At 45.8% G+C, this 109,071-nt stretch overlaps 1 protein-coding gene across 1 annotated transcript; it reads right to left on the reverse strand.

Annotated features, from left to right (window-relative positions):
- Positions 1-23,325: 23,325 nt before the first annotated feature.
- Positions 23,326-90,096, reverse strand: VAT1L (vesicle amine transport 1 like). The gene is made up of 9 exons (XM_040409594.1): positions 89,783-90,096; positions 68,849-68,978; positions 56,472-56,687; positions 45,212-45,354; positions 40,799-40,902; positions 38,065-38,120; positions 35,721-35,915; positions 31,782-31,865; positions 23,326-25,258 (listed from the first exon to the last, which is right to left on the reverse strand). Exons 1-9 carry the CDS (start codon positions 89,998-90,000, stop codon positions 25,160-25,162), a joined length of 1,245 nt encoding a protein of 414 aa, XP_040265528.1. The 5' UTR covers positions 90,001-90,096; the 3' UTR covers positions 23,326-25,159.
- Positions 90,097-109,071: the final 18,975 nt, after the last annotated feature.

The following is a 109,071-nucleotide window of genomic DNA, read 5'->3' on the forward strand; positions in this document are numbered from 1 at the left end:
TAGAATTTTTTATTTTTTGTCACAAGTTAGTGGAAAATGATGATTATTTTTTTTTTTTTTTCATACAAAGTCTCATATTCCACTAACTTGTGACAAAAAATAAAAAATTCTAGGAACTCGCCATGCCCCTCACGGAATACCTTGGGGTGTCTTCTTTCCAAAATGGGGTCACTTGTGGGGTAGTTATACTGCCCTGGCATTCTAGGGGCCCAAATGTATGGTAAGGAGTTTGAAATCAAATTCTGTAAAAAATGACCTGTGAAATCTGAAAGGTGCTCTTTGGAATATGGGCCCCTTTGCCCACCTAGGCTGCAAAAAAGTGTCACACATCTGGTATCTCTGTATTCAGGAGAAGTTGAGGAATGTGTTTTGGGGTGTCTTTTTACATATACCCATGCTGGGTGAGAGAAATATCTTGGTCAAATGCCAACTTTGTATAAAAAAAAGGGAAAAGTTGTCTTTTGCCAAGATATTTCTCTCACCCAGCATGGGTATATGTAAAATGACACCCCAAAACACATTCCCCACCTTCTCCTGAGTACGGAGATACCAGATGTGTGACACTTTTTTGCAGCCTAGGTGGGCAAAGGGGCCCATATTCCAAAGAGCACCTTTAGGATTTCACAGGTCATTTTTTACAGAATTTGATTTCAAACTCCTTACCACACATTTGGGCCCCTAGAATGCCAGGGCAGTATAACTACCCCACAAGTGACCCCATTTTGGAAAGAAGACACCCCAAGGTATTCCGTGAGGGGCATGGCGAGTTCCTAGAATTTTTTATTTTTTGTCACAAGTTAGTGGAAAATGATGATTATTATTATTTTTTTTTTCATACAAAGTCTCATATTCCACTAACTTGTGACAAAAAATAAAAAATTCTAGGAACTCGCCATGCCCCTCACGGAATACCTTGGGGTGTCTTCTTTCCAAAATGGGGTCACTTGTGGGGTAGTTATACTGCCCTGGCATTCTAGGGGCCCAAATGTGTGGTAAGGAGTTTGAAATCAAATTCTGTAAAAAATGACCTGTGAAATCCGAAAGGTGCTCTTTGGAATATGGGCCCCTTTGCCCACCTAGGCTGCAAAAAAGTGTCACACATCTGGTATCTCTGTATTCAGGAGAAGTTGAGAAATGTGTTTTGGGGTGTCTTTTTTACATATACCCATGCTGGGTGAGATAAATATCTTGGTCAAATGCCAACTTTGTATAAAAAAATGGGAAAAGTTGTCTTTTGCCAAGATATTTCTCTCACCCAGCATGGGTATATGTAAAATGACACCCCAAAACACATTCCCCACCTTCTCCTGAGTACGGAGATACCAGATGTGTGACACTTTTTTGCAGCCTAGGTGGGCAAAGGGGCCCATATTCCAAAGAGCACCTTTAGGATTTCACAGGTCATTTTTTACAGAATTTGATTTCAAACTCCTTACCACACATTTGGGCCCCTAGAATGCCAGGGCAGTATAACTACCCCACAAGTGACCCCATTTTGGAAAGAAGAGACCCCAAGGTATTCGCTGATGGGCATAGTGAGTTCATGGAAGTTTTTATTTTTTGTCACAAGTTAGTGGAATATGAGACTTTGTATGAAAAAAAAAAAAAAAAATCATCATTTTCCACTAACTTGTGACAAAAAATAAAAAATTCTAGGAACTCGCCATGCCCCTCACGGAATACCTTGGGGTGTCTTCTTTCCAAAATGGGGTCACTTGTGGGGTAGTTATACTGCCCTGGCATTTTCCAGGGGCCCTAATGTGTGGTAAGTAGGTAAATGACCTGTGAAATCCTAAAGGTGCCCTTTGCCCACCTAGGCTGCAAAAAAGTGTCACACATGTGGTATCGCCGTACTCGGGAGAAGTTGGGCAATGTGTTTTGGGGTGTCTTTTTACATATACCCATGCTGGGTGAAAGAAATATCTCGGCAAAAGACAACTTTTCCCATTTTTTTATACAAAGTTGGCATTTGACCAAGATATTTATCTCACCCAGCATGGGTATATGTAAAATGACACCCCAAAACACATTCCCCAACTTCTCCTGAGTACGGCGATACCACATGTGTGACACTTTTTTGCAGCCTAGATGCGCAAAGGGGCCCACATTCATTTTATGAGGGCATTTTTAGACATTTGGATCCCAGACTTCTTCTCACGCTTTAGGACCCCTAGAATGCCAGGGCAGTATAAATACCCCACATGTGACCCCATTTTGGAAAGAAGACACCCCAAGGTATTCAATGAGAGGCATGACGAGTTCATAGAAATTTTTTTTTTTTTGGCACAAGTTAGCAGAAATTGATTTTTTTTTTTTTTCTCACAAAGTCTCCCTTTCCGCTAACTTGGGACAAAAATTTCAATCTTTCATGGACTCAATATGCCCCTCACGGAATACCTTGGGGTGTCTTCTTTCCGAAATGGGGTCACATGTGGGGTATTTATACTGCCCTGGCATTCTAGGGGCCCTAAATGTGAGATTTAATTTTTTGACACAAGTTAGTGGAATATGAGACTTTGTAAGAAAAAAAAAAAAAAATTCCGCTAACTTGGGCCAAAAAAATGTCTGAATGGAGCCTTACAGAGGGGTGATCAATGACAGGGGGGTGATCAATGACAGGGGGGTGATCAATGACAGGGGGGTGATCAATGACAGGGGGGTGATCAGAGAGTCTTTATGGGCTGATCACCCCCCTGTCATTGATCACCCCCCTGTAAGGCTCCATTCAGATGTCCGTATGTGTTTTGCGGATCCGATCCATGTATCCGTGGATCCGTAAAAATCATACGGACATCTGAATGCAGCATGACAGGGGGGGGTGATCAATGACAGGGGGGGGGTGATCAATGACAGGGGGGTGATCAGGGAGTCTATATGGGGTGATCACCCCCCCTGGAAGGCTCCAGGGAGACGCCTGTATGTGTTTTGCGGATCCGATCCATCTATCAGTGGATCCGTAAAAATCATGCGGACATCTGAATGGAGCTTTACAGGGGGTTGATCAATGACAGGGGTGTAATCAATGACAGGGGGGTGATCAGGGAGTCTATATGGGGTGATAACCACAGTCATTGATCACGCCCCTGTAAGGCTTCATTCAGACGTCCGTATGCGTTTTGCGGATCCGATCCATCTATCAGTGGATCCGTAAAAATCATGCGGACATCTGAATGGAGCTTTACAGGGGGTTGATCAATGACAGGGGTGTAATCAATGACAGGGGGGTGATCAGGGAGTCTATATGGGGTGATAACCACAGTCATTGATCACGCCCCTGTAAGGCTTCATTCAGACGTCCGTATGCGTTTTGCGGATCCGATCCATTTATCAGTGGATCCGTAAAAATCATGCGGACATCTGAATGGAGCTTTACAGGGGGTTGATCAATGACAGGGGTGTAATCAATGACAGGGGGGTGATCAGGGAGTCTATATGGGGTGATCACCACAGTCATTGATCACGCCCCTGTAAGGCTTCATTCAGACGCCCGTATGCGTTTTACGGATCCGATCCATTTATCAGTGGATCCGTAAAAATCATGCGGACATCTGAATGGAGCTTTACAGGGGGTTGATCAATGACAGGGGTGTAATCAATGACAGGGGGGTGATCAGGGAGTCTATATGGGGTGATAACCACATTCATTGATCACGCCCCTGTAAGGCTTCATTCAGACGTCCGTATGCGTTTTGCGGATCCGATCCATTTATCAGTGGATCCGTAAAAATCATGCGGACATCTGAATGGAGCTTTACAGGGGGTTGATCAATGACAGGGGGGTGATCAATGACAGGGGGGTGATCAGGGAGTCTATATGGGGTGATCAGGGGTGATCAAGGGTGAATAAGGGGTTAATAAGTGACAGGGGGGGGGTGTAGTGTAGTGGTGCTTGGTGCAACATATTTACTGAGCTACCTGTGTCCTCTGGTGGTCGATCCAAACAAAGGGGACCACCAGAGGACCAGGTAGCAGGTATATTAGACGCTGTTATCAAAACAGCGTCTAATATACCTGTTAGGGGTTAAAAAAAACACATCTCCAGCCTGCCAGCGAACGATCGCCGCTGGCAGGCTGGAGATCAACTCTCTTACCTTCCGTTCCTGTGAACGCGCGCGCCTGTGTGCGCGCGTTCACAGGAAATCTCGCGTCTCGCGAGAGGACGCACCGGCGCGTCCACCCAGAAGAGCAGGGCCGCCGCAAAGACGCAATCCTGCGTACGGCGGTCCTGAGGAGGTTAAACAGCAGAATGATGCTGAAGTGCCTGCACACATCTACCAACTAGTACATTTAAAAAAAAAAATTTGATGAATAACCTTTACAGACGTCTAGTGTTCCCAGTTCCGAGGAGGAAATGGCAAGACAAATCTCCGTGCCTGGCAGAGGGCAACGAGCCGCGATAAAATGTATTACACATTAAAGCAATCTCTTCTCCCTATTCCTTTAGATATGAGATAGCTACTGAGGTTAACTGGAGCCGTAGAGGAGGCTTCATTCATAAGACGGAATAATGATTACGGACGGCTCGACGCTCAGGATATGAAGGCCAGGGACGGCGCTCGCTTGTTGCCTAGCAACAGAAGCATAATCGCTTTCTTCCTCATCTAGGCGACAATCTAGAGACTTGTGGCCATAAAAGATTGCCCGCAGCCCACATTAGAAAATCTCTGGTCTGAGATGTGGCGGGTATAGGGGCATCTATATAGAAAACAGCTATAACAGGCTTCCTCGGTTCACAATTTGGTTAAAGGGCATCTGTCAGCAGTTTTGTAGCTATGACACTGGCTGACCTGTTACATGTGCGCTTGGCAGCTGAAGGCATCTGTGTTGGTCCCATGTTCATATGTGCCCGCATTGCTGAGAAGTTTTAATATATGCAAATGAGCCTCTAAGAGCAACGGGGGCGTTACCATTACACCTAGAGGCTCTGCTCTCTCTGCAACTGCTGCACCCCCTGCAGTTTGATTGACAGAGCCAGGTGTGATGATGTTTTCACTATCTGGTTCTGTCAATTATAGTGCAGAGGGCACAGCAGTTGCAGAGAGAGCTGAGCACCCCTTCAGTCTGGGAATTTGCAGAAATGTTTACCAAGAACCTGTACTACTCCTCCCATTCTGCACATTAGTAAAAAGATACCTATTTATTTACACCAACTGTCCTGGTTACTGACTCCACCATTCGTCGGCCATTCCACCTGCCCTCCTGCCTTGCACCCAGAACAACACTTAACACCAAGGGCACCAAAACTACCACCGGGCAGGAGCCCCAACATGAGGATATGCCCCGAGGGAAGAGAGGGTGCGCCCTCCAGTCATTGCACGGGCCAAGGTAGAGTTAGAAGGGAGATTGTCACTGTGGTCTGTGAGCACGACAACCACCCCGCCGGGCCACTACTACCACCCGATCCTCGCCCCCCATTCCTGGACTGTCTGCAACACTTGTAGCAGGGGTTTATAGCAATGACCAGCACAAAATTGGACACTTGAACTACCGTACGCCAGCTATGCTGTGTTGTCTTAAGTGTTGTTAACCTGCCTTAATTTTTTAGATATTGTGCTTTTGACATGTAAGTGTTATGTTTTGCACGGTCCACTGTGGGCACAGTGGCTGGCATGGCTCTGGTTACGTGGGTGGACACAGAAACATTGCACCTTAGGGACCAGAAGAAGCCAAAATATATAATGATTTGTTCTGGTGTGCCTTGCGAGTCTAGACTAGAGCGTATTTTTAGGTAGAGAGAGAGAGCTTCCAGGTGCGAGACAAGCACACTCAAGACTGACACTGCTGCTGACAACCGGAGGAGGAGATCTGTGAGAGGATTTATTGTCCTACCAGCATTTGTCTCTGCAAAAGGCAGAGACCATCAAAATCGAACTTAGTGGTTGGAGACCACTTGGATTGTTGCTACCACTTGGATCCACATGGGACAGGAAAGACCTGTGTACCCTGCAAGCAGTTGCAGACCACTTCCGCCATATTCCTCTAGTGTCATTGTACCATCCCAGCCTGAAAGTGTGACCAGAAACCAAGAATGTGCCCTGTTTGAATACCGTGAGTTACTCTATGAGCTTATCAGAGAGGGCACTGCCAGGTTATTTGCCAATACCTGTAAACACCAAGCCTGGTGCCCATTAAAGACTGCAACCGGCAAGTTGTGTGTGCCAATTTTAGTAACTGCCAGTGTGCATCAAAAGAACACAAGTATTGGATATTCATCAGGAGTAATACATCACAAAAACAAAAAATTATTCCCTCCCTTCCTAAAATATACCTTTTATTAGATACCTTAAAATATATCTTCAAAAACAAAAAGAAAAAACCTCTATAAATAGATATTCAAATTGTTATTGAAACCGCCATATAATACATCAAATGTGTCCTTCTTGTGTAGGGTTCACGACACCAAATACGTCCCAATTCTCCTTCACAGTCCAGGTGTATGAGAATAACATTAATATCCCTAATTTTTCCCTGTAACTCTCCCTGCCTACAGGCAGAGCACCTGCCCCAAAAGGGGCAACCCCACCTCTCGGTGGCTAAACCCTTTATAGCCCCTGCCCTTGGCCTAAAGTGGTCGTTATTTCCAAAACCAAAAATATATTTGATGAAATAATAAGTTCAAAACAAAAAGATGTTAATAAAGAAAGGTCCCAACGCTGCGTTTCCCCAGTATAGACACTGGTTCTTCAGGGGACATTTTTTGATGTATAGGAGACCTGCTGGTGATAGTGCTATGCTTCCATTCTCCAGATTGATGTCTCCTCCAAGTCCCTATGGTTAGGGAATCAGTCGGAGATATGGGCTAGCAGATTAATGGCGTCAAGGTACCAATCAAACTTTGCGCCTTATATAGGTATACTCCTTTAAACCCCTCCCCTTTATTTCCTGTCTGTCCTCCCACTTGTGATCTACACAAAATTATGTTTTATAGACATGAACTCCTCATCATTAATATCATATATCATGTAGATTGCTTAAATGAGTAGTAGGAACGTCCCCCTGACAGTTTTTGGATAGACTATAGGGTAAATATGTAAAAACGCTGTTCTGGAATGCAATATGTGTTCCACTGGTAAACTGGAACTGGAAATAACATATAATTTTATATGGCAGAGATTGAAAGTTGGACGGAAATCATCCGTGGAGAGCACATGTGCTCCACAGCGGACGCACCCAGAAGCATTGAATAATATCTCCCGTGTTCAGTGCACAATACCAGGATGTCATCAATATATCTTCCTTAAGAGGATGTGGGTGGTCCAGTGGTCTTCCTCTTCAGCAAAAACAATCCTGTCCTCCCACCAGCCCAGGAGCAAATTCGCATAAGTTGGCGCACATGGGCTATCCATAGCGGTGCCCCTGAGCGGGTGGCAAAACTTGGATCCGAAAAGAAAATAGTTGTGCATTAAAATAAATTTAAGTAAACTGATTATGAACTCATTATGTAGGCGAAAACTGATGCTTTGGGTGTCCAGATAATATTGGATGTGTCACGTACACTACACACAGGGGTGAGGATAGTGACCACTGCGCTCCACCCTCACCCCCGGCCCTGCCTACTTGCCTCCTGATGACAGGGGACAACTGGACGGCAGTCCCTAACTTAGGATTCGTGCAGGGAGGACAGACAAGACAAATAACGGATCGTGAACGGACCGGGTCAATACCTAGAGAGCAACACAGTACAAAAGGATAAAGCAGAGAATAGTCAGGAGAAGCCGGGGTCAAATACCAGGAGAGAAATGAAGTACAACAGGAGTCTGCAAAGAATCGTCAGGTGGAAGCCGGGGTCAGAATACCAGGAGAGTAGCGCAGTACAGGAGGAGCAGGCAGAGGATCGTCAGGGAACACAGGATCAGGTAAGTATACAGGGAACCAAAAATCGCCAGGAACCTAATTAACAGGCAACCTGTGGCCAGCAGGCTGCCTGTTAAATACTGGCTATCTGGGGTCATGTGACGTGGCCAGCGTCACATGACCCACACTAGGGAATACAGCTGAGCACCGAGTGCCCAGCTCGGTGCTCAGACCTCCCCTGGTTGCTGGGGGAACTGAGGACGCCGGCCGCGCGGAGGAGACGTGTGCGGCCGGTCCATCCTGCCCTCTATCATCTAGGAGACGAGGACGCTGTGCGCGTCCTCGCTCCTGCAAAGAAACGGGACGCCGACGGCACTGAGGAGAGCGAGCGCCTCGATGTTCCGTGACAGGATGTCTCTCATACCCCACTCATGAGGTATACTGCTGTAGAGGGCCTTCACATCAATGAAAGCCAACAGAGTCTGTTCCTCCACAGCAACATCCGGAATTTTGAGTATGAGATCCGTTGTGTCCCTAATGTAAGATAGTAGGGTAGTGTTAGTAACAAAGGAACGTAAAACTCTGTCCACATAGATACTGATATTCTGAGATAAAGAATCCATCCCTGAAACTATCGGTCTCCCCTTCAAAGGGGTCAAACTTCTGTAGATTTTAGGTAATGAGTGAAAAGTAGGAATCTGTGGGTCCTTTGGGGTCATAAATTTAATCTCGTCCTTTGATATTAATTTGTGCTCAAAAGCCTCCATAAGGATTGATGTAACTTCCTCAATACATCTATCTGAAGGGTCAGATTGTAACCTCATAACAAGAGCGATCATCCAATAGTGAATGACACATTTTGAAATAGGTATCATGATCTAAAAGTACCATATTTCCACCTTTATCAGATGGTTTTACAATTATATCTTTATCCTTTTCCAAGGTAGATAATGCATCTCTTTCCTCTATTGTTAGGTTACATTATTGATCCCTACTCACAGACGTCTTTTCTATTTCTTGAACTACCAATGTACAAAAAATTTCAAAAGGAGAGGTAACCTGTTGTGGGGGCATTCTTTTCCTTTTTAGGCTTAAATCAGCAAAATGGACCCTGTCCCACAATTTTTTCTTCTTCCCTCATTAATGATTCTAAAATTCTGGTACCCTCCAAACACTCTAAGGGGATACCCATTTTTGCACATTCTTCTCTATCATTGTCCTTATAAAACTTGTACCACTTTAGTCTGCGCACAAATACATTGATATCTTTCACCCAAGAAAAAGTGTCAAAATTGACCGTTGGAACGAAAGATAGACCTCTGGAGAGTACCTGCAATACATTGTTGGAGAGAGTTTTCCCTGTGAGATTCACTACTTGTCTCTCGCTCAGTTGTTTTTGTCTTCTCGTGGATCCCTGTCCCTTAAATAGTAAGGTGGTCCGGTCTGATTCCCCCCCTCCCCTGGATAAAAAAATGAGGAGGAGCCACCCAATGAGGATCCAATTGAGGCCTTTGGGGTTTCTCCATGTGATCTTCCTTGACTTCGATGAGACCATATTCCCCCCCCCCCCATTGCAGCTGTTACGTCCTCTATTTGGGGTTTTACTATTGGTACTCCTGTCAGTATCAGATGAGTCTATATCAGTAGTGGAATAGTCCTTATTTTCTATACTAGCTGTTTTTTATTCCTTATAGAAAATTAAACGCTTTTTTCTCCCGAAATGTAGTGAGATCCCTAATGAATTGCTTATGTTTCCGTTCTTCAAGTGTCGTTTGCAGTGGCGTAGCTTTCGACAGATGGGGGGCTGTGGGGGCCGTTGCCCTGGGCGCCAAAATGCAGGGGGCACCAGGCAGCAGGAATTTCATTGAGGGCCACGGGAGCCTATGGCTCCCGTCCCCTCCGTTATGCCTCCTGAAGCCTATAAGGCCTATAAGCCAGTAGAGGACTCGATTACCTCACTGTGACCACCTGCGTCGGATCTCCCAAAATGACGCGGCGCGGGAAGGCACAGCGAGGCGTTCGTGACCGCCTGCGCCGAGACGCCACAAGCTGTGATGGAGAGAGGTAAGTATTTATTTATTTTATTTTATTTTATTATTTTAATGTACCCTACCCTAATTGCAGAGGTACTGGGGGCACTATGGGGGTGGGGGAGGAGCAGAGAGAGGAGGACCGAGGACATCATACTAATAAGAGTGGAGGGGCCAATATATTAATAATAAAGAGGGGCCAATATATTAATAGAAAAGAGGGGCCATTATATTAATAATAATACAGAGGGGGCCATTATATTATTAATAATAATAATAATAATAATAATAATAATAATAATAATAATACAGAGGGGGCCATTATATTATTAATAATAATAATAATAATAATAATAATAATAATAATAATACAGAGGGGGCCATTATATTATTAATAATAATAATAATAATAATAATAATAATAATAATACAGAGGGGGTCATTAATAATAATACTAATACAGAGGGGGCCATAGTAATATACAGGGGGAATAATATTATGGGGAATGGGGGACTATCTGTATGGCTCTAGCACAGTATTGGGGCGCAGCAGGATGACAGTGTTGAGACACCAGGAAGGAGAGGATGATAGCAAAGTGAGGAACCAAAAAATTTTTATGTGAAACTCTGCATAGAAGAGAAGCGGTATCATGGCGGTCTTATCTCTGAATGAAGATGTTGAGGAAAGTCTACATCACAGGAGACGTCACTGGATGTAACAGGTATGATGCGGTATTCTACGGTATATAATAATGTCCATCCACATATCTGTTTCACAGTAGGGTTGGGGGAGGAGATTGAGAATATGGCCCACCCTGCCGCATCCTGGCCCCAGACTCCAGGTCACACTGTGCGTGTTCTGAATTCTGGGGGCTCACACCCATCTACTACATTATCTGTACTCAGAGAGTTATCACTGTGGTATCTGAGGTGTTACATAGGACTGCAGGTGTCATTTACTACATTATCTGTACTCAGAGAGTTATCACTGTGTTATCTGTGGTGTTACATAAGACTGCAGGTAACATCTACTACGTTATCTGTACTCAGAGAGTTATCACTGTGTTATCTGTGGTGTTACATAGGACTGCAGGTAACATCTACTACGTTATCTGTACTCAGAGAGTTATCACTGTGTTATCTGTGGTGTTACATAGGACTGCAGGTAACATCTACTACGTTATCTGTACTCAGAGAGTTATCACTGTGTTATCTGTGGTGTTACATAGGACTGCAGGTAACATCTACTACGTTATCTGTACTCAGAGAGTTATCACTGTGTTAACTGTGGTGTTACATGGGACTGCAAGTGATCTACTAAATTATCTATTAAAAGGGGTGTGTCCACAGGCTGGGGGGGGGGGGCACAATTTTTGGCTTGCCCGGGTGCTGGCAACCCACGCTACACCACTGATCGCTTGGAAGCTTTCGACAGATGTTTGTAAGATTGTTTCCCTTCTATTGAAGTCTGGATCACCCTTATATGTCAAAGCTAATTCAATCACCGGTTTAGCAGTGGAACACATATTGCGTTCCAGAATGGCGTTTTTACATATTTACCATATAGTCTATCCAAAAACTGTCAGGGGGACGTTCCTACTACTCATTTAAGCAATCTACATGATATATACTATTAATGATGAGGGGTTTATGTCTATAAAACATAGTTTAGTGTAGATCACAAGTGGGAGGTCAGACAGGAAATGAAGGGGGGGGGGGGTTTAAAGGAGTATACCTATATAAGGCGCAAAGTTTGAATGGTACCTTGACGCCATTAATCTGCTAGCCCATATCTGAGACTGATTCCCTAACCATAGGGACTTGGAGGAGGCATCAATCTAGAGAATGGAAGCATAGCACTATCGCCAGCAGGTCTCCTATACATCAAAAATGTCCCCTGAAGAACCAGTGTCTATACTGGGAAAACTCAGCGTTGGGACCTTTATTTATTAACATCTTTTTGTTTTGTACTAATTATTTCAGCAAATATATTTTTGGTTTTGGAAATAACGACCACTTTAGGACAAGGGCAGGGGCTATAAAGGGTTTAGCCACCGAGAGGTGGGGTCGCCCCTTTCGGGGTGGGTGCTTTGCCTGTAGGCAGGGAGAGTTCCAGGGAAAGATTAGGGATATTAATGTTATTCTCGTACACCTGGACTGTGAAGGAGAATTGGGACGTATTTGGTGTCGTGAACCCTACACAAGAAGGACACATTAATCCCACCCTCCACCTTATCCTGTGTCAACCAACCGTGAGTAGGAAGGACATTTATTGTCCCACCTCTTGAATACTCTATATTTGATGTATTATATGGCGGTTTCAATAACCATTTGAAGATGTATTTTTGTACTATTTATAGAGGTTTTTATTTTTTATTTTTGGAAGATATATTTTAAGGTATCTAATAAAAGGTATATTTTAGGAAGGGAGGGAATTATTTTTTATTTTTTGTAACTGCCAGTGTGCCCAATGCAATTGTGCAGTGCCACTATTTGTAACCATTACAATTGCCCTAACCATAGTAAAGGTCTGCTCCTTCAAACTCTCTCCGCCTCAGTTACCGCACCGTCTTCAAGTCTTTGTGTCAGGGTCATGCACACAAAACTTTCCTTTTTACATGTAGATATGAGGTGCAAAGGTAGTAGTTGCAACCAGCCTTCTTTCTTGAAGTTGCCTAAAGGTCTTTCTGCTAAGTAAGGCCCTTTTGAGATGGACCAATGTAGAGTGGACAGGACCTAGACTGAATTAGACCCATTAAAGCATAACTGAGTTTTCAAAAAAAGTTTGCATTATGGCTGTGCTTTTTTGTACAATTATAACTATGAAGAAATAGGTCTTTTTTCGGCTTCCCTAATGTCTTTTTCAACCATTCAGCTGCACAGAAAGGTGCATTTCACTCAGAAGCAATGGGCTTCTCCCTTATGTGAAATCTGCCAGCGCTGTACTACTATGACGTCTTTTCACTTGTATCCCACTATCTTTGTTTTTTGTACCAGAGCTCAGAAAACAGATAAGGAGGGATAAATCACACTTACAGAAAGGCATGAGGCTCCTGTGAATTCAGAAGCTCTCTTCCATCTTCCATCTCTGTTACTAAGGACAGATCTTGCCTGACAACAGCCAGTGAACTGCAAATTAGGTGGAATAAGACCCTAAGTGGCCATGACTTGAAAGCTCGCTGTTGAAGTGGATTTAGGCAAATTTTTTAAATGAAGTGATTTAAACACTTGCTCCTCGGGTAATCACATCTTTCATGCGGACACCTAAATTGTTGCAAATCGTTCTGTCTAAATAGCACTCTGCTGCCAGCAAACAATGATTATGTACAGGGACAAGTGATGGCATTAGTGATAGCTCCTCCCCATACTGTGGAGGAGATCACTGCATGTAAATACAGCGGTCACTTCCACTGATGAGCAGGCGATTGCTTGGAAGGATCGCTTCCTGAATTGTCCCATGTAAAGGGACCTTTAGAAGGCAACAGTATTATAAACTTAGAGAGGCTATTGCAGGTTTTGCATCAGGGGACTGAAGGTACGCCTCTGTCCTGTAGTTTCAGAGAAGAGTTGCCGGTGCCAGTGCTACTGAGAAAAATGCTCCCGGGCCAGGCCCCCAAAGTGTGGCTTGAAGTGTTTGCTTTACTTTGTAAATTGTTATGGGGGTGTTTTTGTTACTTTACTGCATAAATCCTGGGCACTTGTGCATTTACCCGTCTCAACCACAGTGAACGTCAGCTCTGAGGATGTACAGATGCTGTCGAGGCGCCTAGTGTCTTACATTACAGAGAACATTGCTCCCTAGATTTTGCTGCGTGAAATGTTTTATTCATAACACTTGTTTTGCGGAGAGATCAGACTCTCAGGACAGAGGCAGAGAAGAAAATCCTATAAATGTTTCATAGTCTTAAGTGTTCGGAAAATGAGCAGAAAGCAACTGAAGTGTAAACCAGAGCTGAACTGATTACCGCAAATACCAGGATAAGGCTACTTTCACACTAGTGGCAGGCTGTTCCGGCGGGTGAACAGCCTGCCGGATCCGTGCTGCCTCTAGTGCACGCGTGCCGCCGGAGGTCCGCTCTGGGCCCATTGACTATAATGGGAGCGGGACGGAGTTCCGGCGGCAGCACGGAAAACATGCCGAGAGGCGGCCGGAATAAAACTACGACATGTCAATGGAGCCGGAGCAGACCTCCGGCGGCACGCGCGCACTAGCGGCCGGAACAGCCAGCCGGAGAAGGATGCCACTAGTGTGAAAGTAGCCTTAGACTCGCCATGTATTCTTCATCAGTTATTGATGACAGAAGCATAACTTGACGCTCCTGTCTTTGGGTGAGGCACCAGGGCCCCCGGTGCCAGTGCTACTTCTCCCTCATTTCATGCCATTTGAACGCTGCAACCCCTTATAAAACAGCTGATCGGCGAGGGTTCTGGCTGTCAAATACTCACTGATCTGATATTGATGATCTATCCTGAGGATAGGATAGCAATATCATGAAACCAAAATACACATTTAATGGGAATGTGTAATTTTCCAAGTCTATGGAAACTTGAAAAATATCTGAAATCTTGCAGTTTTCATCTGGCGACTGAGTCTCATATTATACTGACACTTCTGCAGCGATCATTTGTTTGCAGACATCTCATTATAAGCACAGGTAGGATTGCAATAAGAGATAACACTTGTACATTATCAACCCTAATAAACAAGGCATATTGCCTGGTAGGGTTGATCGTGCTGAGTAAAATTACACCCTTCTTTTTTCTGTAGGGCGAACTGCTGCTGTGATATATTTATTTTTACATTTATGGAAATGACCTGTTTTGAGCACCAAGGGGCTGGATGTAAAGCTTGGAGCACTGCTAATGCTACACCCCTGTGCTGTGCTCTCTCCCCTCCCCTTTGATTGAAAGGGCTAGACTAGATGTGTTGTCATGCCTGTGCCGAGTTGGCTTATTGACTCAGCGCTTGCGCAGTGGGTCTAATGAGCTAGGAAAGCTTCCTTTGAGCATTCAGTGTACCAGAAAAGTCCTGGAATCTGAGGATTTTGTGGCCTGCTGCTGATAGGCTTGGAGGTATCTGTTCTTTAAAGCCACAAAGCAATAGTTGGCTTAGGTCTACCATTTTCTCTGGGGGGATTACCACCCAGACAAAGGGCCCTCTTAATCATTGAGTGCTAGGTCATGAGCCAGGAACTTGGTGAGATATGTCTCCTTAATGGTTTCAGGAACTGCAACAAACCACAGACTATTTCTGTGGCTTCAATTTTCCAGATCATTAATCTTCTCCAAAGGCTGGTGTACTTTCATGTTGGGTTGAGCACATTTGAACTGAGGAGATGGTTAATTCACATTAAGCCATATGGGTCTCCAGTTCCCTCACCCTCTGGTGATCCAGAAAAAGGGACAAATGTATGCATGCAGATCTAGTCTCTCATAATGAGCGGTAAGAGGTGAGGTGATACCTCCTGTTCTGCCGGTGAAAGCCGCCTGAAGATATTCTAAGGTTCCAAATTCTACCAGACTAGAAGGCGGGAACTCCTGTGATGAGAGAGATCCGTCATCGGCTAGTATGGCTGGTGTGCAAGTATAGTCAGAAGATAGGGATGTGGAAGGTGGGACTGGCATTGCTTGTTCTTTTTTTTGGTTTCTCGTGCATGTTTGAGATATTTATCCATAATAGGGTGGATGGTTAAAAAAAGCAGCATCTGTGCTGACTGAAAAACTCATTAATATGGAAGCACATGCTCCGTTCCATCCTCCAACTCCCACCAGCTGCAGAAAACAGTTGGAGCAATGCATGAGGGAGATCTCTGGATCCATGTGAGGTACAAGGCTGGTTCTAGCTTTGTTAGGGATTGTCATGTACTACATGATCTCTAATTTTCATTATTTACATTAATCATAAGATAGCACCTTTTGATTACTGATGATCAGTGGGGTCTGACCTTGCCGATCAGCTGTTTGAGAAGGCACTGGTGCTCACTGTAGCACCTTGGCTGTTTCCCGTAGACCCAGTGACGTCACAACATTTATCACTAGACCATTGAAGTGAACGTGGCTGAGCCACGCCCAGGCCAGTGGTAATAGTCGTGATGTCACTGGACCTGCGGGAAAAAGTCAGAAGGCCGCGGTGCTACTCAAACAGCTGATCGGCAGGATCTCGGGTGTCAGTCCTCCACTGATCAGATGCTGATGATCTATTCAAAGGATAGATCATTAGTAATCAAAAGGTACAGAACCCCTTTAAGAATTGGTAAATCACTGTTTAAGCAATAGCAGGGAAGGCTTGTAGCAATTCAAAAAGTAGGGCACTTACTAATATAGCCTTTGTTGAAATTCTATGGTATGGCCCCTTGTTTGCCAAGTCTTTTGAGCTGTCCACAGGGAAGTCCTGTCCATAAAATGGCTGCTGATGGAGGGTCATGTGACCAGACATAACAGCCTCCTCTATTCCAACACACTGCACCTGCACTAAACTTCCAACAGTGCAAGAGCGGATGGCAGGTGCAGTGTATTTGAATGGACATGACATCACATGGGGCAGATTTGCTTGGTCACATGACCCTCCATCAGCAGCCATGTTACGGACAGCACCTCTGTGTGGACAGGACAAAAGACTTTGTAAACAAGGGAGCATATCTTATAAAATATAGAAAATGGTGCAGAATTTCAACAAAGGCTATATTATTAAGTGCTATATAGTAATCCTATAGATTGGTCAACAGTAACCAGAAAATTGCCAACCCCTTTAAGAGTCGACCTGAGTAAAAAAAAAAAGGGTGTAATAGCGTTACTTGGCCCTTTAAAAACTCACTCACATGGTGTGGCACCTTAATAAGTCACTGTATTACACCTCAAGAAGACTGAAAGTAGGATAGACCTCCTCTTCTATACACCGGTACAGGTCGTGGTGCGCACAAAGGCCAATGACGATCATGGTGCCAATTAATGAGTTGGTGGTGGTCTGTGAAACTGCCTTAAAGAAAACTATCTTTGTCGGCCACAGCAACTAATCACAGCGCAGCTTTCATTCTGTATTGTGCTCTTGAGAAATGAAAGCTGTACTGCGATTGGTTGCTGCGGACAACGCGGATTTCATAAATCTGCCCAGTAGAGTTCCAATGACATCAGTATGTAATAAAGACACAAGTCGTGTTGATATGCTGATCTTTTTATATTCATATAGGTAACTTTTTCATGTAAACAGTTTTGTAGGCACACGGTAACAAAAGCTCTATAGCAACACACACATCGAACAAAGTTTCGCTCTATTTCACATTGGCTTCGGTTGCAGACTGTACAATATTAAGGCAAACTGAGGAACAACAGGTGTTAACAAGAGAGGCTCGGTTTTGGAAGTTGGTATCTGGCTAGCTAAAAATTGATCAACAAATAATACATTTTTCCCCAGTGAAACGGATGTCTGTTAATGCCCTTCTACTTCTCATGCAGGGGGTGGTCATACATATATAAGGTAAAGCTGCAGGGCATCGGTGGCTTCAGCAGTCATATCATTTAGAATAGTACGACTCCATTTGCCAGAAAAAGTAAGTGAGCCCTTTTCAAATGACCTGGATTTCTACATTGATTATTAATATCTAAATCGCAATTATAGGCAGGCACAATCTAACTAAACTAACAACACATAAACAATTGTAAATACTCAATATCCACATTGCAGGGAGGAAGTGTGAATGAACCCTTGGATGTTATAACCTGTAGATCCCCCCTTTAGAAGCAAACATCTCCACTAAACCATTCCTGTGGCTGCAAATAGAATTTGCACAACATTGAGGAGAAACTTTGAACCATTCCTCCCTGCAAATGTCTTTCAGATCATCAGTATCAATGGGATTTTTGTATCATGCCCTCTTCAGGTCATGCCACAGCATCTCAACAGGGTTAAGGTCAGGACTTGGCCGTTCCAAAACACTAATATTTTTTAATGTGTGTACTTTGGGTCACTGTCTTGTTGCAGTACCCAATGCCTCTTCAGTTGAGATCATGGACCTCTGCCTTAAAGGGACACTGACAGGCCAAAACAGCATATATAGTTAGATATATCACATTACAGGTCTTATACAGTCTTTTAAAAGCATATAAGTATCCCCCCTGTCCACCTTATAAAGAGCGAAATATAAAGTTTTATAACCTGCATCTGCGGTCAGCAATCTGCCCAAGGGGCGGCGTTTCATGTGAAAATGCGCCCAGCCAGCCTTCCCAACTGCCGTTCTTAAGCCCCGCCCAGCGAAGTGAATAATGATGAGCTGGGCGGGGCTTAAGAACGGCAGTTGGGAAGGCTGGCTGGGCGCATTTTCACATGAAACGCCGCCCCTTGGGCAGATTGCTGACCAGAGAAGCAGGTTATAAAACTTTATACTTCGCTCTTTATAAGGTGGACAGGGGGGATACTTATATGCTTTTAAAAGACTGTATAAGACCTGTAATGTGATATATCTAACTATATATGCTGTTTTGGCCTGTCAGTGTCCCTTTAATATTCTCCTGAAAAATATTCTGACACACCTTAGAATTCATTGTTCTTCCCCATCATTGAAAGGTGTCCAGGCAGTTCTAAGCCCTCCACCATGTTTCACAGATGGTATGAGGTTTTGGTGTTTGTGAGAAGTGTTTTTTTTTTCCTTCTAATCGTAGCATTGTGCATTTGTGCTAAAAAGTTCCACTTTCGTCTCCTCGGTCTATAGAACATTTTCCCATAAGTACTGTGGAACATCCAGATGGTCCAGACAGGCAACAGTGGCCTCCTTTCTCATGCCCTTCCATAAACATCTTTCTTGATTGCTATTTTTCTAATAGTGGACATATGAACTGAGGGTTTTGCAGTTTTAAAGTCTTCTGTAGGTATCTTGCTGTAACAATTTTGAGTTCTGGCATGGTTCACACTGACCAATATTTTTTGAGAACAGAAGTGTCAGTAACCAGGCGTTGTGTGCCTTGTTTAGTGAGCAAATACCTGTGAAACCAGCACTTCCAATGTTATTTCTTAAATTAAAACACCTTTTGGCAATTTAAAGTCATTAACACAGTGGTTAATTTACTTATTATATTATTCTTATTATTATCCTTAAATACCTTTGTCAGAGTACTGCCCTTAACCCAATCGGGATGCAGGAAGGATTGGCAGGCAAGCCATCTCAGAAGTATTGATGAACTGAAGCACATTGGCAGGGAGGAATGGTCCTAAATTCCACCATAACTTTGTGCAAACTTATTGTCAACTACAGGAAAGTTTGGGAGAAGTGATTGGTAAAGGGAGGTCTACAGGTTTTCACATTCAAGGGTTCACTTACTTTTCAATCCTGCAATGTAGATGCTTACGTGATGTGTTCAATAAAAGACATACACTGTACTACAACTGTTTGTATGCTATCAGTTTAGATTGTCTTTGTCTATAATTGTGACTTTGATTCCAATCAGTGCAGAAATCCAACTAGTTATAAAAGGGGTCATTTACTTTTTTGCAACTTTATGGAAAGATTGGATTTATCGTTCTTGAGTCATACGAGTATATAGATCCTATGGTGCCTCTTCCATGTTTTTCTATACGCCCCCTGTTGGAGGAAATTGAAGCTTTTATGGCAATGTACCACGAAGATACAGCAATTCAAAAAAATATTAGGTTATAATGGGGGCTGAGTTGTTAGTTTTATGCTAATACTCCTGTTATATACTCCTGTTATATACTCCTTGTGTCATCATATATCAACCAAAAAGCCATTTTTATAGAGGAGCATTTGACTGAAGTTACCATGTGATGAGTGGTTTTAAAGCTCATATTAGCTAAGGTCCAGAGGTCCGAGCAAGGGTGTGGCTCTAGGATGTGCAGAGGACGTAGTCACATCTAATCCTTGGTGCCTGAGGGGGCCCCTCTGCCACATAAGAAGACATCAGAATTATAAATGGCACATGGTATGTGGGGGCCCTGTTAGACTTTGGGGCCGAAGAGCTTCCAGTTACACCACCGGGTCCAAAGCTTTACCAATGTTGACTTAGGCCATGGAATATACATGAATACTGTTTGGTACATACCCTAAATACATAAAGTTATCAGTAGTGAAACATCACAATATTCCTAAAGCACATTATTTCATCTAAACCTTCAGAAAAATGTGATTACTAATACATGTTGAGAGGAAGAGTAGGAGGGTTTGACTCCTGCCAAAAATGTATCTACTGTCAGTTCTGATTCAACATTGAGACAATGCTGGTTGCTAGGGATACACTGCCTAACTACAGACTTTGATACACAGTTGCCAGGAAAGGCATTCCTAGCAACCAGTCTGTCTACAAGCGTTGAGGCCTTCAGTGTAGAGCAGGGCTCAGGTCTGAGAATCACCAAGGGTTCCTGACTGTACTATTATTGTAAAAATACATACAGGTGAATAACATCTTTAAGATATAAGACAGGGATACAAAAAAAAAGAATGCAGTGTGGGGTAAGGAATTTGATAATTAAGACCCCTATCCTACTCTTAAAGGGGTTAAAGCCAAAATTAATTAAGGGCTTCAATGTGTTTAGAATAAAGAAAGAGGCAGGGGTCATCACATTTCCAGTCCATAGCAGCGGCACGCTCGGATATGGTGCCAGTCATCAGGTCAGTGGGTGTCTTTCTTCATTTTAAACACATTCCAATGAATTAATTTAGTCTTAGGGCTAGAACCCCTTTAATAAAAGCCATGTACTGAAAGAAAGTGCAGTCATCATCATTTTTGGCATTATGTCAGCTATGTTCCAGTCATCCAGTAGGCTTCAAATACGCCCATCATCTATGGGGTTAACTGCAGTCTCATGCATTTTCAGGAAAGTGGAATTGTCCTTTAAAGGGCATCTGTCAGCAGATTTGTATCTATGAAAGCTGAAGAGAGAGCTGAGCCTCTAGGAGTAACGGCAACACCCCCGTTGCTCCTAGAGGCTCATTTGCATATATTAAGACATCATTTTTCTCAGAAATGCGGTCACATATGAACATGGGACCAACACAGATGCCTGCAGCTGCCAAGCGCACATGTAACAGTTCAGCCAAACTGCTGACAGATGCCCTTTAAAGGGAAACGGTCACAATGAAATTGCAGTACAATCTGCAGGCAGCCTGTTATAGAGCAGGAGGAGCTGAGCAGATTGATATATAGTTTTGTACGGAAAGATTCATTATAACGTGTATATCATTCTGGACTTTGGAGTCAAGCAGGCGGTCCTACCAGTGATTGACAGCTATCTCTGTATGCATATCCATGGGGAGAAGGCTGTCAATCACTGATAGGACCACCTTCTTGACTTACAAGGTTTTATTGAATCTTTTCCCACAAAACTATTTATCAATCTGCTCAGCCCCTCCTGCTCTATAAGACGCTGCCTGCAGATTGCAATGCATTTTCATGGTAACAGGTTCCCTTTAAAGGGGTTGTCCAGGTTTTTAATGCTTGCCGCCAGACTTGTGGAAGGAGGGAATACTTACCTGCTCGGTTCCAGCTCCTTTAGTCCACTGCTGCATCTGCTTCGCTCAGGTCCCTGCCTGTGAACTTGTAGATAGAACAAAGTCCAGCTCTCAAGTGGTAAAGGTGCTCCGACCTGCTCTGCACGGATCCGGGCTGTGTTTACACCCAACGTAGAGGCAGCAAAAAAGTCCAAATGGATCCAGCGAGTAAAATCAATGATTCTTTATTTCTTAGTTTAAAAAAAAATGTATAAACAAGTAATCCTCCTGCATAAAATCAACGCGTTTCAACCATAAGACGGGTCTTCTTCATGGATTCATAGTATAAAGTAGTCAGATACAGGCATGTCACAAGGGAGGAATGAAATCAATTGAAAATGTCAAGGAACGCCCGCAGTGCAGGTGTAGGGTAAAATGTAGATAATATTAACTCTTGATGTACATGTCTGTAGCTGAAGACTGACTTGCGCTAAAAAATATATATGAATAAATAATATAATGACACGATGTACAATAATGCAGGAATGAGAAACAACCATATATTAAAGGGGTTGTCCAAGTTATATTTATTGATGACCTTTCCTCAGGATAGGTCATCAATATCATGTCGGCAGGGGTCCGACACCTGGCACCCCCTCCGATCAGCTGTTTGAAGAGAAGGCGCCCGCCGTGCCAGCGCTGCCTCCTCTTCACTGTTTACCTTCTAGCACGTGTAATTACACCCAAGCCGTCCCATTCATTCCAATGGTACGGATCGCTCCTATACATTGGAATGAATGGGACGGCTTGGGTGTAATTACACCTGCTCACTGCTGCAGATGCAACGGCTAGAAGGTAAACAGTGAAGAGGAGGCAGCGCTGGCACGGCGGGCGCCTTCTCTTCAAACAGCTGATCGGAGGGGGTGCCAGGTGTCGGACCCCCGCCGACATGATATTGATGACCTATCCTGAGGAAAGGTCATCAATAAATATAACTTGGACAACCCCTTTAATATATGGTTGTTTCTCATTCCTGCATTATTGTACATCGTGTCATTATATTATTTATTGTCCTACAGACATGTACATCAAGAGTTAATATTATCTACATTTTACCCTACACCTGCACTGCGGGCGTTCCTTGACATTTTCAATTGATTTCATTCCTCCCTTGTGACGTGCCTGTATCTGACTACTTTATACTATGAATCCATGAAGAAGACCCGTCTTATGGTTGAAACGCGTTGATTTTATGCAGGAGGATTACTTGTTTATGCATTTTTTTAAATGAAGAAATAAAGAATCGCTGATTTTACTCGCTGGATCCATTTGGACTTTTGTGCTGCCCCTGCCTGTTAACGTCTGAAATGGACAAGGGGCACGCGTGCCTCTGCACTCTGACTGGCTGCAGCGGTGATGTTTCCCCCAAGCGGCATGTGACCCAGTGATGTGCCGCCTGGGGCAAATGTCACCACTCTGGACAGTCATTGGCTGCAGAGCCACATGTGACCCCCAACCATTCCAGAAGTTACCAAGCGGGGTTCAGAGAGAAGTAAACACAGTGGTGGACCGAAGGTAAGTGTGCTTCCTTCTACAGGTCTGGTGCGTGGGATGGGGGAGGAATGAACAAAAATTATTTAAAAAGCTGGACAAGCCCTTTAATCATGTGCAGATTTGACTTTTTTCACACTTTCTTTGAACATTGGCTTTGTTTAAATTAACCAACAAAACAACTATAGCAAGTACTGACCGGAACAGAGAAAGTTACTCTAAAAACGACTGTGCTCATTTCACGGGGATATACCGATGCTAAATTCTTACCTCTATGTATTACAATGAGCACGCTAAAATGGTTAAGAACGATACTGAATTTAATTCAGTGGAATTTCATTGGTTGCATCACAGACTGAAACTCTTACAATTCCTTAAAGGGGTTGTACCTTGGGTGTCCCCAATGTCTGATAGGTGCGGTTCCCACCTCTGGGACCTGCTCCTATACTTGAGGTCCCTTTACACAGGACGATATTACAGCAGATTGTCGGGAAGGAAACGTTCCTTCCAGAAAATCTGCTGATCGCTAGCAGAAGAGATCGCTGCATGTATGGGGAGGAGTGATCGCTAATTCCCCATAACGACTCATTGTTTGCCGGCAGGAGATCGTGTTTACATGGCTCGATCTGCTGCTGGTAAACATGCGCACAAAGGATCAGATTACGAGCGTTTCGCTTGTTCATCGGGTAATTGGCGGTTACACTGCCCGATCATCGCCAATGAGCGCTACTATGAATCCTCGTTAGTGATAATCTGTGCGATTCTCAGCCTGTGTAAAGGGCCCTTTAGAAAGAAGCTGGCAAACTCCCAGAGGGTGCACCACACATGCGCGGCCGCCCTGAATTCATTCCTTTGGGAGCGCAGAAAATAGCTGAGTGCTGGCTTGGCTATTTCCGTCAGCCCGTTGAAGTGAAGAGAGCGGTGGCCACGCTTCCATCTCTTTCAATTGGACTTCCGAAAACAGCCGAGCGCGCTGCTAAAGCTTTAGGTTGCTATTGGCAAACAAGGTTGAGGTATTTTTGCACAGGAAAAATTAGAAATGACTATAAAAGTGGCTGCAGGTGTCCTGTACATGGGGCTGCTGGACCGTGGTAACCCAATATGGATTAACCCTAATTGTTGGCTGTACCTGTACTTGTCGAGCTTTAAAGGGGTTGTCCTATCTCGGCCTATCATGGCCAAGATGGAAATCACCATTATAAGCGTCGGCCAAGGGAGGTGGAGTTATGGAAATGGCTGAGGGGCTGATGGTCTGCTATTTCCATAGCGGTGAATGGGAGCCACATAAACAGCCAGTCTGATTGTCTCACCATAGGCTCCTCCGGTGGTCCAAGGTTCTGGTTCAATAGTGGGCCCCAAAGGTCGAGGAGAAAAAAAAATGACATTTGGAGCTTCTATTGGAGACAATCACTTGACATTAAGGTTGATTTCTTAGATTTAAAAACTATTAGACATTACTAATGCTACAGGGGGTTGGGCATGGAGAATACATGGAACCACAATCCGGCATAGCAAACTACGCTGTTTCCATGACTGCCATTCGCTGTTATTGGTGTTACGGGAAACAGCGGAGTACCGGTTGCTCAGATGTTTCCGTAAGTCCATCCACACCTGGCCACCACTTATTGCGGTTATTCCTATCTTGGCCATGAAACGCCAGATAGGGGACAACTCCTTACAGGTGCGGCCAGGCAATCTGCAAAAATCAACATCATCTGGTTACTGTGGCCCCACTTAACCATGTACAGACAAAAAATACTTGACCTTTCGATCTGGTTTGTCTTTTTTTTTTTAAAGGAGCTTGATGAAGATATGACCATCTGGTTCTCTACTGTGAGAAAATGACATAAGGCTCTAAGCACGGGGATAACCCACTTGGCACTTTCCTGACTCCCGTCCATGTTCACGGTTCACTCGCTGTGGTGTATACGGCACAACAACAGAACATAGTAATACTGAGAACGGGTTGGCACTTGAGTTGAGGTGGCAGTCTGGCTCATTGGCAGCGTTTAGTCGACGGGCCTGGCATGGGAATTTGAGGCAGCCTTAAAATCTATTTTAATAGCTGCCCTAAGCTCTCTAGTAGCAAAGAGGTGACGGGTCCATATATAAATTGTAATCATATTTTTTCCTGCATGTTAAAAGTGTATAACGGGCCTATTTCACACACTGCTACACTTACTAAAGGCTGCCAAGTAGGCACTTACTGCCACAATATACACGACGGTTTATACAGTAGCTCGGCTCACTGCAGACAAATACAACACACAGTGTACTACAGCAAGTTTGTTCACTGACGCACAGAAGAGAGTTTTTCCGTCTTCCAATCTTTAATCAGTCATAACCTCCATCACTGGATGAAAGGCATCCGTTCCTTATTTTCAGTGTCACCCTCGTGGTCTTCCTCTTCCTCTCCGGCCTCACTGGTTTCTGTACTGTCGCTGGCCATCTACACGCAAGCAGAAGTTTTGTGAGTAGAACTAGTGGAAACCATCATATATATAAATAAAAAAACACCCGAGACTTAAAGAGGACCTTTCATGGGTCCAGACATTATGAAGTAACTAGAAGGTGATGGAGGGCTCTGTGCACGGATGTAATATCGCCTACTAGTTTGTCTGTCCGGCGCTCCGTTCGCCTGCTTTTCCCGCCTGGTATGCTAATGAATAGCATGGGTACAGGGAGGAGGAGAGTGTCCTGTTTCTCAATGGGCGTCTCCTTCTCCCCTGGCTGTGGCGCTGTCCAATCACAGCGGAGAGCGTCATAGCCAGGGGAGAAGGAGACGCCCATTGAGAAACGGGGCAGTCTCCTCCTCCCTGTACCCATGCTATTCGTTAGCATACCAGGCGGGCAAAGTGAACGGGGGGCAGAGCGGGCGAACAGAGCGGCGTCCAGACAAACTAGTAAGCGATATTACATCCCTGCACTGTGCCCTACATTACCTGCTAGTTATTTCATAAAGCTCACCTTTAAAGTGGTTTCCTTAAATACTGATGACCTATCAATAGGTTAGGTCTTCAATATGACATAGGTGGGGGGACAACTCCAAGCATCCCCCCCTATACACCTGTTTGGCGATTGCCCTCCCCAGCAAGCGCTGTACACTGCGTGCAGAATTATTAGGCAAATGAGTATTTTGACCACATCATCCTCTTTATGCATGTTGTCTTACTCCAAGCTGTATAGGCTCGAAAGCCTACTACCAATTAAGCATATTAGGTGATGTGCATCTCTGTAATGAGAAGGGGTGTGGTCTAATGACATCAACACCCTATATCAGGTGTGCATAATTATTAGGCAACTTCCTTTCCTTTGGCAAAATGGGTCAAAAGAAGGATTTGACAGGCTCAGAAAAGTAAAAAATAGTGAGATATCTTGCAGAGGGATGCAGCACTCTTAAAATTGCAAAGCTTCTGAAGCGTGATCATCGAACAATCAAGCGTTTTATTCAAAATAGTCAACAGGGTCGCAAGAAGCGTGTGGAAAAACCAAGGCGCAAAATAACTGCCCATGAACTGAGAAAAGTCAAGCGTGCAGCTGCCAAGATGCCACTTGCCACCAGTTTGGCCATATTTCAGAGCTGCAACATCACTGGAGTGCCCAAAAGCACAAGGTGTGCAATACTCAGAGACATGGCCAAGGTAAGAAAGGCTGAAAGACGACCACCACTGAACAAGACACACAAGCTGAAACGTCAAGACTGGACCAAGAAATATCTCAAGACTGATTTTTCTAAGGTTTTATGGACTGATGAAATGAGAGTGAGTCTTGATGGGCCAGATGGATGGGCCCGTGGCTGGATTGGTAAAGGGCAGAGAGCTCCAGTCCGACTCAGACGCCAGCAAGGTGGAGGTGGAGTACTGGTTTGGGCTGGTATCATCAAAGATGAGCTTGTGGGGCCTTTTCGGGTTGAGGATGGAGTCAAGCTCAACTCCCAGTCCTACTGCCAGTTTCTGGAAGACACCTTCTTCAAGCAGTGGTACAGGAAGAAGTCTGCATCCTTTAAGAAAAACATGATTTTCATGCAGGACAATGCTCCATCACACGCGTCCAAGTACTCCACAGCGTGGCTGGCAAGAAAGGGTATAAAAGAAGAAAATCTAATGACATGGCCTCCTTGTTCACCTGATCTGAACCCCATTGAGAACCTGTGGTCCATCATCAAATGGGAGATTTACAAGGAGGGAAAACAGTACACCTCTCTGAACAGTGTCTGGGAGGCTGTGGTTGCTGCTGCACGCAATGTTGATGGTGAACAGATCAAAACACTGACAGAATCCATGGATGGCAGGCTTTTGAGTGTCCTTGCAAAGAAAGGTGGCTATATTGGTCACTGATTTGTTTTTGTTTTGTTTTTGAATGTCAGAAATGTATATTTGTGAATGTTGAGATGTTATATTGGTTTCACTGGTAAAAATAAATAATTGAAATGGGTATATATTAGTTTTTTGTTAAGTTGCCTAATAATTATGCACAGTAATAGTCACCTGCACACACAGATATCCCCCTAAAATAGCTAAAACTAAAAACAAACTAAAAACTACTTCCAAAAATATTCAGCTTTGATATTAATGAGTTTTTTGGGTTCATTGAGAACATGGTTGTTGTTCAATAATAAAATTAATCCTCAAAAATACAACTTGCCTAATAATTCTGCACTCCCTGTATATCAGCCATACCACAATACATCGGTAATGCAGCTACAACTCCATTCACTTGAAGCTTAGCAACTGATAAAAGTGACCTGGGAATAGCCTGAGCCTTGTGGCCCCTTCAAATAGCTGCTCTGCAGGGGTCCCAAAAGGCGGACCCCATCAGTCTAACATTCATGACCAATCCTAAGGAAAGGTCATCGTTATTTAAAGGGTATGACACCTTTGGGGCAATTGCATTATACTCATTTTGGGCTAAAAAAGATTTTTTTCAATTGGTGTTGACTAAAATGCTCAGCCATTTTTGACAAGGGTTAAAGGGGTTTTGCCATCACATACAACGGGAGCATATCGCTAGGATATGCCCCCATTTTCTGATAGGTGCGGGTCCCACCTCTGGGACCCGCACCTACAACGAGAACGGAGCAGGAAAATGAATGGAGGGTGCATTGTGCATGCGCAGCCGCCCTCCATTTATTTCAATGGGGCTGCTAAAAATAGCTATTTCCATCTGCGCCATAGAAATGAATGGGAGCAGGGGCAGCGCGTGCGCGCTCCCATTCACTTGTATGGGAGCAGCGCTTGGTGGTGGACGGACCCTGGGAAACCCGGGGTCCTCCAGCCACAGCTCTCCCCGCTCTGTTCTCCTTGTAGGTGCGGGTCCCAGAGGTGGGATACGCACCTATCAGACAATGGGGGCATATCCTAGCGATATGCCCCCATTGTATGTGATGGGAATACCCCTTTACCAAATCAGCCTATTTGCAGACTGTCGCTCCTGAGTTCGGCCATGAGAAATCTTATCTCTAATCTCCTGACCTCATTATAGCTAAACTGTGATAAGAATATGGATAAAAACAAGTGTTTATGAGGCCAGGAGATCAGAGATAAGGCTTCACATGAGTCTTCATCTGATGGGACTGAGAAGTGACACTCTACAAACAAACTGATTTTTTTAACCCCTGTATGGCTGAACATGCTTTATAAAGAACAGAAAAAACGATTTTTTGCCCAAAATTTGTAAAATGCAATCATAAAAAAATTGTGCATAGTCTTTAAATCCTGGACAAGCCCCTTTAAAGCATGAGTACCCAAAAATCAATCATTTCCTCATTAATTATTCAGTACTCGTTAACAGTAGGGCCATTTTTTCATTTTACCAGTTTGTGAGATCTCTACATCTTATACCATACTACTGTATTATGTAGATGGGCTCATTCCCTGATCACACTCACCTCCATTAGGCCTCATGCATCTGGCTATCCCACCAGCAGCACACGGAGGGAATATTGCCTCTGCAGTATTGCACGTAATTCTGCATGCCACCATTTTTCCTAGTGGTTTCCATGATGTAAAAACCATTATGTAAAATCAGAGGTCCAGGGAGCAAAGACGCACTTCTTTACGTCCTCTCCAGGATGTCTCCCAGTGCATCTACGGAATGCATCCATACAGGGTCTTGTTCACTCGACAGATGCTTTTGGCATTCTTTGGGTTGACATATACAGTATCTCACAAAAGTGAGTCCACCCCTCACATTTTTGAAAATATTTTATTCTATCTTTTCATGGGACAACACTGAAGATATGGCACTTGGCCAAATTGTGCCCAAAGTGTCAATATTTTGTGTGGCCACCATTATCTTCCAGTTTCTGAAGCGAGGGGATCATGCTCTGCTTCAGTATGTCTCAGTACATGTTGGCATTCATGGTTCCCTCAATGAACTGTAGTTCCCCACAGCCGGCAGCACTCATGCAGACGCACCATGACATTCCCACCAACATGCTTGACTGCAGGCAAGACACACTTGTCTTTGTACTCCTCACCTGGTTGCCGCCACACACGCTTGACACCATCTGAACCAAATAACTTTATCTTGGTCTCATCAGACCACAGGACGTGGTTTGAGGAATCCATGTCCTTAGTCTGCTTGTCTTCAGCAAACTGTTTGCGGGCTTTCTTGTGCATCATCTTTAGAAGAGGCTTCCGACAGCCATGCAGACCAATTTGACACAGTGTACGGCGTATGGTCTGAGCACTGACAGCTGACCCCCCCACCACTTTAACCTCTGCAGCAATGCTGGCCGCACTCAAATGTCTATTTTGAAAAGACAACCTCTGGATATGACGTTGAGCACTTGCACTCAACTTCTTTGGTCAACCATGGCGAGGCCTGTTCTGAGTGGACCCTGTCTTGTTAAACCTCTGTAAGGTCTTGGCCACCGCGCTGCAGCTCAGTTTCAGGGTGTTCCTATAGCCTCAGACATCTTTATGTAGAGCAACAATTCTTTTTTTTCAGATCCTCAGAGAGTTCTTTACCATGAGGTGCCATGTTGAACTTCCAGTGACCAGCATGAGAGAGTGTGAGCGCGATAACACCAAATTTAATACACCTGCTCCGCATTCACACCTGAGACCCTGTAACACTAACGAGTCACATGACACCGGGGAGGGAAAATACCTAATTGGGCACAATTTAACCATTTTCAATTAGGGGTGTACTCACTTTTGTTGCCAGCGGTTTAGACATTAATGGCTGTGTGTTTAGTTATTTTGAGGGCACTCCTAATTTACACTGTTATACAAGTTGTACACGGAATACTTTACATCGTACCAAAGTATCAGATCTTCAGGGTTGTCCCATGAGAAGATAGAATAAAATATTTAGAAAAATGTGAGGGGTGGACTCACTTTTGTGAAATACTGTATATTGACATACCATTTTTTTTTACTGTATATGGGAATGTCTAGTCTACTGTTCCTCTCTATACAGAGGCATCCTGCAAGAAGGCCATATACTATGGGAGCCTATAGGTGATGCCTATACAGCAGCAGACGTCAGAGCCTTCAGGCAGAGGAAGCCCTGCCAATGTATACCTCTAGAACTCGGGGGTTGCCTGGGTTCTAAATATGGATAACCTATCTTGGGATAGGTCATCAAAATGTGATCGGTGGGGGTCCGCCACCGAAAAGCTGTTCTTGGCAGATGAGGGGACAAACCAAGAGGACCTCCAAGGTCAAGACCCCTTTCTAGAGTGGCAGGAGATGAGTTGCAACAAGTATATTGTGTTTTTTACTGTTCCCGATGTGGGCGCGGTACCGTGACAGTACATCAGCCACTTTCGTACATGTCCTGCACTGGATTGTTTCTAGGAACAGACGGCCGGAGGGTGATCGGTGGTAAAGCCTTCTGTTGTTTGTATACTGTAACAGCATGTGCTGCTGACACCCTCCGCACCAACACTGTCGGCCTGCATTACACAGCCTTCTGTGGTCTGAAATACTCGGCTCCTGATGTACTGGAGGAAATGTTTAATTCACATCAGATGCTTTATCGGCCACAGGCTGACACAGCACGCTTTTTATCATTTGAATGCACAGTGGAACGCACGGGAAACATATCCCTTGTGAGTATATCCCCTACATTAGGAGAAGAACCTGGAAATTTCTCAGTAACCTTGTTTAATCAAATGTTTTGACAATTTACATTGTTCTCAAAAGGGAACTCTGGGGCTTTCATATTAATGGCCCCCCTTAGGGGGTCCGACTCCCGACACCTCCACCAACTAGCTGTTCTGCAGTAGCTCCTGCACAGGTCCGTCCACTGTACTACTGCAGCATTGCAGTACCAGCACCGACCACTATGCAGCGGACGGTGCCCGTTTCCAGCACCAGAGCTGCTGCAGAACAGCTGATCAGCAGAGGTGCTGGGTGTTGGACCCCCACCAATCTTAAATATACATGTACATGGGGGTGAAGTCTAATTCTCTATGTCATACACCTCCCGCTTAGTGAAAGGACTCATACCTCATAGATCAAAACTAGCCTGGTGGCTAATGGCAACCAATCACAGCTCAGCTTTAGCCCCGTGAGCTGTTGTGGAGAAGTAAACGCGGCAGAGTGATTGGATGCTATAGGCAGCATCATGAGGTCTGCAAATTTCAGCTGCCAATAAAATTTGGGACTTTTATGCCCCACCCCCAAACACCCCATTTTGGGGAAAATTTGTACAAACCACACCCATTTCCGTCCATTTACAGTCAGCCCCATCCCTTTCTCAGGACCGCTGGCAAATCTTTAGTGATGGCTGCTTTTTTTAGCTTTGCCCCATTAGCCCACATTTGTGATCAATGACTTCAGATTAGTTGCACCCTTTTCTCATGGCTGCTGTAGCTCCCATAGTTTGTACTGCAGCTCTGCTTGTTCGGATTAGCTGCTGTGAAGGAGCACGAGCCCACCAGAAAATTCAGAGCATAGATCTGAGCGCTGCACATAGACTGAAGGTAATGACTTGCAGTAAATAATAAGAATGATACTTACCAGCGGGGTTGGAGCCTTTTCCACGTCTAAAATCAACTTTCCAATGTTACCTCTGTCATGGATTCTCTGCATTGCTTCTTTCACCTGGGATCCAAAAAGGCAGAGATATGTATGTGAGGAGTATGTCTTCTAGAATCTGAATAAGGGCTCGTTCACACGACCGTGTGAAGCCCGTGCTGTGGACCGCAAATTGCGGTCCGCAATGCACGGGCACCGACCGTGGCCCAGCCGCATGGGGATCGCGGACCCATTCACTTAAATGGGTCCGCGATCCCTCCGTTCCGCAAATAGAGAGAGCATGTTATATCTATTTGCGGTGCGGAGGCACGGAACGGAACCCCGGGAAGCACTCTGTAGTGCTTCCGTAGTGTTCCGTATCTCCGGATTTGCGGACCCACTGAAGTGAATGGGTCCGCATCCGTGATGCAGAATGCACACGAAACGCTGCCCCGTGTATTGCGGATCCGCAGATGCGGTCCGCAATACGGCAACGGGCAGCACACATTCGTGTGAACGAGCCTTAATGCAAAACCAGAAATCAGGCAGCCCAAAATTGGCAGAGGAGGTCCCTGGTACTTGTAGCTCAGTCTCATTCAAGTAGATAGGACTGAGCTGCAATACCAGGCGTAGCCACGTCCAGAAATATGGAGCTGTGCTTGGTACACAACGAAGGGGACGCTCCGAGAGTTGGACCTCCACTGATGTGATGTTGCTGGACTATTATGTAGTCCCGGATAACTCCTTCGGAAGGGCTGCCTGGGACTAAAGTATTAATGACCTATCTTCAGGACAGGCTATCAATAGCAGATCGGTAGTGGTCCAACTCCCAGCCGCCCCAACAATCTGCTTTTTGAAGGGACTGCAACAGTGCCATGTGGTGCCACAGTGCTCACCTGAGGGCCACAGTCCCTTCCAACAGCTGATCAGCAGGGATGCTAGGAGTCGGATATGCCATCAATGTGTGAGTTGTGGAAAGCCCTTTAAGCCTTCAAGGCCATTATATGGTGAATCGACGAACGAAATTCACAGGGCTCAAAGTGTTTGCTCCATGCCAGCTAAATCTGCCCTGCAACTTGCAGTGACCGCCCATGTGGCAGCCCATAGAGTCATAAAGAGTGGGACGATATCCCTCAATGGTTGGAAGGAATTTGAACACAAATCTCTCATCCTATACCTTTTTCACTATGAGTAAATGTGAGAGATAAAACCAGGCCGCAGGGGCTTCCACAAGGGATAGGTAATCAGGTGGCATTGTGTCCTCCTTTCCTGAAATGGCAACTATGCAGCCGTATAAGACGGCACATCTTAGAGGCCAAGATATTTATTTTTTTGTAATGGATCCCCATAGGATGTGTGCGTGTGCCACTTCCTCAAGACTCTGCAAACAAAATCATTCTATGGGTATGACCACACTGCGTAGTCAAGAGCCATTCAGGACGCTGCGGTCGAGCACCGCGTGGCCAAGGAGGCCGCAGTTCCCTCTTACTTGACTAATGAATACCGGCTATACAGTGCGCTCTTCATTAGTTAAATAAGAGGCATCTGCGGCCTAACTGGCTGCATGGTACTTGACCACAGCACCCCGAGGGCTCACGATCCTGCAGTGTGGTCGAATCTATGACTTGGGGAGGTCAGCTCTGAATAACCCCAGCTTACGAATGATGCGGAGCTTTGGCCAAACCCATTGAGAACGGCGGGTTCGGACCACACACTAATGTGTGAGGAGAGCTCCCGACACAGATGATGTCGGGGGAGACAAGGATTGGGGGAAATTAATATTTTCACCAGATCCTTTTGTTCTCTTAGGTGAAAAACCGCTGCCAGAGGTGTCTGATAGCGACTATCTCCACTTTACCCACAGAATACACCTTTGGCCAAGCCGAATGTGTATACGTATGGGGAAGAGACGGGTGAGATAGCTGTTGAATGTGTGTTGGCAGCTTGAGTTCTGGCTTAGACCTCATTCACATGTCCCATGATGACACCTGTGACAAGATGGTCAGTGGTTCATCTGTGAAGATGTCTGTGACACATCCATGTTTGGTCCATTTTTTGCCGTCCATGTGTCTTCCGTAAATTACGGACACTGCTAGGTTGAAAATTGGTTTGGAGAGCATCTCCTACTAACAGTCTGTGAGAACCATGGACCAAACAAGGATGGCATCCTGTGGTGTCCGTGGTTGTTACTGACCCATAAACTATAATGTGCGTGAGGGATCTGCAATCACAGACAAAATACAGCACGCTTCTGTTTTGTCACCAAAGACCCACGGTCCCTGGAAAACCACTGATGTGTGACTTCGCACATTAAAGTCAATGGTTGCGTGGGCTGTCTGTGGAGACCATGGACAGCATGTCTGTGATTCACTGATGTGTGAAAGAGGCCTTAGATGGAGAAATGGGTCTGTGGGGATGTTTAGAGGGACTTAACGCTAGCAAAAAGCTGAATTTCATAACTGTAAAGAAAGGAACAATATCTTAAGTACTTGAATATAGAGGAGGGGTGTGTTAAAGGGGTTATCCAGCAAGAAAAAAACATATTTCCAATGTGTGCCTGATGTAAAATGCATGGACTTACTGATATACTTTATTGTTAAAAGGTGCCCGGATTTTCCGTGGTCAGCCGCAGACCTGACAGTTCCACTTCTTGTGCTTGACCTGTGTCGTCACATGGCTTGTGCAGTATATGAAGGGGTTGACTGGCTCAATAGCTAAGCCAGAACCCTTCTCGGTCTATACATTATCCATGATGAGAAGGGGGTCTGGCTTAGCTACTGAAATCAGACTTGGCCTCTTCACACACAGCACAAGTCACACGCAGACACAGGAAACTCCTGGAGCTGTCAGGACCCAAGCCTGGGACTGAAAGCAGAAGACTGAGGCGCCTTTTAGCAATAAAAGTATACAGGGATGTAACTAGGAGCTCACAGACCCCAATGCAAAAAAAACATCAGCTTGGGCCCCCCAGCACAACGTCCCCTCACGCTCACCGGCTGCAGCCCGTCTGTACTTTTTTAAAGGCACAGATGATTCTCTGAAATGACCCATCGATGCAGCACTAACCGCCAGTGACTACAGTGCAATTACATCTCCTCTGATTGGAGTCGTCTGCTTCCCAAATAGTGAACGTACCGCCTAACGTGTTTGACAGAGGGAGGGGACTTTGCAATCACACCGTTCTTTTTGTGCAGCTCTATGCATGCTTTTGCACTCTTATGTCAGCCAGTGCAAGAATAGGCAACTTTAATCCACTTGGACTGTAGGTCCTGTTATGGGCCTCACATTAGTTACTGGATATGCACTTTAAGAAGAGGAGTAACATCTCAGATACAGCTCAGGAGTCTCTTCTATACAGACCTGCTATGAGAACAATGTCACCCTTGCAGCTGTCCATCTGCATTTTTCTCCACAGCTTCCCTTCCTTGACTATATGCTGACCTACTGCTACTTTTGGCACTAAAAGGTTAATGATAATTCTGATGCTGGGGAATATCTGGCAGCCTGTGCATCATAGATCTCTTCATCCCCTGTCTCTTTCATGTCAGTGTCTCACATTTACAATACTTTGGGTGCCAGACTTCAAAGGAAATCAGAAGGAGATCAAACAAATACTCCTGTGGCTTATGGGTTGGGTAGCAACAGCAAGTGCTTCATCCCCTATAGCTACACCACACTGTAAGTCCAATCATTTTACATCAGATACACACTGGAAATAACGTCTTCTTGCTGGAAAACCCCTCAAAACTCAAAAAGAATCCGCATCCATGAACATCAAGTATTCTTGACAAGTATCAGATAGGAAATGGGTGGAAGAAGCACCATCGAGCACCAGCATAAACACTTCATATGCGGCATATAATGTCCTTCTGAGAAACAAGATATGGGCACAAAGAGCCCTTCAGCTGCCGCTCTTTTAATAAGATGATGAGGATACAGTACCTCTTCCAGCGCCCATAATGAATCCACCAATGGTTTGATCTTCTTCTGATTGTACAAGGCCAGCAGCTTGTCTACGGCCCCTCTGATGACACCGGCCCGTCCTTGCTTGAAGAGGAGGTTTAGCAGTGAGAACCCAGACATAACTTTGTTCTCTTCGTATAATTTGATGGGGTTGACTTTCTCCACTTGCCACCACTGAGCGGATAAGGATACAATGCATGAGCATCGGAGATGTCACAGATTTGTTCTACACCATCATGTCTCTACAACAAAAAAAGTGGCTGCTCTTCTGAAACAGGGTTCTACTTCCATCTGAGAGCCACTTCTACTTCTGTCCGGACCATTTGCAAGGGTGCAATAAAATTTTAAGGGGGGTTACCATCTTAGACATTTATGGCATAAAAATGTCAGACAGGTGCAGGGTCCACCCACCCAATCAGGGGGAGAACATAAAAGCATGGGGCCCTCGTTTGCATATTATGGGTGTTACTGGGTGACAGCCTAGTATTTCACAACTCCTATAAACTACAATGGAAGGACCGCCATCTCTAATTCATATACCAAGCAGGGGTCAAGGGACACCACTCTCCTGATATATGGGGGACCATTTTAGTACTTGCCTGTCTGTACTCCTGAGCAGTCCTCTTTGACATGGAAACTATATATTACCAGTCACACATCGACAAGCATTTTTGTGTCCAGATGGTTGAGGGCCACACAATATTTCACTCTGGGCCACAGACAGTGCCCCACTGGCCTATAGTCTATATCCCATTTGTAAGCTATAATACACTGGGCGGTGATTGGGAAACTGAAAGTTGTTAAAATCTTTGCTGGTCCTCTAAGGGTAAATGCACACGTTCAGGATTTATGTGCGGACAATCCGCTCTGAAAGCAACAGGTGTTTGCGGTCAATCTGCATCAATAGGTGCGGATTTACATGCGGATTTGCGTGGGGATTTGGTGCGGATTTTTCCTCTCCCCATTGAAGTGAATAGAGAAAATCCGGTCAGGAAAAATAAAATGAATTTTAAAATCCGCACGGTAAAAAAATCAGCATCGTGTGCGTGAGAATTTTCAAATTCTCATAGAATACAATGTACATGACCTACGGTGCGGATTTTCAGCACTCGAATCCACGCGGTAAATCCGCATGCAATCCTGATCGTGTGCATTTAGCCTAATTTGCTGTGGATTTTCCGTTCACAAAATCCTGACTTAAACCTGCAGCATATTGACCCCGTGTGAGCATACCCTGAAAATGGTTTTCCCACCACAGACTATCCCATCAAAGTCTGACGTACTCCAACTACTGGAACTGATCCGTACAATGAAGGGGCGATGCCCACTTTAGCTCATCTCTGAGACAGGACCACTCCGACCCGGCATTGTGTAGCCTTGATCAAGTGCATGAGACCAGCGGGTCTTGAATGGTACTGTATTAGGAAAATAGCCAAAGGCAGGGTATCGGTAGAGGCCCAGCAGTCCGTTATACATCAGTGGACGGATGTGGCGAGGTGGTTTTCTAAAGAGATTTCAGTAGAGAACCTCTAGCAAGTTTTAGCAATATATCAACCAGATATATAGGGGTATCCCCTGTCCACTGGATGGGATATTGATGGAGGCCAGACCTCTGGGCCCTCCACCGATCATAAAAATGGGGGACCTCTGTATGAATGAAGTGGTAGGTTGAGCATGTGCAATGCTGCTCCTACATACCATGTAGATAGGCTTGACTGTATTCATCCTATGTAGAGATGAGCGAATCGATTCTAATGAATTGAATTCATTCAAAATAACAGTCTCCCGGGGCATGCAGGGACGGGCACCGCTTCTCAAGAGACTCCCCCCCCACCTTGATTGACAAAACCAGACACCCTGCCTTGCCCTGTCAATCTCGTGCCTGCCCTTGTGGCTCCAAGTATCAGCATAAGTTTAGAGGATCTGCTACTGCTACCTGAGCAGGCAAGATACTGCGCATGCGCCACTGATATCTAGGTACACCCGCAAGTGGAAGGGCAGGCTTCAGATGGAGGAGCGCCACGTCCACCTTCCGATGTACCAAGACGTCAGCGGCACATGCGCAGGTAAGTATCTGCACAGCTCAGGTAGCAGCAGCAGATCCTGTGCGCTTGCTCCCCTTCTTGGAGCAACGTGCAGGCACAAGATTCATAGGGCCAGGCACGATGTCTAGCCTTGTCAATCAAAGGGGAGCCTCCTGAGCAGCGGGGCCAACCCCTTGGTGCTCCAGGAGACTGATTTTGAACAAATTTGATTTGTTCGAATTGATTCGCTCACCTCTAATCCTACCGAATCCCAATAAAGCTTCAATGTTGACACTCACTGATTTGGCAAAACTGAAGAAACTTTTGGTTTCACCGGTAACCATATTGGATGAACCTGCAAAGAAACAGCAATTAAGAAAGATCTGAGACAGAATACATATAAGGCTATCTGTAAACACGCTAAATGGAGGCCGAAACGAGTAGTGAACCTAGCCTAGCAAAGCTGTATAACGAAGAGCGCTTACGGCTGCAGAACGCCACCATACAGTGGTATATACTCTGCAGTAGTTCACACTCAAACAGCGCCACTCTTGTCTATGGGCTGTACCTGGTATTGCGGCTCAGCAACATTTGGAAATGAATCCCAAAAACAAGAAAAGTCTAGTTATCCTTTGCACTGTGCTGCACCTCAAGGACAATAATCTACCAGAGTAAAGTCCTTGTCTTGTCCCAGAATTTCACAGACGGGGACAGGAAGGTACTGGTGTCCTCCAGCTACACCAGTTACTTGATGTAGTTGATAAAAGGAACATGATGTACGTGACAAATATGCAGTGATAACTTGAAATGAAAATTAATACACTGTTAATTACACAACAGTTCCCTGGAAAATGTATAATATCACGAATATGTGAATACTGCAAAAACAACAAAAATTACAAGTGGTAAAAGCCCCCGGGACAGACCTCATTATATTAGATTATTCTGCAGATATCCTGCTGTATATATATATATATATATATTGTGGGTCACATTTCAGGTGCAGATGGTGCAATGGTTAGTTGTGCCGCTATCTGTGACTTCACCCCGCTCACGCCAGGTCTAAAATGGTAGGGGGGGGGGGGGGGGGGGTGCTAGGGTCGGCAGGCCCGTCTCATTTACCATTTTTTACGGCAAGGAAGCTGTCTTACAAAGTTATGGAGAGGCCGATGCCTCTTCATAATTTCCGCGAAACCACCGCCAGCTTAGGGCTTTATTAAGACCGGTGTCTAAAACGCTGCCTGATATGCCCCATCCATCCGTGAGCCTCCTAAGCCAGGGGGTCAGATGACGCACCTCCTTGCAGCACGGCCCCCTTATGCCGGGTTTATATATGGGACAAGAAATGTCTGTCCTGTGAATGTATCAGCAGAACATAGGCTGCTGTTTGTGGAAGCCTGCATCCTGCCGGTGACAACAGAACCTGAAGCACCATCACTGATGGAAACTGAAAGAAATCAGATTAGAAAGCGGCTTCCCGTTCTGTTCCCAGATCTTTACCATTCTTAAAGGAAATGAGTCTGAAGACAGAAGTGGACTAGTGATCCGCTGTAGGTAAATGTTCACTGAAAATGAATCTTAGCTTTAAAGGGATTGCCTCATCTGAGACATTGGTGGCATATTGCTAGGATGTGCCACCAACAGCAGATAGGTGTGGGTCCTACCTCTGGGACCTGCACCTATCTTCCGAACGGTAGCCCTGATGTGAGTGGAGAGCAGCTCGCCATTCATTTCTATCTGAGTTTTGAAAATAGCCAAGCGCTCGCTCGGCTATTTCTGGCAATCCTATAGAAGAGTATGGAGGCCGCACTCGTTCTCTGCGCTCTCCATTCATTCCTATGGGATTTCAGAAAATAGCCAAGAGCACTCGCTTAGCTATTTTCAGGACTCCCATAGAAATGTGTGGTGCGCTCTTCACTTTCGGCGGCCCGTTTTAGAGATAGGTGCAGGTCTCAGAAGTAGGACCTGCACCTATCTGACTTAGATGGCATATCCTAGCGACATGTCATTAAAGTCCCAGATGAAAGAATCCCTTTAAACTTGATGTCCACCCTTGGATTAATTCTGTTTAACTGCCAACAGGTTCACAACTGTGCGATACATTTCTTCATGGAGGCCAGAGCTCTGTTTTTCTGATACGTGGCTCCATACCCCAGCCTAAACATGAATTTAGACGATACAATTCTGGCTTCCCGCAGCCACCACTAGAGGGAGCTTAAGAACTGACTGAATACACAACTCCATATTAAAAAACTGTACGCAGCAACTCTTAATGCCGCCTAATGGTGGCTGAAGTAAGCATGAATTTTATCATTTAAGTCTTAAAGGGGTTTTCAAGGCTACAGATATTGATGACTTTCTCAGGATAGGTCATCAATAACAGATTAGTGGGGGCCAAACACCCGTCAACCCCACCGATCAGCTGTTTCCGGCTGGCATGACCCTGGGAACTAAGAGCGTAGGGGGTAAAAGCAGAAGGCTCCGTACACTGTGTAGTTTCTGAGGCCAGCATACTGAAACTCAGCTCTTATTTGGAAGCAGGTAAGTATTCTTCCCTAGACAGATTCCGCTGGGTAGGGTGGTGAGCAAACCTTTCTGGATATTATTTTTTTGAAGTCCCTTTACTTCCTGTCCTGGCTCTTTAACGTCCTCCTTTGTACATTTAGCATGGCAAACAGTCTCACTTAACTCTCTCAATCAGACCATAACTGTGGCCGGAGAGGGAAAGGGGATGAGTGACTCTGTTAGAGCATCACACATTACATGGATAAGTGCAATGCTCTTCTTCTCCAACTTTATCTAGGTCTATGAGGAAAACTATAGAGTTGCAATCGTGTTATCCTAATTCTACTAATCTACTATTGTACTAACATTCTCCCCTCAGCAGCAGTAAAGTAGGAGGCGTTTTACCTCTTTGTGCTTACTGCTTCAGAAGGAAATGAAAAAGAAAAACTGGCAAAAATACCCCTTTCTGGCCAAAAATTCAGTGTAATGTTTAGTATGAGAATTATACAGCCAAAATCTGTGACCTACCATATAAAATATATGTTCCCAGTGGTTTCAGGAGACCAATGCCTTTTCCAGTGTTTTCTCCGCATAGGCAATCCAGGACGATGTCTACGCCTTCTGGTGAGATTCTGGAAAGCAGCAACAGCACTCTTACCTTCTGGGCTTCACATTGCGTAAGAAGAGGACATACTGTAAGTGATTTATGATCTTATGTAAGACATAGAGAGAACGGAAGGAGGAGGAATTTCCCAGCTATTCATAGCAGTGGGGCACCAAACTTTGGATGAGTCTGATGGCATACTAGTGGGCCTATCGATGGGCACTGAATGAGAATTTAGGACTAGATATTATCACCCTTGGGTGAGATGGATGAGAAGTTAGTAGAAGCTTACTACTTGGATCCTTGATTCAGTGGTCAGCCCAGCCCTTCTCAGGTACCTCTATTCTGCTAGATAATTTAGTCAATGCATCCAGGAATGGGCTTTCTGGGACTATGATGGCTTAGCCTTAAGGGCCCTTCACATGGGCCAAGAAGCCACCAGATAATCACTAATGAGCAAAATTGGCCCATGTAAAGCAACTTTTAGGACAGGCCATCAAGATGAGATCAGAAGGGGATCCAACTCCTGTCACACCCATTCATCAACTGATTGAAGGGGATATGAGAAGTTCTATGTCCTTAGCCAGACACAGATCTGTACATTTTGTAGTGGTTGTGCCTGGAATCTGCAGCTCAGTCCCTTTCACTTGAGCCTGAGCCACTACTAAATATACGCCGCTGTAATTGGCAATGAAGGGGACAAGCAGCAGGTGCTAAGCGTTAGACCCTCACCAATCTGATACTGATAGCCTGTCCTAAGGATAAGCCTTCAATATCATAGTCCCAAAAAAACACTTTAAGGGACTTGTGTAAAAATTAGGGGGTTTTTGCAAATCCCCCCACTTGTCCTGACCTGTAAAGGGAAGCTTACTTACCCGCTTCCTGATGCTGACTCCTCGCTCCTTCTGGCTTGAGATGTTCCGCCGGGGCTTACTTGCTGAAAACATCCGGTTTGACCGCGCCTGCAGCCAATCAGTGGCCGGATCCCCTTGCCTCATGTGACCAGTGTCTGACTCTGGCAATGTCAAACCGGATGTTGACATCGAGGGAGCCCGGTGGAGCATTGTCAGGCCTGGAGAAGAAGGAGCGGGGAGTCAGCGCCAGGAAGTAAGTGAGCTTCCCATTACTGGTCCTGCCAAGTGGGGAGGTTTGCCGGTCCCCATCGTTGCACAACCCCTTTAATGAACATACAAACGAATTACAAGGAATATTTGTTCATACTTTATTATGACTATATGATTATATATATTTTTTTTTCAATTTACATTTCTTTGATGCTTGAAACACTTGATTTTTTCCTTAAAACTCCCATCTGCTGTATGGGAACAGGCTACTTAGTCTGAAAAAATAGTGAAGCGTGTCTGTGTAAACAGAAAAATTTCCCCCGAGTATTCAAATTAGGCCTTGCGAGGCTGGCACCCCCCCCCCCCGGAGTGATTGGCAGCCTCCTCAGCATCGGCAAATCACAAGGTTTTCCGCCGTCTTTTCCACATGGGAGTTCGCTCACAAAATCCAATGCTGGAAGTAATCTCTTTCATTTCCTATGGGCAGAGACGTCTTATTATATTATTTATAACCCGCTGCTTGTACGGCGCTGACAAGTCAACAGATTGCATTACATCTATCCCCGTCCTATAAAAGGCTCGCGGTCTGATCCCCCATCTCTCTCACATACAACTGGGGCGAGTTATACAGAAATCAACAAGGAAGGCGGGAGGAAACCACGGATCCATGTGACCCCATAATACAACCCCATGTAGATTGCTCCTGATGGGATTACAATCTAGTACCCCGGGTCTGGAGGACACCGCTGCTGACCACTCGACTACCGTTTCCTGCTTTAGATGCTTATTCGGGGGAGGATGCCAATCGCACCGGGGACAAAAAGCCACCCTTGATAGGATTTTGGGCCAAATGCTGGAACTTAAATAATCGGAGGGATATTTTGGTGCTCTGGTATCAACTGGTATATTGCTATTTTACTCACAACTTTTTGGATGACCAAAGAAGGTCCTTTTAGGGTACGTCGACACGGGACGGGTCGGCAGCGTATCTGCCGGAATTCTGCAGCAGATTTTGTCGCAGAATTCATAGCGTAAATGTTGCAGGACTGCCATAGATCACCAAGGCGAAATCTGGGGCAGAAATTGACGCAGATTTAAAACCAGCAAGTGATGTGTGGATTCCATTGCAGAAATTTTCTGTACAGCGTGGATCAGATTTATATAAAATCTCATCCGCTCTGCTGCTGCTGTATACGCTGCAGATTTTTCCACATGCAATTCAACTGCCGAAAAGTCACAGCATACCCTCCACGTGTGGCCGTATCCTGCTGGCGGCAAAATCCACAAAGAATCTGCGCCAAAATCTCATGTTGTTATACGTGAGCTTCTTGCAGATTCTGCCATGGATTTCGCCCTATGAATTACATAGGGTGAGAGCCATATTGGAAATCCACAGTGTAAGGGCTCGTTCACACGACCGTATGGCTATTTCAGTGTTTTGTGGTCCGTTTTTCACGGATCCGTTGTTCTGTTTTTTTGTTTCCGTTTCGTTTTTCCATATGGCATATACAGTATACAGTAATTACATAAAAAAATTGGGCTGGGCATAACATTTTCAATAGATGGTTCCGCAAAAACGGAACGGATACGGAAGACATACGGATGCATTTCCGTATGTGTTCTGTTTTTTTTGCGGACCCATTGACTTGAATGGAGCCACGGAACGTGATTTGCGGGCAATAATAGGACATTTTCTATCTTTCAACAGAACGGAAAAACGGAAACGGAATGCATACGGAGTACATTCCTTTTTTTTGCGGTCCGTATACGGAATGCAAAAAACGGCCCGCAATACGGAAAAAAAAAACGGTAGTGTGAAAGAGGCCTAAGGCTCCATTCACACGTTCGTGGTGTATTGCGGACCCGCAAATTGCGGATCCGCAACACACACCGCCCGGCACCCCTATAGAAATGCCTATTCTTGTCCGCACCTGCGGACAAGAATAGGACATGTTCTATCTTTTGCGGAGCTGCGGACCCGAAGATCGGGGCCGTGCTCCGCAAATGCGGACAGCACACTGTGTGCTGTCCGCATCCATTCCGTCCCCATAGAGAATGATTGGGTCCGCACCCGTTCCGCAAAATTGCGGAACGGATGCGGACCCATTTGCGGACGTGTGAATGGAGCCTAAGGGCTCGTTTACACAACCGTTGGTGTCCCGTTCCCGTACTGCGGACGCCATTTGCGGATCTGCCATACACGAGCACCGTTCCGTTGTCATTCCCCATCACGGATGCGGACCCATTCATTTCAATGGGTCTGCAAATCCAGAGATGCGGAACGGTAGCACGGAACGGAACACTGCGGAGTGCTTTCTGGGGTTCCGTTTCGTGCCTCCGCACCGCAAAAAGATAGAACTTGCTCCATCTTTTTGCGGAACAGAGGGATCGCGGACCCTTTCAAGTGAATGGGTCAGCGATCCCCATGCGCCTGCCCCATGGAAGGTGCCTGTGCATTGCGGACCACAATTCCTGTGAACGAGCCCTAAAATCCACAGTCAACTTCTGCTATCAATTGTTTCTGCAGCATAGAGATGAGATGAGATTTTGGATAATGTCCTCCACTTTGCTGGTTCTGTATGACGCGGCATGCATTGCTGGGTCTTTCTTATGCATCGAGCTGTTGGATCCATAAAGATGGAGGCTGTCGCCTCCTCTGCTTTTTGAATCAGTATTCATATGCCTTACTGAGGCACACGAATATCAGAGAGGAGATTCGCCACTATGACCCATAGTAGAGAGCTGCTAACAAAAAGTGCCTCTCTCTTCTTGACCCGGCCAGGGGCAGATTGCCCATAGACCTTAGAGGGAAATTTTCCAGGGGGCCGCCTGAGCCCCCCTCATGGCCGGCCAGTGGAGGTTTTTGGGGATGTATTTTGTGATGGACTGTGGCATTTGGCTCTGTTGGGGTGGTATAATGTGCCGCGATATGGTACTGCTGGCCCTATCTACTTGTGTTGGCCCTGCCTTCCATCCATTTGAACCCGACAACAAAACGAGGCCGCTTTTAGTATTTTTTCCAGGGCCAGTCCGTTCCTGGACCCAGCCCTCCCTGGTATTACCACTAGAGGGCTCTGCAAGATTACAAGGATGGGGTAAAAACTTTCAAAAACAGGGACTATCCCTTTAACAGAGGGATAATTAGGAGGTTGTGCGTGCTTTAGTGAGGGCCTTCCTATGTACTCGGAGGTGTGGGGGCTTTTAGTAGCTATATCACTATTGAAGGTGACACACTGTGACCATCTCAGGATCTTCATGGAAACAACTACTTACTTTTTGACTTCTTGTACATAATCCGAATTTCTGTCGAAAAGATGATTAAGAGAGGTTTTAATGGCCTCGTGTTTGAAGGCAGAAGCGGTCCCGAACACTGTGACGTTGGGAACCGTTGAGCAGAGCTGAGCCACTGCTTGTCCCTGGAAACATCAATTACATTGGATTAAGGAAATACCAGGATGACCAAGCAAAAAGATGTGTGGAGCATACATGGACCGTAGGCCCTAGAGACCCCTCCGTCAGACTCCCATGGAGGTTCTCATGCACATGACCTTATCCACAAAATACGGATCCTGGCCGTGTGCATGCCACCATTTTTTTTTTTTTTACTACTGTAGAAATGCCCTATCCCTGTTCGCAAAACGGACAAGAATAGGACATGTTCTATCTTTTTTGAGGGCTGCGGAACGGACATATGGATGAAATGAATAAATGGGTCTGCAAGTGATCCGCAAAAAATACAGATCAGATGCGAACCGAACACGGCCATGTACCTAGTAGGAGGCCGAGAAGCCAAGAGGACCACACTGGTTCTTCATGGTCTTCTAGTGACCAGCGCAATCAGTGCAGGCAAGACAAGAACATTTCTTTTTTGAGCAATGGGAATCAGCAGGAGAGAAAATGTTCTTCTATATCAGGCCTGAAAAATACCGGTTCCCAACTTTTTTCCTTGTCAAAGTACGTTTTTTATGACCGGGCTACCTACCTGAAAAACAAACTGGCTCCACAGGTGGTCTAACTGACTCCTAGGGTCTGCATGATCTGTCCGCCCCCCTGTCTCAACCTAAACTACCTGGTAAACATTTTATTGTCTTAAGCTTAAATACATCATTTTCCCACTCATTTTATGCACATATATAGCGGTGACATATTCCGCAGCGCTGTACAGACATTATCATTGTGCTGTCCCCAATGGGGCTCACAATCTAAGGTCCCCATCAGTATCTCTTTGGAGTGTGGGAGGAAAGCCATGTAAATAATGGGAGAACATACAAACTCCATGCAGATGTTGTCCATGGTCGGATTCAAACATCAGCAAATCTGAACAGGAAGAGCTGCAGTGTAAAGCAGGTGTGCAACTAGAGCATGCTGGGCTTTATGACACAGATTTTTAAACATACTGTATGTTTAAATTGGGCGGCTCCCATGCCACACTTTTAGGCCTCTAGCACACGAAAGTTTTTTTTTCTGTTTACGTTCTGTTTTTTTTTGCGTTCCATATACGGACCGTATACGGAACCATTCATTTCAATGGATCCACAAAAAAAACCGAAAGGTACTCCGTATGCCTTCCGTTTCCATATTTCCGTTCAAAGATAGAACATGTGCTGACCGTTGCCGTATTGCAGACCACATTTGCGGATCCGCAATACACGGCCACCGTTCCGTGTGCATTCTGCATCACGGATGCGGACCCATTCACTTCAATGGGTCCGCAAATCCGGAGAGGAACACTACGGAAGCACTACGGAGTGCTTTCTGGGGTCCCATTCCGTGCCTCCGCACCGCAAAAAGATAGAACATGCTCTATATTTTTGCGGAACGGAGGGATCGCAGACCCATTCAAGTGAATTGGTCCACGTTCCCATGCGGCTGCCCCACAGACAGTGCTCGTGCATTGCGGACCGCAATTTGCGGTCCACGGCACGGGCTTTACACGTTCGTGTGAACGAGCCCTTATTGTCCGCATAAAGGACAAGGATAGTACTGTTCTATCAGGGGCCAGCTGTTCCGTTCCACAAAAAACGGAATGCACACGGACGTCATCCGTATTTTTTGCGGACCGCAAAATACTGAAAAAGCCATACGGTCGTGTGCAAGAGGCCTTAAAGGTAATCTGTCAGCGGGATTTTGGGTATAGAGCTGCAGACATGGGCTGCTAGATCGCCACTAGCACATCGGCAATACCCAGTCCCCATAGCTCTGTGTGCTTTTATTGTGTATAAAAACCGATTTGATCCATATGCAAAGTAACCTGAGATGAGTCAGAGCTTGAAAATATGACTCTTCTCTGGTCACACAAGTAAGATATGACTCTTTTATGTTAATTTGCATATGTATCAAATCGTTTTTTTTACACAATAAAAGCACACAGAGCTATGGGGACTGGGTATTGCCGATGTGCTAGCGGCGATCTAGCAGCCCATGTCCTCAGCTCTATACCCAAAACCCCGGTGACAGGTTCCCTTTAAAGGGCATCTGTCAGCAGTTTTGTCCCTATGACACTGGCTGACCTGTTACATGTGCACTTGGCAGCTGAAGGCATCTGTGTTGGTCCCATGTTCATATGTGCCCACACTGCTGAGAAAAAGGAAGTTTTATTATATGCAAATGAGCCTCTAGGAGCAACGGGGGCGTTACCATTACACCTAGAGGCTCAGCTCTCTCTGCAACTGCCCTGTCTTCTGAGCTTTGAGCTGCCTGGTCCTGTCAAAGTGCAGAGGGTGCAGCAGATGCAGAGAGAGCAGAGCCTCTAGGTGTAACGGTAACGCCCCCGTTGCTCCTTGAGGCTCATTTGCATATATTAAAACATAATTTTTTTGGCAATGCGGGCACATAAGAAGATGGGACCAACACAGATGTCTTCAGCTGCCAAGTGCACATGTAACTGGTCAGCCAGTGTCATAGGGACAAATCTGCGAACAGATGCCCTTTAAGGCCTCTTGCACACGACCGTTTGGCTTTTTCAGTATTTTGCGGTCCGTTTAAAACAGATCCGTTTTTCCATTTTTTTGTTTCAGTAGTGTTTCCGCTTCTGTTCTGTTTTTCCATTTGGTTTCCGTTTGTGATCCGTTTTTTGCGAATCGCAAACGGAAACGGAAGCATACAATAATGCTTAAACAGTAAGTACATTAACAAATTGGGCTGGGCATAAAATTTCAATAGATGGTTCCACAAAAACGGAACGGATATGGAAGACAATTTGCATTCCGTATGCATTCCGTTTTTTTTTTGCGGAACCATTGACTTGAATGGAGCCATGGAACGTGATTTAAGGGCAATAATAGGACATGTTCTATCTTTGAGGGTACACCGCACATCGCCGGCAGTTAATAGAGGATTCCTATACTTGTCCATGTGCTGTCCGCATCTTTTCCGCATAATTGCGGAACGGATCCGGACCCATTCTACGTACGTCTGAATGGACCCTGAACGGAAATACGGAATGCATACGGAGTACCTTCCGTTGTTTTTGCGGACCCATTGAAGTGAATGGTTCCACATCCACAAAAAAACGGAACAGAAACAGAAAAAAAAAAATGTGCAAGAGGCCTAACACTGCTACATGAACACTGTTCACCAGAGCTCTGATGTGTGCAGTCGGCTCCCAGCACAGCGCCATACACAGTATAGTGGCAGTGATTGGTATTGCAGCTCAGCCCCATTCACTTTAATGCAACTAGGCCATGTGACTGATGTACGGTGACGTCACGTGGCCTAGGAAGAGGCTGCAGCAGCGCCCAGCCTCTTCTAACAGCTGATCGGTGGGGTCCTGGGTGTTGGAAGACCCCCTTTAAAATAAAGTACAGCGAGGCCCGACGTCCAATAAAACAGGATTTTCACTTCCGCTTCTTTAGGCATCATCTAAACAGCCCCGACGTGCCGCAGCGCCATTATACTCTGCGTTATTACCCACAAGTAATGCATCCTATTATGTGGAATGAGATGTTCTGCAGAATTCAGATCAGACGTGGCTCTCGCTTCGTGGTAATTGCTCTGAACCATGGCTGGATTTTTTTATTTTTTTATTCTTTATTTAAATGTATACGAATAACATAAAGTGCACCGGGAAAGTAGCCCGAGTACTTAGCATACTTCAAAAACATAACACTACAATGAGAGGTCAAGATAATACATTGAACTTACAGAATAGAGGGGTATTTGCAGTACGCGGTGATATACGTCCTTGAAATACAAGGTATTTGTCTACGCATGTACACTGCAAGAAAACACTGATAAAAAGGCAGTTCTGGTGCCATTAACGAAAATGACCAAGAAGAACATATCTTCCAGACCCGTACCCAAATGCTAGCATCAGGTACCTATGGAAACGGAAATAGATTGCGCATGACAAATGAAAACAAACAAACACATAAAACAGATCTCAACTGCTACAATTACACACAGACAAAACACTGACGAACAGGTACCACAGGTGGGAGGAGGGGGGGGCATAAAAGAGTGCAGAGCGAGTCGTCTAAGTTCTCACGCCAATAGCCTCTGAGAATCCTGAGAGTCCTGGAAAACAAACCAGGGGGCCCAGAAAAGCATCCAGAAAAGCTTTATGTTTAGATTGCAGCTGCGAAGTAAGTTCCTCCATTCTCCGGATCTCCTCCACCTTTTGAATCCAGCAGCCAGTTGTCGGAGGCGAAGAGGATTTCCGCCTCGCAGGGATGCACGACCTAGCCGCTATCACCAGGGAGCACAGACACGACTTACGAAGCACGCTCATTGGTAGATCCGATAGAAATAATAGGAAAAAAAACAGGCGTGTTCGGGATTGAAAACTGAAAAATTGAGGACAGCGCTTTATGGATCGACTGCCAGAAGAGACTGAGTCTGGGGCAATCGCAAAAAATATGACTCAGGGCTGAGTCACAGCGCCAGCAAACTGGGGACGCGGATGGAAACATTTTCAGTAATCTGACCGGGACATAATACCATCTGGACATTATCTTATACCCCGCTTCCTGGAATCTACTCGCAATGGATGACTTGTAGAGCAGGCAGAATAGTTTGGGCCAATGGTCAGGGGGGACCTCGACTCCCAGATCATGCGACCACTTCGTCACATAAGGGGGAAGATAGTCCTGATAGCACTCAGATAGGGAGTGTCTATCTGCGCCCGAGCCAACACATGCTTTCTCAAATACGGTAAGTGACCTGTCATACCCTGCGGAAGCCGGAATTGAGGAGAGGAAATGTGCCAGTTGTCTGGATCTCCAAGATCCCAGGGGACAAGGATCCGTCATATTCAGTAACTCAACATACGTAAGCCATCTGCCCGAGGTTCTAAAAAAGGGGGCGCGAGACCTACCACTAACGCACCATTGCAGAAACGGTCCACCCCGACAACTCGCCGGGAAGCTGGGATTTCCTAGAATTGGGAGCATCGGAGAGGGAGAGATCAAGGGACATTCTTTGACCTTATGAAATTGTGCAATGGTGGGACCTATTGTGGGATGATTAGAGAGAGCTGACGTGAGTTTCTGATCTACCCAGGGCGGGGAGGCCAGAGGAGAGCTCGAGAACAGCTGTTCGATAGATACCCACTGTTTGTACTGTGCGTGTCGACACCAGTCTACAATCCTTTGAAGCAGGGAGGCAGAGTAATATTTACGTAAGTCTGGTACGCTCAACCCTCCTTTGTCCCTTGGGATGTGTAAGAGAGATCTAGCCAATCTCGGACTGCCCCTCGCCCAGATAAATCTGAATAGGTCACCGTGGATCCTATCGAAGAAGCTAGCTGGGAGTCTAATGGGAAGGGTCTGAAAGAGGTATAACACACGCGGAAGGACTTTCATTTTATAAATAGCACACCTTCCAAACCATGTGTGAAGGCCCTTCGACCACCGCTTAAGATCTTCCCTAATCCGATCTCTGAGAGGGATATAATTCCTCTGGAACACCTCTTTCAGATCTGAGGGGATATAAGTGCCCAGGTATTTCCCTGCCCCGGTAGCCCACTTGAATGGAAAGGATGTGACCAGATCGGATAGGAGAGTATCCGGTAGTGATATATTCAAGGCCTCTGATTTCTGAAGGTTGATTTTTAAGTTAGAAAGGTCATGAAATGTGTGGAATTCCGACATCAGGTTCGGAAAAGAAATCCTGGGGTTAGTAAGCGTGAACAATAAATCATCCGCATATGCCGCTATCTTAAATTCCCTGCCCTCCACCGAGAGTCCCGAAATATTCGGGTTCTGTCGTATTGACCTCAAGAGTGGTTCCAGAGTAAGCACGAATATGAGTGGGGAGAGGGGGCATCCCTGGCGGGTCCCATTCTGGATCGCGAATGACGAAGAAAGCACACCATTCACCTTCGTGGCCGCGGACGGAGACTCATATAGAGCTCGGATCCATGTCGCCATCGGGCCTGTAATGCCTACATAGCGCAGCACCGCGAACAACTAAGGCCACCCCACCCTGTCAAAAGCTTAGATAAAAGACAAAGCGGGGTGCCTCAGGTCCCGGCGTGGTGAATCAGATTGAGTACCTTAGTGGTGTTATCCCTCGCCTCCCGCGATGGAATGAAACCCACCTGGTCATTGTGTATGAGCTCAGATAGCAGCGGGACCAGACGTGTGGCTAGAATTTTAGCAAACAATTTGAGGTCCACGTTTAGAAGTGAAATTGGACGGTAGTTACCGCAGAGGGTGGGGTCCTTTCCTTCCTTATGTATGACCGTGATAGGCGCGTTAGACATATCTGCAGGGAGTGGATGCCCTGTACTGAGGACATTTAGTGCTTTTGCTAGTGGGGCCTGTAGAAGAGGGAAGAATCTTTTATAGTAGGAGGCCGGGAAGCCGTCCGGGCCTGGGGCCTTACTGGGCTGCATGGTTTCTAATGCCTCCGCTAATTCCTCGACCGAAATCGGCCTGTCTAAATCTTGGAGGGTGTCTGCAGGTATCTTCGGCATACCTGAGTTCGAAAGATACTTGTCCATCGCCAAGTGCAAAGACTCACTGGCGACGCTGGGTTGTGGAAGGTTGTATAGAGATTGGTAATACTGAGCAAAGGCTTCTGCAATAGCAGTGGGGTCATTAAGAAGGGAACCTCGGGCAGTGGCTATATTCCTTGCTCTCTGATCCCTGAGTAATCTGGCTAGCAATTTACTACTTTTGTTTCCGAACTCAAAAAAATGTCTGCGGCCCTTCGCTAAGATGGTTTTCGTACGTACATCCAATTTCTCCTTAAGCTTACTTCTGGCCAGGAGGAGGGAAGCGCGCGCAGCCGTCGCATGGGACTTTTTATGGGCCTGCTCGAGGTTAACAATTTCCGCTAAGAGCTGAGATATTTCAGCTGCCCTTTCTTTTTTTTCCGTCTCGCTCCCCACGGACTACACATTTGTGGGCTGCCCACACCGTGATAGGCGACATATCAGCACTTTGATTAGTTTCAAAGTACTGAGAAATCGCCGTGTGAACCTCTTGAGCTACTTCAAAATCTTGCAGTAGGGACTCATTCAGTCGCCACTGCCAAGACTTCGGAGCGTGGAGAGGGGATTTCAAAGAAACATGAAGCATCGCGTGGTCTCTCGGCTGGATTTTTATGCTGATACTTACTGGCTTTGATTCCCTCTGAATGGAGGACAAGGCATCAGAAGTCATTTCTGAGCTTTGCTTTGTAATGGCGGGGAAATGAAGATTAGAAGTGTACTGGTTTTTATTATTAAAGGGGTATGCTCATCTTAAAGGGGTACTCCCAAAATGAGAACTTCCACCTATCCACAGAAGAGGTGATCGGTGGGGGTCCTACCGCTGGGACCATCCCATCGATCCTATGTTTGACTCGAGCATCTATCTGCGCGGCGGCTCCATTCACCTCTAGGGCACAGCACTGAACCACCATCCTCTCATTTATACAGGGAGTGCAGAAATATTAGGCAAGTTGTATTTTTGAGGATTAATTTTATTATTGAACAACAACCATGTTCTCAATGAACCCAAAAAACTCATTAATATCAAAGCTGAATATTTTTGGAAGTAGTTTTTAGTTTGTTTTTAGTTTTAGCTATTTTAGGGGGATATCTGTGTGTGCAGGTGACTATTACTGTGCATAATTATTAGGCAACTTAACAAAAAACAAATATATACCCATTTCAATTATTTATTTTTACCAGTGAAACCAATATAACATCTCAACATTCACAAATATACATTTCTGACATTCAAAAACAAAACAAAAACAAATCAGTGACCAATATAGCCACCTTTCTTTGCAAGGACACTCAAAAGCCTGCCATCCATGGATTCTGTCAGTGTTTTGATCTGTTCACCATCAACATTGCGTGCAGCAGCAACCACAGCCTCCCAGACACTGTTCAGAGAGGTGTACTGTTTTCCCTCCTTGTAAATCTCACATTTGATGATGGACCACAGGTTCTCAATGGGGTTCAGATCAGGTGAACAAGGAGGCCATGTCATTAGATTTTCTTCTTTTATACCCTTTCTTGCCAGCCACGCTGTGGAGTACTTGGACGCGTGTGATGGAGCATTGTCCTGCATGAAAATCATGTTTTTCTTGAAGGATGCAGACTTCTTCCTGTACCACTGCTTGAAGAAGGTGTCTTCCAGAAACTGGCAGTAGGACTGGGAGTTGAGCTTGACTCCATCCTCAACCCGAAAAGGCCCCACAAGCTCATCTTTGATGATACCAGCCCAAACCAGTAATCCACCTCCACCTTGCTGGCGTCTGAGTCGGACTGGAGCTCTCTGCCCTTTACCAATCCAGCCACGGGCCCATCCATCTGGCCCATCAAGACTCACTCTCATTTCATCAGTCCATAAAACCTTAGAAAAATCAGTCTTGAGATATTTCTTGGCCCAGTCTTGACGTTTCAGCTTGTGTGTCTTATTCAGTGGTGGTCGTCTTTCAGCCTTTCCTACCTTGGCCATGTCTCTGAGTATTGCACACCTTGTGCTTTTGGGCACTCCAGTGATGTTGCAGCTCTGAAATATGGCCAAACTGGTGGCAAGTGGCATCTTGGCAGCTGCACGCTTGACTTTTCTCAGTTCATGGGCAGTTATTTTGCGCCTTGGTTTTTCCACACGCTTCTTGCGACCCTGTTGACTATTTTGAATGAAACGCTTGATTGTTCGATGATCACGCTTCAGAAGCTTTGCAATTTTATGAGTGCTGCATCCCTCTGCAAGATATCTCACTATTTTTGACTTTTCTGAGCCTGTCAAGTCCTTCTTTTGACCCATTTTGCCAAAGGAAAGGAAGTTGCCTAATAATTATGCACACCTAATATAGGGTGTTGATGTCATTAGACCACACCCCTTCTCATTACAGAGATGCACATCACCTAATATGCTTAATTGGTAGTAGGCTTTCGAGCCTATACAGCTTGGAGTAAGACAACATGCATAAAGAGGATGATGTGGTCAAAATACTCATTTGCCTAATAATTCTGCACGCAGTGTACTTAAAGGGGTTTAATACTGATGGCCTATCCTCAGGATGGATCATCAATATCAGATCGGCGGGGGTCCAACTCCCAGCACCCCCAAGCAGATACTGATGACCTATTCAAACTCTCGGAAAACCCCCTTAACATTGGGAATCCTATTTAAGGGGTACTCCGCTGTCATCAAAAATATATTGGCTGTACAGTGAGAAGTTTTCTAATATACTCTGTGTTTCAATTACTCACAGAAACACACGGTTTACAAGATCTCTGCTTGCTGTCACAGAGTGAAAAACTGATTCTGGCATAAATCAGCTTAGAAGAGAGAGAGAGAGGCTGGAACTGACCATCAGACAATGGGGCAGCTCGGTGGCTCAGTGGTTAGCACTGGTTCGAATCTGACCAAGGGCAACATCTGCATGGAGTCTGTATGTTCTCCCCGTGTTTGGGTGGGTTTCCTCCGGGTTCTCCGGTTTCCTCCCACACTCCAAGGACAAACTGATAGGGACCTTAGATTGTGACAGTTAGATGCTAATGTCTGTAAAGCGCTGCGGAATATAGTAGCGCTATATAAGTGCATAAAATGAATAAATAAATCAGACGGACTTCACTGTGAACGGTGTTCTGCAGCCGGCAATATACTGATACATGGAGGCTGCAGAAGTCAAACGGTGCAAAAAATGTCATTAAAAACCTGCTACAAAAAAATTGATTACATCTAAAGCAATCATTAAAAAGGTCTCCAGAAGTGACCCTAGCCACAGGATAGGTTATAAATCTCAGATCGTGTGTGGACTGACTGCAGGGATCCCCACCCCCGCAATCCAGAGAAGAAAGCAGGGATAGTGCACATGTCGGCGCGCTGCTCCAATCACTTGTATGGGCAGCACATAGTTATTACACTACATACATACAAGATTACTGAAAGCATTCATGCCAAAAAAAAAGAAAGATACGATCTGTGTTTGCTGTCAGTGAATGAAATTTGTTTTACACTATGCATTGGGTCTTTTCTGGAAACCTGACAGACCCTAAACTAAACCTGTCTTGTTCTCTTCCTGTTCATAGCTGAGGATCTGTGACAATGTATCCATCCAGCATAAATCTTTTGCCTCTCTGGGCAGACAGCTCTGACATATTCTGATACATTGCAACGAGCTGCAACTCTATGAGCAAGGGCCGGCTAAGGCCTCGTGCAAACCGTGGATCCGTCTGTGTTGCATCTGCGTTTTTTTGTTGTTGCGGACCCATTGACTTTAATGGGGGCCGCGTTCCACATTTTGCGGACAAGTATAGGACATGTTCTATTTTTTTTGCAGAAGGGACATCCGGATGTAGAAAGCACATGGATCATCTGTGTGCTCTCTACGTCCGTATGCCCATTCTGCAAAAAAGATAAAATATGCCCGCGCAAAAATGACCAACGACCCACTGAAGTCTATGGGTTCGCAACACGGACAGGTGCGCACGAGGCCTAGGTCAGGTCTTCAGTTGTTTACAGTACACGGACTCTCCGGGCGGGCCTCCAGGCGTAAACATCCAAAACTAAGGTTTCACCCAGCACTTCAGTTAAAGGGTCACTGACTTTTCAGAAAACATTTGACAAGTTTTGATCGGTGGGGGTCTCAGCGCTGAGACGTCCGCCGATCACTAGAACCAGGGGAGAGAAGCGCTCACATAGCGCATTCTCTCTCCAGGCGACAGAATCGAGACGGGCCCATAGACTCTCTAATGAGTCTGTCTCGCCTCCTCTCCTGCAGAGAATAGACAGAGCGCGCTCTATGTGAGCGCTTCTCTCTCTCGTTCTAGTGATTCGTGGGGGTCTCAGCACTCAGACCCCCACCAATAAAAAAATGTTGATATATGTCTCTGTGACATATCAAAAGTTCTCAGAAAAAAACTCAGTAGACAAATCATGAGATAATTTGAAACACTTTTACGCGTTTCGAGCATGCTATGCAATGTTACACTCGAAACGCGCAAGCTTTTTTTGGCTTTTAGATTACCTCTTGTTTAGCGTATCCAAAAAGCTTGGCCTTTAACAAAAGTGCTGGACAAAATCTCCCTTTTGGATATTTCAGCCTTCTAGGACGGACTCTGTACTGACGCGAGCGTTGCACTTACCACCCCTCCACCTGCGGAGTGCACCAGCACGGACATGCCTTCTCTCAGATTGGCCACTTCGAAAAGCATCATGTAGGCTGTGACAAAGTTCATGGGGAAAGCGGCTGCTTCTGGGAAGCTCATATCCTCAGGGATCTTGTAGACAAACTCGGCAGGCGTGCAGGCCACCTCTGCCCAAGCGTTGTAGTTGACAAAGGCCATCACTCTGTCACCTATCTGCAACGCAAAAACACAATAAGGTGGATGAAGAACACACGTAAATGATTTACCGCGAGGCAGCGATCCTTAAAGGGGTTGTGTCACTTCAGCAGATGGCATTTATCATGTAGAGCAGGGATGCGGCCCTCCAGCTGTTGTAAAACTACAACTCCCACCATGCCCTGCTGTGGACTGATAGCTGTAGGCTGTTCAGGCATGCTGGGAGTTGTAGTTTTGCAACAGCTGGAGGGCCGCAGATTGAGCATGCCTGATGTAGAGAAAGTTAATACAAGCCACTTACTAATGTATTGTGATTGTCCATATTGCCTCCTTTGCTGGCTGGATTCATTTTTTCATTACATTATACACTGCTTGTTTTTTATACCACCACCCTGCAATCCAGCAGCAGTGGCCGTACTTGCACACTATGGCCCCTTTCACACGGGCGAGTATTCCGCGCGGTTGCGATGCGGGAGGTGAACGCATTGCACCAGCACTGAATCCCGACCCATTCATTTCTATGGGGCTGTGCACACGGGCGGTGATTTTCACGCATCACTTGTGCGTTGCGTGAAAATCGCAGCATGCTCCTCTTTGTGCGTTTTTCATGTAACGCAGGCCCCATAGAAATGAATGGGGTTGCGTGAAAATTGCAAGCATCCGCAAGCAAGTGCGGATGTGGTGCGATTTTCACGCACGGTTGCTAGGTGACGATCGGGATGGAGACCCGATCATTATTATTTTCCCTTATAACATGGTTATAAGGGAAAATAATAGCATTCTGAATACAGAATGCATAGTACAATAGCGCTGGAGGGGTTAAAAAATAATAATAATAATTTAACTCACCTTAATCCACTTGCTCGCGCAGCCCGGCATCTCTTCTGTCTTCATCTGATCTCTGTGCAGCAATAGGACCTGTGGTGACGTCACTCCGGTCATCACATGATCCATCACCATGGTAAAAGATCATGTGATGGATGATGTGATGACCGGAGTGACGTCACCACAGGTCCTTTTCCTGCACAGAGATCAGATGAAGACAGAAGAGATGCCGGGCTTCGCGAGCAAGTGGATTAAGGTGAGTTAAATAAAAAATTTTAACCCCTCCAGCCCTATTGTACTATGCATTCTGTATTCAGAATGCTATTATTTCCCCTTATAACCATGTTATAAGGGGAAATAATACAATCTACAGAACACCGATCCCAAGCCTGAACTTCTTCACAGAAGAACCAAACATGCGCGATTTTTCTCACGCGAGTGCAAAACGCATTACAATGTTTTGCACTCGCGCGGAAAAATCGTGCATGTTCCCGCAACGCACCCGCACCTTTTCCCGCAACGCCCGTGTGAAAGAGGCCTATAGGAAAAAGAGCCAGCCTCTCTAGTGGCCAGGACCCTGGGAGTGCACATAGGCTAGTGCTTTTCCCTATAGTGTGCAAGCACGGCCACCACTGATGGATTACAGGGTGGTCGTAACCATGGAAACGAGCAGTGCATAATGTGATGGAAAAATGAATCCAGCCAGCAAAGGAGGCAATATGGACAATCACATTACATTAGTAAGTGCCTTGTATTAACTTTCTCTACGTGATAAATGCCATTTGCTGAGGTGACACAACCCCTTTAAAGAGGACCTTTCACCAGAATAAAACATCTAAACTAACTATACAGACATGGAGAGCGGCACCCAGGGATCCCCCTGCACTTACTGTTATCCCCGGGCGCCGCTCCGTTCTCCCGTTATAGCCTCCGGTATCTTCATAGTTAGGCTCCACCCAGGGGAACCTGACGGCGTCTCATTCTCCCATGCTGTAGCGCTGGCCAATCGCAGCGCTCAGCTCATAGCCATAGTGATTTTCACGCACGGTTGCTAGGAGACGATCGGGATGGAGACCCGATCATTATTATTTTCCCTTATAACATGGTTCTAAGGGAAAATAATAACAATCTTAATACAGAATGCTTAGTACAATAGGGCTGGAGGGGTAAAAAAATAAAAATAATAATAATTTAACTCACCTTAATCCACTTGCTCGCGCAGCCGACATCTCTTCTATCTTCATCTTAGCTGTGCACAGGAAAAGGACCTGTGGTGACGTCACTACGCTCATCACATGGTCCGTCACATGATCCATCACCATGGTAAAAGATCATGTGATGGACCATGTGATGAGCGCAGTGACATCATCAAAGGTCCTATTCCTCACAGAAGAAGACAGAAGAGAAACCGGGCTGCGAAGAAGTTCGGGTCTGGGAACCAGATTCAGTTTTTTATCACGCGCGTGCACCCGCGCGATAAAAACTGACTACAATTGAGTACCTACTCGCGCGGGTTTGCCGCAACGCACCCGGACCTTATCTGGACACGCTCGTCTGGAAGGGGCCTAAATGGGGCCGGCTGCAGTTCCCTGCACAGCCAGGTGGTCAGGGGCGCTGCTGTGCAAGGAGAGCTTAGAGCTGGACGCAGCGATACAATAGCCCCCTAATTCTCACGATCAGCGGGGCCCCAGATCATAAAGTTATGTATATCCTAGAAATACACCATTTTAATACTAACCTTTTTTTAGAGAATTACTCACAATGCAATTACCTAATACAATCGCTAAAGAGCCTTCAGCTTTTATGAAAATTAAACCTAATCATGCTTTTTATTCAATTTCCATGTTGCTGTCAGTAAACGGGAACCCTATTGGGTTGTATCAGGTACTTCCGTTAAAGGGATTACGCTAGATTTTTTGTGTAGAATTAATAAAATAAAATAAAATAAAAAAACATATTCCCCTCTGCTGCGATCCCTGCCGTTCTTTGATCACCTGCAGTCAATCGCTAGCCTCAGCGGTCTTGCACCGTATACCGGTAATTGGCTGCAGTGGCCACGCTGGTTACTAGAGATAAGCGAAGTTCTCAAAAACCTCGATTCGGCTGCTTTGCCGAATTTCACAAAGAAATTCGATTCACGATGAATTATTTCATCACGAAGGGCATGGGGCGCAAAGATGGGAAATGGCGATTGTGCCGCCCCCTGTCACTGAACCCCTCGTATGCCATGTTCATCGCCGATCGCGGCATCTGAGAGGACCATTGGAGGCTGTCAGGGGTTAATCCCTTAAAAAAAAATATATTAAATTAAATTAAAAACACTCACCGTATCCATTTGATTGATTTGATTGATTGATAAATGGGTACCACTTATTTCATTTATTTTGATAATTTTATTTAATTACTACCTCCTTATTTATCACCTCCCCGTGGGCAGTGTTTTGCTCAGCTTGCTTTATTATTCGTATAGGTTTAATATTCACTAATGTAATGCCTTTTTGTCTTGAATGGTACAATTACGCCATTTGCGGATCCAGCGCTCCGGCGCTCCCGGGTGGTGCTGGAGAAGGGAACTCTATCCATTCTGCCTCTCTCTTGAGATGAATACATTTGGCAGTCACTAAGCCATTACTGGATCTTTACTGTTCTCCTGCAGGGACGGATATAAATACACGGAGGAGCTGTTTCCGCAGAGCTTTTATGTAACGCTGGGCGGTCACTTTAGTTAAGCTGCACAGCTGTTCTACAGAAAAAATGCCTTAGGCCCCTTTCACACGAGCGAGTTTTCCACACGGGTGCAATGCTTGACGTGAACGCATAGCACCCGCACTGAATCCGGACCCATTCATTTCAATGAGTCTATTTTTATCACGCATCAGTTCTGTGTTGCAGCATGTTTTATAGGCCTCATGCACACGACCGTTGTTTTATTCCGTGTCCGTTATTCAGTTTTTCGTGATTTTCTGCGGACCCATTGACTTTCAATGGGTCCGTTGAAAACTCGGCTAATGCACCGTTTGTCATCCGCGTCCGTGATCCCTGGTTCCAGTCCGTCAAAAAAATATAACCTGTCCTATTTTTTTCACAGAAAAATCGCGGACCCATTCAAGTCAATGGGACCGTGAAAAAACGCGGAGGCACACAAGATTGTCATCCGCGCGTCCGTTTTTTTCCTATCATTTGCATGGCAAACTTGACTTAGACTTTTTTTTACTTTCCTTCATCTCTGGTGATCCTCCAAAAATCAAGGAAGACACACGGAAACAAAAACGGAAATGGATCACGGAACAACGGAACCCCATTTTGCGGAATGGAACACAACAACGGTCGTGTGCATGAGGCCTTAGGCCCCTTTCACACGGGCGAGTATTCCGCGCGGATGCGATGCGTGAGTTGAACGCATTGTACCCACACTGAATACCGACCCATTCATTTCTATGGGGCTGTTCACATGAGCGGTGATTTTCACGCATCACTTGTGCGTTGCGTGAAAATCGCAGCATGCTCTATATTCTGCGTTTTCCACGCAACGCAGGCCCCATAGAAGTGAATGGGGTTGCGTGAAAATCGCAAGCATCCGCGCGGTGCGATTTACACGCACAGTTGCTAGGAGACGATCGGGATGGAGACCCGATCATTATTATTTTCCCTTATAACATGGTTATAAGGGAAAATAATAGCATTCTGAATACAGAATGCATAGTAAACTAGCGCTGGAGGGGTTAAAAAAAAATAAAAAAATGTTTAACTCACCTTAGTCCACTTGATCGCGAAGCCGGCATCTCTTCTGTCTTCATCTTAGCTGTGCAGCAACAGGACCTGTGGTGACGTCACTCCGGTCATCACATGATCCATCACCATGGTAAAAGATCATGTGATGGATCATGTGATGACCGGAGTGACGTCACCACAGGTCCTTTTCCTGCACACAGCTAAGATGAAGACAGAAGAGATGCCGGCTGCGCGATCAAGTGGATTAAGGTGAGTTAAATAATTTTTTATTTTTTTTTAACCCCTCCAGCGCTAGTTTACTAAGCATTCTGTATTCAGAATGCTATTATTTTCCCTTATAACCATGTTATAAGGGAAAATAATACAATCTACAGAACACCGATCCCAAGCCTGAACTTCTGTGAAGAAGTTCGGGTTTGGGTACAAAACATGCGTGATTTTTCTCACGCGAGTGCAAAACGCATTACAATGTTTTACACTCGCGCGGAAAAATTGTGCGTGTTCCTGCAACGCACCCGCACCTTTTCCCGCAACTCCCGTGTGAAAGAGGCCTAAGTCTGTGTTTTTCACGCAGCCCTGGCCCCATAGAAGTGAATGGGGTTTCAGTGAAAAACGCATTGCATCCGGAAGGAAGTGCGAATGCAATGCGTTTTTCACTGATGGGGTTGCTAAGAGATGTTGTTTGTAAACCTTCAGTTTTTTATCACGCGTGTGAAAAACGCATCAAAACGCATTGCAACCGCACGGAAAAAACTGAACAACTGAACGCAATCGCAGACAAAACTGACTGAACTTGCTTGCAAAATGGTGTGAGTTTCACTGAACGCATCTGGAGCCAATCCATCACGCTAGTGTGAAAGAGGCTGTTTTGTGGGCCGCTTTTCCGTGTTTTTTTTTTTCAGTAGTGTTTCCGGTTCCCTCCCGTTTTTTCCGTATGGCGTATACAGTAACTACATAGAAAAGATTGGGCTGGGCATAAAATGTTCAATAGATGGTTCCGCAAAAACGGAACGGATACGGAAGACATACGGAGTACATTCCGTATGTGTTCCGCTTTTTTTTGCGGACCCATTGACTTGACTGGAGCCACGGAACGTGGTTTGCGGGCAAGAATAGGACATGTTCTATCTTTCAAACGGGACGGAAAAACGGAAACGGAATGCATACGGAGTACATTCAGGTTTTTTTTGCGGAACCATTGAAATGAATGGTTCCGTATACGGAACGCAAAAAACGTTTGTGTGAACGTTTAGGAATGTACGGTAATCTATGCAGAGATGTAGCAGGGCTGGGTTTGTTATTCGGCACACCTCCATGTTATGACGTTGTGTGTAATTTTACACAGGACTGACGGTAAAGCCCTGGACACTGCCTGATCATTAAAGAGGTTTTTTAGTATTTTTATATTTTTCGAATATCCGCTCCAAAGAAAGCAGGAGAGATCACGTGACCAGCGGACATCTTGCCACGACTGTAAACACCGCGCTGTTCCGGTCTAGTGACCATATGGAAAATGCGGAGAAATATTTTGCTCTATCTTTTTTAACTGACCGGACGACCCCGTTAATTCAATGGGATGAATTTATCCCTTACAAATGGCGCCAGAAAGTCAAAAATTTTTGCACAAGCTCCTCCTTTTTTTGCTCAAAAAAGTACAGCTTAGGTCCAAAGCACACGACCGTATTCATTTTGTGGTCCGCAAATTGTGGATCGGCAAAATAAGGATACGGTCGGTATTATTATTTTATCCATTTTATTTGTGGACCCATTGTTTTCAATGGCTCCGTGGTCCGCATTTTGTGGACATAGTCTGTCCGTTTGCAGAACGGACATGGGTGATTAGCGTGCTTTCCACATTCGTATGTCCGTTCCGCAAAAAAAAGATAGAATACGTTCGCCAAACCTGGACCACGGACCCGCTGACTTCAAAAGGGTTGAGCAACATGGACCGCAAAATAGATACGGTCGAGGCTGCGATTACTACTGGACTGGGAGGGGTGAGGCCTACACGCCCTGACAAATATAGTGTTACAAATGCCGAAAACTGCTGTCAGGGTCCTTTACCAGTAAAAAAAAAAAACGCTAAATATGCTCAGTACGTTCCATGCTGCAGTTTTTGGGGCATTTTTCCCTAAATGGCTGGGTGAACTGCTTTTTACAGTATAAAAAACACCTCCAGCATTTTTGAAAAGTTGACAGAAATACCTAAAATTGTCACCTAAAAAACAAAGACGCTCATAGATAAAAAAAAAATTAAAATATTTTGGCGCAGATGCACCAAAATATTAGTAGACGTGCCCCTCTTAATAAATTTGGCACTTCTTATGCCCGTTTATATTTTTTTTACTTAAAACGTGAGCAAAAAATTCTGAAAAAATGACCCCAATTATTTTTTTATGTTATTCTGAACCTCTCAGCCCAAGTTTGGCCCTGGGATACCGGACGGCGCACCCATCATTTCAACGTATTTGCTACCAGCCTCTGAAATAACAGCCGAGCTGCTGCTGGCTGACCGGCCCGTGAATGCCGCCCTGCTAGGGCACAGGTGGGTATCGGAGCGCCTCATTTGGTTTGATTGATGCCCCTTTACGTGAGCAGAGGGGGCTTATTGTACCACAGATTATGGCATTGTGTTAAGAGCTGCTGAAACGATCATTAAGCTCTTGTTTCCCCTGTAGGGAAAAGGTCAAATACAGCTCTCGGTCACGTTTTTAATTACCGTCCCACAGTGAGGGCCAGCTATTCATTTTACCAGGCGCCGTTGCCATGGAGAGGGCAGACCTGTCATATCGCACGAACAAGTAAACTTGGGCAACGTGACTTCAATTATAACCGAGAAAGACGTGTTTTTTTTTTTTCTTTTTTCGTCTATGGGTGAAGCTGCTGAGCCCCCAACCTCATATACTGTAGTCTAAATCAATTTGCGAGGCGCGCCGCGCTAATGAGCTGTGCCCCTAGAGGTTTGCACCCTGCCCGAGCAAGCTAACAATAGAGTGCAATACTTCATCTAAAATTACCGTCTGACCATGACAGTGATGTCATTAGGGTTGCCCTGCTAGCGGGAGCCTACGAATTTGTAGAAGAAGCAATAGGGTATGTCCAGAGCAACACCCATGTTATGTGTGATCTGTTTTGTGTGTGGTGCATGTTGGCATTCCCCTTTGTTTGCAGGACACTATCCCTTTAAGAGAAAGATACTGGTGATGTCCGTCAGTACTGTGTTTTGTCCATTCAGCCTCTGCTGTGACATGTACAGCTGGTTCTGCAGTGTTCACTCCCAACACCAGGTGTCGCTGTTGCATATTATACAAGGACTTGCCACAGGGAACAAGCAGTAGTAGTAGCTGAAGCCACATGGTGTGATGAAGGATGCTGCTATAACAAGAAGACGGGTGAGAGGGGTGAGTCAGTTAGCCGGACAGGACACAAAAAGAGACTGCGAGGAGTCACCCAATCAGCACAGATTCTTGACTGGCCTGGTTCAAGTAACTCCATTATAGAAAGACAAGTGCTGTTGTGGATATAGTGGTAACAGCAGAATAAACCAAACCGTGGCTCCTGTACGGTAGGCTTGAGTGAAAATTGCAGGTCTTTTAAGATGGAATGGACTTATAGCCAACACTATGCTCAGCTGTGAAAAGGTGGTCAGGTGGTCCAGGCTGAGAAAAGCTGCCTTACGAAACCCTCATGCATTTGAGCCTCCTGTTGAGAGTAACCATCAAGAACGTAATCTAGATGATGTAACCAGAAGCCTATTGTCACGGTAGGGAGTAGGGAAAACTCCCCACCATACAATGTCGCCAATTACTAGGCCATAGGCAGGGAAAAGGGAGCTGGTCACCTCCTAAAGCTTCCCTCAAATAGCCATATGTATGAGCCTCCTTCAATGGTAAGGGGGCCCATACCCACGAACCTAGAAGTCTAGGAATCCCTGCATTGCCCTCAACATCGTGACAGGGCAGAGACCTCCTGTTCATCCATCACCATTGATGACAGGCATCTCCAGAGGCCCAGTAGCTGACAGGGAGAAAGACAGAATGCAGCAACTACACGGCAGGTAAGTACACAGTGTAACAACAGAACACTAGAAACAACCAACACTTACCTGCCGCAGCAGAGATGGAAAGACAGCACCAACAACTACCCGGACCTCCATGCGAACACCGGATGCACGGAAGCTCCAGGCAGGACAGCACACTATCTTGTAGAGTAGTTCCCCCTCCGGGAAACAACCCCCTTTCAGAGGACACACACACAAAAGGGGAAAACGTCAAACGTCCATGCAGGCCAGTACACACCTACATGAAACAAACACCCAGACGTATAACAAACCTCCAACTCAAACCCACACCATAAACTAGACACCGATGTCAAACTTGGATGGCCCTCAGATCTCGTCCATGCACAGAGCAAGCATCTCACATGCAAGGCAGACAAACCAACTGATCTCAGTCTCCAAGCTAAAGGACACAAAGAGACCTGAGACCACACCCAACCCACCACCCCGCTCCAAACCAGCCAGCGAACCAACCCCACGCACACCAGACAGGGAAGGGAAACAACCAAAAGGGAAATCGCTCACACATGCACAAACAACACACTGCCACAGGCAACTGCATGAGTGGCAAACGTGTCACGACACAAACAACATAGGCCGTGACACTGCCCCCGCATGCAACCACAACACCACGTTGCCGCAGGCAACAGCATGTGTTGCCACCACATCACGGCGCCCACCACAGGCCGCGACACCTATTAGCCTCCAAGTGAGATAAAGAGGAGGTGGTGTCGCCTACATTCTCCCTGCACCATACCCCATTGTCTACCAAATGGACGTATTACATTTACGTGAAGCTCCAAAAAAATAAGGGGTGGAAGAGCTATGAAGAGTCCCACAGGAAAATGTGAATGATTCCCACCTTCCTCCTAGTGTTTGCCTATATAAGCCCACAGCCCGTTTGACCTCCCTGTCCACCAAACCTAGACAAGGGGGAGATCCTCTTCTCTGGGTTCCCCTTTGTCAGCTAAACGTCAGTGCACCATTAGGTGGCATAGTCCTTCCTATGTATCCACTGGATAGTATGAACATCCATGGAATCCTCAATACGGGGAAACTAAGCATACCCTTGCCGGCAGCAGCTTAAAGGTATATAAATAGGAGTAGAAATAGTAAGATCCTTGGGAACTTTCCTTGGTTTTCCTACTTATAACTCAATAAGATTGGTTGAGGGGTATCCAGACCCCAAAAACATGCAAAGCATGGTTTGGCTGAACACTATAGGCTAAGGCTTCTTTCAAATTTGTGGCAGCACAGTCCTCCGGTAGGCCGTTCCGGCATAGAAAGCCAAGAATTGGCCGAGTCCTGGTATATTTGTTGGGTAGTGGCCGGATCTCTGCAGGTCCCCATTATAGTTTATGTGGCTGGCGGGCATTCCGGTAACATCCGGCAATGCCGGATCTCTAAGCCTCTGCCGGAACAGCCTGCCGGAGAGCAGTGCCACCAATGTGAAACTAGCCTAACCTACTTCAATAAAAGGAGCAGCTGCCAGACATCTCGGGGTAAGCAACAGGACTGAAAAAGATGAATTTGGACAGGCCAAAATCCAGGCTGTTGGTCTGTCAGCCCTCCTTCACCACCCCCCGGGACAATAGATCCTGGATCCCAGTAGAAATCAGACAGAAGTTCCCAGCGTCAAGGATCTTACCACTTAACCCAACTTTGCAAGCAGACCGCACTTCTGATGGAGCTACAGTCAGAAGACAAGCAGGATTTTACGGACTTCACATGGAGCAAATTAATCTAGACCCCTGAGTTCAAAGGTTAACTCAATGACATTCAAGTTTGTGTTATCTATAGTGATCCCCCGCCTTTCAGAAGAATAAGGGTTTTCTGACTCTAATTCTACAGTAAAGGCCAACAGAGGCAGAAATAAAGCAGAGGGAAAACAGACGTGATCCAGAAACATGCCACAAATGCCTGATGACGGCATACCCCTTTAAGTTAATGGTGCAGGTTCACATGCAGTCCTGTGGAAACCACATACAGTATTAGAGAAACATGGAACCTTTCTTCAAGAAACAGCGCCACACCTGTCCATGGATTGTGTCTGGTATTGCAGCCCAGCTCCATTGAAGTGAGTAGAGTGGAACTGCCAATTCCAAACACAAGTCATGGAGAAGAGTGGTGCCGTTTCTGGAAGAAAGCAGCCATGTTTTTTTCTAATTCTGGACAACCCCTTTGATGGTTCCAGCAGCTGCAACCCTGGAGATTTGCTGTTTTTACCCACTTAACCCCTAAACTCACAACTGAAAGGTGGCACAGTAGGTTAAAACCCCTTCAACATCGATTCTCATAGACAATGTAGAGATGATTGTAGGGAATCAATTTGTCTCATTAGTCAGACTTCTTCATCTGTGGAGGGGGCTGTGAATCTCCTGCCTGTGCCACTGCCGAAGCTCCAATTTGGCTACTGTGCATGTACCGCCACTCGGAAGTCTAGTGGCGGGTGTGCAGTAGCTGCTCCCGAGCCAACAGGAACGAGACTGACAGGGCTGGCAGGATGTCCGTCCCTGACAATCATATGGAAAGTGGGTGCCTTTTCACCTGTGGAGACAGTCCCCTCCCCCCCCCCCCCCACCAAAGGGGAAGAAGTCTGACTAATGTGATGAATCGATTCGCTCATCTGTAAGATAATAATTTCCAAAAACTTAAGCTTAAAGGCTATGTACACCTTTGAAAGTAATAGTTTTTATTATTGCATTGTACTCATTTTGAACTACAAAATCATTTTTTCGATTGGTCTTTATTTAAAAAAAGTTGAGCCCTTTTCTCTGTGCAGCCTTGAGATTCTCTAGTAGCATGCTGTCTGTTTTCACTCTGTTCTGTCAGGCAGCTCAGCCGATGGCTCCTTATCACTGATCTTATAAACAGTTATTAATCTCAATTCTTGTCTTACTGATAAGAATGTGGCTAAAGGTCCCTTTACACAGGACGATGTACAAGCAGATTGTAGGAAAGGAAGCGTTCCTTCCCAACAATCTGCTGATCGCTAGTGGAGGAGACCGATGCATTTACATGCACCGATCTCCTCCAGAGTATGGGGAGGAGCGATCGCTAATGCCATTGCTCTTCCTCATACAGACTCGTTTCCCGGCAGCACCGCACGATCTGCCACCTAGAAGACAAGGATTTTTTTGGTGCTACACAAACGATCCGAAAAGCTCGTTCATTGGGTAATCGGCGGTGCATTTACACCGCCAGATCTATTATGAGCGCTCGTTAGCAATGATCTGTTCAATTCTTACCCCGTGTAAAGGGCGCTTTACACAAGTGTTTTTACGACCTTTTAGTAATTTAGAGATATTACTAATTTATTAGATGATGGCACAAAGTGAAAGTACAATATACACAGCTAGACAAACAGTTAACCCTTTTTGACAGATCGGCTGCATATTTTTAATTAAAGACCGATTGAAAAAATTATTTTTAGCCCAAAAGGATTAAAATGCAATAAAAAAAAAAAAAAGGGCCCCCGAAGTTGTACATAGCCTCTAAAAACAGAAGACAATATTTGGAATGAAGGATTATTAAGCAAATTTTTGTGACATGCATCAAGGCTTACCTCAAAATCAGTAACATTTCCTCCGAGGGCCTCAACAATTCCAGACAGTTCAAAACCGGGAACCAGTGGCGTTTTGGGGGGATTATCTATGTTTCCTTGTCGAACCATCAAATCAATGAAGTTCAGCCCGCTGTAAGCAAAAGGGAGAGAAGAAAAGGTAAAAATAATTCAATTCCCTGCAGAACACAAGATGATGTGCTGCATGCATGACAAAAAGAGCCCCTGAAGACAGCCCCTGCCCATCTTCCCCGATAAGGCTTATGAACATCATGGTGGTGGTGGGGGGTATTACCTTTCTCTATGTGATACATGCCACTTGCTTAAGTGAGACAACCCCTTTAACCGTATTTTTTTTAGCATTTTCTCATACCACCATCTATGGTTAAAAAAATCTTACAATCATGCAATTTTGACAAGGGCCACTAAGCCGAGAAGTCCTTTGAGAACAACCACATCGGCCACAGACACAATAGACAGGAGCGGACCTCATTGACTTCTATGGGAGAGTTTTCTAGGCATGCTCTGTGCAGAGGTCAGGAGGGAGACGATAAGCTGTGATATTGTCACGGACGTTCCCGCGACAGGTGGCAGGAGATCGGTGAGACTGGAAACACGTGGTTTGATCTGACATGTTTTCCGTTTGGATCAAATGACGTCTGTGTTGTTTCTGGCGCTTGCCGCACCTTCTATCCCCAGGTGTGGCTATTAGGGTCATTTAACCTTCTCTATTTATTGCTGTTTCTCCCACTATGCTGTGCGGTTTACAGCTTTAGTTTGAGTCGTGGATAGCTGGTGTGTGGATCTTGGCTGAGTTCCTGGTGCTGCCATAGCCACTTAAAGTTAAGTGTTTTCCTTCCCTTTTGTATTTTCTTTGGGTTATTTTGTGTGTTGCATTTCCCTATCATTTGTATTAAGCCCTGAAGGAGACTCCTGTTCGTCCTTCCTTTTGGAGGAACAGGTGGTCTCAGTCCTGACATTAGTACCAGAGTCCTTTAGGCCTCTTGCACATGACGATATGTATTTTGCGGTCCGCAAAAAAAAAAAAAAAAATACGGATGACATCCGTGTGCATTCCGTATTTTGCGGAATGGAACAGCTGGCCCCTAATAGAACAGTACTAATCTTGTCCGTAATACTGACAATAATAGGACATGTTCTATTTCTTTCCGGAACGGAAACACGGAAACGGAATGCACATTGAAATGAATGGTTCCGTATACGGTTGGCCAAAAAAACTAAACGGAACGAAAATACGTTTGTGTGCAAGAGGCCTTAGGGTGAGTTATTCCTGTGTATGAACTCACCTACCTCTGGGGTCTGATACTGGTAGTTAGTCAGGACTTGACTAGGGTTTATCTAGGAGGTGTCCATCTCCTTTCCCTAGTTTCCAGGCCTTATTCTCTCACCCCTTTCCCTCCTATGTTCGGTGTGGTGTTTCCCTTCCACACCCGAACGTGACAGATATCACCTATTGTAAATGGTGGATCCTGTATTATCTATCTATCTATAAAGAGAGAAAAAGAGGTAATATCTGTCAATGTAATCCTGCCTGTGATGATAATAAGATGGCTACTGAAAAGGTACCTGTAAAGAACATAAAGTCTTGGCATATTATTAGGCCTACGTACAAAAAACTGTATCATTTTAGGTATTTACTATAGATAGTGACATGGAAAATAAAAAATAAAAAAATAAAATAAAATAAAAAAAACGTCAATGAAATGTTAGGCCATTTTGTGATGACATATTCCCTTTAAGAAGTTTAGCGATCACGGCGTACTCGTGTCAAACATTGGGTCACACAGGCAGAGGTCTCATCCGGTGATGTCATAACGCCCCATTTAGGAAAACCCTAATAATCCAGAAAGAAATCCAAACTTTCCAAATCTTAAGTATGTAATGTGAGCGGAATATCTCACCTTATTACTGCAGCCATGGTAATTGACGTCTGACCAGTAGCATTATGTCGTTTTCCTTGATAAAGCCTATGTACATGCTGCGAGTTAAACTGCTTTAATAAAGTTGCACCATGGCAACATGGCCGTGCACCATTGTCTCTCTTAATCTTTTCGGAGTTATGTACATTAAAACCTGCATTGCCAGACATGGAGGCTCGGGGTACTTTCAGATACCATACAAGCAGTGCCATTTCCACGTGTCATAATAAGTCTGCCCCAGGGGCGACATGATGTCGGCAAATATGTGGAATAGTTCAGACAATGTGCAAAATGGAGTCTAAATCATGAGCGTACGGCACTGTATTATAATACGCACTCCCCCACGTATGGCGCTGCCGCTCTGGTATAATATATGGTACAGGTGACCACCATCCGTGTAGTGTAATGTGGTGGTAAATGGGCAAGGAGAAAAAGTGTTACAGGCACCAAGAGTACTGCCTCCCTGTATAGGTATATACAGTATAATACTGCCTCCCTGTATAGGTATATACAGTATAATACTGCCCCCCTGTATAGTTATATACAGTATAATACTGCCTCCCTGTATAGGTATATACAGTATAATACTGCCCCCCTGTATAGGTATATACAGTATAATACTGCCCCCCTGTATAGGTATATACAGTATAATACTGCCTCCCTGTATAGGTATATACAGTATAATACTGCCTCTCTGTATAGGTATATACAGTATAATACTGCCTCCCTGTATAGGTATATACAGTATAATACTGCCTCCCTGTATAGGTATATACAGTATAACACTGCCTCCCTGTATAGGTATATACAGTATAATACTGCCTCCCTGTATAGGTATATACAGTATAATACTGCCTCCCTGTATAGGTATATACAGTATAATACTGCCTCCCTGTATAGGTATATACAGTATAATACTCCCTACCTGTATAGGTATATACAGTATAATACTGCCCCCCTGTATAGGTATATACAGTATAATACTGCCTCCCTGTATAGGTATATACAGTATAATACTGCCTCACTGTATAGGTATATACAGTATAATACTGCCTCCCTGTATAGGTATATACAGTATAATACTGCCTCCCTGTATAGGTATATACAGTATAATACTCCCTCCCTGTATAGGTATATACAGTATAATACTGCCCCCCTGTATAGGTATATACAGTATAATACTGCCTCCCTGTATAGGTATATACAGTATAATACTGGCTCCCTGTATAGGTATATACAGTATAATACTGCCTCCCTGTATAGGTATATGCAGTATAATACTGCCTCCCTGTATAGGTATATACAGTATAATACTGGCTCCCTGTATAGGTATATACAGTATAATACTGCCTCCCTGTATAGGTATATACAGTATAATACTGCCTCACTGTATAGGTATATACAGTATAATACTGCCTCCCTGTATAGGTATATACAGTATAATACTGCCTCACTGTATATACAGTATAATACTGGCTCCCTGTATAGGTATATACAGTATAATACTGCCTCCCTGTATAGGTATATACAGTATAATACTGCCCCACTGTATAGGTATATACAGTATAATACTGCCCCCCTGTATAGGTATATACAGTATAATACTGCCCCCCTGTATAGGTATATACAGTATAATACTGCCTCCCTGTATAGGTATATGCAGTATAATACTGCCTCCCTGTATAGGTATATACAGTATAATACTGCCTCCCTGTATAGGTATATACAGTATAATACTGCCTCCCTGTATAGGTATATACAGTATAACACTGCCTCCCTGTATAGGTATATACAGTATAATACTGCCCCCCTGTATAGGTATATACAGTATAATACTGCCTCCCTCTATAGGTATATACAGTATAATACTGGCTCCCTCTATAGGTATATACAGTATAATACTGGCTCCCTGTATAGGTATATACAGTATAATACTGCCTCCCTCTATAGGTATACAGTATAACACTGGCTCCCTGTATAGGTATATACAGTATAATACTGGCTCCCTGTATAGGTATATACAGTATAATACTGGCTCCCTGTATAGGTATATACAGTATAATACTGCCTCCCTGTATAGGTATATACAGTATAATACTGCCTCCCTGTATAGGTATATACAGTATAACACTGCCTCCCTGTATAGGTATATACAGTATAATACTGGCTCCCTGTATAGGTATATACAGTATAATACTGCATCCCTGTATAGGTATATACAGTATAATACTGCCTCCCTGTATAGGTATATACAGTATAACACTGCCTCCCTGTATAGGTATATACAGTATAATACTGGCTCCCTGTATAGGTATATACAGTATAATACTGCCTCCCTGTATAGGTATATACAGTATAATACTGCCTCCCTGTATAGGTATATACAGTATAATACTGCCTCCCTCTATAGGTATATACAGTATAATACTGCCTCCCTGTATAGGTATATACAGTATAACACTGCCTCCCTGTATAGGTATATACAGTATAATACTGCCTCCCTGTATAGGTATATACAGTATAACACTGCCTCCCTGTATAGGTATATACAGTATAATACTGGCTCCCTGTATAGGTATATACAGTATGATACTGCCTTCCTGTATAGGTATATACGGTATAATACTGCCTCCCTGTATAGGTATATACAGTATAATACTGCCTCCCTGTATAGGTATATACAGTATAACACTGCCTCCCTGTATAGGTATATACAGTATAATACTGCCCCCCTGTATAGGTATATACAGTATAATACTGCCTCCCTCTATAGGTATATACAGTATAATACTGGCTCCCTCTATAGGTATATACAGTATAATACTGGCTCCCTGTATAGGTATATACAGTATAATACTGCCTCCCTCTATAGGTATATACAGTATAACACTGGCTCCCTGTATAGGTATATACAGTATAATACTGCCTCCCTGTATAGGTATATACAGTATAATACTGCCTCCCTGTATAGGTATATACAGTATAATACTGCCTCCCTGTATAGGTATATACAGTATAACACTGCCTCCCTGTATAGGTATATACAGTATAATACTGGCTCCCTGTATAGGTATATACAGTATGATACTGCCTTCCTGTATAGGTATATACGGTATAATACTGCCTCCCTGTATAGGTATATACAGTATAATACTGCCTCCCTGTATAGGTATATACAGTATAATACTGCCTCCCTGTATAGGTATATACGGTATAATACTGCCTCCCTGTATAGGTATATACAGTATAATACTGCCTCCCTGTATAGGTATATACAGTATAATACTGGCTCCCTGTATAGGTATATACAGTATAATACTGCCTCCCTGTATAGGTATATACAGTATAATACTGCCTCCCTGTATAGGTATATACAGTATAACACTGCCTCCCTGTATAGGTATATACAGTATAATACTGGCTCCCTGTATAGGTATATACAGTATAATACTGGCTCCCTGTATAGGTATATACAGTATAATACTGCCTCCCTGTATAGGTATATACAGTATAATACTGCCTCCCTGTATAGGTATATACAGTATAACACTGCCTCCCTGTATAGGTATATACAGTATAATACTGGCTCCCTGTATAGGTATATACAGTATAATACTGCATCCCTGTATAGGTATATACAGTATAATACTGCCTCCCTGTATAGGTATATACAGTATAACACTGCCTCCCTGTATAGGTATATACAGTATAATACTGGCTCCCTGTATAGGTATATACAGTATAATACTGCCTCCCTGTATAGGTATATACAGTATAATACTGCCTCCCTGTATAGGTATATACAGTATAATACTGCCTCCCTGTATAGGTATATACAGTATAATACTGCCTCCCTGTATAGGTATATACAGTATAATACTGCCTCCCTGTATAGGTATATACAGTATAACACTGCCTCCCTGTATAGGTATATACAGTATAATACTGGCTCCCTGTATAGGTATATACAGTATGATACTGCCTTCCTGTATAGGTATATACGGTATAATACTGCCTCCCTGTATAGGTATATACAGTATAATACTGCCTCCCTGTCTCTTTCTGCAAAATATATAAATAATACTGCCTCCCTGTAAATTATGTGGGCACAGATAGGGTTGGATGATATCAAAAATATTCCCACGATAACGATATAAAAAAATGTATTGCGATAACGATATATATCGCGATAAATGCCCATTTAGAAGAAAAAAACACTTGGGGCCACAAGGAGACATTATACTGTATGGGGGCAGCCACAAGGACACGTTATACTGTATGGGGGCAGCCACAAGGAGACGTTATACTGTATGGGGGCAGCCACAAGGAGACGTTATACTGTATGGGGGCAGCCACAAGGAGACGTTATAATGTATGGGGGCAGCCACAAGGAGACGTTATACTGTATGGGGGCCACAAGGAGACATTATACTGTATGGGGGCAGCCACAAGGAGACATTTATACTGTATGGGGGCAGCCACAAGGACAGGTTATACTGTATGGGGGCAGCCACAAGGACACGTTATACTGTATGGGGGCAGCCACAAGGAGACATTATACTGTATGGGGGCAGCCACAAGGAGACGTTATACTGTATAGGGGCAGCCACAAGGACACGTTATACTGTATGGGGGCAGCCACAAGGAGACATTTATACTGTATGGGGGCAGCCACAATAAGACGTTATACTGTATGGGGGCAGCCACAAGGAGACGTTATACTGTATGGGGGCAGCCACAAGGAGACGTTATACTGTATGGGGGCAGCCACAAGGAGACATTATACTGTATGGGGGCAGCCACAAGGAGACGTTATACTGTATAGGGGCAGCCACAAGGACACGTTATACTGTATGGGGGCAGCCACAAGGAGACATTTATACTGTATGGGGGCAGCCACAAGGAGACGTTATACTGTATGGGGGCAGCCACAAGGAGACGTTATACTGTATGGGGGCAGCCACTTGGAGACATTATACTGTATGGGGGCAGCCACAAGGAGACATTATACTGTATGGGGGCAGCCACAAGGAGACATTATACTGTATGGGGGCAGCCACAGGGAGACGTTATACTGTATGGGGGCAGCCACAAGGAGACATTATACTGTATGGGGGCAGCCACAAGGAGACATTATACTGTATGGGGGCAGCCACAAGGAGACATTATACTGTATGGGGGCAGCCACAAGGAGACGTTATACTGTATAGGGGCAGCCACAAGGACACGTTATACTGTATGGGGGCAGCCACAAGGAGACATTTATACTGTATGGGGGCAGCCACAAGGAGACGTTATACTGTATGGGGGCAGCCACAAGGAGACGTTATACTGTATGGGGGCAGCCACAAGGAGACATTATACTGTATGGGGGCAGCCACAAGGAGACGTTATACTGTATAGGGGCAGCCACAAGTACATGTTATACTGTATGGGGGCAGCCACAAGGAGACGTTATACTGTATGGGGGCAGCCACAAGGAGACGTTATACTGTATAGGGGCAGCCACAAGGAGACATTATACTGTATGGGGGCAGCCACAAGGAGACGTTATACTGTATGGGGGCAGCCACAAGGAGACGTTATACTGTATGGGGGCAGCCACAAGGAGACGTTATACTGTATGGGGGCAGCCACAAGGAGACGTTATACTGTATGAGGACAGCCACAAGGAGACGTTATACTGTATGGGGGCAGCCACAAGGAGACGTTATACTGTATGGGGGGCAGCCACAAGGTGACGTTATACTGTATGGGGGCAGCCACAAGGAGACGTTATACTGTATGGGGACAGCCGGGGTAGCCACTGTGGGCAGCAATTGGTATAGAATCATGCTGCGGCGGGCGGCCACGGACGCAGATTTTGAAGCAGTCAGCGCACATGACCGCTTCTATGACGTCACAAAATACTGCGGTAATTAGGAAACAGCGATATCGCCGTTTTTTTTTAATACCGGGGTATATCGCCCAACCCTAGGCACAGATAGTGCTTCCACCTCCTTGTCTATCCTATAAATAATGTAAGTACAGATAGTACTACCTCTTTCTCTTCTGCATGTTGCAGTTACAGATAATGGACCTGCTCCTTCTTTATCCCTTTAAGGGTCTATTCACACGTCCGTATGAATGGTCCGGATCCGTTCCTCAATATGCGGAACGGGTGTGGACCTATTCATTTTCAATGGGGCCGGAACGGATGCGGACGGCACACTACGCATTTCCGGATCCAATATTCCGTTCCCAAAAAAAATAGAGCATGTCCTATTCTTATCCGCAACTGAGGACAAGAAAAGGCATTTTCTATTATAGTGCCAGCGATGTGCGGTCCGCAAAATGTGGAACGCACATTGCCGGTGTCCGTGTTTTGCGTATCCGCAATTTGTGGACCGCAAAACACCCACGGACGTGTGAATGGACCCTAAACGATGTAAGCACAGATAGTACTGCCTCTTGTCTCTCCCTCTAAATGATGTAAGCACAGATAGTACTGCCTCTTGTTTCTCCTTCTAAATGATGTAAGCACAGATAGTACTGCCTCTTGTTTCTCCTTCTAAATGATGTAAGCACAGATAGTACTGCCTCTTGTTTCTCCTTCTAAATGATGTAAGCACAGATAGTACTGCCTCTTGTCTCTCCCTCTAAATGATGTAAGCACAGATAGTACTGCCTCTTGTTTCTCCTTCTAAATGATGTAAGCACAGATAGTACTGCCTCTTGTTTCTCCTTCTAAATGATGTAAGCACAGATAGTACTGCCTCTTGTTTCTCCTTCTAAATGATGTAAGCACAGATAGTACTGCCTCTTGTTTCTCCTTCTAAATGATGTAAGCACAGATAGTACTGCCTCTTGTTTCTCCTTCTAAATGATGTAAGCACAGATAGTACTGCCTCTTGTCTCTCCCTCTAAATGGTGTAGGCACAGATAGTACTGCCTCTTTCTCTATCACTATAAATGACATAGGCACGGTTAGTACTGCCTCTGTCTATCACTATAAATGACATAGGCATAGTTAGTACTGCCTCTCGTCTCTCCCTCTATATGCTGTAGTCACAGATAATACTTCCTCTTTGTCTATCTCTTTGTAGGACCGCAGTTATCCTGGACCTCGGTGGGGCTGGACGCCGGTTAGTGGGACATCTAAATGTATCATCCTATCAGTGAACTATCCCACTACAGGTATATATATATATATTTTTTTTCACCAACCCCACCTTTATCTATAAGCCCACTTTTTTGTTTTGTGTGAGCACCCGTCTTTTGTACACCCTGATGAACCTAACGAGTGGGGGAAACGCGTCGGGGTGACAGGGTACTTTTTTCAGGGCTAACTAGGGTTATCCAGGATAGGTACGAGGACAGGGGGTCACCACCATTAGGTGATACCTCTGGGCTGAGGATCAATCAGGAACATAATAGGGATAGTACTGTCCCTTTAACGATTGATATCCTCTTGTTACCTCAATCCTGGACCCTTTCTCATCCCATTTAGGGTATATGTGTATTAGTTGACCGGTCAAGGTCATTTTAAGTGTATTAATAAAATCTATAGTTTTAAGGGTTCTTTAGTTAATTCATATTGATTTCCTCTTTGTCTATCCATATAAATGACGTAGGCACAGATAGTACTGCCTCTTGTCTCTCCCTCTATATGTTGTAGTCACAGATAATATGTCCTCTTTGTCTATCCCTATAAATAATGTAGGCATAATTAGTACTGCCTCTTTGTCTATCACTATAAATGACATAGGCACAGCTAGTACTGCCTCTTTGTCTATCACTATCAATGACATAGGCACAGCTAGTACTGCCTCTTTGTCTATCACTATAAATGACATAGGCACAGCTAGTACTGCCTATTTGTCTTCCCTTCTACATGTTGTAGGCACAGATAGTACTGCCTATTTGTCTTCCCTTCTACATGTTGTAGGCACAGATAGTACTGCCTCTTCGTCTATCCATATAAATGATGTAAGCACAGGTAATATTGTTTATTATTATTCATAAATATAAATGAAGTTAAAAGATTTCTTTAGTTACACCCTGACAAACCTGGGTCCGAGGGCCCCTCCTGAAGGGGGGTTACTGTCATGGTTCCCAGGGGAAACAAACCTGAGATACAACTCTCTAAGCCTTGGGCCAATGATGGAGCACGTCGGCTGACGGCTCCGCCCGACGTGTATGGAGGTCAGTGGAGATCATTCCCAGCTCTTGGCCCCTGTGGGTGCAGTTGCCGCTGAATTTCTTGTCCCCTGGCTTCCCCGATGGTTCCTTGTGTAACTGAAGATTCCCTTGGGTTTGGATTTCGTAATTTGACTTGGTGACTACGGTTTTGACTTCTGGCGTTCTGGTATCGTATTTGATCTCCTGGTTCTGATTCTTTGGCATGTTTTGGGTTTCTTCTTTGCCTCTGGTGTACTTTTACTGTGTTGACCGTCTGGCTTTTGATCCTTTTTCTGTACGACTAATCTCATTGTGTTTGTTTGTCTGTTTGTCCCTGTGTTTGTCTCGCCCTTCACATATTGCAGTACAGGGACTGTCGCCCAGTTGTGGGATCGAGCAAACAAGTAGGGATAGTGGCTCCGGGCAGTTGAGGGCTGCACTATCCCTGTTTGCATGTGACGGGGTCGTTACCCACACACCGCTGTCCCTCTCTCTCTCAGAAGCTTGGGCAGTATGGCACAGGAAGCCAAGGAACCTGTCAAAAACGTCAAAATAAAAGAGTAAAGGAGCACTCAGGCATGAATGAGCCCCACACCACTGCCTGGAAGTGTAAAGCTCCAGATATTACTAATGGCCTGGTTCTGCTCCCACTGTTTAATTCAAGCATCTTCCCAGCAAGCGACCCAGCGTGCCCGTCCAGATGATTTAGTGTGGCAGAATGTGACTCATCACGGTACAGAATTTACTCTATGTATAATCGGTGGCATTTCGCTTCCAAAATGGAGCATGACTCAGACAGATCCTAACACAGCTCGGTGGAGTCATAACGAGTAAAAAAATATAACTCCTAAATGTGCGTCACAGGATGTACCAGTCCAAAATATGTACAACACCCATGTCAAAGCTTAGGCTCAGCTCCAGTCCTCCGATACCTCCTGCAGGGCAAGTTTTAAGGGTTTCCCATTTAAAGAACACCTTGCCCAAATGACTAATGCACTGACACCAAGGACATAACCTTTGCCATGTCAAAGGGGTTTTCTCACTTACGACCACCCATGGACCCCCTCATGATCTGGTGGATACAGACCATTCATGTATTATGACCCCTCAGCAGCCGCTTCAAGGGAAGGTTATGGCTGGCCCTATGTTCCCTCGACATGGCCTTATTATGCAGCAATCCATCTCCAACTTCCAATTACATAAAGTGGATTTGCTGGGTGGCAACCAAACCGGCGCCCCTGTAGCCCCACGTGGGTAGTCACCCAGCTATTCTGAAAGGCAAATCTATGACAAAGGCATTCTAGGACATGCACTATACTCCTCCAGTTATGCCAGGCTCTGATGCCATAATGGGCTCCAAAGATCCTTTGCATAGCTGCCAACTGTCCCAAAGTTTAACAGGACTGTCCCTGATTTTCAGAGACAGTCTCGGCAAATTTGCACTGTTCTGGGCCAAAATTGGGTGGGGCTGACGCAAACTCCACCCACAAATAGGTGTTTGTGGGCAGGTCTTGGTTATTCCCAGGGCGGGGCTTATATGCCCCGATTTTACCAACTCAAATGGTGGTAAGTATGCCTTTGGGTAAGTATGCCTATTGTTGATAACATACAGTTTGGGCCTTGAGAATAATTTCCTCTGGTGGGCCCCAGGGACCCCAGCCCGACTTTGTACCCACACCACACATCAGAATACAAAGATCGTTAATGGAATCGCAGAGGTTCCTGAAAGTAATGCTTGCTCTGTGGATTATTATATTATTATTTTTTGTATGATGTTTATAACTGTGGCAAAAAATGCAATACAAATCACCCGTGTATATGTAAGTGTTACCCATCTAGAAAGGAGATCAGCTGAGAATGCTGTGTACAGACACTGAACCAGCAGGGGAGGTGAGGAGTTAGGAGCTGTGAAACCTCGGGATCAGTCCATGTATCTGCAGCTACTCAGCATTTTACTAAGACCAAATTTTGATGTAAACTGCAAAATATTCTTTACGCTAAAAAAGATTTAAAGGGAACCTGTCACCGGGATTTTGTGTATAGAGCTGAGGACATGGGCTGCTAGATCGCCGCTAGCACATCCGCAATACCCAGTCCCCATAGCTCTGTGTGCTTTTATTGTGTAAAAAACCGATTCAATACATATGCAAATTAACCTGAGATGAGTCCTGTAGGTGAGAGGAGTCAGGGACAGGACTCATCTCAGGTTAATTTGCATATGTATTGAATTTTTTTTTTACACAATAAAAGCACACAGAGCTATGGGGACTGGGTATTGCGGATGTGCTAGCGGCCATCTAGCAACCCATGTCCTCAGCTTTATACACAAAATCCCGGTGACAGGTTCCCTTTAAATATTGATGACCTATCCTTGGAATAGGCCATCAATTTACGATTGGTGGAGGTCCTACATCCTCCATCCTCGCCGATCAGCTGTTGTGCAGTAGCTACAGCATAGGAAGTCAACGCCAGAACCACACGGCTCCGTACATTTTGCAGTGGATGGCAGCGCTGCTCCCATGGAAGGGAAGTAGTGCTGCAGTTACAAGGTCTGTCCACTGCACAATGGACAGCGCTATATAGTTCCGGCACCGACTTCCAATGCCGTAGCTGCTCCGAAACAGCTGGGGGTGCGGGGTGTAGGACCCCCGCCAATTACATATTCATGGCCTATCTGTAACGGTCACGTACACTACACACAGGGTGGAGGATAGTGACCACTGCGCTCCACCCTCACCCCTGGCCCTGCATACTTGCCTCGCAAGTCCTGATGACAGGGGACAACTGGACAGCAGTCCCTAACTTAGGATACGTGCAGGGAGGACAGACAAGACAAATAACAGATCGTGAACGGACCGGGTCAATACCTAGAGAGCAACACAGTACAAAAGGATAAAGCAGAGAATAGTCAGGAGAAGCCGGGGTCAAAAACCAGGAGAGTAATGAAGTACAACAGGAGTCTGCAAAGAATCGTCAGGTGGAAGCCGGGGTCAGAATACCAGGAGAGTAGCGCAGTACAGGAGGAGCAGGCAGAGGATCGTCAGGGAACACAGGATCAGGTAAGTATACAGGGAACCAAAAATCGCCAGGAACCTAATTAACAGGCAACCTGTGGCCAGCATTAAATACTGGCAGGCTGGGGTCATGTGACGTGGCCAGCGCCACATGACCCGCACTAGGGAGTACAGCTGAGCACCGAGTGCCCAGCTCGGTGCTCAGACCTCCCCTGGTTGCTGGGGGAACTGAGGACGCCGGCCGCGCAGAGGAGACGTGCGCAGCTGGTCCGTCCTGCCCCCTGTCACCTAGGACGCTGTGCGCATCCTCGCTCCTGCACAGAAACCGGACGCCGACGGCGCTGAGAAGAGCGAGCGCCTCGGTGTCCCGTGACACTCTCCTTAGGATAGTGTATTAGCAATACGTAAGGGGGCACACTATAATAAAGATGGAGTGCACTGGCAGTTCAGCACATATACAGTACAGACCAAAAGTTTGGACACACCTTCTCATTCAAAGAGTTTTCTTTATTTTCATGACTATGAAGGCATCAAAACTATGAATTAACACATGTGGAATTATATACATAACAAACAAGTGTGAAACAACTGAAAATATGTCATATTCTAGGTTCTTCAAAGTAGCCACCTTTTGCTTTGATTACTGCTTTGCACACTCTTGGCATTCTCTTCATGAGCTTCAAGAGGTAGTCACCTGAAATGGTCTTCCAACAGTCTTGAAAGAGTTCCCAGAGATGCTTAGCACTTGTTGGCCCTTTTGCCTTCACTCTGCGGTCCAGCTCACCCCAAACCATCTCGATTGGGTTCAGGTCCGGTGACTGTGGAGGCCAGGTCATCTGGCGCAGCACCCCATCACTCTCCTTCATGGTCAAATAGCCCTTACTTTCAAAGTTTTCCCAATTTTTCGGCTGACTGACTAACCTTCATTTCTTAAAGTAATGATGGCCACTCGTTTTTCTTTACTTAGCTGCTTTTTTCTTGCCATAATACAAATTCTAACAGTCTATTCAGTAGGACTATCAGCTGTGTATCCACCTGACTTCTCCTCAACGCAACTGATGGTCCCAACCAAATTTATAAGGCATGAAATCCCACTTATTAAACCTGACAGGGCACACCTGTGAAGTGAAAACCATTTCAGGGGACTACCTCTTAAAGCTCATCAAGAGAATGCCAAGAGTGTGCAAAGCAGTAATCAAAGCAAAAGGTGGCTACTTTGAAGAACCTAGAATATGACATATTTTCAGTTGTTTCACACTTGTTTGTTATGTATATAATTCCACATGTGTTAATTCATAGTTTTGATGCCTTCAGTGTGAATCTACAATTTTCATAGTCATGAAAATAAAGAAAACTCTTTGAATTAGAAGGTGTGTCCAAACTTTTGGTCTGTACTGTATATATCCAAAAAAGGCCACATGGCCCAAGAAAACCCCAATGAAGTGCACATCCACTAATTATAAAACCATTGGATAGGTCATCAATATTAAAATCCTAGAATACCCCTTTAAATCCATAGAATTCCCCCTTATTTAGCGGTTGTCCAGACAGGAAAAAAAAATCTTAAAAAAGAAGAATCCGGAAGAATGGATTAAAAACATAAATAAAAGAGTCACACTCACCTTGCCGATTCTCCACCGCTCCCGTTCCAACGTTTCTCAGGTCCCCTGACAGTATCTACTTTTCCAACCTTAGGAAATGAGACCTCTCAGCCAATCGCTGGCCACAGTGGTGACACACCTCACCAGCCATTGGCTGAGCAGTCACATTTCCTGTATGGAGGGACACGGAAGTAGAGATAGGCGGGAGACCTGAGCAGGATCGCTGGGGATTGGTAAGGGGAGTGTTATTTTTTTCATTCTGCCCCTTTTTTTTAAATATTTTTTCCTGGCTGGACAACCCCTTTAACAACAAATTCCTCGAAACCGTCCCTAAATAAACTGTTTATTTTTTATCACGGGAAATGTCGCGAAACAGATTTCCAACAATTATGTTTATCTAAAAGCACGTCACGAGAAATGCAAGTGAATGGGTGACCCGCACATTCCTGGCTTCCTGCCCAGAATAACACAACAATGGGGTAACAAGACGTTTACCAACATTAAACCTGACAGAATTGCCAGCGTTACCATAGCAACCATAACCCCTATTAAAGTGACTAAGCAGAAAATGAATGATCACACTGATCACGAGTCTCAATAAACAAGTCGGATACTTATGCTCATGTTACCCGCCTCCGTCACACAACTGGGGTGACGGTAACCTGAGCACACGCCGCATCACCACCTGAATGGTCAATTTTGTACGTTTTTGAGAATATTTTGTGCATATCAATCAAAGTGCCCTATCACGCACAAATAAAGCCGCCATACAGTTCCCACATAATGCTGGCCTTTACGTGCCTATAATACATAAAGTACTGGAAATAATACGGTGCCAGGGAGTGGCATAAAATGACATTTCATACTGTGCCCTCATAGAAGGACTAGCCAGAGCGTCTATACTGGCAGTTCTCAACTGGCTGACCACTGTCCAAATCCAGAGCAGGGATGCATCCGAATTCATTTCAGAAGTCTGGTCTAGGTCCTGGATTCCTTTTAGGGTGTGAATTCATTTTAAAAGTCTCTTCTGAGGTTTGAATTAATTTTAGAAGTCTGGTCTGAGTTCTGAATTCATTTTAGAGCTTCTGGTCTGGGATCTGAATGCATTTTAGAGCTTCTGGTCTGGGATCTGAATGCATTTTAGAGCTTCTGGTCTGGGATCTGAATGCATTTTAGAGCTTCTGGTCTGGGGTGTGAATTCATTTTAGAGCTTCTGGTCTGGGATCTGAATGCATTTTAGAGCTTCTGGTCTGGGATCTGAATGCATTTTAGAGCTTCTGGTCTGGGGTGTGAATTCATTTTAGAGCTTCTGGTCTGGGATCTGAATGCATTTTAGAGCTTCTGGTCTGGGATCTGAATGCATTTTAGAGCTTCTGGTCTGGGGTGTGAATTCATTTTAGAAGTCTCTTCTGAGGTGTGAATTAATTTCAGAAGTCTGATCTGGATTTTAAATTAATTTTAGAAGTCTGTTCTGGGTTCGAAATTCATAATAGGGGTTTGGTCTGAGTTCTGAATTTATTTTAGGGGACTGGTCTAGGGACTGAATTAATTTTAGAGCTTCTGGTCTGGGATCTGAATGCATTTTAGAAGTCTGGTCTGGGGTGTGAATTAATTTTAGAAGTCTAGTCTGGGTTCTGAATTCATTTTAGAAGTCTGGTCTGGATTTTACATTAATTTTAGAAGTCTGGTCTGGGTTCGAAATTCATATTAGGGGTTTTGTTTGAGTTCTGAATTTATTTTAGGGGACTGGTCTGGTTTCTGAATTCATTTTAGAAGTCTGATCTGGGTTCTGAATTAATTTTAGGGGTCTGGACTGGTCTGAATTAATTTTAGAAGTCTGGTCGTGGTTCTGAATTAAATTTGAGGCGTCTGGTCTGGGATCTGGAATACATTTTAGAAGTCTGGTCTAGGTTCTGAATTAATTTTAGGGGTCTGGTCTGGATTAACTATATAAGTCTGGTCTGGGGTCTGAATTAATTTAAGAAGTCTGGTATAGGTTCTGAATTAAATTGAAGACGTCCGGTTTGGAGTCTGAATTACTTTTAGGGGTCATTTGGGAACTTAATTGGTTTTAGAGGTCAGTTCTGGGGTTTGAATAATTTTAGGGGTCCGATGTAAAATCTGAATGAGGTTAAAAGTCTGGGGTTTGGGAAGCATCTTCCCTTACAGGTCCGGCCAAGTAGGGCGGTTTGCACAATCCTTCAAGAGATTATGTTCTTTTATTATTTTACTACATTTAGGCCTCTTTCACACGTCAGTGACTCGCGTATGTGTTCTGTCCATGGTCTCTATGGACCGCTCACGTATCCTTTGACTTTAATGTGTGTATCGTGGGTCCGTGTTGCCCTATTGTGTCTGTGATTACAGATCCCTCGTGGACATTACAGTCTATGGGGCAGTGACGCCATCCGTGTTTGGTCCGTGGTTTTCACTGATCATTGCTGAAACTAACTTTCAGCCCAGCAGTGTCTAGAAAAACACGGATGACACACGGACTGAAGATCCACGGAACCATTTACTCAATTATCATCACATTACAGTGGTCCCTCAAGTTCCAGGGCCACCATTGTATGTTGAAACCATTGTAACTTGAGTAACTGGTTCCAAAGCCCCAAAATGTCATCCAAGATAAGAGAAAATGAAGATTTAAGAAAAATAAGCAGATAACTGAGAGAGATAAAACAAGTCCTTACATAATAGCTACTAACTAGTAACTAATCCAGCGAGGTTACTAGAGAAGTGGCCTGGACTGGTTGGATCTGAGCCTGAGACATTGTATGTTGAGTCTGGTTTCAACTTACGATGGGTCAGAGAAGACCACTGGATGTAATATTGTATCCTGAGGGACCACTGTATTATCATCTACCACGGATGAATCACGGACAGTATCACGAATCCATGACATCACGGACACAGACGTGTGAACGAGGTCTTAGGGGAACTGGGGAGATTTTTATAAGTAACCCGGACAACCTACTATATGATGACCTACCCTTTGCACAGAATATCAATGTGTGACCCCCACCCCCTGGAGCATTCAGTTGACAGCTATCTCCCTCCCTCCCCAAGTCCGCGAGAATAACCGCATCGGGCATGTTGAAATCCAACATGTCCGATCTTTCTGTCTCCTGACATCTATATCCCTATACACATAGGTGGTTAGCCTATCTCACCAAACCCGGCAAATTCAGCGGTGATGCAACGAAGGCTCTGACCTTTCATTCTGCTGACTGGTGGGGTCCGAGGGGTGAGACCTCCTCCCATCACACATTCAAAAGGAGACGCTATCACTATTAAAGGGGTTACCCCACGACTAATGCAAAAAATGAAAATCAGACATCATACAGTACATGACAATGTCTTTCCAACAAAGCTAGAACCAGCCCTGTACCTCACATGGGTCCAGAGATCTCCACATTCATTGCTCTGTTAGATTTATATCAAGCTGACAGCAGAGGGGGCGTGTCCTTTCTGCTGCAGCTCTCTTCCTATCACAGCCTTAGGAGGCGTGTCCTTTCTGCTGCAGCTCTCTCCCTATCACAGCCCAGGAGGCGTGTCCTTTCTGCTGCAGCTCTCTCCCTATCACAGCTCAGGAGGCGTGTCCTTTCTGCTGCAGCTCCCCCCCGATCACAGCTCAGGAGGCGTGTCCTTTCTGCTGCAGCTCTCTCCCTATCACAACTCAGGGGACGTGTTCTTTCTGCTGCAGCTCTCTACCTATCACAGCTCAGGGGGCGTGTACTTTCTGCTGCAGCTCTACATATCACAGCTCATGGGGCGTGTCCTTTCTGCTGCAATTCTCTCCCTATGACAGCTCATGGGGCGTGTCCTTTCTGCTGCAGCTCTCTTCCTATCACAGCTAATGGGGCATGTCCTTTCTGCTGCAGCTCTCTCCTTATCACAACTCAGGGGACGTTTCCTTTCTGCTGCAACTCTCTCCCTATCACAGCTCATGGGGCGTGTCCTTTCTGCTGCAGCTCTCTCCCGATCACAGCTCAGGGGACGTGTCCTTTCTGCTGCAGCTCTCTGCCTATCACAGCTCAGGGGCGTGTCCTTTCTGCTGCAGCTCTCCCTTTCACAGCTCAGGAGGCAGTTGAAGGATGAAACTGAGCATGTGCGGCCATCTCAGTGAGCAGGACAAAGAAAGTAGAAAACGAACAAACCGCAGGTGGCGCTCTACAGATAGATTTGATTGGCTACACAAAATTTTTAATTACATGCAATTGCAAAAGTATTCAGATCCAGGTGCTGGTTGGAAAACTAGAATATTTTTTCGTAGGACAGCCCCTTTAAATCCTGCAAAACCACCTCATTTGATATCTAAAACCAAAGAACACATTGCAATATCACAGTCAGTGGCAGCAAAAGGCAAAAACTCAGCTCTGCTACATCTGTACGCTACCTGACAGACCGGACAGATGTGACGTATTAGCAGTAGACGGCGCCAATTTAACATCTTTCTGGGTGCCCGTCTCCATGGTAACATAACTTCCTGAAAATTAAAATATCAAGGTACGAGTTAGGCGCATGCTATCAGCGCCGTCTCACCACTTTGTAAATGTCTTTTCAATTAAAGTCGCGTCAATATGGTAAGCGGAGCGTGAAGGCCTCACCGCCGCAGCAAACGGCTTGCTCGCTAAACGGATTCCAGCAACGGAATTTAGGTTATCATGTGGCAAACTGACGAGTGAAAGGGTTAAAATATAAGAAAAATATGGAAGATATTGGAAAAGAGTCCAAATAATAAATAATTACTAACAAAAACGTAATCATTTATCATAATAACTATAATAACTATAACTTAATGATACGTTTCAGAACAGGAGCGTTCAGATGCTGGATTATCGGATATTCCGGGCTATCAGTCGGTCATGCAGAGGCTCTAGGGGGAGATTTATAAAGCAGCCAATCACAGTGCAGCTTTCATGTGGTGGTCTGCTCTTGAAAAATGAAAGCTGTGCTGTGATTGGTTGCTATGGGCGACAATGACCGTTTCTCTGATGTTATAGTAACAGGGCCCCCCGGAGCCACACACGACGGGGACGCTACTGGTGACAATGGTTAACCCTTACATGTCAGAGCCCCATTCCCATCCACTCAGTCCGTCCATTACTAGGTGTAGTTAACCATTTCTCTGCCAGACAGAATTCAGGTAGTCTTCCGGTTAACCCTCTCCCTCCAGCCTCGCCATCTACAGGTTGCCTTTCCCTTATCAATTTGTTGCCCAGTGTGACCTGTTAACCCTTTCCTTACCATGCCGCTTGTCCACTTAACCCTTCCCCTCTTCCAGCTGATCCGACAGCAACTGGACAAAGTAAAGGGTTAATTGGACAGCCAGCCTGGCAACAAAAGGGTTAACCCGTGTCATTGCCGGGGCAGTCTCCTTGGTTGCTGGGGTGCCCTTCTGGTTAACCCTTTCACTACCAGAAAGGCTGGCCAGTTGGCTTCCCGGTTAACCCTTCCATTACCAGGTTACCAACCCGTTAACCCTTAGGCTGCCAACTAGTAATCCATCGACAGTCGCTTACTGGTTAACCCTTTCATCAGCAGTCTGCTTTCCTGTGAACCGTCAACAGTTGGGTTCCTGGTTAACCCTTTCATCAGCAGGCTGCCCACAACAGTTGGATTCTCAGTTAACCCCTCCATCACCAGGTCATCAACCAGTTAACCCTTAGGCTGCCGGCAAGTTATCTATCAACAGGTTGCTTCCCGGTTAACCATTTCATCAGCAGGCGGCTTACCCTCAAACCATCAACAGTTGACTTCTCGGTTAACCCCTCCATCACCAGGTCATCAGCCAGTTAACCCTTAGGCCGCCAAGCAGTTATCTATCGACGGGTTGCTTCCTGGTTAACCCTTTCATCGGCAGTCTGCCTTCCCATAAACAGTTGGCTTTCCGGTTAACCCTTTCATTAGCAGGTCGCCATTCAGTTAACCCTTGCATCGATACGCTGGCGGCCCGTTATTTATCAATCGATTGCTCCCCGGTTAACCCTTTCATCAGCAGTCGGCTTCCCAATTAACCCTTTCATCGCCGGGTTGCCCGGAGGTTTCCCTTCTATCGTTAGGCTGTGGTCCATTTAACCCTTCATTTACCACGCCGCCCTCAGGACTGGTTTCCAGTTAACCCTTTAAAACACCTGACTGGCAGAGGGGGGGGGGGGGGGCACCTAATGCATTTAACCCTTTCCGCCCCAACAGGGATGTATATAAAGGGTACCGGACCAGGCTTTCACCCGGATCTTCACTTCTCCCTCCTGGGGCTCGGGCATCACTTTCCGGGCCACCCGCAGCTTGTTGAGCCCTCCGAAGCCGCAGAGGAGCACGGCTCTCATGTCCCTGCCATCGGCGGCTCCTCCCGGCACCTCGGCCGCCTCCTTCCCGCCTTCCTTCTCTATCATCTGCTCGGTCTCCTCGGCTTTCTCCGGCCGCTCCTTGGCCATGGCTCCTGGCTGAATGGGATGCTCGGGCTGCGCTGCAGATGCGGCTCCAGGCGCTGGTCCTTCTCTTACCGTAATGCGCGCTCTAGCGGCGCGGGGCTCCTCTCCGCCTCACTGGCTCCCGGGCACTGCTGCGCGCACACTCCACACATAGAGCCTGCTGGATGTGTCCATGCGCTGGGGGAGACGCGGGTCCCCCGCTCCCGGCCGCCGTCACCTATGGGGGGGGGGAGTATTACATGGACGTCTCAGGCGGCAGCAGCCAACACTTCTCCCCTTTGAAATAAAAAAAAATTCTAAGTTCTAAGAAACTATTGGGGTCATTTATCAAACTGGTGTAAAGCAGAACTGGGTTAGTTGCCCATAGCAACCAATCAGATTCCACCTTTCATTTTTGACAGCTCCTTTGTAAAATGAAAGGATGAATCTGATTGGTTGCTACCGGGAACTAAGGCAGTTCTGTCATACTGGTTCTAGGCAGCAGGGTCCCTTTAACCCCTTCTACCCCAGTTCTCGCTCTTCTGCCGAGGCGATCCTTTGCTAATCTGACATGCGTCACTTTTTGTGGAACACTTTTACTTATCCATGCCGTTCTGAGACTGTTCTCTCCTGACACATTGTACTTCATGATAGTCATAAACTTGAGTATATTTCACCTTTATTTGTGAAAAAATCCCAAATTTACCAAAAATTTGCAAAAATTTGCACATTTCCACATTTCAATTTCTCTTCTTTTATAATAGTGATACCTGATATAACATTCATTACTTTACATTCCCCATATGTCTGCTTCATGTTTGGATCATTTTGAAAACGACATTTTATTTTTTTTGGGGATGTTACAAGGCTTAGAAGTTTGGAAGCAAATCTTGACATTTTTCTGAAAAAATTTCACAAAACCCACTTTTTTAAGGACCAGTTCAGGTCTGACGTCACTTTGTGAGGCTTAAATAATAGAAACCACCCAAAAAATGACCCCATTTTAGAAACTACACCCCTCAAGGTATTCAAAACGGATTTTACAAACTTTGTCCGTGCGGACTCCTGGCAGCGGCCTCGTTAAGCGAAGTGCGCATGCGCCGGCCGGCGGACTTCGCTCAAACCTGCCTTGACCGCCCTATTGCAGCCATCCAACCTCTTACAGCCGGGTGCAAAGCTGTTCGGAGAATGCGCACTTCGCTTAACGAGGCCGCTGCCAGGAGTCCGCACGGGCGCATCAGGTTATACCTAGTGCGCACGCGCGGGATCTGGCTGAGGAGAGCGGACGATTTCAGAGGCGGCGATGACGTGAGGTAGGCGGCTCTATTAAAAAGGGAAGGCGGCGATTTCTAGTCGGAAGGCGGCGCTGGGCACCAAAAGGAGATGGCTGCAGCCGGGCACCCTGCATGATGAGACGTCCCCTCTGACACATTTGGTACGTGAGTGACAGGTTATATAAACCTGTTTTATATGATAATGGAGCCACAGGCTCATTTAATAAGGTCAGTTTCGGATTCAGGGTATTAGTAGGGACCTGGCCATATGTTTAGGTTATAGGCCTCAAATCTCATGACAGAATCCCTTTAATTTGAAGCCCAAAAACGCCTCCTGATCCTGAAATAACCTCCCACAGCCCCGGCAAACGGTTCCGCCCCCTCATCTTCTACCTTGAAGAAATGCCCCGTTCTTCTTCCTGTCGGCCGCCAGAAATCTTGCGCAGGCGCAGTACCGCCTGCGCGATCATCAAGCTCCTGAGGGCAACAGCCTCAAAAGTCTCACTGGGCATGCGCCGAGCCCAGTGACGTAATCTGAGCGCTGTTGCCTCAGGAGCTTGATGATCGTGCAGGCCGCAGGCGCGAGATTTCTGGTGGCCGACAGGAAGAAGAACGGGGCATTTCTTGAAGGTAGAAGATGAGGGGGCGGAACCGTTTGCCGGGGCTGTGGGAGGTTATTTCAGGATCAGGAGGCGTTCTTGGGCTTCAAATTAAGGCGGGCTGGCCACTGCAGGGGGGCCTCACTGGGCTCCAGAGAGGGAAAAAAACGCCCCTCTGGGCACCTTCGAGCTTCATTAGCATATCAGAAAAAGAGCCTTTTTTTATCAAAACAACAAAACGAAATAAAGTAAGAAGACCACTGCAGGAAATAAGGTACTTTATTGAACATGGCAATGATGAAAGCTTAAAATGCTAAAAGCAGGTGACAGATTCCCTTTAACAGCCAAAACAAAACTCAATATTTATTACCCTGATTCTGCGGTTTACAGAAACACCCCTATGTGGTCGTTAAACTGCTGTACGGGCACACGGCAGGGCGCAGTAGGAAAGGAACGCCATATGGTTTTTGGAAGGCAGATTTAGCTGAACTGGTTTTTAGACACCATGTCCCATTTGAAGCCCCCCTCATGCACCCTTACAGTAGAAACTCAAAAAAGTGACCACATTTTGAAAACTACGGGATAAGGTGCCAGTTTTATTGGTACTATTTTGGGGTTGTGGGGAACCGTACTCACAAGACCAGTATTGAAAGGCAGGGACACCAAACCGTTCATCAAAAGTCCTCTTTATTTAGGATCTTCTTATCAGTACAGGCAGTACATCCGGATCGCAGTCCAGCAGTCGTAGCACACTCTGACAGTGTTACCTCACACCGTCTGCCTTTCCTCCAGATTGAGACACACCTAAAATCCAGTAGCAGGATCCCTGGACATAAGCATGTGTAACATCCCAGAGTTATGTTACTAAACTCTTTCTCCCTGCTACATCCTGTTAAGTGTATTTGTATTGTCATCTGGTATAATTTAATATCACATCCTTAAAAATGTGCATATTCAAAGCCTGTTACATGTAATTTGTTGTAATTTCCATGTACACCAGCAGGTGGCAGCAATGTTTAGCAGGACTTTAGTAACAGTTTAGCATATCTAGACTGGAATAGTACGTTCCAGTTTAGCTCCCCCTCTATGAGCAAAAGTGGGCTGGCCCATGTCCTGCCTCATGGGGAGGGAAGGAAGTTCAGTTTAGTGTGCCAGCTACCCCTGCTAGGGGAAGGCTGTGCTGGTAGAAGCTCCCAGTTCTAGGGATCCCAGCCCTGATCGTGTCTCGGCTGAGGCCAAAGATCTGAATAAAGAATAAAGAATTTTTGTTTTTGAAAACAAAAATTAGGTTTTTGTATCTCCATTTTCTGAACTCCCTATTTTTTTACTTGTCTGCCGATCGTCTTGTGCAGGGGCTCGTGTTTTGCAGGACAAGTTGACGTTTTTATTGGTACCATTTTTGGGTACATATGATTTCTTGATCATTCATTATCACACTTTATGGGGCAAGGTGACCAAAACATTTGTTGTTTTGGCACAGTTTTTATTTATTTATTTTTACAGCGTTTACCTGAGGCATTAGTTTATGTGACTTTTTTTTATAGAGCAGATCGTTACGGACGTGGCAATACCTAATATGTCTACTTTTTCTTATTTATTTAAGTTTTACACAATAATAGCATTTTTGAAACTGAAATAATGATATTTTAGTGTATCCATAGTCTGAGAGCCATAGCTTTTTTATTTTTTGACCAATTGTCTTAGGTAAGGACTCATTTTTTGCGGGATGAGGTGACGGTTTGATTGGTACTATTTTGGGGGGTATATGCCTTTTTGATCGCTTGGTGTTTTTTTTGCGGTAAAAGGAGAGGTAGAGGAGAGCACTGAACGGGGGCAACTGACCACAGAGCTTCCCTCACATCTATGAACGTTCAGAGGACCTGCTGTAGGCCGGGTCAAAAGGATTGGACCAAGCAGCCTGCTGCAGTAAGAAATGGTTGTGTAGACAGTGGCGTACTGGGCTGTGCTATGTAAGAGAGCTGTGACTGTAAGCCCGTACGTGGGCTGCATGGCCTTCACCAAGCAACTTAGTCATCTTAATCACTGCCACCAAAGGGAGACTCCAGTGCAGAGTTGTCGATGCCCAGTGAGTTGGACGCAATGCCAGAGGACCATGCAAGTCGATTTCTAACACGTAGAACCACCAAGCCCGTTGCCTCTAAAGAAACTTGTAAGCACCAAGCCTGTTGCCTCTAAAGAAACTTGTAACCATTAAGCCAGTTGCCTCTTGTAACCACCAGGACTTTTGTCTCTTGTAAGATCTTTGGAGCCATAAATCTTGTTGCTCTACATGATGTCAGTAAAGCCACAGTTTCTTCCACCATCCTAGACTGGGAAGCCATGTGCACCTGACGGACCAAAAAGATCCTTACAAACCAGCCTGAAGTTCAGGCCACTTATTTGGCCTACGAGAGACGGAAAGGATGGAGGAGGATTTAAAAGAAACAGTCCCTCCTATACGACAATGGATCTAAACCAGCACCATGGAGAAGGTCTCCACCCTTCCTTGTACACCCCAGATTTACAAGAGATTAGATGCAGAACGCCTGACAATGTCCTCCTGCTTCCGGTGCCGCAGACACAACGTGTAAGAAGCTGCTGATGGCAAATTGTTACTGCTGCTCCTCACCTATGGATTGTGTGAGCGCTCGGATACTTCTTGGATACATGGGAGATTGGAGGAGGTATCTGACTTCTATCTTTAATTAAAGTCCGGAAAGACTGGAGGGAAAACATCGTACCAAGATTTATTAGCACTCACAGACGGGGTGGGCTCTGGGAATATTAACTATTATCCTGAAGATCTACATCTATTCTGGTAGCACATTTATGGTGTTGGTTAATGCTGAATATTAGGAGAAGGAGTGCTCCACGTGAATGGCACGACCACCACACAGTGTATGGAGCGTCTGCTTCCAGCTCTGTACACAATATAGTTTCCGGCACTGCAGCTCCCTGAAACAGCAGATCAATGGGGTGATGTCTGGTGTCGGCCCCCCACAAATCTGATATTGATGACTAGAGAAGTTATGGAAAATTTGATTTGGCTGCTTCGCCGAACTTCACAAAGAAATTTGCTTTGTAAGGAGCGGGTGCAATGATGGGGAACGGCGATAGCGCCGCCCCCCCCCCCTGTCTTTCAACCCGTCAGATACCGCATTCATCGCTGATCGTTGCATCTGATGCTACCATTTAGGCCTTTCTGGGGTTAATCAGGGGGAGGAAAAAAAATAAAAATTTATCCATTTGATTGCGTAGAGGTCGCCGTGTTGACATGATGACGTCATCATGCTTTTAACGCCATTTCAGGGAAAATTGATCATTACCGCAAAGCGCAAGGGAATTCGTCTTTACTGCAAATCCAATTTTTCATGAAATTCGGATCGGTCAATTTGTTACACTTCAATTTGCTAAACTCTATTGATGACCTATTCTGACCCAACTGCTGTCTAACCCAACCTTCTGCTAGTCTTCCATGTTCTCTGTTCTTAGCCTTGCCTGACTGTGGCCTGTTTTCCGTTGTGCACATACTATGCCTGCCATGACGTCTGCCTGACTACACATTCGGACTCCTGACTTTGTATCGCATCCTGGTGTCCATTGCCGACATGACATCAGATATTGTTAGTGGAGACTAGTCCTAGTGACCTGGCAGGAGGGTCCCTGCCTATCCCTGAATAGGGGTTTAAAGACCTAGATAACCTGCAACTTTTCCGGACCTGCCTGTTTTAATAACTGCCTGCATTCACCATATTATAACAATACTGATGCATCTAGTCTTATGACTCCATGTTGTGCCTTTATTATGCCTGCTAGAAGTTATGAATGAATTGACAGCAATTTGTAATGAAGGTCCAGATGGGTGTTACCACTTGTGCGTGTGTCCCTGCACAGCCTGACTTTATCCAATCAGTCCTGCCAGTGTCAGAATGCAGGGACACAACCCAACTGGTAACACCCATCTGGACCTTTACCGCAAACTGCTAGTAATTCATTCATAACTTCTAGAAGGAATAATAAAGGAATGGCACAACAGAGAGTCATAAGAATAGATGTTCCAGAATTGCTATTGCTATTGCCGGCTTTCTCACTGCGCTTGCGCCGAATACTCGGGATGCCCCCCTGCTCCTAGAGGCTCATTTGCATATAATACAAGTTAAAATTACACGAAAACGGGTACATACTTAAAGGGGTTCTGCACTTTGTTTAAACTGATGACTATCCTCTGGATAGATCATCAGCTTCTGATCGGCGGGCGTCCGACACCCAGGACCCCCGCCGATCAGCTGTTTGAGAAGGCAGCGGCGCTCCAGCAGCGCCACGGCCTTCTCACTGTTTACCGCAGGCCAAGTGACGTCACGACTAGTATCACTGGCCTGAGCGGGGCTAAGCTCTGTTGACTTGAACAGAGCTTAGCCCCGCCCAGGCCAGTGATACTAGTGGTGACGTCACTGGGCCAGCGGTAAACAGTGAGAAGTCCGCGGCGCTGCTGGAGCGCTGCTGCCTTCTCAAACAGCTGATCGGCGGCGGGGGTCTTGGACGCCTGCCGATCAGAAGCTGAAGATCTATCCAGAGGATACAGTAGATCCTCAGTTTAAACAAAGTGCAGAACCCCTTTAAGTATGTGAAAAAGGGTGTCAGCAGTTAGTTTGTGTTGATGTCACTGATTATTTTGCCCTTCCTCTGATCTGTCAGAACAATAACCCACAAAAAAACGGATCCTGTCTGTGGAGCATACACCTTCACTCGGTCAGTATTTGCTCAATAATCCATCAGTATTTCTAATGCCAAAAAACAGGAGTGGATCTAAAACAGAGATGCCGCGTGAATGGAATATTTACATGTCTTCTGTGTTTTGTACCCACTCCTGCTTTTGGCTACCAAATCATAAGTCAATTCTGATGGGACCATACAGGCTTTACAGCTGCTACACAGACAGGATCCGTTGTACGTCTCATTTTTCCTTCCTTCTGACAGATCAGAAGAAAGGTCAACTAAATCATGATGTCAGCCAGGCCGAAAGGCAAAATAGTGGACCAGTCATGAAGTGGGGAGGGTGGGAATAGCATGAGAAGTCCACAGAGGGGACCAATAGCATAGTGGTGAGGTGGAAGCAGCATAAGGAGAGCACAGAGTGGCCCAATGACAGAGTCTGGAGGTGGCAGCAGCATTAGGAGGAGGCCACAGAGTGGCACAATGACAGTGTGGAGGTGGCAGCAGCATCAGGAGGCTACAGATTGGCACTCTGACAGAGTGTGAAGGTGGCGGCAGCAGCATCAGGAGGAGGCCACAGAGTGGCACAATGACAGAGTCTGGAGGTGGCAGCAGTATGAGGAGGCCACCGAGTGGCACAATGACAGAGTCTGGAGGTGGCAGTAGCAACAGCATCAGGAGAAGGCCACCGAGTGGCACAATGACAGAGTCTGGAGTTGGCAGCAGTATGAGGAAGCAACCGAGTGGCACAATGACCGAGTCTGGAATTGGCAGCAGTATGAAGAGGCCACTGAGTGGCACAATGACCGATTCTTGAGATGACAGAGTGAGGAGGTGACGGCAGTATGAGGAGGCCACCGAGTGGCACAATGACAGAGTCTGGAGGTGGAAGTAGCAACAGCATCAGGAGAAGGCCACCGAGTGGCACAATGACAGAGTCTGGAGTTGGCAGCAGTATGAGGAAGCAACCGAGTGGCACAATGACCGAGTCTGGAATTGGCAGCAGTATGAAGAGGCTACCGAGTGGCACAATGACAGAGTCTGGAGGTGGCGGCAGCAACAGCAGCAGCATCAGGAGAAGGCCACCGAGTGTCACAATGACAGAGTCTGGAGTTGGCAGCAGTATGAGGAGGCCACCGAGTGGCACAATGACTGAGTCTGGAGGTGGCAGCAGTATGAAGAGGCCACTGAGTGGCACAATGACCGATTCTAGAGATGACAGAGTGAGGAGGTGGCGGCAGCAGCAGCATCAGAAGAAGGCCACCGAGTGTCACAATGACAGAGTCTAGATGTAGCAGCAGAATGAGGAGGCCACCAAGTGGCACAATGACAGAGTCTGGAGTTGGCAGCAGTGTGAGGAGGCCACCGAGTGGCACAATGACCGAGTCTGGAGGTCGCAGCAGAATGAGAAGACCACCAAGTGGCCCAATGACAGAGTGTGGAGGTGGCGGCATCAGCAGCATCAGGAGGATACCACAGAGTGGCAAGGTGACATAGTGTGGATAAGGCAGCAGCATCAGGATACCACAGAGTCTCAAGGTGACAGAGTGGAGATGGCAGCAGCAGCATCAGGATACCACAGAGTGGCAAGGTGACATAGTGTGGAGATGGCAGCAGCATCAGGATACCACAGAGTGGCAAGGTGACATAGTGTGGAGATGGCAGCAGCAGCATCTGGATACCACAGAGTGGCAAGGTGACATAGTGTGGATAAGGCAGCAGCAGCATCAGTATACCACAGAGTGGCAAGGTGACATAGTGTAGAGATGGCAGCAGCAGCATCAGGATACCACAGAGTGGCAAGGCGACATAGTGTGGAGATGGCAGCAGCAGCATCAGGATACCACAGAGCGGCAAGGTGACATAGTGTGGAGATGGCAGCAGCAGCATCAGGAGACCACAGAGTGGCAAGGTGACATAGTGTGAAGATGGCAGTAGCAGCAGCATCAGGAGGATACCACAGAGTGGCAAGGTGACAAAGTGTGGATAAGGCAGCAGCAGCATCAGGATACCACAGAGTGGCAAGGTGACATAGTGTGGAAATGGCAGCAGCAGCATCAGGTTACCACAGAGTCTCAAGGTGACATAGTGTGCAGATGGCAGCAGCAGCATCAGGAGGATACCACAGAGTGGCAAGGTGACATAGTGTGAAGATGGCAGCAGCAGCATCAGGATACCACAGAGTGGCAAGGTGACATAGTGTGGATAAGGCAGCAGCAGCATCAGTATACCACAGAGTGGCAACATCAGTATACCACAGAGTGGCAAGGTGACATAGTGTAGAGATGGCAGCAGCAGCATCAGGAGACCACAGAGTGGCAAGGTGACATAGTGTGGAGATGGCAGTAGCAGCAGCATCAGGAGGATACCACAGAGTAGCAAGGTGACAAAGTGTGGATAAGGCAGCAGCAGCATCAGGATACCACAGAGTGGCAAGGTGACATAGTGTGGAGATGGCAGCAGCAGCTGCATCAGGAGACCACAAAGTGACCCGGTGACAGTGGGGCGGTGGGTGTGCAGCGTCTCACATATGTGTGTAAATGGGACACTTTAAACATCTGCCTATGTATGTATTTATTTGCATTGTATGGTATTTCCTATTATCAGGCTGGCAATGTCATTTCACCCATTCGCCCCTAGGTGGTGCTGGCACCACATAATATATATAGCTTGGGTGTGTCTAGTAGAGTGGAGATTGTAGAGAGGAAGTAAAGTTAGTTAGTACAGTGTGTATGGAGGAGAGAGAAACAGGCATCGTCCACCATGTAGTCTGCTATTTCTACCCCTTGGTCATGGCCAGGCTAAGGGAGTACAGCGAACATTTATCTACAGCAGCCAAGCACCAGACCATAAGTCTATGTCTAAATATGAAGCAAGCCTAGTGAGGGTTACAGCTGAACCTAGCTTATGGACCTCATCAGCACAAGTGCCTGAGAGCAACTTTCCAAGTGCCGGGACACGAATGGATAATTAGTGCGCAGAATTGTCCTAATTCGCTAGAAGCCTTCCGGGATATAGTGGAAACCTAAAAACCTGATTACTTCAGGAGAGCATCCTGCGAATAATGTAGCAGAAGACTGATGCCTGGCACGAGGGAGAACGCCCTTATTGGATAGCTCAAGATAAGTAGAAAACAGAGTGCTATAGTCGGGGCTTAAAGTAAATATATTCAGTCTTTGCCTGTCAAGTAACAGTACAGTGGTCCCTCAAGATACAATATTAATTGGTTCCAGGACGACCATTGTATGTTGAAACCATTGTAAGTTGAGTAACTGGTTCCAAAGTCCCAAAATGTCATCCAAGATAAGAGAACATAAAGATTTAGGAAAAATAAGACAGTTAAAACAAGTCCTTACTTATAACAGTCAGGACTAGCTGCTAACTAGCAACTAATACAGATATTTTACCAGAGACGTGACCTTGATTGGTTTGATCTGAGTCTGAGGCATTGTATGTTGAGTCTAGTTTCAATTTACGATGGGTCAGAAAAGACGATTGTATGTTGAAAATATTGTATCCTGAGTCGATTGTATCTTGAGGGATCATTGTATTAGAAAATCCCTCCATTGACAATTGCCTAAACCTGATGTAAGGAGTACCATTACCTTAACATCTGAATCATTACATATGAATGCACTTTATTGATGGACTGTAACATCTGCCTTGAAACTTCTGATTTCAACTGACTCCTCATTACTACTACCACACTCAACATTTGCACCTTACAGTGCTGGCGTCACGAACACAGGGGCCCAGCCACCAAAGCACCTTAAACACCTACACTATCAAGGACACCTCAACTTCCATCTGGCTGGTGTTCCCTGCAATAGAGAATGGCCCGGAGGATTTAGTGCTGTCTTCCCATCCACTGCACTGCTGGCCTAGGGAGGCTCTGCTAACCGTGAGTACAAACAACTACTACTCCCATCGGCCCACCGTGAGCCTCATGTGTTTCCCCTGCGGACCCGGCAATACCAGTACTCGCTGACGAGTGGGTGAAAGAAGGAGCACTTGCCATCAGATGTGTGGCATCAGGGGAGTGGCAGCATCAGAGTAGTAGCTGAGGCAGGTAGCCAGAAGAAACCAGTCTCTTTTGTCAAAGTGTTGGTGTGGCACCATGGATGATCTAGTCTGTTGCATCAGGAATTGGTGGGTGGAAATCCTGTCTGATCCATGCCTGATTCATCTTGACAAAGGTCAGTCTCTCCACATTTTGGGTGGACAGACGAGTTCTCCTTGGGGTAACTATGGCCCCCGCCGCACTAAACACCCGCTCTGATGCCACACTACTGGCTGGGCAGGACATCTTTTCACAAATCCAGTTTGGCTGCCCAGTAGTCCAGCGGATCTTTAATGTGGGTTGGCAGGGTGCTGTCCAAGTATGCCATCACCTGCTGGTTCAGGTCCTGCTCCAGGTCTACCTGCTGCTGCTGATGAGTAGTTTCTTCACTATGCGGGTGAAGAAAGCTACTCATCAGCGACTGTAGACTCAGGCTGGTGCTGATGGAGCTGGTACTGCTCCTGCCACCCCACCTCTCCCCAGCAGCCATGGCAGTAGAACGTGAGCGCAGAGGACCCCCCGGTCAGACCTGAGAGAGGATGGACGATGGCACAGATAGGCAGCGGCAACTGACTACATAGGATGTCTCTGTAGTAGTTTGTCCTCCCTCTCAGTGGGTGTAAAAATGTCCCCATTCTGGACCGGTAGCGAGGGTCCAACAAGGTGGAGAGCCAGAAGTCATCCCTCTGCCAAATGGTGACAATTCGGCTGTCACTAGGCAAGCAAGTGAGCATGCATCGGGCCATTTGTGCAATTGACTTGGAGGGACTCCCTGCCTCCATCTCCACTGCATACTGCCACTGCCTGTGCTCCAATGTCCTCCTCCCCCTCCTCCTCGTCTTCCAGTTCAGCCATGTCTCCAGACCCCTGACCAGCCATTGTAACCACCACCTGTTTCAGGACATGAAGCAGTGGAATGATGTCGTTCATCCCGTAGTCCTGGCGACTGACAAATAACGTGGCCTCCTAAAAGGGCCTGAGCAAACGGCAGGTGTCCCGCATGAGCTGCCACTGGCTGACATCGAAGTTACACAGGGGAGTTCTCCTATACGCTTGCATAATCAAGAAATCGTTGATGGCCTTTCTCTGTTCGTATAGTCGGTCCAACATATGAAGGGTAGAATTCCAACAGGTGGAAACGTCGCATATCAGCCTATGTTGGGGGATGCCATTCTGCCGCTGCAGCTCAAGTAGGGTGTGCTTTGCGGTGTACGAGTGGCTAAAGTGCATGCAAAGTTTCCTGCCCATTTTTAGGATGTCTTGCAGATGGGTGGAAGACTTCAGGAACCGCTTGACAACCAGATTGGACACATGTGCCATGCAGGGCACATGGCTCAGCCCTCCTTGACGCAGCGCCGACACAATGTTCTTCCTGTTGTCGGTCACCATGGTTCAGATTTTGAGTTGTCAGGGAGAAAGCCAGGATTCGATTTCTTGACGAAGGAAACGGAGCAGTTCCTCCCCTGTGTGACTCCATTCGACCAGGGAAACGAGGTGCAGAACAGCGTGACATCGCCGTGCCCTGCACATGTGGTATGCTGGAGGGGCACTGTGACTTGTCCCTGCAGTGGAGGGTGAGGACATGGTGGAGGATGAGGAGGCAAAGGGCGGACATTTTCGCAGGACCAACGACGTGACAACGCGGAGGCGGAAGCGGCGTGACCTGGCCAAGTTGCTGGTGTGGCTGTGCAGGAACCACATTCACCCAGTGGGCCGTAAAGGACATGTACTGTCCCTGACTGTAGTTACAGCTCCACACATCGGCGCTGCTGTGCACTTTGGCAGACACCGACAGGCTCAAGGACTGGCCCACCTTCTGTTCTACACAAGCCATAAGTTCTCTGAAAGGTGCAGAGTCCGCCACTTGGAAAGGGAGGGACTGCAGCACCAGCAGACAGGAGCACGTCCAGCTTCTGCGCCATTGGATGCGTGCACGCATACTGCTGTCTCTTGGCAATCGCTTCGGTGATCGATTGCTGACGGAATGACTGACGAGGAGAAGGAGCAGGAGCATCAGGACCAACAGATGATGGGGAGGACAGACAGCTTCCTTCGACTGAGGTGGTGGAGCCTTGACTGGCTGAAACCGGGTGCTGCCACAGGGTGAAGCAGTGGTTGCTGCGGCAAGCTGGACCACCATGTTGGAGCCATGGTTCTCCCAGGCCACTGTATGGCAACGCTGCATATGTTTACGCAGGGCCCTAGTGCCAACATTGGCACCCTGGTCACGCTTCACCTTCTGCCCACAGATTCTACATATGGCCACGTTCACCTCCTCCGGCGGCCTAACTAAAAACTGCTACACCGCCGAGTAGGTGATTTTCCCCCCAACAGTCCGCACTGACTGACTGCTACCGCTGCTTCCTCCGTGAACCTCTGCACCACTACTTCCCGGGCAGGTAGGCTGCTGCGAAGCAGGTGGTCTTCCCCGGGCACGTTTGGCTCCCGACCTCCCACTGCTGCCACCCTGCTGACTTCAGGCCACCCTATCAACTTGTTGGCTCATGGCCAAGCTGCCACCCTCTTCTCCTGATGATGATAAAGCCCTTTCCTCACCCGGCTCCCAAGTGCGATCGGCTTCATTATCATCGAGTAGTGTCTGCATGTCACTGATGTCCTCCTCAACGGTCTCTGTGTCAGGAGCCTGACCGCTCGCAACACCAGCTCTCACGCTACTCTCCTCATCACTACTTGCCCGCCTAGCGGAGGAAGCAGCGGATGTCTCCTCCACATCTTGGCTGGCCAGTAGCTGCTGACTGTCCTCTAGTAGCTCGTCCTCGCTGTATAGTGGAGCTGAGCCCACAGCATATAATACTTATCTGGCTGAGGGAACAGAAAAGGACAGAGGCAGGTTGAGGGCAGGTGAGGGCACAGGGCCTGCTCCCAGGCCATGCCAACTAAGGGTTGTGTCTGACGAACCCACTGAATCTTGGCTGGTGGTGTCTGATGTCACTTGGGATGAAGTGGATGACCAAGTTAACCAATCAAGAACCGCTGGGTTGCTGGTCAAGACACGACCACTAGATAACACTGGGAGCTCAGGCCTCTCGCTGCGACTCCTGCTGCTACGTCCCCTTACTCTGCTGCGACCTCTGCCTGCGCCAGAAACATTTATGCCTCTGTCACTCCTCTGTGCAGGGCCTGGCACTTCTCTGTCTGACATACTTTTAGCTGAACTAAATAAATTAAAAGCAAATTAAAACATCCCTAAAAGCGATGAAAATATTTTTCTTTCTGTACTGAAATAGGCCACTAAACGCTTTCAACACATCAGATGCAGCAGTGTTAAAGGGATTCTATCACTTCGTTTTTAGCTTATAGAGCTGCGGACATGCACGGCTAGATTGCCGCTAGCATGTCCGCAATATACCTGTCCCATAAAGCAGTGTCCTTTTATTGTATTAAAAAAATTATTTTATAAATATGTAAATGACCCTGGTAAGGAGCCTATGGGGCTGTACTAACCTTCTTGGAGCCCAGCACCACCTGCATCCTCTGAGTCTCCTCTTTGCTCACAGTTAGATTACCGTGAGCTTGCGCATGCGCAGTGCCGGTATAGTGTTCCTTCCCTGTGCTGGCATCAGCCTCAGGGAAGGAACTGCGCATCGCGAGATTACGGCAATCTAACTGTGAGCAAGGAGGAGATTCGGAGGACGTAGGCGGTGCTGGGCTCCTTCACAGGGGGGCGTGGCTGGGCTCCAAGAAGGTTAGTACAGCCCCTTGGGCTCCTTACCAGGATCATTTACATATCTATAAAATCATTTTTTAAACACAATAAAAGGACACAGCTTTATGGGACAGGTATATTGCAGACATGCTAGCGGCGATCTAGCCGTGCATGGCCGCAGCTCTATAGGGTAAAATGAGGTGACAGAATCCCTCAAATTTCTTAACTCATCGTGTTATCTTAAAACAAAAGTCATTGAAAAGCAATTGAAGTTGTTTGCTTAACGCATTTAGTTTAGATAACACGTCTCATAAAGCATGTGTGTTAACTCTACTCCATCCGTAACTGCAGAAGTGAACTGAGAATATATTTTTCTTTTTGTACTGAAATAGGCCACTAAACGCTTTTACCAAAAATAAATGCAGCAGTGAACTGGGTATATATTTTTCCTTTTTGTACTGAAATACACCACTGGACTCTTTCACCATATATAACTGCGGAAGTGAACTGCGTATATATTTTTCTTTTTCCACAGATATAAGCCACTAAAGTCTTTTCAACGTAGCACTTGCACCCCAAGAACAAATTGCCGGAATGACAGAGCTGTCTAATGGCTATTTGGATCTCCAAATAATCTTTCCCTGCACTTGGAAATCACTTTTTTTTTTCACAATAAGGTTTTTCCTATCACTGTCCCTAGCGCCTTCTGACGTCTGTCCCTGCACTAAGATGCTGTGAAATGATTCCTCCCTATCCTTTCCCTGCACTTATAAATCGTTTTTTCAGTTTCTATATTCACAATGAGGTTTTTCCGATTGCTGTTCCTAGCGACTTCTCACGTCTGTCCCTGCACTCAGAACGCTGGAAAATGGCAGAATCAATGTACTCAGAACGCTGGAAAATGACATCACAGGGCTGGCTGGCTGCAGATTATCTGCATGCATGCATGTCAACCTGGGTGATCCCGCCTTCCCAGAGTTCTTTGCCGCATGTCCTCAGTCCTCACACGTGTAGCCAACATTTTAGGAAAAATTGTGATTGGTTACCACGAAGTGCAAGGAAATTCACATTCGTTGCGAATCAAATGTTTCCTGAAATTCGGATCGAATTCCACTTCGTCTGATTCGATTCGCTCATCTCTAGCGCTGACCATAGGCTTTTCATTCCTCGTGAAATACATAACATTTAGTAGGGCGTATGTGTCTCTATGCTTCCTCCTGTAATCTGGCATTACAGGACTGGCATGCTACCAGATAGATCATGGGTGTAGAGGTGAATAACAAAATGAGTTTCCCATAGGAATGAATAATATTCCCGTCACCTCGTGGTACAGCAGATTTTCTTGGTTATCTTGCGTAGATGGAGTAATGCTGACGTTCTGTGAATTAATCCGGTTAAAATATTTGTAAGCCCTTTGAAGTCTTTGTCACACATATCAAAGTCAAAATAAAGTGTTTAAGAAGCCCCTTAAAGAGGCATTTCCATCTTGGACATGGGGGGCACATTTGCTAGGTTATGCCCCCAATGTCTAATAGGTGCAGGTGGTCCCACCTCTGGAACCTGCTCCTATGCTTAGAACAGAGCCCTCAAAGTGCCAGAGGGCGCACCGCGCATGCGCAGCTTCCCTCCGTTCCTTTCTATGGGAATGCCGAAAATAGCTGAGCGCTGGCTCGTCTATTTCCATAAGCCCCATAAAGGCGAAAGGAGTCGTGGCTGCGCTTGCACAGTGCGCCCTCTGGCAATTTTTTAGGCTCTGTTCTAAGTATAGGAGCAGGTCCCAGTGGTAGGACTCTCCTTTAAAGGGGTTCTCCAAGACTTTAATACTGATGACCTATCCTATGAACAAGTCATCAGTATCTGATCGGTGGAGGTCCGACACCCTGGACCCCTGTTTGAGAAGACAGTGGCACATGCAGCACGTTCATCGGTCATGTGACCTAGGCGCAGCTCATCCCAATTCAAGTGAATGGAACTGAGCTGCGATACCAAGCACATCCGCTATACAGCACTGTGCTTGGTGAGCATGGAGAAGGCTGTGACTCTCACAGGAGCGCCGGAGCCATCTCAAACAGCTGATCAGCGGGGTTCCCGGGTGTCGGACCCCCATTGATTAGATACTGATGATCTATCTAGACCACAGGTTATCAGTATTAAAGCCTCGGAAAACCCCTCTAATTGTTACGGGGTTGTCTAATATACTATACATTACATGCAGAACTGCAAAAATCTCCACCAGCTGTTGTCGCCACTAGAGGGGGCAATTTGTATGCTGACTTTCAGTTCAATATATGGCTGTATGCAGATGTGACACATAGGATTACCAAGAGCCTGCTGAGAATTTACCCATCTGTGACAGGAGAGGTATTGGCATGGACCTTGTACAATTGACCGTTTTCATTGAATCAGGCAATATTTAGGAGAAAGCTCCTTTCTAATTGTCCCTTTGAACAGTCCCTACTTGTTACAGGGGTCTCTTGACTGTCACGATCTGTGGATGTGGATCCAGTGTGCTAACCACCCAGGAGTGGTCAGCTGCTGAACTTATCGAAGGAATCAGGCTAGATAGTTGTCAGGAACAGGCTGAGGTCAAAATCCAAGAAGGCAACTGGCAGTATACGGATAGGTAGATGGATTATAGCTCAGATAGCCAGGTAAATATAGCTCAGATAGACAGGTAAAGCAGACTAGCAGGACCAGTGTTGATCAGGCAAAGAGTGCGAGAGACAAGCAGAAATTTCGAGAAGAGCTGATGAGCTAGTTAGCAAGAATCTGGAGGACAGCAACACATAGATCAAGGATAGAAAGGGTATTAACCTGAGGTGAGATACACTGAACTAAACTACTGTTCACACATACACACAAGACGGACAGACACATAGCGAGTGGAGCGGCAGAAATAAGCCACCAGTGTCATTTTGAGAAACTTAATGCAAAGTTTTTTCCTGACAGAGCAGCAAGTAAACGATTTACTTGCAGTATGTCTGTGAAGGTTCTCATTTATGGTACCAGCTCATTGGAAGAACGAGTGAAACGTTTTCAAGAAATCTACAATAAGTCCAGTTGCCTTGATTTATTCTTTACAGATGATTTACTTGCAGCACTACCACAGGAGAAATGAAGTATTACACAGCCCCCATTCAGATCAATTGGTTTCTCTGTCTAATGCAGGACAGGACAGGTCCTTCAGAGAAAGAGGTCCTCTTGGTAGACACTCTTCTGAACAGATGACTCCTCTATAAACTCAGAATTTACCAATATGGTGTTTTGTAAACTGGAGAACCTCTTTCAAAAGGGTTGGTTCATCTTAGACATTGAGGGCATATCGCTAGTATATGCAATCAATGTCAGATAGAGGAGAATCCCAGAGGTGGGGCCTGCATCCATCTCCAGAAGGGGCCCTCGAATTGAATGGAGAACAGCTGCGCTTACATGGCTCCTCTCTGTTCACCGTTAAGGAGTTCCAGAAATAGTAGTGAATGGAGCGGTGGCCTCTCCATTTGCCGCTATGGATCTTCCGTAAGTAGCCAAGTACGCTCACGTTTATTTTCGGGAACCCCTATAGTGATGTACGGAGAGCACGCCACTCATGCACTGTGCTCACCTTCACATTGGGTGCCCCCGGTCTGGAGATTGGAGAGGTCATCATTGATGGCATAGCCTAGCAATATTCCATCAATGCCTGAGACAAGCCAACCCCTTTAAGGAAAAGATGCACATTCTTTACACAAAAGCTTATCAGAAACATTACTTTTAAGGTATTTTCAACTATTTTCCTTTGAGATGATGAAGTTTAAAAGTCTTTGTCACTGAAATCAGAGAATACATGTCTAGATAGGCAACTGCTAGGAAGAGCTGTAATCCATAAATCTTTGGTTAAAATTCCATTTTGCAGGGGATTATGATAAGGGTTGTAATCCCTTTGCAGTGTTTCATAAAGGGAAGGTTTTTACAGCGTAGTGTACGGTGAAAACCTGCCTTTGTATAGCTACCTACAGTATAGCCATTCGTTACTATTGGATATAGATAGGATGTTTTTATGTAAGTTGTGCTTGTTTTCTTGGGATTCTTTTGGAATACTTGTCTTTTGTTCCATTCTGGGCCCTGCTTGCTTCCCCTATGCTCAGTCAGGGCCCCCCTCCCCAGTGTGCACGGGCAGCGCGCGCCGTCGATGTCCCGAGTCCAGACCCTCCCTGCCTTACCAGTCCATCCAGGCTCCCAGCATAGCAATTAGCTCTCTCTCTTTGGCACTGCTGCACTGCGCACTGGCCACTCAACATTTAGCAGTGCAAAGCTCCTGCTGATTGACCAGTGTATCGCTGGCAGCAGGAGCAGTGCAGCAGGCTCAAGCAGACAGAACTTTGAGGGAGCGCGTGTGGCAGTTGTATACCGCGCTCATGCGCTGCCTGCCTGATCAGCCACCCACCGGACCAGACTGGAGAACAGTCGGTCACTGAACACCACCAGGCCGCCCACCCCAAGCATCCCCGCCGGTCCAGAATAAACACTTGCCTGCCCCTGATGTGTGCCACAGCCGAGCCGCCCACAGTAAGAAGAGTAAAAATAAAGTTAATGTGGGTATTCTTGATGGGGGGAGGGCAGCAGCAAGCAAGCAGAGTTCCTGTGGGGTTGGGGGGGGGGACACTGTAGGCTCATAGATAGAGGACTCATGACAATGTGCTCTCCCCGCCATGAACTCTGCTTGCTGATAGAGGACAGTGTCTTTAATATGGCATACAATGTAGTGGGAAGCGGGCAAAAAATTCCAAATGGGGTGGAATTGAA

This window comes from Bufo bufo, chromosome 10 (assembly GCF_905171765.1).
Source record: "Bufo bufo chromosome 10, aBufBuf1.1, whole genome shotgun sequence".
Taxonomy (NCBI): Eukaryota; Metazoa; Chordata; class Amphibia; order Anura; family Bufonidae; genus Bufo; species Bufo bufo.

Bases quoted from the DNA above. Each gene is read 5' to 3' on its own strand.
- VAT1L (XM_040409594.1), bottom strand. From the start codon at position 90,000: ATGGCCAAGGAGCGGCCGGAGAAAGCCGAGGAGACCGAGCAGATGATA. The intron at 68,979-89,782 runs GTCCGGTACCCT...TTTTGCTTACAG, and splicing joins AAGATCCGGGTGAAAGCCTG to CGGGCTGAACTTCATTGATT. The intron at 40,903-45,211 runs GTAAGTAGTTGT...GCTGCTTTCCAG, and splicing joins TATGTACAAGAAGTCAAAAA to AATCTCACCAGAAGGCGTAG.